Raw genomic sequence first — 139,415 nt, 5'->3', positions numbered from 1 at the left:
TTGGCACAATGCTCAAAGACCTTAATCGAGTTTCCTAACAGGTAGGCCTGAGGATGAATATGGACAAAACAAAGCTTATGTCCAATGTCCATGTTGCGCCCTACCCAGTTTCGGTTGGGAGCTCAATCCTCGAGATTGTTGACAAGTATGTCTACCTCGGACAAACGATCCAGCTAGGTAGGTCGAATTTCGAAAAGGGGGTCAATCGTCGAATCCAACTCGGCTAGGCAGCGTTCGGGAAACTACGCAACATCTTTTCATCCAAAATACCTCAGTGCCTGAAGACGAAAGTCTACAACCAATGTGTGTTACCAGTGATGACTTATGGCTCGGAAACGTGGCCTCTCACTATAGGCCTTATACAGAAGCTCAAAGTTGCACAGCGTGCTATGGAGAGGGCTATGCTCGGTGTTTCTTTACGAGATCAAATCAGAAATGAGGAGATTTCCTCCTTCCTTCTCCTCATTTCTATGTCAGCGGACTCAGCGGACATAGCCCGACGCGGACGCAGAACTGACGGCCGATGGGGCAGGAAGGTCCTGGAATGGAGGCCGCGTACCGGAAAACGCAACGTGGAACGTCCACCCACAAGGTGGACCGACGACATCATAAAGGAAGCAGGGAAGCGCTGGACGCAGGCTGCTACCAATCGATCAACATGGAAAGCACCAAAGGGGGAGGTTAATGTTCAGCAGTGGACGTCCTATCCTATGGTTTAAATTAAATGATGATGATGATGATATTTTTGTGTAAGAGTTGGCAACACTGACTCTTTTATTTGCTTTGCATCTGACAGTCAATATACCTATAAATGGTCAAATATATCGTTAAGTTGGATGAAAAAGACTGATTGTTGTACCTCAATTGAAAACTAATTATTTTACTTCTTTTTATTTTTGGGAGTAGAATTTAGTAAAAATAGAAAAATATTGTTAATTATATTTGTTGATTATTCCTAGTCTGTTCAAAGAAGTGTTATTTCAATAAAAAAAAACAATCAAAATATTGTTTTTTTGGAACCGAAAGAACCGAAAAAACCGGGGCTCCCGGTTCTCATGACCACCAGACCCGAAAAACCCGGTTCCTCAAACCAGAACCGATTCTGCATTCCCTAGGCGCGGCCGCATGTGCTCGGTGGTGTAGCGGGGCACGCGGTGCCCGGGTGGTGCGAGCGGTAACACGCGCCGTCTCGAAAGTTTTAGGAGACGTTTGAACAAGGTTTTTTTACCAATAAAGTAATAGTTAAAACTTTTTTTATATTTTTTTGTAATTACTTTCATGTGTACTACCACCCCTGAGATGGGCGTTGTTTTACAAAACCACACCCTGTATGTATACTTATCACCACCAGGGATATTATGGATATCCGTAACCGTAGCCGAAAGTTTCGGATATCCGAAATAAAAAAATAACCGTAACCGATTCAAGTTTCGGATGTAGGGATTTTAAATTGTTTTTTGTATAGCATTATATCCGTAACCGTATCCATAACCATAACATCCCTAACAACACAAGCAAAGATTTGTTTATTTATACCACAGATAATATAATTATACGCTTGCACACATTTAGCGAGGGTAGTAGTTATTGTAATGTTTTGTGTGTTCTTCATTCAAATATGAGTTATGTTTTCGCCATAAAGTTATATTCAGCAACAAACACGAGTTTTGGATGACACTGGATGTTATTTTGTCAGTTGTCAGGATTATTTCACTATTTTGTACAATAAATCAATCACTGAACTAGTCACCACGTTTCTGAAGCACTATTTCTCTCATAAACATCCACGATTTAACTCACGTTAAATCTGAAAATATATCTGAGAGTTAAAATAGTTGAAAAAAAAAGGTTTTATTATTTATTGACGTGCGGCGACGGCATCACGCATCGCTTTTTATCACACAGGTTGCTGGCGCTGGAGCTGCTAATGACATTTTGCTCGCTGTTCTTTGCGTTTTCTTCGTTGTTGCCAATGGTTGTTGCTCTATTCTGCTAGGTATACTTTATGGTTTTCGCCTTAACTTTCGCTGTAGTTATGGGACCACATAAATAGTCGCTAAACCATTGGTTGGTAAAACTAAGTATTCTTCTCCAAGGCGAGCGCTCTACCTATTTTGTCCGTCCAATGTTACAAGTTCATTTCGACCTCACGTTTATTCTACTTTGTTCACCGGAATGATACCACCTTTTTTTTCGGGGAAAGGAATGATACCACCTGGGTTAACAAAGTAGGCATAGATTTTTTAGTGTTCTCATTTCACCCAACTTTATTTTCCTGGTGAATCGAGTCGTCGTGGCGCCGACTTTTTGCCTCCTGTCCCATATTTTTTTATTTGGACATAAATTCTTAACTCATTTGTTTCATCCTGATCTGATAAGACCCTAATCACTAATCGATTTTTTTATCCATCTTAGAATCTCAAGTCCATGCCCATCAGAAATTCGTCGTCGTATCCGATACGACGTCTTGGGGGATGGAAGATTGGGATATTTAAAAAATTAAAAATACAATATTCTCTGTTGCCACCTCAAAAAGAGACACGGTGGTCACTGATATGTTTTTTACAAATTTATAGTTGCATAGGCGATGCCGGTGGGGGCAAGTGGAAATAACCGCAACTTATTACTTAAAAGAGTCGTTCGCTTATAGGAAAGTTGAGTCTCAATAGATGGAATAGTTAGAGAGAAGCTATATCTGCACATCAGCACACACGCCACATAGGGAAAAAAAATTCTTCTTTTTTTTACCTGAAGGTCCACCAGGAAATCTGTATTAGGACTGTACTGTAATATTTTAAATCACCTCAAATAGAATGTATTTATTTTTGTTAAGTATTTGTGTGAAATTTTTATTACACTAAGACCTATGTAGGTAGTTAGATATTTTATAAAGTTAACAAATAAAGATCATAGCTGGGCATTAACTCGTTAATCCGTTAATCGTTAATTAACGAAGTTAACATTTCTATTAACGGATTAACTTTTAAGTTAACTTTAAAAAATGTTAACGGCTCGTTAACTTCCGTTAAATTATCTTAAGTCCGTTAATCGTTAATCCAGTACCTACTATTTACCAAAAAAAATTCAACAGGCACGCTGAAAAACGCGTTCTGACAAGTACGTTTGGGCTTCCAGAACCTCCAGAACCCAAAACAACAGTTTTTCTAACAGAGGNTATCTTCATCCTTGAAAGTCCTAGGTTTGACATGGTTACCCTCGTGCGACTGTTTTTCCTTTAATTACAATTTTACCGACTCAATGTCAACAAAACGTTCAGTTTTAAAGTTGCTCGCTAGCATTTATGATCCCGTGGGATTTATTTCTCCCTGCACTTTTGTAGCAAAATGCATCATGCAAGATTTATGGAAATTGGGTCTAGGCTGGGACGATAATTTACCATTAACATTGCAAAACAAGTGGGGTAAATTNTTCATTTTCATTTTCATTTTCATTGGGGAGGCTTGATGTTCGCATATTTTTCCCATTATTAGGCGCCTCAAAAAAATTATTTTACTAAAAAAGCGACGATTATTTCAAGTCAGCATCAAAAATCCCCCGATGACCAAAGAAACATAATCATAGGTAAGAGCGCAAAGCTTTTTACTAAGCCTTATCTTCGCTTCTAGATTTTAGCACTCAGGTGGCGTGACTGTGGCGTGACGTGACATCTATTTAACTGTCAATCGACTGTCAATTTAAAAAAAAACGTTGTATTCACGCTGCCTGTGTGACAAGGGCTTCAATATTTTATGAATTTACAATTATTTTGCTATGTTCGTTCGTTCGTTCGTTCGTTCGTTTCAGCCGAAAGACGTCCACTGCTGGACAAAGGCCTCCCCCAAGGATTTCCACAAAGACCGGTCCTGCGCCGCTTGCATCCAGGTACTTCCCGCGACCTTCACCAGATCGTCGGTCCACCTAGTAGTAGTAGTCCATTTTGCTATGTACTGTACTCTATTTACTATAACTGTTAAACTCTATGTTCACGAGTCAATACAATAGTTATCCTACGTATAAAAAAACATTACCCTCCTTCTGGCGCAGTCGGGTAAAAATGTTTACCCAACGTTATTAATGCTACAATTTATTTTTCGTAACTTACTAATGATATGGATATCATAAAAAAGTCTGGTAGGTATAGGCTGTAAAATAACTTCATAGTAAAAATAAAAAAAATATCTCAAAATAATTAACCCTTAATCGGACAAGCAAGTTATTCATTCGTTCGTTTCAGCCGAAAGACGTCCACAGCTGGACAAAGTTATTCATTCTTTTGAGACATTACTACTAAAAGTTTAATTTTGCATCACTTGCCAAAACCAAAATTCAAAAAGTTGCGAAATCTATCTTTATAAACACATCCTAAGCTGTATGAAATGTTTGAAATCGCTATAGGTATAACTTGTTTTCCTGATATCAATCAACGTTTGATTTTATTACCAGAATCTGTTATCTCAAAATAGACATCACATCTGTTGATCGGTTTGTTTACGAAAATATCAAACATGAAAAATTGCTTTCATCAATTTCCAAGTAATACGACGGAAATCATTAATGAAATGATGGATTAATTTCGTGATTTGAGTTTTGCAGGCGTTGGTGTTTATCTCGAATCCAAATAAAACACTACAGGCATAAAATTGCACCGCCTACTTAAATTCTGTTTTACTAATTTTGTGGTTAGCTGGAAGAGAATGTCACATGGCATTAAGCTCGCCTGTTGTACCACTGTTTTTATGTGTGCAATAAATATTTTAAATAAATAAAAATTAACCGAGTCTGAGTTGGTTCCTGTGATGATGGAGCTATGTGGGAGGCGTGAAGGTCATGGTAAACAAAGTAAACAAAAAAATATATTTATTTTTAACCGGCAGACAGTGGTGACTGAGTTTGTTGCGGCGCTTCTTCTCAGCACTTGCCAAATGTTGGTCTCGAAGCGCTGGTAGGGTAAAAAGATAAATGAGACATGTAGGCTTCTTAAGATCAAAATTACGATTTGTAAGAACTATTTATAACAAATAAAGAAATTTTGACTTTGACTTTGAAAACAATTGAATACTTGACCACAGTTAAGGGAATTTGACACCACCAATCAATTGACGTACTTTTTAACTTTCTAAACGAGATTCTCCTTTAGGGCTTCCACAGACCAAAAGCAGGTCAGAAGCAGTGCGGGTCAGTTGCAGCGCGGCTGAGGCACACTGAAAGCAGCGCAGTTTCAAAGCAGTTGCAACGCGGGCGGTTATCAAAAACTACTTTTAAATTACAATGCAACCAAAAATCTTAATTTCAAATTAATTTAGATTTTAAAACCAGAATGAAGTACAATTTAGCGGTGTCACCTATTAAATCTATGTAGCGAGATTATTTTAGAAAAATATCTAATTGTATATTGGCTCGTGGATAAATTCTATAATGACGTTTCCTAATATTCTAAAGTTTCTTTCGCTTGGCTGTGATAGTAAATTTATACTTTAGAGCGTTTTATTAAGAAAACAAGCTTTATTTTACAATAAAGGGTTAAAAAACTACAAAAAAAAGTTAAACGCGAAACATTTCCATACTAAATATTAATTTAAACTAGTATTCAACGCGCGTTTAACTTTTTTTTGGTAAGGCTCTATATTTCCAATGTCCTAAAGTGTCCACCAAAGCGGATAAGAGATGTGATTGAAAATCTCCTCTCTTCTCCGCGGTAGTGTCCACAGATCACAGAAACTAAAGGGAGATGTGAAAAGGGGGCGGGGTCAGTGTCGCAGCAATATGCCCAAAAACAGAACACATTGCTCCCGACAACAATGATGACAACAGCGAAGTTATAATGTGTCACACACTTATGTAAAGGTAACAGAAATGATGTGACAATAAAAGTGTTTGAATTTAACTTGTTTTCTTAATGAAAAGGTCTCTAACTACTCTATTTGAGTTCCTTCTCGTTTAGCGATTCTATTTCAAAGCTTTGTTAGGTCACTAGCTAGTCAATCTACCCCCAATATGAAAATTACACTTTAGCCCAATTGATTTTGAGCTCTACTTCGCAAGGATAAATCAATTGGGTAACACCTACCTACCACTAAATGATTATAAACTTTGGGTAATTAATTTTATGGTTTTAAAATTAAAATATTTGGGGTAGTTTGATTCGCTTTTTACATAAATAAATAGTTTTTGTATACACACATTAACTGTGTTTGGAGTTTTCGGTAGAAAAAAAATACAGCACTAAAGACGGGTCTCCAGCAAATCAACATAAACATCTAAACATTCAACAATATTGCCTATCAGAAATGTTGAATGTTGATTGTGTAGGGAAAACGGGCGCTAGAGACCCGGCTTTAAGCTTTAACCCTTTGGTGGATTTAAAAAAATAATTTTTGAGCCTGAAACATTCACTAAGTTATTAATAAGTAGTCAATTTATTACCACTGCCCGATACTTTTTACGACGTAATAGTTAACACGTGTTAAACACTAGTTTAAAGTGTCCAAATATCATTTTAACTTAGTGCTCAATGCGTGTAGCTTTTACTATGTAAAGAGGAATTTAAAAAACGTAGACTAGGCTAGTAATATAAAAAAAACTTTCAAATATTTATTCTGTAACTTTCTTATTAGTTTTTTTTCTATTGTAAAAAGTTAAAATTCTTCGTTGAGAAAATCGTTCTTTGGCGTTGTATTTTTATTTATTAAGTAATCTAGCGTCAAACTCTCTACACAGCAAATTTTACTAAATAAGAATATTACTTTAAGCACATTAAATGTACTTTTTTTATATTAGATAAGTCAAACTAATGCAAAATAATTTACGCAAAGCATAAAAACTCATAAGTGAAGATGCTTGGTGAAACATTCTTTTCCGTAATTAAAAAAAAAAAAAAAATCCTTTAACTGGAATATTTACCCAAAAAATATAAAATAGTCATTTTGGCCTTAATTGACGTTCAAGGAACATTAAAATGTACTTTTTACTGTCTGATAATTGAGTTATATCTTTTTTAAACCAAAATGGCAGTTTAGTTTTTATTTATCGAGAAAAAAAATTGTTACACCAAACATAGGATACAATAAATTATACAAACACTGTAGTAGATTTATCGGCTAATAACTTTGTATTATTATTAACCGGAATAATGTACAATTATGATGAATATACATGGATTTCAATAAAAGTTGTTTTAGTTTTATTACATATTTAACACTAATAGAAAAAGCAATTTTTTTTACTGACCGCATCAATTAAAAATAATGGTGGGGCTCCTTGCCATAATTTTAAATTCTGCAGTAAAAGTTATTTAGTATAGCCCGACCAGGAACATAAAAACCCTCGCCATGTTGCGGAAAACTAATGGTACTAATTTCTTTTAATGGCAACAGTAACTGAAAACTTCATAGACATGTCATCTTGCATGTCAGTTTATTGCTGTCAAAGTGTAAACAAACTTTATTTAAATGGGCGCAATTGATTTTGTGAATTAAATTGGTATAGCCTGACCAGGAACATAAAAACCCTGGCATAGAGGCGCCTCAATTGCATTTGATAGTGCAACACTGAGTACAGTCGTACCTGTGTTAAAATAATAGGCTAACTTTATGTATCAGGATTTAGGATTACGGGCTAATTTGATATTTTCATAAATTAACGAAAAAATATTATTAAAGGTAACCTGGTTTAAATATATTAAATGAAACCATCAATCAAGCTAGTAGGATTTATTTTATTATTCATCAATAATCAAATTCAGAACTTGAATATTCAACTGCAATGTCTGCTCATGAACGCTTCAAACTCGGTACTTCTTTCCCAATTCCTTAAAATTCAACACTTAGAAAGTGACAAAAAAAATTAAAATAGGTAGTTGAAACAAACCACAGCTAATTTTCATAGTGGACTGTACTATACGATAACATGTCAGTCAATTTGACAACCTTTGTCGGAAACATTATTCAATGAAAATATTGTCCGAACCCTTAGTATTTCTCTTCGACAAATACTTTAACACATTGTGAACCACTTTTCTTTCACGACTATAAAAAGATTTTAGCAATTTAATTCACAAAATCAATTGCGCACATTTAAAATAAAGTTTGCTTACACTTTGACAGCAATAGACTGACATGTCAATGAAGTTTTCAGTTACTGTTGCCATTAAAAGAAATTAGTACCATTAGTTTTCCGCAACATGGCGAGGGTTTTTATGTTCCTGGTCAGGCTATAAAATCTTTTTATAGTCGTGAAAGAAAAGTGGTTCACAATGTGTTAAAGTATTTGTCGAAGAGAAATACTAAGGGTTCGGACAATATTTTCATTGAATAATGTTTCCGACAAAGGTTGTCAAATTGACTGACATGTTATCGTATAGTACAGTCCACTATGAAAATTAGCTGTGGTTCAACTACCTATTTTAAAATTTTGTCACTTTCGTGTTTTTATGGAATTGGGAAAGAAGTACCGAGTTTGAAGCGTTCATGAGCAGACATTGCAGTTGAATATTCAAGTTCTGAATTTGATTATTGATGAATAATAATTATAATAAATCCTACCAGCTCGATTGATGGTTTCATTTAATTTATTTAAACCAGGTTACCTATAATAATATTTTTTCGTTAATTTATGAAAATGTCAAATTAGCCCGTAATCCTGAATCCTGATACATAAAGTAGCCTATTAATTTAACACAGGTACGACTGTACTCAGTGTTGCACTATCAAATGCAATTGACGCGCCTCTATGCCAGGGTTTTTATGTTCCTGGTCAGGCTATACATTATTATAAAACGCAGCCCTTAATAATTATATTCTCAAAGAAATAAAACGAATTAACTTTTTTGGAAGCTAAATATTTATTTTCCAATAATAAAATAAATTAACATGATTGCACAACCCCGAATCTAAGCACTTTAATAAGCGGTAATCCTTAATTTTTGTCAAATTTACTCCCCCTTACCATTTATTGTTGTCATTCTAAGTTAGAATTAAAATAAACCCAGCGACCCAAAAATTGCTATCACACAAGTCACAACAATAATTTACTGTTTTTATAACAACGAGAAAGCTCGAGTGGCTTGCATCACACCTGATGGAAAGTAATGATCAGGCCGAAGGTGGAAGCTAGCTTCAGTCGGAATCCTTAGCCACAGAGGAACTGACTACCTTACCTCCGACTGCCTAAACCCAACAATGCTGGTAACATTACTGTTAAGGCGACAAACTTGGGTAAGATGATGGATGGTAGCCAGTTATTAAAATTACTTAGGTAATATTATATCAAAATATACATCCTTTACGAACATACAGAAAATAAGTGGCAATGTACAGATTACAGATGCCAGGATAAGATAAAACAGTATTTATTCACTTTGTTGTACTTTCATAATCTGGAAAATACCTATGTCTTTGTCATTATCTCCCCAATATAAATATATCATCCATGTATACCACTCGACCGTTTCCTAATCCTGCGGTTCGTCATCAGGCACAGTGGATCCAACTGTCGATGTGGCTTCTGTCACATCCGTGGTGGACGCATCCCCGAAACCATCTGTGGACAACAAGAACTGTTATTGACTGTTATTCGCAATAATTCTTGTAACGTGATATTTAAAAACCCTAAGAGTGATCTTAAAATATTGCGAAATTTAAACTATGCTTTTACAAGACAAGGTTTTACGCCCGTATTCACAAAGATTACTATGAGGTCTCACAGTGCGCGTGGACGCACAGGGTGACACACGAACCAATCACAGAGCTCTATTCAACGCTGTGTGTTCGATTTGCTGCTTCACTGAAGCAAGCATCGTTTGTGAATTCGGGCGTTAGTGAGACATTAAAGAAGATCTGGAGCTATAAATTAATTCTTCTAAATACCGCACTCGCTTGTTGCTACAGGTTGACCGTTTTGCTTTACTGGATCCTGCGTAAAACTGGATTGCCGTGGGGAAGGACTTTAAGTTAGCGTAAAGATCCAATACATTGAATTGTCCCACCCGTGACATTGACAGGGGGGCGTCACCGTCAATAGCGGAACGCTGGTTCCGATTTTTGCCATGATGGAAACTATAGAGCTGAACGATGGTGGCGCCCCCCTGTCAATGAGTTTGGTAGGACAGTTCAGTGTAGGTTATTACTTAGACTGAGTTGCACCACCTAACTTTGACAGCAATTATAGCGAAACCAGTGTGTATTTTATGGAGTTTGACAGATTTTTGACGTTTGTTAAAGTCAAAGAAGATGGTGCAACCCAGCCTTAGAGCGCTTTCACATTTAGGCGATTTAGCAGCGCGACAAACGTGCGACAGACGCGCGCCGAAAAGGACATCATCCACGTTTCATATATTTTTGGTCCAAAATCAAGTGCCGGCCAACAAAAAAAAGTGCTGTATTCTGACAGAATACGTCTGCCTTAGCATTTGTTACTATGGCACCAAAGCTGTAGCACCACTGTGCGTCGAGTATTTGAGATCTAAAATTCATCGACGATTCATACATTTTTTGTTCAAAATCAAAAATGTCGGCCAATAAAAAAAGTACTGTATTCTGACAGAATACGTCCGCCTTAGCATTTGTTACTATGACACCAAAGCTGTAGCACCACTGTGCGTCGTAGTATTTGAGATCAAAGTCAGTCGTTTCATTTATTTTTAGAACTCAAATACTACGATGCACAGTGGTGCTACAGCTTTGGTGCCATAGTAATAAATGCTAAGGCGGACGTATTCTATCAGAATACAGCACTTTTATTTTTTGGCCGGCACTTTTGATTTTGGACCAAAATGGATGATGTCCTTTCATACTATGCGACAGCGGATGCATGCCTTCACATTATAAAAACGCCGCTGCCGCGCTGCTGTCGCGCTACTAATGCCCTACTGTGAAAGCGCTCTTACAGTTGCAAATGACTCACCAGTAACAGGACTGGGCGTGGGACTAGTGTCACACTTGCAGCGGCGCATCTCTTCCAGGATCCTCACTTCTGAAGGCAGCAGCTGAGCTATCTGCTCCGGTTCCATCGTTGCTAATGACATACAGTTTAAATTTTAAAATAATTATCTAATAACACTATACGCACTAAACATGGATGGATGGAAGGATGAGAAACTAAAATAATTTCGGTACTAATGCCCGTTTTCATCATCAATCCTTAATTTGTTAAGTGACCCCTATGAAAACAAAATTAATGTTATGTGTTACCATAGGGGTCACTTAAAAATTAGGGATTGATGGTGAAAACGGGCACAAGTCAGTCGCCTCAAGTGGAAGGAAGGAAATGGTAACTGGTAAAGTAACAAATAAATGCGACGCACAACCTGATTCAAATTGGGGTTTGTTAACTTTTTTGTTACTTTGAAATTAATAATAGCACATACATAGTATAGCGCTTAACTTAGAGCTAAGCTTTTCCAAATAATTTCTAAAAAGAGACGGACGTTTGTCGTGTGTCTACAAGACCGCAGACCTTCAGACAGTTCTTTATAACAACGGTCATAGAATTTCCGTGTGCGGTCTTGCAAACAGATGTCTAACGTGCGGCTCAAAACGTCTAATTTGAAAGAGCCGGTCTGTTTCCGTAAACGCCAAACTTCAGCGGGCTTCAGACATTAATTTGTGTTCCGTGCGTGACAGCTCTAGCTCTGTTATGTCTGCAGTATGACTGAGCGCTACACAAATAGCAGTATGAATGTATGAAGTAGAATTCCAAAAATAGACTCACAAAGTCCGAACTGCACTTTGCTTTTCAGCTCATCTGCAGAGACAGCCTTCTCCACGCAGCGACACGTGGGGTCCTCCAAGGCCGCCTGCTCCTCCGCGCGTCTCCTAATCGATGACGGCAGTTCCTTTGGACCTGGTGGTGGAATTATGATTATACTTTTTAGGGCGAGAGTGAATAGGCACTTACAGGGCATAGACTGCATCTCACTTGACACCAGGCGTAATTGCGGACCAATACCTGCCTTGTTATTCATAAAAAAAAGTATCTACATACCTATTTTGAATTAGGCAATGAGAACTTGTAAAATTAATATAATGAATAGGTACTTAGTTTTTAAAGTGAAATTAGTCCGGATAGCATTCTGAACTGAACTTAATCCTGACAAATAACGAGTTTACGACTTGTTTTCTGGTTTTTTAGGAAACCAACAAGTCGTACTTTTACCCAGTGGCGGCCCTAGCAAAAGTTTTAGGTGGTGCAAAATCTCAAAATGGCGCCCCGAGTTGTTCCTATACTATGTAGTTACTTTATCCGTGATTACCTACTAGTATTAGATCTGCCAAATTACTATAGATATATGAGGCAAGTACAATGATGACTATCGTGCTTGTCATAGCAGTTGTTCTGCTCATTCGCAATAAAAAAAATGACGTCAATCCCGCTTGTATTACCCTCATGCCCTGCTGAGGCAAATTGTACAGATGAGAAATAAAAACAGTTAAGTAATAATTTTGTTTCACAACTTTTATTCAAACTGATAGGCTACATACAGTCTTAAAAAAAAAAACTTCCAACAACCACTTTAATGAAAAACTTAAATGGCTACCTTTCTGGCTTTTGCGCTTGCAAATTTTTTTATTAATTCGGAATAATTTAGCTTCTGAGCAATAGCATTTTCTATGGACAAGATTCCAAGATCTGACAGTCTTTCCTGACACATAGTAGAACGTAGGTAAGTTTTTATAAGTTTCAATTTACTGAAGCTTCGTTCCCCTTTAGCGACAGTTACAGGTATAGTCAGCAAGATGCGAAGTGCTGTCCACACATTTGGGAAAATATCCTGCCAATCATTCTTTTTAATAAGTTGGAGAACTTTAAGTGGCTCTGCTGATTGAAGATCTTTTATTAATGGGTTCAAGCTCATAAGTTCCTCAACCAATTCACAACCAGACACGTCACATTTTTCCCCATCTGTTAAACTGATTTGCAAATCACTACAGGCTTTTTCCAATATGGATCTTTCAGGAATTATTTTCATGTTGTATAAAAATGACCATGTATCATTGAATATTGATAGTTGTTTAAATCGAGTGACTAAGGCATTCTCAATTGTATCAATCATAGGGTAGAAAACGTTCATTTTAAACAATTCTTCAGGATCAGATGGTGTCTCATCTACGGCTTCATACTCAAATAATCGTTTCTTTCTTCGGGATCGGGCAGCCTTAAAAATTGGGTCTATCTCAGCCTGAGATGCTATTTCCTTAGCTGTTATTAGAGCAGATGAAGAGTCTCGGTACTGTTTCACAAATTCTGAGCAGTTTTTCAGCAATTGCGACGCATTTGGTAAATCCATAGATNGTTTTTTTGACAAGTATTGTTTTTGATGGGATCTCATTTCTTTTTGTATTTTGTAGACAGCAGTTATGTATCTAGAAAACTGGACCGAAATTGAAAAATTTTACTCGACTTGGCGGTTGCACTACCGTGCCCCCAAATATTTTAGTTTTTCCTTGATTCATACACCAAACACTACTTATATTCCAAATTTGAAGCTTCTAGGTCTGCTAGAAGTGCCTTAGAATTTTGATGATCGGTGAGTCAGTCAGTGAGTCAGTCAGTGAGTGACAAAATTAAGTAACTTTGACCCGTTATAATTCTTAAACTACTGGTTCAAATTGAATGAAATTTTCAATATACCGTGTCTTTACAATGCCTGCATAGCTAATGAAAATTCAGCCTTCTAGTTTTATCCACAACGAAGTTACAGGCGGTCGAAAATGGCCTGAATTGCTTCGAGAAAAGATGGTACGGCCGTGCCGCTTTTTTGCTCGACTTAGTGGGGGCACTGCCGTGCCCCCAGATACTAATATTATAAATGCGAAAGTAACTCTGTCTGTCTGTCTTGCTTTCACGCCTAAACCACTGAACCAATTTTGATGAAATTTGGCATAGAGATAGTTTGATTCCCGGGAGTTTTTTCCGGTTTTTGAAACAGGTACGCGCGCGATAAGGTTTTTCTGTGACAGACAAAATTCCACGCGGGCGAAGCCGCTGGCGGAAAGCTGGTAAAGAAATAAATAATAAAATAAACATGTACAATCGGGTATTGATTAGCGAAAGAAAGAAACATTTTACGTTCGAATATTTACTCCCGTATTTACAACTAATGCTCGCGTAAGTGAAGCAGCAACAATAACAATCGAACGCACAGCGTTGAATAGAGCTCTGTGATTGGTTCGTGTGTCACCCTGTGCGTCCACGCGCACTATGAGACCTCATAGTAATGTTTGTGAATACGGGCGTTAGATTATCACAAGTGATAGTAAAGTTAAAGTCAGAGCTGTCAATGGTAGAGTCTCGCCCTTGAACTCTAGAGAAAGTAAGAGTAAACTACCTGCTGGGTGTAGAGCTGATTGATTGGTTGACGTATAAAAACATACTTTTTCTAACAAATAAAACAGAAATAACATTGATACTGAACTATCCTTGTATCTAGTGATACGAGACAACTTATAGATCTATCTGGGGGCACGGCAGTGCCCCCGCCAACTCGAGCGCGAAGCAAACACTGCCGTACCATCCTTTACTGGAACCATTTCGCCGCATTTTCAGGCCCCTATTTGAGAACCTCTGGATAAGACCAGAACGCAGAAATTTTCGTCGTCTAGTAAGCTATAATCACATACTTAAAATCCAAAATTTCAAGTCTGTAGGTCATTTAGTTCCGAAGTTATGCGAAAGCAAAGTTTCGCATTTACGACACTCACTCACTCACCCACTCACTGATGATCATCATAAGTAAAATTTTATATAAAAAAAAAAAACCGACTCCAAAAAACCTACATTAAAAAGTAGAAAAATAATTACNGACTTGGCTAGTTTTTTACAGAATGTTTTTAGTGGGATACTAATATTATAAAGCTAAAGAGTTTGTTTGTTTGTTTGTTTACTTGAACGTGCTAATCTCCGGAACTACTGGTCCGATTTAAAAAAATCTTTCAGTGTTAGATAGCCCATTTATCGAGGAAGGCTATAGGCTACAACATCACGCTACGATCAATAGGAGCAGAGCAATAATGAAAAATGTTGCGAAAACGGGTTTTTACGCGTACGAAGTCGCGGGCACAGCTAGTCTTTGATATAAATTTGAATTTGAATTTAAGGATGATAGTTATTAAGGATAGAGACAGTTAGATCTCTAATTGAGTCAAATTTCATCTACTACAAGCTCTGGATGTAGCACTTATTTGTTTAATGTAAGTAGATACTTTTCTCTTACTGCCGTAGGACGGTTTATTTCTCAAGTAGATAACCATGGAAATTTTAACTTGAGTTCGAACTTTTTTACTTTGGAATTTCAAAGTATGTAAATTGATGTCATAGACAGTCAGTATAATTATCATAAGTATTTCTTTTGTTTTCAACACCTACCAGGCTGACTACCACCCACCAAGCCATTTTCCTATGTTTAGAGTCTTCGCAGATTAATGATTTTTATCGGGCGACTAGCGGCTGCCCGCGACTTTGTACGCGTGGATCCCGTTTTACCCCCTTGGGGGTGGAGTTTCGTAAAATCCTTTCTTAGCGGATGTCTACGTCATAACATCTACCTGCATGCTAAATTTCAGCCCGATCCGTCCAGTGGTTTAGGCTGTGCGTTGATAGATCACTATGTCAGTCAGTCACCTTTGAGTTATATACAGTGTGAGTCACGTTAAAGTGTACATATGAAAATATATGAAACTAGACCTATTTTTATCGACAAAAAAGAGATCAAAAATTTTTTGAGAATTTTTTTTAATTTTTTATAGAATTTTTTTTCTTCCAATTACTTATTGTAAAGAAAACGCAATAACTTTTAAACTAAGCGGTGTATCCTGATAAAATTAAAACAGTAATAATTCTAAATAACAGGCGATACTAAAAAAATAGATGAAATACCTAGAAAATGCCAACAAATAATAAAAAATGATACTTTTTGAAAAAAATCGACACAAAATAACGAAGCGTTGAATGGCGCGCCCGGAGAGGCTTAGTTCAAACGATCATAGCAAATGTTGTNAGTGTAGACCAAATCCTCCATTTGCCTCTGGTAAATTAGAGAGAGTCGTGCTTCTGCAGTTAAGACTAAATGACTGATGATGATGATGATCAGGGCTCCTTTGTTTCACAAACTGGAAGCATTAACGTAACATTATTCATAATAGATTTTGTAACTACCATTGGATGCTCTGTTTACTTTATTATAATGTAATACCATGTCATAATGAAAACATTGCATATGTTTTGAAATATATGTATATTAGCTTTCCGCCCGCGGCTTCGCCCGCGTGGAATTTTGTCTGTCACTGATAAACTTTATCGCGCGCGTCCCTGTTTCAAAAACCGGGATAAAAACTATCCTATGTCCTTTCCCGGGACTAAAACTATCTCTATGCCAAATTTCGTCAAAATCGGTTCAGTGGTTTAGGCGTGAAATCAAGCAAGACAGACAGACAGAGTTACTTTCGCATTTATAATATTAGTACATACATACTTCCCACGAAAACTATACTTATTTATGTTATAGTCATTAGGCATAACAATTTATTACACTAGAACAACTTCTTATTCCGCGATAGGAAAATATGAAATCGTATTATTAATGGAAAAATATAACTGTACTTGTAATATATGAAGTGAGAGTCTGATACAGTTAACTATGCGTGAACAGAATCCAGGTTGCAATCATATAGCGTAGACTGAAGTATACTTTAAGTGGGTAGATGAAGATTTAGAAATTGATAGAGTCAGTGATTAGAGCTCAATTAGTTATGGAAATATAACAGTGTTTTATTGTAAAACTAGCTTTCCGCCCGCGGCTTTGCCCGCGTGGAATTTTGTCTGTCACAGAAAAACTTTACCCGCGTCCCTGTTTCCAAAACCGGGATAAAAACTATCCTATGTCCTTTCCCGGGACTCAAACTATCCTATGCCAAATTTCATCAAAATCGGTTCAGTGGTTTAGGCGTAAAAGAGAGACAGACAGATAGACAGACAGAGTTACTTTCGCATTTATAATATTAGTATAGATAATGACCATGTAATTTCCTTGCTCTAGAGCAAGAACAATAACCACTAGTGGTTATTGTTAGATTCTATCGATTTAGAGGTCTCTGGTTTGGTATTTATTTATATCCAAGCTACCAAGTCTAAATAAAATACATAAAACAATAAATCCTCCGTGGTTGAGGATTCCGGGTGAAGCTCGCTTACACCTTCGGCCTGATCGTCACTTACCATCAGGTGAGATACAGGCCAAGAGCTTCCTCGTTGTGGATAAAACTGAACTATTAACTAAAGATTGGTGCTGGATGCAGGCCGCTACCGACTGGTCAATGTGGAAGTCATTGGGGGAGGCCTATGTTCAGCAGTGGACGTCCTGTGGCTGAAATGATGATGATGACATCCGAACTCTAATATCAGTTCTAAGTTAGAACCAAGCTGTAAATCCTGTAGATCCAGGAATTAGAATGGTCCATCTCTCGTCCATTACTTCTCTACTAAATCTACTTCCCGTTAATCGGTAAAATAAAGAAATAAACAATAAACAAGTACAAAAGTATTAATTAGAGAAAGAAAGAAAGAAACATTTTACGTTCGAATACTTACGCCCGTACTCACAAACGATGCTTGCGCAAATCGAACGCACAGCGTTGAATAGAGCTCTGTGATTGGTTCGTGTGTCACCCTGTGCGTCCACGCGCTGTGAGACCTCATAGTAATGTTTGTGAATACGGGCGTTCGATTATCACAAGTGACAGTAAAGTTAAAGTCAGAGCTGTCAATGGTAGAGTCTCGCCCTTGAACTCTAGTGAAAGCAAAAGTTCACTCTACTTGCTATGGGTGTAGAGCTGATTGATTGGTTGACGTAAAACATACTTTTTCTAACAAATAAAACAGAAATAACATTGACACTGAACTGTCTTTGTATCTAGTGATACGAGACAACTTATCTTTGATATAAATTTGAATTTAAGGATGATAGTTATTAAAAGGATAGAGACAGTTAGATCTCTAATTGACTCCTACTACAAGCTTTGGATGTAAGTAGCACTTATTTCTTTAATTTAAGTAGATACTTTTTGTCTTACTGCCGTAGGACGGTTTATTTCTCAAGTAGATAACCATGGCTTTAACTTGAGTTCGAACTTTTTTACTTTGGAATTTCAAAGTATGTAAATTGATGTCATAGACAGCCAGTATAATTATCATAAGTATTTCTTTTGTTTTCAACACCTACCAAACTACCACCCACTAAGCACATTTTTCTATGTATAAGAGTCCCCGCAGATTCATCATCATCATTTCAGCCATAGGACGTCCACTGCTGAACATAGGCCTCCCCCAATGCTTTCCACGTTGATCGATTGGTAGCGGCCTGCGTCCAGCGCTTCCCTGCTACCTTTACTATGTCGTCGGTCCACCTTGTAGGTGGACGTCCCAGATTACCGAGTTTTAATCGGGCGATAGTTTCATCGACTTTCAATTTGTAATGAGGAATCGGCCGATACCAAATCGGTGTAACATTCATACAGGTTTCATTAACAGCCCGACTAAACTATCGGTCGACAAAAAGTATAGTCGACAAGGAATTTTAGGTTTTTACAGTGTCGGTATTTTTTATTATTTACTTTGTTGAATGGGTGGATAATTCTTTCAATCAAAATGTGGTGAAATGAAGCAAGATTGCTCAATACAAACTAGAATTTAATTTGATTTACTTCAACTTAAAACTCTACTTAAACAACAAACAAATATTCTCAATACAATACCGCTACGTCTAAATTATAACTATTTAAATAACAACGACATTCTTATTTTAATAAATGTCGTAAATATCCAATTTTTTTAATAGTCGTAAATTACTTAATTGCTTTCGCCAATTACTCGTAATGTATGAATTTCCACCAAAGTTAACGAGTAACAAACATTGCGTGTTATGTACAAGTTATGTACACATAGGTAATTAAGGCTATATGTTTTTCCGATTGTATGAATTATGAAACCCATACATTTTTCAAAAGTCATTGACTTTGTTCGTAAACAATTTTTTTATGAAAATCAAGTAGGTATAACTTTCTTGCGGCATTTTGTTTCATCGTAATGAATCAATTTCTAATTACTGCTTACTTAACTCTATAAAATCTATGAAACGTAAAAATGTGTTACAGATTTTATAATTTGGGGAATATTTTCTACTAGTTGTAGGTACTGTACAATAATAAATGGCTAGTAAAGAATAAATAGCCCGACTTACAATGTAGCAATAATTTTTATAGTTCTATAAAATATATTATGTTTTTTCATCATATCGGTAGCTTGTTTTCGATAAATACTCATAAATTATAATAGCTTTAGATAGACAATCACACTTTCAATTGGTTTTCTCAAAATAATATCCCATTTAGTAGAATAGCAGGAACAAAGTAAATAAAATTAATTAATTAAATGTAGAGACGAGAATCACCCATAATTTAAAATATTTTTTAAAACTTCACACCATTCCTTATTTAATTAATTAATTAAAAAGCTTACCTTAAAAATCTAAGCGCCTTTCACGTCTCCAAAAATACAAAATCACCTTCCAAACAGTTCAACACAAAGCCCCAACAATAAAAAAAATTTTCAAAAAGTTTTTTGACAAAATTAGGCCTCCTTCGTCGACTGAATCACATTTTCCCAAAGACAAAAATGGTTCATCTTACACTTGAAAACTTTTTAGAATAAGCGTCTAGCTGCGCGTGCGATCGCGACCGAACTGAATACTGGCAAGAAATTTCTGTGAACTATCTCCCAGGTCCGGATTCAGTACGTTTCGATCATTACACATAATATGGTCGCATTCATTAAAAACGTATCGGTGATATAAATATTTAAAAGTGAAATGCTTTGTCTGTATTTTTGGAACGATATCCGTATTTTAATATTTTATAAGTTCAATCGAAACTTTTTCTCGGAGTTCGTGAACGGTTGCAGCTTTCGTTTTAGCATTCAATTTAGTTGAAGTATTAGATTCGTGTATTCGATTTCGTGATTTAATAAATTGATCATTTGTTATCGAATTAATATTTGTTTAGTAATGGTCCGACATTTAATTAACTGCTGAAATGTAAAATAAGTAATAATCATGCTGTCGTTGAAAACATTATATCAATTTTAACGATTCCGGGATATTAATGCGAATCAGTAAAATACATATTTCTTTCTTGTGCTCTCTAATTTGTTTTTTGAATAAACACCTAATTAAAAAATATTACTCGTATAAATTTTAATTTAGGCCAGTAGGAATCAAAAGTAACAGAATTTTAAATTACTTACTTCTCACAATCAATGAAATTGGTTTTTTACATGCCCCTCTTAAGAATGGAACCCACGCCCTTCGAAATGACTGACTCTAACTTTACCACTAGTCCATCGAGGCATTATAACTAGTAAAGTAGCTATGTGACGAAATTCGCATATTATTATAAACGTTCCTCATTATGATTCACTGAACAACAATTACATAGTGTTGTATTAATAGCATTCTTAAATACCGGTTCAGAATAGTTACGTCTGAAAGTATGGCGGTGAACCGGTGGACAATCAGTATTGATGAAATAGGCGCCATTTGAGCGGTAAAACGGGTCTAAAGTTAGAACTAATTGAGGAGTTAGTAGAGCGAACGTGTTAAAATGGCGATTAAACGGTAACTGTTATTAACTTTCATCAAAATGACACAAGCATGAACGTTTTTTTGGCATGGTTTAGAAATATTTACAATTTTTTTTAAACATTTATAAGTCACACGTGGGCATTTTAGTTTTATTTTTACGAATGCAGTCGCATTTATAAAATAATAACAATTTAAACTAATTTAATAGGTACTACTAATTTTCTACGTAGTTTTCTACAAGTAAAAACTGTTTTTGTTACAATAACACGCACCTAACACAAAAATTAAAAGAAATAACTGTCCTTCCTCCTTCTACAATGGTTGAAAGAAACAAAAATTGAGTTTTATTGGCGGTCAAGCTGTAGATCCTGGCTCCACAGGAGTTGCAGCGGTGGGAACGAGAGGTGGGAATAATCCCGACGTCCCGAGTCCGTTCCTGTCCTCTAATTTCTCACGGTTGAGGTAATTTTTTACGGATTATTTGTAAATGTCCCTTTTTTAATGTCCGTTTTGATCCTTTTTTGTCTCTCCCCGATATTACGGTAAGACAGGTTGTTTGGGAGTTTTTTTGGAACGTTGTTTGATGTCTTCTAAGTTTTTGAAGGGTTGAGTATTATCTCTACTAAATATTACGAAGTGGTAAAGTTATTTGAGAAATGATATGATTTTTGTAGCTGTACCATAGATAGGTTATTTTTATTATTAATAATTTCGATTATTAAATATCTTATCTTATTGTCAATTTCAGGTTTCACATGAAGACACAAGAAAACATGAAGAAAGAAGATCAAGCAAGATATAGGTATTTTGTGGTGCAGTGCTCTGATGCAATCGCAGTGGATTTCCAATGAGGGCTATCGTTTTTATACTTAACAGTTGGCACCCCTGGCGATTGACAGGACCTTACTCTACAGTGGCGCCATCTTGACGAGTGCAAATGCGATAGTCCTCCTACCACTTTCGCGCTCACCAGTTGGTGCCACTGTCTTCGCTACTAGCAAGTGACAGGACCTTACTCTACAGTGGCGCTAACTGGTGAGCGCTAAAACGATAGCCCTCATTAAAACAACGGGTATATTTTGACACCACTTGAGAAGATACAGTGTATGTCGTGAAAAGCGACTTTTTGTCGCTTTTTTTGTCACGTCTGGTCAGCGTGGAGAGAGGCCCAATACTCTTGCCTCAAGTAAATTAGAGAAGGTCATCATGCTCCTGCAGTGTATACCAAATGATCTGATAACTGGAAGCAGACAAAGTAGAAAATCATACAAGTGGAGAAGTCTCATAAGTAAAAGAAATAGTAGCGAATTTCCAACAAAAATTTCATCGTCTTATCATCTTATGTGCTGCTGTCATCTGTACTTCTCCAAGTTTATCCTACTAATATTATAAATGCGAAAGTTTAGATATCTGGATGGATGTTTATTACTCTTTCACGCAAAAACTACTGAACCGATTCTGATGAAACTTTACAGTACTATTCCATATAACCCAGAACAACATTCTATAGGCTACAATATATGACGATCTGTGACAAACTAAACTTCACGCGGGCGCGGGTGAAGCCGTGGGAAAAAGCTGGTATTATTATAATTTTTCAGCATAGATGAGCTGACCAGAGGATGGTCTGACGTAATGCCCTTGAGTAGAAAGTGGCCAGTGGCCAGGTGTGAGCCGACCACATAGTTTGACGCAATCCGCCCACGACGCGGTTTTCTTGAGAAAACCTTTTAGAGTGTACAGTTGAGAGCAGAAGTGCTTTCGCTCTGAAGTTCTGGTTGATTCAGGTAGGCATTTACTCAGGTACAGTATTAAGTAATTTATCTGTCTGCAAATATCCATCAAACTTAAATAGTCTATTTCTAAGATTTAAACAATCACTTCGTCTAAGGTGAGATCATTAGTCATCTTACATACTTTTTCACTGGTGTTTGACTTTGTTAACTGTCAGAATGTACGGGACAAACTAAACCAGTGGTCTGGTTTGAAAAACCTCATTTGTCTTGCGCTTACTATCAGAAGAAATTAGTTAACTTAGAAAACTTATAAGTTAACTGAAAACTTAAGTGGTGTGGCCAAAACAAAGCGTAAAAAACTGTTTATAAAGATTAAATAAGATATGTACTTGTAGGATCGGTTTATTCAAGTTTTCAAGCTCAGTGGTCAAAGCGCTGTTCGACCATTCGCTCGAGTTTTTCGGATTTTTTCAGGTTTTAAAAAGTTTATTTGAGATGCATCTCAATCAGAAATGTTCATAACAACAAATGGACCTTTCCACTTGTGTGCGCGAGTGCCGATCGTCTGCGTCCGCGCACTTTCTTCGGCGCGCCCTCTCGCGTTACGCAACGGTACCTGTTTCGCGCAGCCTATTTTTCGCAGACGAAAGTTGTAAGCTTTAATATACATAATACTTTTTTCTTCTTTGTAAGGAACTTTTACTCTAGCGCAGTGTTTTTGACTTTCATCGTCGCTTCTTTGACTTTCTTCAGAATCTAGAATCTAGATGACATTGAGCCACTTTTGTAGTCGTTTTAAACACGTCAGGGTTGCCACATCGATTGACCTTATTATTTTGAGAAAAATAAAAAAAATCGGGATTTTGGGACCTTCGCTCGGGAGAAACAATAATTCAGGAGATTTTGTACTTTATCGAGAGTCGAAAGGACATAAAAATTGCGAGAAATTCCGATCATCTGGCAACCATACTTAGCTTATTTCACACAATGGAAAGTGACCATATTTCTGACCTAAATGAATAATAAAGAAGTCCATGAACTAAAATCTAAATACACTTGAGCAAATAAATTTATACATACAGATGATGACATTGTTAACGTAACACTTGCAGTAGCAAATACACCAATGAAACTCGGAACAAATTTTAATGTCAACAAAAGATTTTCTGTCCCATCTGGACATCGAATTCAAATCCTCCGGGTCGACGTCTCTCTTTCAGCGTCAGCGCTAAGGCTCAGGCTTTGGAGGAAACACGGGCAAAGCCGATTGCAAAGCTAGGAACAATAAAATCACACTTATTTTAACGCAGAAGAGGTATACAAATGTATATTATTATCTCACCAATACTCGTAGCTTATCTATACTTATAATAAATCTGTAGAGAGGTCAATTCTGTACATGAAATATATTTTCAAAATAACTATCAGGGGGTGATTAGTGATCGATACTGATGCCAAAAATGCAATCAGTAAAATTTTTGTCTGTCTGTCTGTCTGTCTGTCTGTCTGTNCAGACAGAGTTACTTTCGCATTTATAATATTAGTTGGGATTCCTCCTGAAAATTAGCCTCCTAATTGGGCCATTGTGTTAAATTCGTTTTTTCCCAGATTACTCCAGATGCGAACAGTCTTTCTAGGCTACAGGTTTTCACTAAATACAGGTATGTAATGATACTGGATCGGAGGTGAGTCCGTCGATCGGCTATGCAATCCATGACCACATGCTGTGGTGTTTCTTGTGCCTTATATTTACAATCTCATGTGATAGGCTAGGTACCTTAATTTAGATCCCATTTGTCCGTGGTCTGTTCTGTATATGTCATTCTTAATACAGTTTTACAGTCATCTGTCTCCAGCTTTGCGAAAAACACACGATGGGAAATTATATGTCGAACTCCTCTTTTGGAGGTTACAAAACAGTAAGCTATCCCCCGGGACTACTCAACTACAATGGTTAGGTTTCATTGGAGGGCAAGCTGTAGTAATAGGAAAAGCAAAAGAGAGCGTTGTGGCATTAGTTTCGTTACCATATATTGTCTTTTGCTATTCTTGTCTTGTGTGGTGTACAATAAATTGTGTTCCATCTATCTATAAATTAACAACTATGTAAATATAATATACCTTTCCACTTGTGTGCGCGAGCGCCGATCGTCTGCGTCCGCGCACTTTCTTCGGCGCGCCCTCTCGCGTTACGCAACGGTACCTGTTTCGCGCAGCCTATTTTTCGCAGACGAAAGTTGTAAGCTTTAATATACATAATACTTTTTTCTTCTTTGTAACGAACTTTTACTCTAGCGCAGTGTTTTTGACTTTCATCGTCGCTTCTTTGACTTTCTTCAGAATCTAGAATCTAGATGACATTGAGCCACTTTTGTAGTCGTTTTTAAACACGTCAGGGTTGCCACATCGAATGACCTTATTATTGTGAGAAAAATAATAAAAAATCGGGATTTTGAAACCTTTGGTCGGGAGGGAGAAACAATAATTCGAGAGATTTTGTACTTTATCGAGAGTCGAAAGGACATAAAAATTGCGAGAAATTCCGATCATGTGGCAACCATACTTCTTAGCTTATTTCACACAATGGAAAGTGACCATATTTCTGACCTAAATGAATAATAAAGAAGTCCATGAACTAAAATCTAAATACACTTGAGCAAATAAATTTATACATACAGATGATGACATTGTTAAAGTAACACTTGCAGTAGCAAATACACCAATGAAACTCGGAACCAATTGTAATGTCAACAAAAGATTTTCTGTCCCATCTGGGCATCGAACTCATATCCTCTGTGTTGAGAAAATCTCTCTTTTAGCATTGAGCCCTACGCAAATCAGGCGAATCCGATTGCAAAGCTAGTAACAATAAAAATACACTTTTTAATCAAAAACACACGTATTTTAAAGCAAAGGAGGCATACAAATAATTATTTATTATCGCACTAATAGCTTATTAAATCTAACGTTAATTGAATACATACTTAAATAAAAAGTTCAATTACGTAGAGCACAGCTTTTGCTCGCGGGTCTGCCTGCAATTAGATAGAGTCAACAATAGAGCTTTTTCGCGCGGTTTTCTACTTGTCACTGATTCATTACTATGAGGTCTCACAGTGCGCGTGGATGCACAGGGTGACTGATACACGAACTAATCACTGAGCTCTATTCAACGCTGTGCGTTCGATTTGTTGATTCACTTAAGTAAGCATCGTTTGTGAATATGGGCGTATGTCTAACACCAAAATTCATCTTTGTTCAGTGACTGAGGCATTAAGAAGGTAACAGACAGACAAAGTAACATCCACATTCATCATATTATGGGTAGCTCACTGAGTCATAAGAGCGCATTCCGCTCGTGACCAGGCCGCGGCACTTTCAAGGTACGCCGCAGGGCAAGAAAGCTGTGATTGGAGGCTGGGGCCTCACCGACAGCGGGTGCGAGTTGAACTCTTATTTTCTTTTTCTTTTATTTATTAGGTACACCAGCGATAACTCTGCTAGAAATAAAAATTGTTTTTAAATTAGCTGTAAAATTACTTCTGACCACAGAATAACTTATTGCCCCGAGGTAATAAATAATAAATAATAATAAATCATTCTTTATTCAAGTTACTAGGACTCAGTTTGTTAATAACAATTGCACTTAAAAACTATGTTAGTTGAGTTGAAACAGATGTAAAATTGAATTTAGATTTAGATTTAGAATTGAAATAAGTATTATAATATATAAGGTAAGATAGGATTAAAATTACAACAGATGTAATTTTATCAACATTGAACCTCAACCATTAGATAATGTAATTCTTGGCCTAAGATTTTTTTATTATGTTTCTACAGGGATGCGCCAAGACTAGTCATTGTGAAAATCCTGCTTAGAAGAAAAATAATCTAAAGGTATACTAGGTACTACTGTTGATTATTTTTCTTCTTACGTACACACGACAGCACATCAGGCTACCCATTTTTGTTGCAAACTCGCCCCTATTACAACTGCACAAGAACCCACAGTGGTTACGTTGACGTGCCGTCGCACAGTGGTCTGAAAATGAAGCTCCCATACCATAGAAACTGAATGTCAGAAATTAATAAATAAAAATATGCATTGTGTTTAGTATACCTCCCTTTGTTTTACTAATATAGTATGAAAAAGGGTATGAGTAGCTCCATGTGTGAGAAAAAAAATATTTTATATTTTTTTGTATGGAAAAAAACACTTAAAGTGGATTTTTTTAAAACTGAATAGAACTGAAGGGCTGGTACTCACATGAGCTATTGCACCATACATGGCAATCAAGATGACATACAATTCTTGTGCCGTTGGGTGCCGCTTTGCACGTAGCAAGCTTTGGAAATTTTGAATTTTCGGTAGGTGATATTTCAAGTCTTTGATGTTATTTTATGAAGTTATTAACCGCTTTCAATACGAGAATAGTATGTAAATTAATACTCATATAACTAGGAATATACTAGGGATATTTTTAAATATTTTTTTTATTTTGAAAATATAAAAAAAATAAAAAGTTTATAGCCTGACCAGGAACATAAAAACCCTGGCATAGAGGCGCGTCAATTGCATTTGATAGTGCAACACTGAGTACAGTCGTACCTGTGTTAAATTAATAGGCTAACTTTATGTATCAGGATTCAGGATTACGGGCTAATTTGATATTTTCATAAATTAACGAAAAAAGATTATATGATAGCTAACCTGGTTTAAATATATTAAATGAAACCATCAATCAAACTAGTAGGATTTATTTTATTATTCACCAATAATCAAATTCAGAACTTGAATATTCAACTGCAATGTCTGCTCATGAACGCTTCAAACTCGGTATTTCTTTCCCAATTCCATAAAATTCAACACTTACAATGTGACAAAAAACTTTAAAATAGGTAGTTGAAACAAACCACAGCTAATTTTCATAGTGGACTGTACTATACGATAAACATGTCAGTCAATTTGACAACCTTTGTCGGAAACATTATTCAATGAAAATATTGTCCTCTTCGACAAATACTTTAACACATCGTGAACCACTTTTCTTTCACGACTATAAAAAGATTTTAGCAATTTAATTCACAAAATCAATTACACACTTTTAAATAAAGTTTGTTTACACTTTGACAGCAATAGACAGTTTAATTATTGACATGCAAGTGACATGTCGATGAAGTTTTCAGTTACTGTTGCCATTAAAAGAAATTAGTACCATTAGTTTTCCGCATCATGGCGAGGGTTTTTATGTTCCTGGTCGGGCTATAATCATTGAATGAAGTAACCAACCAGTTGGTTGACATTGTTATTAGTTACTAACCTGCTAATGACGTTTTAATGAAAATAATATAAATCAATATTGATTAAATAAACAACTTAAAAAATCGAACTGCCTAATAGGCCAATAGAATTACATTTGAAATCGGAAATAATTCCTACAAAAGATTTTATTGTTTTAATGGCTTCATTTGTTACCCATTAAGACTATCCTAAATTTTCGACTTCGACGGAGTTGTGCTTAAGTGGTGAGGGCCCCCGAAAGGGGCGTTTTTTCGGTTCACGGTTATATCGCGTAAAGGACTTACCCTATCAAAAACTGGTCTTCATGACGGTTGAAGGGCATTTAATAAGACTAAATTCATATGTTTTGGACAAACCGTTCTCGTGCTTATCTTCGAAAAAGTACAAAATGTACGTATAATTAATGATCCTCTCCACGTCCAATGCCTCGATACCCGCAGGATTCCAAATTTTGAAAAGGACCGCCTCAACAAGTGTAACCCTGTCAAGGCTTACGAGCTGGATGCCTAATCGATGCCTGGTAACACAGAGTTGTTCAGAAGAGTGCAAGGAAGAGGTGCAGTAACCGCAGTTAAGGAATGGCTGGGACGAACAAGGATAGGTGCATCCAGCTCTTAAGCCTTGACAGGGTTAAACTGGTTGAGTCGGCCCTTTACAAGGCTTGGGAGCCTGCGAGTGACGAAACATTGGACGTAGAGAGGTTCATTAATTATACGTACCTACATTTCGTACTTTTTCGAAGATAAGCACGAGAACGACTTGTCCAAAACATATGAATTTAGTCTTATTCAATGCAGGATTAAATGCCCTTCAACCGTTATGAAGACCAGTTTTTGATAGGGTAAGTCCTTTACGCGATATAACCGTAAAACCGAAAAAACGCCCCTTTCGGGGGCCCCACCACTTAAGCACAACTTCGTCGAAGTCGAAAAAGACAATGCCGGAAATTGGCGTTTTTTTTTTCTCTATTTTGTTGCAATTTCTTACAAAACTTGCGCGCAAAAAGCAAATCTAGTATGTAAATCATCAAACTTCTAACGCTCGTAACTCAGTTCAGACTGAGTTTAGAGGTATACATGTCATAATAAGTATGGTTTATTACACTATTTTGTAATCAAAAAACAAAGTTTGGTTTTTCGATTTTTTAAGTTGTTTATTTAATCAATATTGATTTCTATTATTTTCATTAAAACGTCATTAGCAGGTTAGTAACCAATAACAATGTCAGTGGTTAGTAACTAGTAGAAGGTTAGTAACTAATAACAATGTCAACCAACTGGTTGGTTACTTCATTCAATGATTTAACTTTTTATTTTTTTATATTTTCAAAATAAAAATTATTTAAAAATATCCCTAGTATATTCCTAGTTTTATGAGTATTAATTTACATACTATTCTCGTATTGAAAGCGGTTAATAACTTCATAAAATAACATCAAAGACTTGAAATATCACCTACCGAAAATTCAAAACTTCCAAAGCTTGCTACGTGCAAAGCGGCACTCAACGGCACAAGAATTGTATGTCATCTTGATCGCCATGTATGGTGCAATAGCTCATGTGAGTACCAGCCCTTCAGTTCTATTCAGTTTTAAAAAAATCCACTTTAAGTGTTTTTTTCCATACAAAAAAAATTAAAATATTTTTTTTCTCACACATGGAGCTACTCATACCCTTCATATTATATTAGTAAAACAAAGAGAGGTATACTAAACACTATACATATTTTTATTTATTAATTTCTGACATTAAGTTTCTATGGTATGGGAGCTTCATTTTCAGACCACTGTGCGTCGTCGGTACTATGTTTAAAGGTTAAAAAATACGGCGATAAAAGTTAGGTAGTGGCACTAGTGGCCCTGCGCTTCCGCTGTCGACTTGGCAGATTCACATGTCGTTCGCCGCTACCAGTCAAGCCCCGTCCTCACTTGTAGTCAATGTATGATGCAATGAGCATGAATGAGATTTTGTAACACAGGCAGGTATTAACCACCATTATTTATAATAATGAAATGTGGGCTCGTTACATAACAACCTGTAATTGGAACTCTGATTAGTTGGGAAGACTATCATAATAAATAGTGTTATTTTCGCTAAATACTGAACTGAGTAATTAATCGAATAACCACTTTTATTTCTTTATTTTTATTCCAGAGGTCTAAATTACCTATTAGAACTTCTTCTAATAGGCCGACTTCTTCGACTTCTAAAACGACCCTTCGGTCGACTTCCGTCCAATTTGGATAACAGATGACAAACAAAGCTTTTTTAGGCTTGAAAGCTCTTGGTGCAATCTGCGATCTGTCAACTTCCTCCTGCGACCTACGAACAGGTCATCAGCAGAAAATGGACAATTTCATAAGTAAAGTATTGATAAAATTATAGTATGCAGGTAGGTATGTGAGTAAGGATTGGTAGTAGCGGCCTGAGTCCAGCGCTTCCCTGCTACCTTTATGATGTCGTCGATCCACTTTGTGGGTGGACCTCCCACGCTGCGTTTTCCGGTACGCGGCCTCCACTCCAGAACCTTGCTGCCCCATCGGCCGCCGGGAAGTCTACTAAAGATGCAGTAATATCTGTCAGACAAAAAGTGACGTCCTCGGTGGCAAAGTACGTTGTAGGAATATTCCTCGATATTTCAGGTGCCTTCGACAATGCTTGGTGGCCGATCCTGCTCTTAAAACTGAAAGTTCGTGGATGCTATAGTAATATATATTCACTACTGCACTCGTACTTTTGTAACGGTACAACTAAATTAAAACTCGGCCATCATGCTGAATCAAAGGTGCTCACGCGCGGCTGTCCCCAAGGATCGGTCCTAGGGCCCTACCTTTGGAATTTGGGTTTCGATGATTTTCTAGCATTACCATTACCCGAAGGCTGTTCGTTAACCGGGTACGCTGATGACGGTCTCCTTTTAATAGAGGCTGACACTAGATCAAAGCTTGAAAATCTAGCGGATACATGCTTGAATTTAATATCTCAATGGGGAGACAGTATTTGATTCCCGAGAAGTCGTTGAAGAAGATTTACTTAATGAATGGCAAAAAAGATGGGATACGTCAGTCAAAGGACGTCACTTATATAAATTCTTCCCGAATGTACGCGAACGTCTAACTAGGCGATGGTTAGAAATCGACCATTGCTCGTCGCAGTTCCTCACGGGACATGGCAACTTTAAACATAAACTTCACGAATTCAAACTAGTTCCGTCTCCTTTTTGCGAGTGTTCCACTGATGATGTCAGTCATGAGCAGTCTGCCCATCATATCTTGTGGGAGTGTGATCTTTGGAAACATGAACGTGATATAATGCTTAATTCAATACAACATACATCTGTTTCCGCAATTTATTACACCGATCTTGTCGCGACAAGGAAAAATTTCCGTGCTTTTAAGCGATTTTGTGAAAAATATTATTGGCAGGTAGTTGCTAATTGCTCATAAGATAGGCCCCCTTAATTTAATTTATTGTCCGTGGTGCATAATCTTTTTCTTAAAGGTTTTAAACCTTTGTTTGTCACCTGTCATCCGCTTTGCAATGGAGGGAAGTCGAACCTTAATTTCGAACTCCTCCTATGTTCTTCTGATTAATTTCGTTGCGGGTCCAATGACAGTTTAACTTTCCCCCGGGACAAACTTGACCTTCATTGGTTGGGTTTTTGTGGCGGTCAAGCTGTAGATCCTGGCTACACAGGAGTTGCAGTGGTGGGAACGAGAGGTGGGAATAGTCCCGTGCCCCATCGGCCGTCAGTTCTGCGTACTATGTGCCCTGCCCATTGCCACTTCAGCTTGCTAATCCTTAGGTATAATGCGTACTGACTGACCTGATGATGATTATTATAATCATGATAGTATCCTATCCTTTCAAGAATAAGATCTAGCAATTTCCCTCATTATCGGGGTACAAAATTCTCTACTCCAAAGAGAAACTAAAATAAATAGACTTCCTTACCGAGTGGCTTCTAAAAGCTAAGGCTATTTGTGTACTGAACCTGTTCCGATCGAGATAGGCACGGAATTATTAGACTTTACTTTCCATTGCAAAATCTAGGTCTTAAACGGCTATTAGGACTTTATAGATGCTGATGCAAAGCTGCTAACTGGGGCAATGTAGAGCGTGGATACTTGGATAGGTAGTATTTGAAATAAGGAAGGCAGTTTGTGATGCTGCGAGAAACTGGCTGAAACTGTTTGGTAAGTATAAGTACTGTAATTGTATCCGATTCGCATTTAGTTTACTATTCAAAAAAGCAAAATTCAAAATTATTTATTTATTAGTTATACCTGAGTCTTAATAAATGTTGTGAGTCTCATCCTTTTAAGTTTGTAAAACTTGTGTTAGAATGAGACTGCTCTTAAACCCTTGCACCATATCATCTCAACCCTGACAAACGTCAAAAATGTGATGTATGTAATCTCTGTTATAACTTAAGTATTTTATAAGAATATGCTTTAGGTAGATTAATAAAGGGTTAATTATAAATAAAAATAAAGGTTTTAGAGAGGTTGCAATAAAAACTAAGTAGGTAACTAATGTGTGTGGTGTAAAGGTGTAGTTATTAAGAATTTAAAAAAATATCTATGAATCTTATAAATTAAGCGATTTGGACCTAAATCACATTCACCCTTTTCATCAAGGTACCTACTAAGTAAGTATTCTTTTATAAGTTAGTAATGTTAAATGTAAATAGGATACCTAGCTTTTGCACTTAACCACATCGGTTAAGAATATTACAGTGGTAGGTAAGTAGTTACCATAACAAGAAATTATTATTCTAGGCAGACCCCAGCCAATTAGACAGACCTAGATGCCTTACTCGGCCAACCTTGACTCACCACAGCTGGGAATGGTGGGGTTTTGCAATGTTGAAGAGTAGATGAAGGATAGCGGAGAATTAGCGTGGGAACAGCTGTGTACATAAGTAGTCTAGAATTTGTTAGTAAGCTGTGTGATGTTTTAAAATATCAGCTTTTGTAACCTACGAGTATAATTTACCTATTTATTATTCATGATTATCATCATTTCAGCCATAGGACGTCCACTGCTGAACATAGGCCTCCCCCAATGCTTTCCATGTTGATCGATTGGTAGCGGCCTGCATCCAGTGCTTCCCTGCTACGACGGTTTCCCTGGACGCGTGTTTGTTTGTTAGTAAAATAAATAAATAACCTTGGACATTTTACGCTGCGCCGCTAGCCCCAATGGCACAGATAATATAATACTAGTCCCAAACTACGCAAAGCTTGTACTATGGCTACTAGACAACGGATTATAAACATACTTAAATACTTTGTTCTTTGGAAATACATACTTAATATACATGGAAAACACCCAGGACGTCACAGAAATTAAAATTCGTCATTTCAATTTCTGCCCAGCCGGAATCGAACCCGGGACCTCTCAGCATAGTAGACCGTTCTGAACCACTACACCAAACTGCCGACATCGACTCTACGCATCATCTACTCTTTGCACCTGAACAATTTTTTTTTTGAAATTTAAGTATGTATGCGCAGACTGTGGGCGAAAAGCGCGGGTAGCTATGTGGGTAGTAAGCGAAGCTAAAAAGCACGAGGAATTTGTTGAGTTGTAAACTTGAAGGTTTTGAACTTGCAGGCACAGTACCTCTATACCTCTAGTAGGAAAAACTTTCGAGTTCGTTTCGCTGCGTATTCAAAGTGTCATCGAAAAATTTTGTATGAAAAATTAAACAGCGCCCCCTATATTATAGCCGCCCTAGGGGGCGCTGTTTAATTTTTCATACAAAATTTTTCGATGACACTTTGAATACGCAACGAAACGAACTCGAAAGTTTTTCCTACTAGAGGTACTGCAATTTTATTGTACCACTAACGCCATCTTTAGGAGCTTTTTCAAAGTACAAATCACAGTGCTTTTGTAATTTAGCGCCATCTAGCGTCGAGTAGAAATACTATCACCTACATGATTCAAAAATAGTATAAAGTGCCATCTGTGATTTTCCACTCGAACTTATTTGTACTTTGTACACCTGTTCATTTTTTCTTTAGTTTATCTTATTTCGCCGTTGCTATACGGTGGCGCTAGTTATAGTAAATTGACGCATTCAATAAAGGGTTCCTTGTCAGGACTACGGAACCCTAAGAAACGGGATGATTTACTCGAACAATTTTTTATGGCTAATAAATTGTAAAGATTGGTGTTTTGTGTATTATACGTACTTATATTCTGTGATTATACTGAAAAGTTTCAGTCTTTGGCATTTTGGTAGAGTTTGTTTGTCTAGATGGCGGTTTTTCAAGCTACAGAATAGCCAGTTGAGATGAAATTTAATAATAATTACCCTTGTGGAGTCCTTTCAGCAAAAATCTAAAAAAAAATATTTACTTTAAAAATGACTCCGTATTAAAAATTAAAACACCTTCAGCATCCCTCCCAATTTTTAATTCCCATCCCACCCTCCCCCATTAACGGCAGTGACGTCATAATGGTTAAGTCGTGTCCGTGCCCCCGAGGGAGTTAGGGAGCGGGAACATTTATTTGTAATTTATTTTTTGGGATTCACCGCTAATGTCTGGACATAGGTTTGTAGGGAGGAAGGGCTCTAAGATGTAAGTACATATTCTGTCTTATAAAAAGTTATTTTTGTGTTGTTTTTTAGTGCATTCAAGAAAAGAGAAAAACGTTTTTGATTTGGAAGAATGTATGTACTAATTTTTAACGCTGTTTCAATTCCTCCATTATTTAAAAGTTTGTGTGTTGTTTTCAGAAAGGATATTTTTTTAAATCATTTTATAAATACAAATTACTATTAGTTTCGTGGCCGTGGCAAGCTAAAAAAGAAATGCGTATTATATTAATAACAATAAGCCACGCTAAAAAGTCAAAAGTAAAAAAAGTAAAAAACACGGAATACTATTAAAATGCCCTTTTACCAAACTGAGACTGTGACTTTACACTGTGTGTCTCAACTGGGAATCAAACCCAGAACAAAGTCGTAATCTGTCCCCTAGGCAATGTAACTTTGACTTAATAACTTAAATAAATAATAATTAAATAAAAAATGTATTTATTGCCTTCCAACCACTTCGAACTTTCTGCCTTTTTAAAAGAAACAAAACGTTTTTTAGAGAAAACATTAACTGTCTTATTACTAAAAGTTAAATACGTGTTGAATGAGAGTTTAAATTGACATTTAAGTAGGAAATGTCATTTTAAACAAGTGTTCAACGTGCGTTTAACTTTTTTTCTAATAAGCCCTAAAAGGTTTTCCATAATTACTTCGCTCTATGATGCCTTCAGAATTGATCCAACCGAGAATCGTACCCAAACCCTTCACATTGGTCAACGTTCGCTTCATTACGCTCATCCCTAGAGACTGAACAGCGAACATGGAAACTTCATTAGCTCCTCCTGTTCGTTGTCTATGCCAAATGGATACACGGCTTTAGATGCCGGGTAGAGGTTGTGGGGACGGTTTTAGCTATTGAACCAATTGTGACTGTGGAAGCTATATTATTAGCTTCCATACTCAGCTAGCTTTTACCGCGGCTTCTCCCGCGCGAAATTCAGTTTTTTTTTATGCAGAACCCGATATTTATACATTATAGTTAAAAACAATTAGGTACAGATTTTCGAAGAAAGACCGACTACTAGGCACTTATCATTGTTATTTGACCAGTTCGCTCAAGATCGCTATTGGAAACACAAGCAGTTGCATCATTTGCATTTATTACAATAAAATTGATTTCTATTGTGCCTCGATTTACTTGAAGCACCTTTATATTAATCTAATGACTAATTTAAGTAATACTGTAAAGTTCCATCAAAGCCCGTTCAGTGTTTTTTGCCATATTTTCAGAATAGTTTCCATTTATCGACAGTTTTCTACCAAACCATTGCCTAAACCAGCCAAGTGAGTAACCTTAACAATTCGTGATTTCCTTATAAACCGTCAGAAAAGCAAATAGAGGACGTTAAAACATTGTGACAAATGTCCACTAATTGGACCCATTTGGTGCTGGACCATTTGCATCTGAAAGAAGACAAATAAAGAAGTAAATTATGTGAAATAGGATTTAATTTATAACGGTGCTTGAATATTCAAATATTGAAAGTAGTTGTGTCAGTTTGTTTTATATGGAGAAGTAAACCTGACAGAAAATTAAACGGTCAGTGTAAGATTTTTCCTAGTTTTTGGGTCTACCTAACAATGTATTTATTTAACGCGAAAAACTCTTCTAAAGATATCAACCAAAAGTTCACATATAAGTACATTTAAGACCTTACTTACACCTTACCTTAGAGAAGAGAATGGAGGTCCTTCTCCCAGGTCCTCACGTATAGTAATACAAACAAATTAATCTACATTGGTTCAGACGTGAGAGAGATTTTAGATTGGTGACAGTAGCTGATTGGATAATGTTGGAGCTCTTTAACGCTCCTTGTGAGGCTTACTTCTAGAAGAGAACAAAAATGGAGGAGTCATTTAATGACCACTGCAGGAGAACGACTCTCTCTAATTTACCAGAGGCAAATGAAGGATTTGGCCTGCACACCCCAAGCTGGTCAGACGGGTTGGGAAGACCTGAAGATCGCATATATGCAGCTTCTTGGAGGCTTATGTTTGGCAGTGAACTACGATTGGTCTGAATACATATTTTATGATAGAGTGTTTGAATAAAATCAAACCAACATTCCAGTGCGTTTCAAAGGAAGCTGGCAACAATAGGAGCAGTGTAACAGTACTACACAATAGGTTGCTCCGGTTTCGTTTGTGTACCGACTTTTTATTTGACCGCCGTTTCGCACCTGCGTAGGGCTGGCACTCTCACAGCTCGTTCGTTTCAGCCAAATGACGTCCACTGCTGGGCAAAGGGCTCCCCCAAGGAATTCCATAACTACCGGTCCTGTACCGCCCGCATCCAGGTACTTCCCGCGACCTTCACCAAATCGTCGGTCCGCCTAGTGGGGGTCTCACAGACTGCCTTTTTAAATCTTTAGCCACAACGGAGTAGATCGTGGCCTGCATCTCACCTAATGGAAATGGGCGATTAGATTGAAGGTGGTAGAGAGCTTCACCTGGAATCTTCAACCACAAGGAACCTTACCTCCGAACTGTCGAATTACAACAATGCTGTTAATATTGTTGCTATGGCAACAGACTTTGTAATTGAGAATAGTTAGACAGCGACTTACATCGAATAGAAGTCCTGAAAAACTTGTTGTATTTCCTAGAATTACATTACATGCAGTGATCGGGGCATTTTCTCGAAAATTTTCGCAAGAGAAGTTCCGTTGGCCAAAGCCAACTGACCAAGCTGAAGGACTGATGGCCTCATATTCTAACTAACTAACCATTGCCTGCAGTTTTTGTAAGTTGACGAAATAACCTTTGTAAGTGTAAGAAAGCCACTGTAGGCCATTGGAGTGCCCGTAAACCTTTCAGGCAAAAGTAACACCCAAAATTTGACTCAAACCGCTCTGTGCCACCCCTGGTCACATTTCTTACGTGCTAAAAGCCGCCATAGAGCCGGGGCACGATGTAGAAATGAGTTCGTCAAACATACGCGACATGACCTTTCACGGGGTTTTGAAGAAATATCCACATTTGGATGAAAAGCTATTCACATAGACGTGACGCAAGAACGCCGTTTTTGTTCAACTCAATATCAAATTTTGATTTTATGTAAAAATTAAAGCAATGTCGATCGAAAACCAATTGAAAGTCACGGGAAGTAGGTGACCGGTCGTTGTGAAAATCCTTGAGGGAGGCCTTTATCACAATTTGTGCCTTTGTCCAGCAGTGGACGTCCTTTGGTTATACCGACATTAATTACAGCTTTTTTATTGGGATACTCGTGAAAGTAAACTACAAAGAACGATAAAAATGAAATGAAAAATTATTGAAACTAAACTTGTCGTGCATTTTCTTTTCGACGGCAGTCCGCGACTTCATACACGTGGATCCCGTTTTACCCCCTTAGGGGTGGAGTTTCGTAAAATTCCGTCTTAGTGAGCACCTACGTTCTAAAAGGAACCCCTCATGCAAAATTTGAGACTCCTAGCACTTGTAGTTTCTGAGATTTCGTGATGAGTGAGTCAGTCAGTAAATCAATGACCTTTCGCTTTTATAGATATACTCGTAGATAACAAATAATTATTTTTTGTTAATATTGTTCCCAAGCTCATCGCAAGGAATATTTTTATTTACCGAGTAACATCCTTCGTAACGTATCTGCTGTATATTTTTTCTCAAGTCATCCCCAATGCGAAGTTGATTGCGCGTTAAAAAGTCCCGCTGTACGGGACACGGGACGGGGACGGGATGGCTTACGGGGCTTATTAGCAATAAACAAAACCGGGACTGAGGGCGCGAACTGCCTGGCTTGTGGGACAAGTTAAAAGAAAATGGTAGAAATAAGAAACAAAAGGTAGAAAATTAATCTGAAGAACAAGGGTTTTACAGTACACACATATACGAGTACTATTTAGTATTCTTGAAGCAACTATTTTGCTACTTGTTTTTAAACGGTTCCGGCACCACCAATAACGTTAAAAGGCCAACCGGTCATATGAAGGACTACTTCGTACGCGTGGATCCCGATTTACCCCCTTAGGGGTGGAGTTTCAGTCATAGTCATACGAAGTCGCGGGCGGCCGCTAGTTTAGGTATAGATTTTGCCCATACTCCCCAAGCTGGCTAGAAGGTTTAAATCTTTCTTTAGTTTAATTCTAGTCTAGGGCATAAAAAAGTGTACTATGGATCGTATAGCTGCTCCAGGGAACTTAGTAGGTACCGCCTATTTTCATTAGAAATTAATAATGTGGAATTAGTCTCATCATTTCAGCCATAGGACGTCCACTGCTGAACATAGGCCTCCCCCAATGCAATTGCGTGGGACGTCCACCTACAAGGTGGATTGACGACATCGTAAAGGTAGCAGGGAAGCGCTGGACGCAGGCCGCTACAAATAGATCAACATGGAAAGAATTAGTCTAATGGTGAAAGAATTCTTCAGGTCCAGTTAGTTTCGGAGCCTATTCAACACACAAATTTTTCCTCTTTTAATAAAGTGGAGATGAAAAATCCTCCCGCTCATAACTTGCACCAAATCAAATAAATCACTAAGGTTAAAACATCATTAATATTAAATCACAGCCATGATTTATACGGAGGGTGGCGCCCTCTGTCCTCACCTTGCCGCAGCTTGCAGTCGCGGGAATTTGTTTAGTATCATACAGGGTTAGTTGTAATCCATTGATGGCGTAAGGGCTTTGATGGGGAATGTTAGATATTACCTGTGAAATTAATAAAAGAATGGAGAAAATATAACGACGATGGAGAAAATAGATAGAGCCCAAATGTTCAGGACATGTTCATACCACAAACCGTTTATAATCTAGTCTCGGATAAGACCATCTGTCTGAAAAGGGCCTACATACCTACTTATAAAGGACTAGCGGCCGCCCGCGACTTCGTACGCGTGGATCCCGTTTCACCCCCTTAAGGATGGAGTTTCTTAAACTCCAGGCCCAGGCTCCAGGCTCCAGGAACGTAGGCGTTCTAAAAGGAACCCCCATGCAACGTTTCAGACTCCTAACACTTGTAGTTTCTGAGATTTCGTGATGAGTGAGCTTTTATAGATTGTAGATTTGAATTTGAATTCAAATGTAATGTAACATACATGAATAGATACCTACTTGGAACGGGTTGCTATGGCATAGCAAACGTGGCCGCGCGTGAGTCGGTGGGCGCGGCGTGCGCGGCTCATTCGCGGCGGACTGATTGTTTTACGCTGCCGTGCTATACAGGATGTGTGGAGAATTGTATTCAAAACATTCACAAAAATATTCATAATTTCAGCCACAGGACGTCCACTGCTGAACATCCTCCCCCAATGACTTCCACATCGCACGGTTGGTAGCGGCTTGCATCCAGCGCCTTCAAAAGATTACTTATTATGCAATACGTCATCATCAGGTCATTTTTTTCAATGCAGAAAAGCGATGCAGAATCGTTTCGCTACCAGAGGAAAATGAAGGGTATTAAGAGGGCCTTATCATCGCGAAGCAATTTCTCACAGCGAGAAGACGTTCTATGTTGGCATGAGTAAATGTGCAGTAAAATTTCTTTCAGTGAATCTAGCCCTTTTGTCTCATCATCATCATCAATTCAGCCTTAAGACGTCCACTGCTGAACGTAGGCCTCCCCTAATGATTTTCACAATGGCTGGTTGGTATCGGCCTGTGTCCAGTGCCTTCCTACTACCTTTATGCATGTCTTCGGTCCTGGTGGGTGTACGCTGGATTAAAAATAAATTGAAACAAAATAAAGATGTCAGAGTTTCGAACAAACGCAATACGCCTTTTTATTTTTGCTGTCTTCGTAACAAATTTATGAAGAGAATCAGTAGAACGATTGGTATAGGCTCGTTTTATAGTGCACCCTGTATATCGTAGCGCAGTTCTCATGGAATTCTGGCGTCGGCCCGCTAATTGGCGTATCACCGCTACCGTGCGCAGGCGCTTCCGGCAACGCGGGGCCCGCGGGGAGGGGGAAAAACCAAATGAGTTTACTAGAAAAACTATTGCTAGAATATCTGATTCTCTTCTTCTATCTTTTTTCTTAGACTATTGAGTGGGTAAATTATACGCTTCCATATTCAAGCGTCGATTCACGGTTTTGGAGCTAGGCTAACCACATAGCTTCTATGATATGAAGGATTTCTTTGCGACATAAATAAATAAATAAATAAATAAATCTTTGGACAATTTCACACAGCGCCAGCTAGCCCCAAAGTAAGCAACTTAATGCTTGTGTTATGGGTGCTAGCTTAACGGATATACTACTTATATACTTTTTTTTTAAATACATAAATATTATACATAGTCACACCCAGACCCGTCACAGAAATTAAAATTCATCATTTCAATTTCTGCCCGGCCTGGAATCGAACCCGGGACCTCTCGGCATAGTAGTCCGTTCTGAACCACTACACCAAACGGCCGACAAAACATATATTTTGTCAGATATTTTGTTGACATTATTGTAAATTGAAATGAATTGACTTAAATTGAATCTGACATTATTGTAACTGAGACATTATTATGAACTTTTTGTATTAATTTTCGATTCAAAAAGATTCCAACTACTGTATATAAAATATTTGCATGCATTCTTTGATGAAGCAGAACATGAGCACATTTCAACATGTAATACCGATATTTAATTATGTATGTATACCATGTTTTAAGCAAATAAATAAATTATCTTATCTTATTTTACATAAAGATAGCAGGAAGGCGCTGGATGCAGGCCGCTACCAACCGTGCGATGTGGAAGTCATTGGGGGAGTGCTATTTTCAGCAGTGCACGTCCTTTGGCTGAAATTATGATGATAGGATGTTCGCCGCTAGACAAAGGCATTCAAAAGATTTCCACAACGATCAGTCCAGCTCTGTCCGCAACCAGACCTTCACTAGATCGTCAGTCCACCGAGTGAGCGACCTGCTTACCCTACTGACAGTAGAGAGATAAAGACGTAATATAAAGTATGAATATCCTTTCCAGACTAAATCCAAGGCTGGAAATTGGGATTGGTAGAAGTTTAAAATCGTTTGGTCGTTTTTACAGTAAGACCCTACGGTCTGTCTGTAGAAGTTACAAAAAAGCTCAAAACTTGACTCAATCTCATTCGCAGAACATAGATAGCCTTAGGGCTATATTTCACCGGGACACCATGGCGGCGCAACCAGTCGCCGGCTACCAACAAAATGTATACAGCTCTATAGAGAGTTACTCACCTGGTGTCCGTTTGGTTGCGCAAAGCTGCATACATTTTGTTGGTAGCGGCGACTGGTTGCGCCGCTATGATGTCCCGGTGTAATATAGACCTTAATCTTTGCTTGAAATTGAAATAAGTTTCAATGTTCACAATTAAATACTTAAAATAAAAATCTCTCTCTCACCAAACTCACTCTTGGCAAGTTTTTTAAATTCGTACGACAATCAAACGCGTGGGAGGTCGGGTCCTCCGATACTCCGGTCATAAAGCTCATTTTGGCTTGTTCCTAGCCTATAATTTCTTTTATTGAGCCCTATTCAACAACTCTGCTACCTTCCTGTGAGGCAATAAAAGTATGTTTTGTTTGTTTTTTCAGTAGCTTTATATTTATTCACAGGATAATAGTCTTTTTTGTTTTCTCATGGGTATAAAAATACTTTTGTATATCCGTTTATTTTTCGTAGAGTATGGGTTTCCTTTGACCTCAAAGTATACTTTAAAATATTTTGTTGAAGTTTAAAAAGATGGTAATGTAATGTCTTTGAAAGATTATTTCTGCTACAAATGTAAATTTTCAGCATAATTTGTTTGCTTAAACTGAAAAATGATAACAGACGGACAAAAGCATATAAAATTACGTATTGTAGCATTTTAAGGAGATGTACTGTTGCTGAATAGATTCTTTTTGAAAATAAGTTTCACGAAAGATTTTCATTTTCATAAGATTTTCACGTATAAAGTTTTGATCTCGGTTTTAAACTAGATGAAGTCTTTCTGTGACCGAAATACACATGGGCGAAGCTGCGGTCACAAGCTAGTGTAAAATTTCGTGTAATATATGTATACTATAAAAATAATAAACTTAATACTATAGTCAGTCCATTTATACTAGGTATACATAATACACCAGTGTTTCGCTACATAAGCATACAATTAGTATCGTCCGAATCTCAATGATTTTCTACACAAAGGCGTGGTCATAACCATGGAATGTCCCACAGCTTCGAGTGGCAGTGGATATCTACCAGCTCTCAAGCTGGCCACTTGGCTAGATTGTCCGGAACCTACTGGAAGGCGTCTGAAGAGGGTTGGGGACATACGGCTGAAGATTTTGGACTGACACGCGCTTCGGTGGCGACGGCTCGTGAACTAAAACCTTTCATTTGTGTCAAGCTCACTAAGTTCAATAAATCACGGTCTAATGCCCGTTTATTTATTTATTTATTTATTTAAAGACTATTGCACACACAACAATATTCCGTACAAAAAGGCGGCTTAATGCCATAAGTCATTCTCTACCAGCTGACCTTGAGCAAAACAGAGATATTGAGTAGGCGGTGCTAAAAAGCTACAAAAATGTACACAATATAATACATAAAATATTATAATATATGTTTACACCATCAATCCCTATTTTTTAAGTGACCGGGATCCCTATGAAAAGAAAATTCCTGTTCTATGTTACCATAGGGGTCATTTAAATATTAGGAATTGATGGTGAAAACGGGCATAAGGCTTTTTATATAGAACTAGCTATTACCCGCGGCTTCGCCCGCGTGAATTTCGATCTGTCTCTGAAAGAGTATCGTGTGTGAGTTCTACATTCAGAAACCAGGATAACTATCTGGGTTGGGTCCATAGCCTCACATTAACTGTGCTTTTTATCTTAATTAGTTAGTGGTATAAACATGAAAATGATAGAAAGGCAGAGTTACTACTTCAGCATTTATCATTAGGTAGTATGAAAAATAATTTAATGATTTTCATTAACAATGTTACTCATAACTTTCCCATTTATTTCTTAACGATTATGAAAGACATTTTCAAATTTTCAAAGACAACTCTACAAAAACATTTTGACTCTCCTTTGAAATACAATTTGTTGTTATATTCTTCAGTTAGCTCTTCTCAAAATTCTGTTTGAAATAAAATTTTAATGTCTTGTTTTTGAGTCCCAATAAACGCCCGAAATAAGGCTGCGGGCTAGCTAGTAATCTTCACCCGTACGTCCTCTTGTTTTCGTCCGAAGTATTAATTCGCTGCGACGTTCTTGACGTGCCTGTAATATCATAGGCACTTAAGTTCGTCTGAGGAGGCAGATATTTAATTACATAATATTTTGCATTATATTTATGTCAGTCTACCAAAGATTATGCCAGATTATATTGACTTACGAGTAGTTGCTATAGATGACAAAATAATTGCTGCTGGAAAAGGCCTCCCCCAAGGATTTCCACAAAGATCGGGAGTGCGCTGCCCATATTCAGGTGCTTCTCGCGACTTTCACTAAATGGTCCATCCTCTGAGTGGGAGGTTTACTTAAACTATGCCTTCCAGTCCGTGAACTCAAGAACTTTTCTGCCCCAATGGTCATCAGTTCCACGAGCTAAGTACCCCACCCACTGCCACTAATACACAACGAGGAAGCTCTTGGCCTGCATCTCACCTGATGGAAACGGGACTATTCCCACCAATCTTTCCCACCACTGCAACTCCTGTGTAGCCATGATCTACATTCTACAGCTTGACCGCCAATAAAAACCCAACCAGTGAAGGTCAAGTTTGTCCCGGGGGAAAGTTAAACTGTCAACGAAATTAATCAGAAGATGGAAATGGAAATCACCTGATGGAAAGTGATGATCAGGTCGAAGGTGGAAGCGAGGTTCACCCGGAATCCTCAGCCACAGAGGAACTTAGTATCTTACCTCTAACTGTGGAAACACAACAATGATGTCAATATTGTTGTTAGGGTAACAGATTATGGTCATAGACTTATGAACTCGGAAAGGGATCAAAACCCGCCGTTAGGCGAGGCGTTTATGTTACGACGCGGATAAGTGTGCGTTGCAGTTACGATATACATAGAGTTCCCGTATTCACAAACGATGCTTGCTTAAGTGAAGCAGCAAATCGAACGCACAGCGTTGAATAGAGCTCTGTGATTGGTTCGTGTGTCACCCTGTGCGTCCACGCGCACTGTGAGCACTGTACCTCATAGTAATGTTTGTTATTTATTTTTGTAATTTTTTCCAACCCCTCTCCAAAAAGTCATCTCTGTCAACATCAGGTCACGCAATCAATGTGACTGACAAATAAATATGTCTGACACATGTTCTAAGGAAGGGTTTACACCTGCGTACGCCCGACGCGTGCCCGACACGTGCCGGCAGTTAGTGTGCACGCGGCTTTAGTTTTCATTTGCTTTTATTGGAAAGGTGATGGATGGGTCTTAGTATTGAAAATTAAAATGATATTTCTTGAGATAATATTGGCTATTGTACCTATGTATTGTATTTTTTTCTTTGTGATCATGATTTCATTTTATGTAACTGATTCACTGTTATGGCCCTTTTCCATGTCAATCCAGTCAAAACTAGAATTCAACCGCAACTAGAATTTAATGCCATTCAATACGCAATGGGCTCTTACTTTCGGGGACATCCCGATGTTTGCAGAATCGTTTTTTTTTTTTTTTGTAGAATAGCTCAAATACTAATAATACAATGCAAATAAAACATACCTTAACGACCTGGTTTTTCTTGTGTTGGAAAATAACTGAAAAAGAAGTGAAAAAAGTCATGTTTTTTTCTAATTAAATCCATTCTTACTCCCTTAAAATGTATGAAACTTGTATCTGTTTTCTACTTCTGCTAATAGATAATTTTATTGGCTATCGCATGATATAAAATTTTTTCTTATTAGTGTTAAGCTACCCACGCTTTCACTTGTTTTTGAAGAAAGAGGTGAAAACTAAAAATTAAATACTAAAATTCTTGTAATTTTGCGAGAAATGGGTCAAGCCCCAAATTTGAAGTATTTTCATCGATAAAATTGTCCATAGATTACGCCCTTAAAGTTTGATCACTACAAGCCCGGACACACTGTATAATTTAAGCTTTAGCCGTTCGCATAACTGTGTGAATCGAGGCTTTATACAGAGGCCGTACCGACAAGCTACGCCCTGCTGTATGGTATGATGGGCTAAGACCTATCACCCGCCCGCGGCGCAACCACGCCGCCTTCCACAAGCGCAGGCGCCGTTATTTACGCCGCAGCGCCGCGCCGCCGCCGCCGCATGCCCAGCGCTGCCAGCGCATCGCGGGAAGCGCCATTAAAGACCGACCAGAACACCAAGGTAACCCGCGTCCCTAGACGACGCGACAGGTATGTGCTGGCCGCTTAAAATATTTTTATTTTAAATGCAATGTAAGTAGTGTGTTATTGGGNAGTTCGCCGGGTCAGCTAGTAATTTATAAATACAGATTACTAATAGTTCCGTGGGCATCTCGTGGTAAGCTAAAAATGCGTATATTAATAACAATAACGCAAGCTAAATATTATAGGATAGAATAACGTTTATTTTGCGGCCACATGGAAACACACACATACATACATACATGAAACAAACAGTCAACATTACAGAATCAGTTAAAAAAAAGGTTTCTCCTGACCTACTATTAAAATGTTCTTTTATTAAATTGAGACTGTGACTTTACACTGTGTGTCTCAACTGGGAATCAAACCCAGAACAAAATCATATTCTGCCCCCTAGACAAGGTAAAGATGACTCAATAACTTGTCTTTTTTAAATGAAACAAAAACTATATTTGACACGAAAACACTGGGGCTTATTAAAAAGTTAAACGAGTGTTGAACAGTTGTTTAAATTAACAGGAAATGTCATATTAAACAAGTGTTTAACGTCTGTTTATTTTTTTTTTCTAAAAACACCATAAACATTTTCCATAATTACTTCGCTCTATGATGCCTTCTGAATTGATCCAACCGAGAATCGTACCCAAACCCTTCACATTGGTCAACGTTCGCTTCATTACGCTCATCCCTAGAGACAGAACAGTGAACATGGAAACTTCATTAGCTGCTCCTGTTCGTTGTCTATGCCAAATGGATACACGGCTTTAGATGCCGGGTAGAGGTTGTGGGGACGGTTTTAGCTATTGAACCAATGGTGACTGTGGAAGCTATATTATTAGCTTCCATACTAGCTAGCTTTTACCGCGGCTTCTCCCGCGCGAAATTCAGTTTTTTTTTATGCAGAACCCGATATTTATACATTATCAGACAACAATTAACTGTAATTAAAAACTACAATTAGGTACAGATTTTCGAAGAAAGAGCGACTACTAGGCACTTATCATTGTTATTTGACCAGTTTGCTCAAGATCGCTATTGGAAACACAAGCAGTTGCATCATTCGCATTTATTACAATAAAATTGATTTCTCTTGTGCCTCGATTTACTTGAAGCACCTTTATATTAATCTAATGACTAATTTAAGTAATACTGTAAAGTTCCATCAAAACCCGTTCAGTGTTTTTTGCCATATTTTCAGAATAGTTTCCATTTACCGACAGTATTGTACCAAACTATTGCCTTTACCAGCCAAGTGAGTAACCTTAACAATTCGTGATTTCCTTATAAACCGACAGAACAAACTACAAAGCAAATAGAGGACGTTAAAACATTGTGACAAATGTCCACTAATTGGACCCATTTGGTGCTGGACCATTTGCATCTGAAAGAAGACAAATAAAGAAGTAAAGTATGTGAAATAGGATTTAATTTATAACGGTGCTTGAATATTCAAATATTGAAAGTAGTTTTGTCAGTTTGTTTTATATGGAGAAGTAAACCTGACAGAAAATTAAACGGTCAGTGTAAGATTTTTCCTAGTTTTTGGGTCTACCTAACAATGTATTTATTTTACGCGAAAAACTCTTCTAAAGATATCAAACAAAAGTTCACATATAAGTACATTTAAGACCTTACTTACACCTTACCTTAGAGAAGAGAATGGAGGTCCTTCTCCCAGGTCCTCACGTATAGTAATACAAACAAATTAATCTACATTGGTTCAGACGTGAAAATACGTGAGAGATTTTAGATTGGTGACAGTAGCTGATTGGATAATGTTGGAGCTCTTTAACGCTCCTTGTGAGGCTTACTTCTAGAAGAGAACAAAAATGGAGGAGTCATCTAATGACCACTGCAGGAGCACGACCCTCTCTAATTTACCAGAGGCAAATGAAGGATTTGGCCTGCACACCCCAAGCTGGTCAGACGGGTTGGGGAGGCCTGAAGATCGCATATATGCAGCTTCTTGGAGGCTTATGTTTGGCAGTGAACTACAATTGGTCTGAATACATATTTATTATGATAGAGTATTTGAATAAAATCAAACCAACATTCCAGTGCGTTTCAAAGGAAGCTGGCAACAATAGGAGCAGTGTAACAGTACTACACAATAGGTTGCTCCGGTTTCGTTTGTGTACCGACTTTTTATTTGACCGCCGTTTCGCACCTGCGTAGGGTTGGCACTCTTACAGTTCGTTCGTTTTAGCCAAATCGTCGCTTGCCTCTCTAACTGGCGTAACTCACATTTTGCAAAATTTTCAGGCGATTAGATAGATCGATTCGTGTTGCGAAATTGATTAAGATGGTGTAGATAACTCAGTTTCGAAAAAATTGACAGATACGTCAGTTAGAGAGGCAAGCGACGAAATGACGTCCACTGCTGGACAAAGGCCTCCCCCAAGGATTTCCACAACGAAAAATAGAAATTAAAATAAAATAAAAATAAACGGCCCTACACTGCCCGCATCCAGGTACTTCCCGCGACCTTCACCAAATCGTCGGTCCGCCTAGTCTCACAGACTGCCTTTTTAAATCTTTAGCCACAACGGAGAAGATCTTGGCCTGCATCTCACCTAATGGAAATGGGCGATTAGATCGGAGGTGGTAGAGAGCTTCACCTGGAATCTTCAACCACAAGGAACCTTACCTCCGAACTGTCGAATTACAACAATGCTGTTTATATTGTTGCTATGGCAACATACCTGGTAATTGATAGTAGTTTGACAGCGATTTACGTAAAGTAAAGCTCCTGAAAAACTCGTAGTACCTATTTCCTGGAATTACATGAAGTTGTATCGGCAGTGATCGGGGAATTTTCTCGAAAATTTTCGCAAGAGAAGTTCTGTTGACCAAAGCCAACTGACCAAGCTGAAGAACTGATGGCTTCATACTCTAACTAACCATTGTATGCAACTTTTATGTCTTCAGTAAGTTGACGAAATAAAGTAACCTTTGTAAGTATAAGAAAAGCCACTGTAGGTACCTGTCATCCGCTTTGCAACGAAGGGAAGTCGAACCTTAACTTCGAACTCCTCCTATGTTCTTCTGATTAATTTCGTTGCGGGTCCAATGACAGTTTGACTATCCCCTGGGACAAACTTGACCTTCACTAGTTGGGTTTTTATTGGCGGTCAAGCTGTAGATCCTGGCTACACAGGAGTTGCAGTGGTGGGAAAGAGAGGTGGAAATAGTCCCATAAGCCACTATAGGCCATTGGAGATGCCCGTAAACCTTTCAGGCAAAAGTAACAAATGGTTAAACAGTAAGCCTCACTGCCTTGTTATGCATAAAAAATAAATAAAAAAAACACCTAAAAATTTGACTCAAACCGCTCTGTGCCACCCCTGGTCACATTTCTTACGTGCTAAAAGCCGCCATAGAGCCGGGGCACGATGCGGTGTAGAAATGAGTTCGTCAAACATACGCGACATGACCTTTCACGGTGTTTTGAAGAAATATCCACATTTGGATGAAAAGCTATTCACATAGACGTGACGCAAGAGCACCGTTTTTGTTCAACTCAATATTAAATTTTGTTATGTACAAATTACAGCAATTTATATCGAAAACCAATTGAAAGTCACGGGAAGTAGGTATCTGGATGCGGGCAGCGCAGGACCGGTCTGTGGAAATCCGTGGGGCAGGCCTTTGTTACAAAATGTACCTTTAACATTTAAAAAAAGAATTGGTAAAATTGGTCCAGTCGTTGTTGAGTTATGCGCTTAACAACATTTTGTGATTCATATTTATATTAAATACTAGCTTTCCGCCCGCGGCTTCGCCCGCGTGGAATTTTGTCTGTCACAGAAAAACTTTATCGCGCGCGTCCCTGTTTCAAAAACCGGGATAAAAACTATCCTATGTTCTTTCCCGGGACTCAAACTATCTCTATGCCAAATTTCATCAAAATCGGTTGCGAGGTTTAAGCGGGAAAGCGTAACAGACAGACAGACAGACAGACAGACAGACAGACAGAGTTACTTTCGCATTTATAATATTAGTTGGGATTGTTAATATTGTTCAGAAGCTCAACGCAAGGAATATTTTTATTTACCGAGTAACATTCTTTGTAACGTATCTGCTGTATATTTTTTCTCAAGTCATCCCCAATGCGAAGTTGATTGCGCGTTAAAAAGTCCCGCTGTACGGGACACGGGACGGGGACGGGATGGCTTACGGGGCTTATTAGCAATAAACAAAACCGGGACTGAGGGCGCGAACTGCCTGGCTTGTGGGACAAGTTAAAAGATAATGGTAGAAATAAGAAACAAAAGATAAAAAAATAATCTTAAGAACAAGGGGTTTACAGTACACACACATACGAGTACAAGTAGGTACGTAATACACGTACGTGTATTACAGGTTGTCTCAACCCATATCAAGCACCAGTCTTCACAATAAGTAATATTGTCTAAAATGCGTTATATTGTTATGTGCATGTAATTGAAAACTTACTTGTGAAGAAATTAATAAAGATTTATTTATTTATTCTTGAGACTATTTCATTACTTGTTTTTAAACGGTTCCGGCACCACCAATAACGTTAAAAGGCCAACCGGCTATAAGAAGGATTTTGCCCATATTCTCTAAGCTGGCTAGAAGGTTTAAATCTTTCTTCAGTTTCTTTCTAGTCTAGGGCATAAGAAAAGTGTACTATGAATTTATACAACTATTCCAGGTATACAGCTGCTCCAGGGAACTTAGTAGGTACCACCTATTTTCATTAGAAATTAATAATGTAGAATTATTCTAATGGTGAAAGAATTCTTCAGATCCGGTAGTTTCGGAGCCTATTCAACACACAAATTTTTCCTCTTTTAATAAAGTGTAGATGAAAAATCCTCCCGCTCATAACTTGCGCCAAATCAAATAAATCACTAAGGTTAAAACATCATTAATATTAAATCACAGCCATGATTTATACGGAGGGTGGCGCCCTCTGTCCTCACCTTGCCGCAGCTTGCAGTCGCGGGAATTTGTTTAGTATCATACAGGGTTAGTTGTAATCCATTGATGGCGTGTAAGGGCTTTGATGGGGAATGTTAAGATATTACCTGTGAAATCAATAAAAGAATGGAGAAAATATAAGGACGATGGAGAAAATGGATAAATTCCTCATTATCCAGTTAATATACTTAGACTCTTGGATGGTTTTTCCAGCCCAAATGTCCAGGACATCTTAATATCACAAACCGCCTATAATTTAGTCTAGGATAAGACCATCTTTCTTAGACCTAAAGGTCTTAGGTTTGAGTCCCAGTGGAGGCAAAAGTTACTGATCTGTTTGGTGACAGAAAGGTGGAATTTTTCCATCTCCTCATGTAATTTTTTTTATGCATTACAAGGCAGGAATTTGACCGCAATCGCACCTGGTGTTAAGTGAGATCCAGTCTAAAATGGCACCTAACTGCCTTGTAAGTGCCTATTCACTATCGCCTTGAAAAGGCCTGTTTTTTTAACTGGTATTTTGCTAACATAAGCAACGTTTTTTTTTTTAATTGGATGTTAAGTTATTATTATGTAACTTTTATTGAGTTTTGAGAGAGTGTGAATTATTTTATGTGTAGTGTGAGTGTAGCTCTTCCCGGCATCAGCCGATATGCTGTCCCGAAGTAGTAATAGGGCAAGCTATATTTGGGACGCCCTGAAAAAGGTTTACATATTTATTTATTTAAAGGCACAACCACAGAATACAATTCAATAAAATTACAATGATATCTTAACTAGGTATCACGTTTAAATTATACATACTTATTTATAAAGGACTAGTTTTCCGCCCGCGGCTTCGCCCGGGGTTTTCTAGGAAATTATTAGAATTTTTCTCGCCGTAAAAACCATCCTTGGACTTCAACGAAAATAAATAAAAAAGTTTTTAAAATTGGTCCAGGCGTTGTTGAGTTATGCGCTACCAATATCCGTGCCAATACCAACAAATTTTGCGATTTATTATTACATTATAGATTTGAATTTGAATTCAAATGTGTGTAACATACATGAATATACTCTTGGAACGGGTTGCTATGGCATAGCAAACGTGGCCGCGCGTGAGTCGGTGGGCGCGGCGTGCGCGGCTCATTCGCGGCGGACTGATTGTTTTACGCTGCCGTGCTATACAGGGTGAGTAGATAATTGTATTTTAAAAGATTTACAAAATATTCGTGGCGACCACGGGCTGGAAGACGTAGCATGGGCAGGCCTCCTACTAGGTGGACCGACGATCTGGTAAAGGTCGCGAGAAGAGCCTGGATGCGGGCAGCGCAGGACCGTGCATTGTGGAAAACCGTGGAGGAGGCCTTTGTCCAGCAGTGGACGTCATTTGGCTGAAACGAACGAACGAACAAAATATTCATCATTTCAGACACAAGACGTCCACTGCTGAAAATAGGCTTCCCCCAATGACTTCCACATCGCACGGTTGGTAGCGACCTGATCCAGCGCCTTCAAAAGATTACTTATTATGCAATACGTCATCATCAGGTCATATTTTTCAATGCAGAAAAGCGATGCATGATCGTTTCTCTACCAGAGGAAAATTGAGGGTATTAAGAGGGCCTTATCATCGGGAAGCGATTTCTCTCAGCTAGAAGACGTTCTATGTTGGTATGAGTAAATGTGCAGTAAAATGTCTTTCAGTGAATCTAGCCTTTGTTCCCTTCATTATCATCATCATTTCAGCTATAGGACGTCCACCTGGTGGGTATACGCTGTGCTTTTTGCACCAGGAAAATGCATTTATTGGTCATGTGAAGGTCTCCCAGCCAGTAGAGCAGGGCCTACCCACTAAAAATCTGACGGGTCCCACTTCCTTCAGTAGGTACGATTAAAATAGACCCGTTTTATAGTGCACCCTGTATATCGTAGCGCAGTTCTCATGGAATTCTGGCGTCGGCCCGCTAATTGGCGTATCACCGCTACCGTGCGCAGGCGCTTCCGGCAACGCGGGGCTCGCGGGGAGGGGGAAAAACCAACCGAGTTTACTAGAAAAACTATTGCTAGAATAGAATATATCTTGTTCTTATTTTTCTCAGACTTTTGAGTGAGTAAATTATAGGTTTCGATGTTCAGGCTACGGGCATTCGGTGGAGGCCACGTACCGGAAAATGCAGCGTGGGACGACCATCCACAAGGTGGAACGATGCCCTGATAAAGGCAGCAGGAAGGCGCTGGTTGCAGGCCGCTACCAACCGTGCGATGTGGAAGTCACCACCAGAATGGTCTGGTCCAGGATTTTGGACTCCCCATTTTTCAGGAGGGGCCTGGCCAGGCCCCCCTAGGTAGCCAATAGGTAGAACTTTAAAATCGTTAATTGTTTCACATTAAGATCCTACGGTCTGTAGGAGTTACAAAAATGCTTAAAACTTGACTCTAACAAAACATAGATAGTCTCATCCGTGCTTGAAATTGACCGAGTTTCAATTTTCACAATTCACCATTCATACGAGTATTCATTTATTGCATTCTTTAAATATAAATCTCTCTCACTGAGCTCACTCTTGGCAAGTTTTTTAAATTCGTACGACAATCAAACGCGTGGGAGGTCGGGTCCTCCGATACTCCGGCCATAAAGCTCATTTTGGCTTGTTCCTAGCTTATAATTTCTTTTATTGAGCCCTATTCAACAACTCTGTTACCTTCCTGTGAGGCAATAAAAGTATGTTTTGTTTGTTTTTTCAGTAGCTTTATATTTATTCACAGGATAATAGTCTTTTTTGTTTTCTCATGGGTATAAAAATACTTTTGTATTTCCGTTTATTTTTCGTAGACTATGGGTTTCCTTTAACCTCAAAGTATTACTTCAACCTAATATTTAAAAAGATGCTTTGGTAGAATGTGTTTGAAAGATTATTTCTGCTTGGATTGAAAATTTTCAGCATATACTCGTATGTTCGCTATTCAAACTGAAAAATGATAAAAGACGGACAAAAGCATATAAAATTACGTATTGCAGCATTTTAAGTAGATGTACTGTTGCTGAATAGATTCTTTTTGAAAATAAGTTTCTCGATAGATTTTCATTTTCATAAGATTTTCACGATTAAAGTTTTTATCCCGGTTTTAAACAAGATGAAGTCTTTCTGTGACCGAAATACACATGGGCGAAGCTGCGGTCACAAGCTAGTGTAAAATTTCGTGTAATATATGTATACTATAAAAATAATAAACTTAATACTATAGTCAGTCCATTTATACTAGGTATACATAATACACCAGTGTTTCGCTACATAAGCATACAATTAGTATCGTCCGAATCTCAATGATTTTCTACACAAAGGCGTGGTCATAACCATGGAATGTCCCACAGCTTCGAGTGGCAGTGGATATCTACCAGCTCTCAAGCTGGCCACTTGGCTAGATTGTCCGGAACCTACTGGAAGGCGTCTGAAGAGGGTTGGGGACATACGGCTGAAGATTTTGGACTGACACGCGCTTCGGTGGCGACGGCTCGTGAACTAAAACCTTTCATTTGTGGCAAGCTAACAAAGTTAATTAAATTATGATCTAAGACATTTTTATAGAGAACTAACTTTTGCCCGCGGCTTCGCCCGCGTCAATTTCGATCTGTCGTCGAAAGAGTTTATTGTGCGTGAGTTCTATTTTCAGAAACCAGGATAAATCTGGGTTGGGTCCACATAGACTCACATTATCTGTGCCTTTTATCTTGTGATTTAAACGTGAAAATGTAATAGTTAGAATGGCAGAGTTATTCCAGCATTTATTATTTATTAGTATGGAATTAATTTAATGATTTTCCCATTTATTTCTTTTTAACGATTCTGAAAGATATTTTCTAAGACAAACTCTAAAAAAATATTTTGACTCTCCTTTAAAATACGATTTTTTGTTATATTCTTCAGTTAGCTCTTATAAAATTTCTGTTTGAAATTAAAATGTCTTGTTTTTGAGTCCCAATAAACGCCCGAAATAAGGCTGCGGGCTAGCTAGTAATCTTCACCCGTACGTCCTCTTGTTTTCGTCCGAAGTATTAATTCGCTGCGACGTTCTTGACGTGCCTGTAATATCATAGGCACTTAAGTTCGTCTGAGGGGGCAGATATTAAATTACATAATATTTTGCATTGTATTTCTGTCAGTCTACCAAAGATTATGCCAGATTATATTTACTTAGTTGCTATAGATGACAAAATAATTGTTGCTGGAAAAGGCCTCCCCCTAGGATTTCCACAAAGATCGGGAGTGCGCTGTCCATATTCAGGTACTTTACGCGACCTTTACCAGATCGTCCGTCCACCGAGTGGGAGACCTGTCTATATGCCTTTCGGTCTGTGAATTGAAGAACTTTTCTGTCCCAATGGTCATCAGTTCCACGAGCTAAGTACCCCACCCACTGCCACTAATACACAACGAGGAAGCTCTTGGCCTGCATCTCACCTGATGGAAACGGGACTATTCCCACCAATCTTTCCCACCACTGCAACTCCTGTGTAGCCATGATCTACATTCTACAGCTTGACCGCCAATAAAAACCCAACCAGTGAAGGTCAAGTTTGTCCCGGGGGAAAGTTAAACTGTCAACGAAATTAATCAGAAGATGGAAATGGAAATCACCTGATGGAAAGTGATGATCAGGTCGAAGGTGGAAGCGAGGTTCACCCGGAATCCTCAGCCACAGAGGAACTTGGTATCTTACCTCTGTTGGAACACAACAATGATATTAACATTGTAGTTAGGGCGACAGATTATGGTCATAGACTTATGAACTCGGAAAGGAATCAAAACCCGCCGCGAGGCGAGGCGTTTACGTTACGGCGCGGATAAGTGTGCGTTGCAGTCATGTGTGCTAACGTCCTTTATTTACAGAATAAGTAGGTAGACTTATTCTGTATTTTTTTCCAACGAACCTTAATTTCGAACTCCTCCTATGTTCTTCTGATTAATTTCAGGTCCAATTCTTCGGGTCCAATGACAGCTTTCCCCAGGGACAAACTTGACCTTCACTGGTTGGGTTTTTATGGCGGTCAAGCTGTAGATCCTGGCTACACAGGAGTTGCAGCGGTGGGAACGAGAGGTGGGAATAGTCTTTATTTTTTTCTAACCCCTCTCCAAAAAGTCATCTCTGTCAACATCAGGTCACGCAATCAATGTGACTGACAAATAAATATGTCTGACACATGTTCTAAGGAAGGGTTTACACCTGCGTGCGCCCGACGCGTGCCCGACACGTGCCGGCAGTTAGTGTGCACGCGGCTTTAGTTTTCATTTGCTTTTATTGGAAAGGTGATGGATGGGTCTTAGTATTGAAAATTAAAATGATATTTCTTGAGATAATATTGGCTATTGTACCTATGTATTGTATTTTTTTCTTTGTGATCATGATTTCATTTTAAGTAACTGATTCACTGTTATGGCCCTTTTCCATGTCAATCCAGTCAAAACTAGAATTCAACCGCAACTAGAATTCAATGCCATTCAATACGCAAAGGGCTCTTACTTTCGGGTACATCCCGATGTTTGCAGAATCGTTTTTTTTTTGCGGAACACTACAAAAGAGATGTGAGTGTAAATGTTAAAAGTTTGCATCCAGTTGGGGTCAAATTAATATAGAATCAATGGTGACAGGTAAAAAAATAACTAACAAGAAGCGCCATAAAGCACTATCCTTGAATATACAATATCACACTNGAACTAAAGCATTTCATTTGTGTCAAGCTCACTAAGTTCAATAAATCACGGTCTAATGCCCGTTTATTTATTTATTTATTTATTTAAAGACTATTGCACACACAACAATATTCCGTACAAAAAGGCGGCTTAATGCCATAAGTCATTCTCTACCAGCTGACCTTGAGCAAAACAGAGATATTGAGTAGGCGGTGCTAAAAAGCTACAAAAATGTACACAATATAATACATAAAATATTATAATATATGTTTACACCATCAATCCCTATTTTTTAAGTGACCGGGATCCCTATGAAAAGAAAATTCCTGTTCTATGTTACCATAGGGGTCATTTAAATATTAGGAATTGATGGTGAAAACGGGCATAAGGCTTTTTATATAGAACTAGCTATTACCCGCGGCTTCGCCCGCGTGAATTTCGATCTGTCTCTGAAAGAGTATCGTGTGTGAGTTCTACATTCAGAAACCAGGATAACTATCTGGGTTGGGTCCATAGCCTCACATTAACTGTGCTTTTTATCTTAATTAGTTAGTGGTATAAACATGAAAATGATAGAAAGGCAGAGTTACTACTTCAGCATTTATCATTAGGTAGTATGAAAAATAATTTAATGATTTTCATTAACAATGTTACTCATAACTTTCCCATTTATTTCTTAACGATTATGAAAGACATTTTCAAATTTTCAAAGACAACTCTACAAAAACATTTTGACTCTCCTTTGAAATACAATTTGTTGTTATATTCTTCAGTTAGCTCTTCTCAAAATTCTGTTTGAAATAAAATTTTAATGTCTTGTTTTTGAGTCCCAATAAACGCCCGAAATAAGGCTGCGGGCTAGCTAGTAATCTTCACCCGTACGTCCTCTTGTTTTCGTCCGAAGTATTAATTCGCTGCGACGTTCTTGACGTGCCTGTAATATCATAGGCACTTAAGTTCGTCTGAGGAGGCAGATATTTAATTACATAATATTTTGCATTATATTTATGTCAGTCTACCAAAGATTATGCCAGATTATATTGACTTACGAGTAGTTGCTATAGATGACAAAATAATTGCTGCTGGAAAAGGCCTCCCCCAAGGATTTCCACAAAGATCGGGAGTGCGCTGCCCATATTCAGGTGCTTCTCGCGACTTTCACTAAATGGTCCATCCTCTGAGTGGGAGGTTTACTTAAACTATGCCTTCCAGTCCGTGAACTCAAGAACTTTTCTGCCCCAATGGTCATCAGTTCCACGAGCTAAGTACCCCACCCACTGCCACTAATACACAACGAGGAAGCTCTTGGCCTGCATCTCACCTGATGGAAACGGGACTATTCCCACCAATCTTTCCCACCACTGCAACTCCTGTGTAGCCATGATCTACATTCTACAGCTTGACCGCCAATAAAAACCCAACCAGTGAAGGTCAAGTTTGTCCCGGGGGAAAGTTAAACTGTCAACGAAATTAATCAGAAGATGGAAATGGAAATCACCTGATGGAAAGTGATGATCAGGTCGAAGGTGGAAGCGAGGTTCACCCGGAATCCTCAGCCACAGAGGAACTTAGTATCTTACCTCTAACTGTGGAAACACAACAATGATGTCAATATTGTTGTTAGGGTAACAGATTATGGTCATAGACTTATGAACTCGGAAAGGGATCAAAACCCGCCGTTAGGCGAGGCGTTTATGTTACGACGCGGATAAGTGTGCGTTGCAGTTACGATATACATAGAGTTCCCGTATTCACAAACGATGCTTGCTTAAGTGAAGCAGCAAATCGAACGCACAGCGTTGAATAGAGCTCTGTGATTGGTTCGTGTGTCACCCTGTGCGTCCACGCGCACTGTGAGCACTGTACCTCATAGTAATGTTTGTTATTTATTTTTGTAATTTTTTCCAACCCCTCTCCAAAAAGTCATCTCTGTCAACATCAGGTCACGCAATCAATGTGACTGACAAATAAATATGTCTGACACATGTTCTAAGGAAGGGTTTACACCTGCGTACGCCCGACGCGTGCCCGACACGTGCCGGCAGTTAGTGTGCACGCGGCTTTAGTTTTCATTTGCTTTTATTGGAAAGGTGATGGATGGGTCTTAGTATTGAAAATTAAAATGATATTTCTTGAGATAATATTGGCTATTGTACCTATGTATTGTATTTTTTTCTTTGTGATCATGATTTCATTTTATGTAACTGATTCACTGTTATGGCCCTTTTCCATGTCAATCCAGTCAAAACTAGAATTCAACCGCAACTAGAATTTAATGCCATTCAATACGCAATGGGCTCTTACTTTCGGGGACATCCCGATGTTTGCAGAATCGTTTTTTTTTTTGCGGAACACTACAAAAGAGATGTGAGTTTATCCAGTTGGGGTCAAATAAATATAGAATCCAATGGTGACAGGTAGAAAAATAGCAACAAGAAGCGCCATAAAGCACCATCCTATGTTGCCTAGAAGATATCGCTTCCAGCGATTAAGACCGCCTGAACGTTGTTTCGATATGTCTGTTTTGTGTGATGTTTAAAAATAATATTCTATCGTCTTGAGATCGTTCGTCCATCGAGCAGACGCTAGACGTCCTGTACTTTTTTATTCATCATGATCATCATCATTTCAGCCACAGGACGTCCACTGTTGAACGGCCTATGCTATGGTCCCTCAATGATTTCCACATCTCCCGTTTCGTAGCGTCATGCATCCAGCGCCTTCCTGCTACCTTTGTAAGGCCGTCGGTCCACCTTGTGTATTTTATTATCATAATATTAAATGTACGTCGATCCTGACATGTAAAATCGCTATCCCCTAATCCCCGTGACATCCCGACACGTGCCAGACTATGTTAATAGTATTTATGTATTTATTGCGATGTTTGAAGGTCGTTAGCAGGCGTGTGGCCGCGCCTTTAGAATCAGTTCTGCCGAGTCAGTTGGCTTGGGAACAAACTTTTGTGTGAATTAGAAGATCACCTTAACTTTAACCGTAACTATAACTTTAACCGGTGTGTATGGAGTTTGACAGACTTTTGATAAATAAAGTAAGATGGTGAACCGAGGGTAAATATGGTACTCGTAGTTTGCTGAATTAACATGAAAAATAAAAATTGTTACTAATTGTTTAATTTTTTACAACCGCCGCGCCNCAACCGCCGACTCTAATTTCTTGCTTGACTTAAAAGTTGAGTGGAAGATAATGCCATTATGCCTTAATCGTAGTAAAAATCCTTGGGATACACCTTTGTTTAACAGTGGATGTCGAATAAACTTATAAATAGAAAACCAGTAACATTTAAAAATCTATTTTTTCAAACTGTTTTCAATTAACTCTGATTAATAACATTAGTTTTCAAAGGGGGTTATTTTCATGACTTCTTACTCACTAATTTAGGGACAAAAGTGCTGATTAAAACCTCCCACCGTCCACACCATGATCGCTTCGGGCAAACATGGTATCTGTCAGGGCCGGTAGCTACTAGCTGTGAACACCCTATATACAAATAGGAGACTTCTACGCACAGCGCGTTTTGGGCATAGAATAGGTAAATATAGATATGGCAATAGGTTGAAAATTTTTCCTAGAATCGGCTACCAATCTCCAATCCACTTCTTTTCCCAGCTTTTCCCAGTCCGATCACCAATTAGCATCTGAAATTTTCATTAGACTTAACGATTCGTCTTAACGATAATAAAAAGACGTTAAATTAAAGGAGTTAATTTTTGAACCGATATTGTTTTTAATTTAATTCAAATTGCACGTATTGCAAAAACATTGTGTAAAATTCTATAGGTACATGTCTTTCTATTGGAATTACCTCCAAATACCAATTGATATTTCTCAATAAAACCGTATAAAAAGAAAACTAGTCACTGTATCAATTTGAAATTGCATATGGCAGACATAATTTTATGCCATTTTTGCATTTTTTTTTGGAAAATTGATATTATTCAATGAGCTGGGGGCAGCTAAGAAACAGCTGCAAGTATTTTGGTTCTGACTCGTTTAATAAGTAAATGGTCGTCGAATGTTACTTAGGCATATTTCTATACCCATTTCTTTCCCTATGCCTTCTGTCCCCTTATTCTTTGCCCAAACAGTGACGGAGAGCAAACGGTAATACCATAATAGGATCACCGCGGGGTGCGCCCAATAACTACCGGTTTGCAAGTTATTGGATTTGCCCACCCGGCCGTCGGAACATCGGTGTTTGTTTTTAGCTGTTTTTAATCGAAGGAAGTATTTTATCTATGTAATTGAGTAGGAATTTGACAGCATAACTTCTCCTAACTTCAACGGTAACTTTAACGATAACCGGTGTTTTTTTATGGAGAATGACAGATTTTTGACGTTTGTTAATGTTAAAGAAATATGGTGTAACCCAGCCTAAAAGAACACTTCACACATTCTTCATTCGTTTTCAATCAATAAGAAATTATTTAATTTTTTGTTGCTGTGTGGTTGCGATAGTGACTTCATTGGCTTACAAAGACAATGGGAGAGTCATAATATGGCAGTTTATAAAGTAAATTTTCCACTTTCAAGGTGAACCGACGTCCTGATAAAGGTAGCAGAAAGGCGCTGGATGCAGGCCGCTACCAACCGTGCCATGTGGAAGTTATTGGGCCTATGTTCAGCAGTGGACGTCCTGTGGCTGAAATGATGATGATGATGACTGGAGACCTAGGTGAGTTGTAACTTGTAACTTTGTAACAGAGGTGAGTTGTAACAAAGTCAATTTTTCTGCACCTATGATAGTTTGTGAGCTGACAATTTCACACAAACTGTGGAGTGTCAAAAGAGCAACGAATTCGCGAAGTTACCAGTTCGAGAAACTGTCTAGGTTCCGAGAAATTTACTTTGTTCCATTTACCTCGTCTTCCCTCCCTACTTATACCTACTACGTATCAACTACCTAGTTGTATTGTAACCTCCTTACTAATAAAACTAAGCGCTCGTTGAACAGTGTTTTAAAGTGACGTTTACTATGGAAATGACATTTTAATACAGTGTTCAACAACTGTGAGTAAGGGGGTTAGTATACTTTTCTCAAAAGTATTACAAAATTGGAATGGGCTTTGCATATCATTTGTTTTTATGAATGTAGCAATTTGAATTCATGATGATTTTTCAAGAATGTTACGAGTACCACCTCATTTAACAATAATATAATTTCTACACTTAGAAATGCGGATTGATGCAAGGCGCTCGTCTTGCTTATTTCAATCAAATATAGATATACAGTCTACAGTTTCATCGTACCAAATATTCGTTGCAAAACAGCACTTATTCCAACCATATAAGGTTCAACATTTAGCTCGATATGCAGTCTGTATCCAATAATCATCCAATACCCAAGTACCATAGTTTAATCACGTCCAATAAACTGATCTCAAACGGCTTGTCAAATAACATAACATCAAACGCGACAATATTCCTCAATTAACCTTGGAATTCTCATGAGAACATCCACTATTCCACCTTTGGCTGTATATCGGTTGCGACAAACACTCTTATAGCACTAGTCAGTCGAAAACCGTTCGAAATTGAACTTTAGCGCTCTCAATTTAAGGTTTTTGTGTATTTTGAGGGGTGGTGGATCTAATTTGGTGATGAATGGTCAAATTGAATAGAACTCCCCTGAGTAATAAACAGTAATCAACGTACTATTAAATGCACCTTTGCTGTGCGATACTGTATAGGCTCCGCTTGTGACCGGCGGTTTGAGCTAATGTTGAAATTAGGCAGCAAAATCTAGGAGAATTACAGGTTGGAGAATAAAAAGTGTTTAGATTGCAAAGTGACAACAGGAGAGATGTTTCAGTAGTGTTGTGGAAACTATAAAAATTTGTAGAGTTCGATCGAATGCAAAAATATGAATGTTTGCTAATCTATAATCATTCGTGATTTTAACTACGTTAGGTACCTGAATTTGCAATTAAAACAGATGTAGGTACGAGTACATACTCGTAAATAAAACTAAAATTATTTTTTCACAGTTGACACTTATTTGTCTCTCTAAATATTCAAAGTTGCAACTTGAAGGACTTTGCTAGCTTACGAATAAAGATTACGTTAAAGATGATTACGACATTACATTTTTTTGCTCCTTTTAGGTCCCAGGATCACATCCAATCCCCGAGTAAAGACTGCTAAGGACGCTACAAATATTTTTCTTTTTTCAGGTTCCAGGATGAACTCCAACCAAAGGTGCCAATCACGGGTCGCAAGTGGAGCATCATGCGTGCACGCACGTGTCACGCACGCGCCGCTTGTACCTTCCAATAACACCGCTTTGATGCGCAGGTAACTTGAACTGACAGTTTGACACGGAAGTGTCTCTTATTGCTTTTTTAAACTTTGGGGGTTCTGGGGGTAGTTGAATGGAAAGTATGATGTGATTTCATAACAGGGCAATGTCAGAGGTCGCGGATTTGATCTCCGCACAATACAGTAACAATGAACAACATAAATTAATATTTTATATCTGTGAAATAAATGAAAACCTTTTTAGATTCTAAAATTGGTAGTCAAAATAGGTACCTACCTATATGGGGGCTTTTGTGCGTATGCCTTATCCTTCTGACTTGGTGAGCCCTATATAGCCAAAACTGTCCCCGCAGGGTAGGTATGCAATTTCATGCATTTTTTCCCCGAAAAAAAAGGCACTGCCTATTTGAACTTGGTTGGTTTCCAGTTTTTTGTAAATTACATGAACAATTTAAATGTTTTATAGAATATGTTTAAAAAAACAACCTTGTTTTACCTCTATTCCTTGTCTTGTACAAAAAATACAAGCTCCACCATCCTCGTAAACCCGGCGGTCCCTTTAAAAGAACCAAAGTATTTCCCATCACTATTTAAAACAAACAAAACATTTAACACGTCTGCTCCACATCTCTATCGTTCAAAAACTCTATACCTAACTCGGCTAACTCCCTGATCCTTCCAAAACAGGCAGCATACAAACGACTGGTAACTAGCTATCCGCAGACATAATTCAAAGCGGGCTAAACCCTGATTTATAAAACGGCTTTGCCCGGGAAAAGTGGGGAAAAAATTCGCGTAACGCCCGTATAATGTGCTGGGATAATGTTAATATAAATATGGAAGCGGGCACAAATTATGGCCGGAGGATATTGGGGGTTTCGCCGGTCGTGAACGTGTTAACATTGTTTGTGATTAAATAGGAGTAACAAGCAATATTGTAGAGTTTTGCATTTTAATTTAAATAAAAATTCAAAACCTGTAAGTCCGCGTGGCTAATATTTTTTTACTAAATATTTTACTATCTGTGGACAATGGTGATGGTTACATTGTTACTTAACTTTTAAGTTATTTGTATTTAGTACATTAATAAGCTCTCAATGTAATTGTTTGTTGTCCCAAAAATAGAGGAAAAAATCTTTAAAGACCCTGGAAGGTTTTTATGAAAAGCAGAATTGAAAAATTCCGAAAAATTGGCAATATCAAACAATATTTACTTTAAAAAATCTACTTCTTAGCTGGTGTTAACTGTTAAATAAGTAGATACAGTGGCTACATAAAATGAAAGAAAAAAATAACCTTTTTACAAAATATAATAAAAAATAGCCCAAGATAAACCCCGCATAAAAACGCTTGCAAAAAGCGAGTCAGTACAACGTTATCTATCTAATATAAGCCCCACAGTCGGGCTCGAAAATTTGTATGAAGGTAAGTGTGAAGCTAAAATTATTAAAAAGACAATACGGTTTCACGCAACTTAATACTTATTAGAACAGAGGGCTAAGTGTGACTTTACATCAAACGCGCTCGCTAGTGAGCGCGTAAAAATGACATTTAAATGTATGCCGGATTGTACAGCGCCCCTAGCGGAAACTTTCAAGAACTAAAATTTACATATATTTTTTAAACGCACTCACTATGTAAACTCACACTCAGCCCGCAGTGCTACATTCGTAGAAATTCTGTCGTGAAAATGCCATAATTAAGACCCATAAAATATATATTTAAAAACATAGTGGTTTGAATAAAATAAGATACAAATCATCATCACTTTGGAACACAGATTTAAAGGGAACTTGGCTAAGTTGGGCGAAAAAGACCTTTTGATGAGCGCACACCTTAAAAACATCGGTTTGTATGGTTTTTTTCTCTGTATAATATGTACTCGTATTACGTAAATACAAAAAATAATGAGTACATTTATACTTACTTATCTACTAGGAGGACCGATGATCTGGTGAAGGTTGCGGGAAGAACCTGGATGCAGGCAGGGCAGGACCGGTCGTTATGGAAAGCCTTGGGGGAGGCCTTTGCCCAGCAGTGGACCTCATTTGGCTGAAATGAACGACAGTTACTTATCTGTTTTCGGGTAGCTAANTAGCTATTAGATGGATTTAAAGCTCTGCTTAGTGTGCACATTTTTCTCTCTACGAGTACATCTAGCGACGAAAAACTCACTAAAATGGTCAATACATTCCGGGCTTAACTGTACCCAGCTATAGGGATGTGCACCGAGTATTTCACAGTAGGTATTTCAGTTACAAATAACAATATATTAGTTCCCCCGGGAGCGAGAACAGGGCTTAGCTCTTACGCCCGGAGTCGGTAGGGATGGGGGTTGTTGGTGGCGATACTTATAAATATAAATAAATAAAATATACTATAGAACTAAACTAATCCAAATTGAACAACGAGTTCAATTATCCTCTTTTAACGCGATGTTAAAATCAAAGTGGAAGGCAGTTAGTGCCGAAGATTCTTCCACACATTCACTGTGAATCTATTGGTAAGACTATTGTTTCAGAGGATCTGGGTTGGATTCCCAGGAAGGACAGAGAAAGATTAAAGTATTGTGTTTCTTCAGTCTTAGTTCGCTAAAAGCTTTATTGACAGAAAAATGCACCAAATTCTAGATACCCAAGTCGCGGGGATGCGACTTGCCAGAAGAACATCAAAACGGTTATCGAAAAATAAAAATGTTTAAGAATCAACTGTTGATTGGGTCTATGTTTGAGACTATAGATTTTTGAAGACCTTATGTACAACATAGAATGCAATAAAGATATCGAATTGAATTGCTTCCATGCTTCAAAGTTTTTATAATCGACTATCGATAAAACTTATCGATACTTTGCCACATCACTATGCAAAGCGAACTTTATCCAGGGCAGCGATTTAAGCGGGCGGAAGAAGTATTCATTTTACAATGAAATATCCTTCGTCTCTCGCCGAGCTTTTAATTACAAAGCTTCCGTATCGTAATTACAATTGTAATCTTATGTCGCTGTGTCGCATGGAATTCATTCCTCTTTTTTTCTGTTTGCGCTACAAGCTTTCGAAATTTTTTGAACTTTGCATATCATTATTTTTTTCGTTCTAGTATTGCATTTCAGAATAAAGCTTGTTTTTAAAAAAGTTTTTTTTTATTATAATTTTATTTTACACTTTTTAGTTTCTCAATCTCTGGGCACTGGTGATCATTTAGCACCAAAGTGCTCGAAAAGACAAATCCAACGAACCCAAACTCGATGAGTTTCCGCCGTTTCGTTTAGGAGTTCATATGGCCACCTCCTGACTCTATCATCAGACCAGCTCAATGGTACCATAACATTGCATTGTCATCGTACTTACATAAGTATACAAAATTTCAGCTCAATCGGTGTAGGAGAACTGGTCTTAATTTCAGTTGCAAGATTTGTCCCACACATACTAACAAGTGATGAAGTCAATATAAAGCTTGTAATAAAAAAGATAGAAAAGAAATATTTGGCACCAAAAAAACTGAACTTACTATTTAAGATTAGCGTAAAAATAAGATCAAATGGTTAATTAGCGATTAATTTCAAGGCACAACTTGTAACAATATAGGTAGTACATTTTTGGCCTAAAAATAATCAACCTTGGTCTTCTATCAACTGTTGACATCAATATACTGTCATTCCTTCCTTCGGTATGAAAATTCCTTCATTCCACTTACCATCGAAACGCATCGAAAATCGTGTATAATTAAAGACAGCTGAAATACGGATTTGGACAAGGATTGAATATGGCAGTTAGAGGTAAGATAGCCAGTTCCTCCGTGGTTGAGGATTCCGGGTGAAGCTCGCTTCCACCTTCGGCCTGATCGTCACTTACCATCAGGTGAGATACAGTCCAAGAGCTTCCTCGTTGTGGAAAAAAAAAAAAAAAAAAAAAAAAAACGGGCGTAAGTCACCATTGTGATAAGGTGATCGCTATAGTAATCAGCCAATACATAGTTATTGGCCAAATTGCCTAAAAGTTGATTGGAAGTTGAAATGGAAGTTATTAAGAGAGGAAAAGAGACAAATATTTTTTCTGAGCAATACGCAGTTCAATGTAGTAAATATTTTTGTCTCTTACTTATTAACAATACAATATGCCAATAACTATGTATAGGCTAATTACTATAGCAATCACCCTATTATAAAGAGGAAATATTGGTTTTCAATAGGCTTCGAAACCACTGGACGGATTTGAAAAATTATTTCAGCATTAGAATCCTACATCATTTTTAATGAACATAGGAGGTACGAAGTTCGCCTGGTCAACTATTCATGAATAATTAATTATGTTTAAAAAAATAGCTCTCCCCGGAATCGAATGTTGGCGTTTTAACCAGTCTGTATCAAATCGTGTATCNTAAAACTTGTCGATACAATATCACATCACTTCGCAAAGCGAACTTTATCCAGGGCAGCGATTTAAGCGGGCGGAAGAAGTATTCATTTTACAATGAAATATCCTCCGTCTCTCGCCGAGCTTTTAATTACAAAGCTTCCGTATCGTAATTACAATTGTAATCTAATGTTGCTGTCGTTTCATGAAATTTTTGGTTGAGGCAACAAAAAAATCAATTGGGTAGTATTAGCCAACCAATCACACCTTTCATTAATAACTATGCTATAACTTGTTTCAATTTTCTTCACTCTCTGTCACTATATTTTCTTTCAGCTATGTAAGACTTGAAAATACGTTTTTCGTTATTTAGTGATTTCGCTTAAAAATGTCATTTAGTTCCTTCAATAAGCTTTTTAAAAGCGCTTTTATATGTTGCAGCATAACTTTAACCCTATAAATTGAAAAGTGACAATACTTTAAGATCTCTTGCTCTACAGTCTACCTACATAAACTATGCTAAGCTCAAAATATGTAGTTTGCCAGTTGATTGTTTGTGGTCAACTACCCCATTAAATAAATACATATAAAAAAATGCTCGACCCGGAATCAAACGTTGGCGTTTCAACCAGTCTGTATCAAATCGTGTATCNCGTGTATCAGCAATGCAAATGGGGTACGCATGCGAAGTTAAAAACCGTGTAAGTTTATTACTGCGACTAAATGGGGCGCGGTGCAGTGCCGAGCAAAGGTCTGTGCACATTTTTACTCGTATTTTTTTGCTTAAAAAAACAAAGCGCAAGTTGATGTGTTTACTTTTTTTTAGCTTTTTTAGTCCAAACCTTTTATGCTATCTCCAATTAACTACATTTCTGTTATTAACTAATAATATTTGTGTAGATCTACGTATTTAACCGTAAAACATTCATTTAACACGATTGAAACCAGTGGATAGGTGAAACTCGACGTTTTGACCCACTTTTGCGACAGGTGTCATATAAAATTCATGTGTGGCACCAATTCCCGTGTTATTGTAGTGTTAGTTAAATATTTAAAATGTATTCCGCATGTTTTGCGAGATAATAAGAAATAAAACAATGATTTCGGCGGAAACCCGTTCATATCTGATTTTTTAATAGCACAAATAAGTATTAACATCTTTCGTAGCATTGCACCGTAGCATCGTAGATTCAACATCATAATTTCAGCCTCTGGACGTCCACTGCCGAAAAAAGGCCTCCCACAATGATTTCCATATTGCCCGGTTGGTAGCGACCTGCATCCAGCGCTTTCCTGCTACCTTTGAAGTCGTCGGTATACCTTGTGGATGAACGTCGCGTTTCACGATTTCCACGGCTGTGGAATATAAAACATGTGTTTTTAAATAAATCGAATGCTATCTTGCTATGTGGTATCTATCAGTTGTTCTAAAATAATTAAAAGCTTCTATGTCACTTCCCGTGGCCTGCAGTGTAAAGCTTATGCGAGTAAGGCGGGTGCGGCGCGTATTAACTTATAATAAACTGCGCGCGGTTTCATTGCCACGATGTGTTGCCCCACACCGTGTGTCTTCACCTTTACTATGACTCTACTACAAGGGGACATCCACTTTATTATCATTGTATTAAGGTTAATTATTGGGTGTTTTGGACGGGAATTTCGGAGGGCAAATGTAGAGTCAACTGTCCAAGGAAAATTCAACTTAAATTAAAGGAGATAAGGTTGGATTTTGTTTGTTTTTAGACCGTAGGGCCAGACAGACCCCTAGCATAACCGATATTAAAGTGAGGGTGTATTTTTTATTAAAAATCATCGCTTAGCCCCGACCGTATTAATAGGATTCCAAGTTGTTTATTTTTTATTGTTTGTTTGGTTAGGTGGTAAACCTCGATATTGCGATGCGAATGGACGAATTTTATGGTTTTGGATGTGAATGCTTTCTTAAATTGTTTTAAAAGCTTATCGGAGTTTAGATGACGCGATAAAATAAGATTTTGAATATTCAATTCTATTTTTTATTCACAAACATATTATGAGGCCTCACAGTGCGCGTGGACGCACAGGGTACAAACCAATCACAGAGCTCTATTCAACGTTGTGCGTTCGATTGTTGCTTCACTTAAGCAAGTATCGATTGTGAATACGGGTGTGAATGTGTGTGATAATATTTTTAAAAAGTTCATGGACTATTGAAGTGAAGACTTATATTTTTTACACTTCTAGAATGTTCATTTCATTACCTTATTAATACAGTTTTAATAGAGAATTTTCGGACGCGAGCTCAAGTAAAAAACATATTTTAAAGAAAATAGGTGCCTTTGCCTTATTTGAAATGTTTTGTTTGGCAAAATAACATAATTAAACCTTCTTCAATAAAATAAACTAGTTTTCTAGCACGTAAAATTAATTTATAGTAGAGTATTTTTCGCGTCCATGTCTTATTATAGCTTCCAAATGGGAACTTTTATGAAATATATGTAGGTCTTAAACAGTACTTATTTAATATTATTCTGTGCCTATAAACCTACAAATGTGTAGAGTCACGTCTTCTTTAGCTCTTCTTAAACTTACACACGTACTTACGTAGGTCACGTTCTCAACTCTCCAAGACAAAGAAGGATGGCAGACTATTGCTGTCCCCCTCACTAATTGCGTTAGTTTTAGTTAAGACGCATTTAAGTTAATCTTGACGCGTCAACTCGGATAACTGCCGTTAAAGTGGTTTAACGGCTGTAAGTTGTGCTTGAGTGATTTTTAGATACATAGTTGATGGAGCTTATAGGATCTAGGCTTAGGAAATGAGGAAATAATTTAGGGTAGATGATTTAGTACGAGTGATGTTAGTAGAAAGTAATGAGAATGGGCTTTCTCTAGCCATCACAAAATCTGAAAATAAATTGGGTAGGTAGCTTAATTCTTCACTAGAAACTAGTAAAAAATCATTTAAGTTCACCTTTGCGTTTAAGAATTATACCACCTGAACGCGACCAGTCGGAAGGACCTTGTTTTCTGTGGCCAACGCACCCGTACACAAGCCTGAAATTGCCGGTCGCAGTNTGGCAGCCAAAAAAAATGCGTTTTAAAATGCTCTAAAATCCATCATATTCTCTATACTGACTCTCAGCTAGGTACGTTAATAGCTGTTTTCCGATTTAAAAAGTAGTTCAGGGACCTGATATTTGAGGAATTGTCGAGGTAGTGCCTCTATTCTGAGGCCTTTTTGAAGAGTTAAATCATCCGACTGTTTGGCCGATAGTTTGGTCGGACAGTTTCAGCGCTGGTAGGGTAAAAAGATTACGAGACATGTAAAGGCTCCTTAAGAGCAAAATATTTAACGATTTGTAAGTACTATTTATTAGTCTAAACAAATAAAGACATTTTGACTTTGACTTTGATTTTATGAACATTATATGGAAGTAGAGGAGACCNAGGAGACCGAGGCGAGTAATATCAGAGGAAAGTGTGAGATTGTCGATTTTTGGGAACTTATTAACTACTAGTGAGTTCAATCTCGAGCTCGCTCGCTTTGTTGCGAGTTCACTTTTAATAGGTTTCCGAAAATCGATAATGTCACAACTCTACTCTGTTACAACTCTCCTCGGCCTCCCATACTCAATATACACCGATTTTATATCAGTCAATTCCTCATACGAATTAAAAACCGACCAAACTATCGGCCGACTACACCCCATAAGAGTCTTACGGCTGCCTATTATAGTAGGTATGTACAGTCGCGGAATGAAAAGGTTCGTCACCTTAGTGTCGGTTTTCGCTTGCACTAGGTACTGTAAGTCAAACCTGCCAACATAACAGTGCAAGAAACNAGGAGACCGGGGCGAGTAATATCAGAGGAAAGGTGTGACATTGTCGATTTTTGGGAGCTTATTAACTACTAGTGAGTTCTCGAGCTCGCTCGCTCTGTTGCGAGCTCGCGTTTAATAGGTTTCCGAAAATAGATAATGTCACAACTTTACTCTGTTAAAACTCTCCTCGGCCTCCCATACTCAATATACACCGATTTGATATCAGCCAATTCCTCATACGAATTAAAAGCCGACCAAACTAATCGGCCGACTAAAAGTCCGTAGTCTATGACACCCCGTTAGAGTCTTACGGCTGCCTTTTATAGAGGGTCGAATTTTGAAATGCCACCTGGAGGGAAAGTACTCTTAATATTGTAGATAGACAATTTTACTCAAAGAAAACATTCCTTTATTTTTGAAAAGAAATAGAACTGCATTCAAAGATTTCCAAAAAATTGCTTGCTACACCCGGGATTCTAACCAACTAAAATCTGTTAAAAATTACACCCTGTATTTTTATTGCATCGATCGTTGGTTAAGTATAATGATGAAATCTTTCTAACGAACTTAATAAATTAAATGAAAGGAAAACCATGAAATCTTAAATTATTTTAATTATTTACAGAAAATGTTATGCTATGGTGGTGAACTTTCGAAAAAATTTTGGAAATCTTTGAAAGTAGTTCTTTTCCTTTTCAAAAATGAAGGATGGTTTCTTTGAGTAAAATTTTCTATTTACAGTATTAAGGATACTTTCTCTTCAGTTGACATTACAAAATTCCACCCTGTATTATGTATCTACAAACAAAATGCTTTTCATAAGTTGGACTGCAGAACCATAGCCTCCATACAGCCTCTTGTACTCCTCCGTCGCTAGGCAACCCTCCAGCATTCCTCCCACCCCCAAACCTTCCCCCCTCCAGGTGAAATGTAAGGAATTTCAAATTGAATTTTCACGGTTTATTCCTCTATGAAGGTGAAGCTGGTACATTAGATTTTATATGGTTGTTGTAATGTAACATCTATTGTATGTACATAAGATTCTATAGTGTTAGCTTGAAGTGATGTAGACTAGTAGTGGTTTACGGCGAGACTGGTAATCTGACATGGATAAATAAATATAGATTTTAGTTTTTGCCCGCGGTTTCACCCACGTGAAATTTAGTTTGTCACAGATCGTCATAAATTATAGCCTATTTGTTATTCTGGGTTTACAATAATACTGTAAAGTTTCATCAAAATACATTTAGTAATTTTTGCGTGAAAGAGTAACAAACATCCATACATCCAAACTTTCGCATTTATAATATTAGTAGGATTATCAAAGTAGAAAAAAATAAAGACAAACTATTCGGTGTATAAAATTATTAATACTATTATCACTATTATGTTAACTTCTTCCCTGACCGCGTCAAGTACGCTTAGATACTTGTAAGTAATATGACTAGGAGGTACTCCTATGTGATCCTCTGCTGTAAAATTTTGAGGTGCTATTTATTGGAAATTTCGTGAAAATTCTTCCAACAGTTTTTGTGTGAGAAGAAAAACATTCAACGCCCTTAATTACTTTAGCGTTAATAATAATATCTTAACAAAACTAGATAATTTATTTCAGCATAGTAGATAGTAGTTTTCAGAAACCGCTAACATCGATTTTTAGATCATTCGTAGTCATTGAAAATAGCAGTGCTTTTTATGAGGTCAATAATTTAGCAAGGGGTAGATTTCGTAGTAAACTCGTAGTAGTTTCGTAGCAACTGCGGAGAAAGTCATTTCGTAGTCGCATAAGTGCGTATATTCCACGCATCTACGGAGCATTCGTAGAAGCGTAAGTATTACTTAACAAATAAGTAATACTTATTCAAGCAGCTAAACCGTAGGTGGATCGACGATATCATAAAGGTAGCAGGAAGGCGCTGGACGCAGGCCGCTACCAACCGATTATTATGGAAATTATTGCGGGAGGCCTATGTTCAGTAGTGGACGTCCTATGGCTGAAATGATGATGACGATGAAGGAGCTATAAAGCTTTAGTAGCACAGATTTTATAAACCTTACTCCTAAATATTGGTCGAATACCAATCAATTTACTTTGGGTTGTTTTGGTGAGAGTATTAATTGTACCTATTACGTTTAAATAAACTTAATACTAGTAGTTTAATTTAATCGTTGGCATATCGGACCGAACTTTATGGACTTGAATTTTCCAACATATGCCAAAGATTTTACATTTTTTACCTTTATTAAATGACTGATGTGCTCCAGACTCTACATTTTCTATTTACTTACAAAATGATTAAATTGTCATTACTCATTTGAATTATACCTGAAGAGTCCCAACCTCTTTGCTGCACTCACAAGGCTCGCAAACGTTCATTCGAAAGGAATTTCATAAGTTTGGAGGAGGCACAAATTAAATTCCATCGCCCCTAGTGGGGGTGGGGTGGGCACGATATTGCGTTGTTGTATAGCTAACTAGTTTATGTAGATGCATTGTTTTCGGTTTGTTCAGAGTCGAGGTTTGGGTTTTATGTCCCGTAGAGTCAAATAGTGGAAATCATTGGGGAAGGCCTATGATCAGCAGTGGACGTCCTGTGGCTGGAAATGATGATGATGATGAGAGTCAAGTAGGACCAAGTTTTGATAATTTAATTGTTAAGTTTTAAACATGACTGTGTTTTATCAAATATTTATAAAATATGAGCATAGTTGTATAAATTTTTATAGCGTCTAATAGTTCTAATTCGAAAATCGCTTGGTTTTTATTTCATTACAAAATCGTTAATAATTTTAACTGTGATACCTTTTGAATTTGTGCTCATATTATTTAAAACTATTCAAAATAAGAAAAAGCTCAGAAAGCTTTTTCTCGGAAGTATCATTCAGACTCTAATTTTTTTGCAGAATTAAGTGACATTCGAAAATGCAGTTTGTATCAAATAATAGTATAGGATATTACAATAAGAATAATAAAATTATAAATAAAGGATGTCAATACGTATAAAGTTGTAATTCTGATGAGTCCCTTGAGAGAAACTTTGTAGCAATGAAGCTTTGTTCACAGTTCGATTCACCTGCATCCAATGTAGATCAAAATAGACAAACAATTCAAATAAAAAACAAACTTAATCAAACGAAAAAAGGTCCGTTCCTCCCAATACCGCATTCCTTATTCAACAATGTCCAAAATTGAAGGCGCTTTACAAGAAATCGCACTTAGCCCGCGACGTTTCGTTTCTCTCTCTGAAATATTTCCAGCGATCCGCTTCAAGTACTCTTATTTACTCGCAGCTATACGCGCCTATACCGCTGCTGTATTTGTTTTTTCCATTACAAAGAACGGAACGCCTAGCGGAGGATATAGCAATAATATTTCAATATCGTGACGCGCGAGCCAGCCCTATTCGGCTCAAAGTGATTTCTCTGCGCTCCCATTGGTCGGCGTCCGCGCGCTCGATATTCAAAACCCACCGCTGACAGAGACAGAACCATTCAAACACGACGTGGGACGCGTAGATAAGAATGAGACGGATATACGTGTGTCGGTACATGAATATTGCATGAACGCGAAAGGTCCGTATCAATAATACGTGCACGAATGAAATAATAGATTATTCGTTTGTTCAAATCGAACGTAAACAAAATGTAAGCATCTATTACTGATGCACTGAGCGGCGCGCGAGAATGCTTATGGGAAGTCCATGGGGGGGACAGAGACAGATATAGTTTTGGCCGCGGCGATCCCGTGGCCAGGCCGGCAACAATGCTAGCGGATCTGTTTTTGTACCAGTCGACCGTCGGTTTTCACATTAAACGATCATTTTAAGGGCGAACCAATCAAACTGCAAATTTATACAAATTGATACTAAACGGGTTATATTAATTTTATAACAAAAATTAAGTGTGTAAATAAGTTTCAACGGAGTCGTAATTAAACCTAATTGGGTATAATATAGCGCTAATTATTTTGTATTAAGGCGGGTTTTCGCTGGTATTTTGTCCTTTTTGACGTTACTTGTGAGTGTTCGAGGAATTTTTTGAGATAGTGATTGACTGGTTAAGATGTTTTTTGGTTTTCTGTGTTGGGGTTCGGGAATCGGACAGTAATTTGATGGTTGAAGTGTTGTAGTGTAGGTTAAAGTGTTGGTTGCGGATATTGACAGTGGTTTGCGGTGGATTGTCGGTGAAGATGTCGGCATAGGGGGCGGCCAAGGCTGGCCTTTTGAGGCCATGCTCAACAACCTCACGGCGACAGCTTTAGGAGGTAAGCAACACCATAGAAACAAAAACTTTTCTTCCATAGAAAAAAAAGACAAAAACTTTTCTTCTTTTTTACTAAATTCAAATTTCAAATTCAAATTCAAATTCAAATATTTATTTGCACAATTTTGCAAAATTAAACATTGGAAGAGTACAAAGCATAGGCAGCTTCAGCCCGCAATAGGAATATAAAGCCTCCTCAGTATCACCAATAAGTTTTTTTTCTAACTGCAGCATCAATCCAATAAGATAACAGCAATAGTATAACTAGGATTTTTTTTCAATATCTACCAGAACAGTAGTAGCAGTAATATCATCATCATCGTCAGGTCATTCAGACTCCCGAAGAGTAGGTATTCCATTCAGATAGTAGGATAAAGATTAAATTCATATCCTAAACCCTAACAAATCAAGATCTTGGGAAACTCTGTGTGAGTTTAGTGTGTGAGAAAATCAATTAAACTGGAAGAATCATAAGTGCCACTGGTGGTCTAAACTGAATAAATATTTTTGATTTTGATTTTGAAACAAATTAAAAAGCCTTTTAATAAGGCTAAGCTTTTTTAAAGTCTTTCGAATCCCCTCATAAGCTTAGCTCATAAGTTACAAAGGATGATAGAATGTGCACATACAAATAAAAGGACCCAAATCAAATCATTTATTCAATACTTATAGGCCCTTTCCAAGGCGCTACACACGTCCCAAATATAGCTTGCCGTACCACTACTTCGGGACAATAAAGGGCTACGGGACTATTCCCACCTCTCGTTCCCACCACTGCAACTCCTGTGTAGCCAGGATCTACAGCTTGACCGCCATAAAAAAACAATGAAGGTCAAGTTTGTCCCGGGGGAAATTAAACTGTCATTGGACCCGCAACGAAATTAATCAGAAGAACATAGGAGGAGTTCGATATTAAGGTTCGACTTCCCTCCATTGCAAAGCGATGACAGGTGACAAACAAAGGTTTAACAATAATGGGCTAAGAAGAAATGGCGGAAAAAACTCAGCCACCTTTGACTCTCGATATAGATTTCGTGAGAGTTTTTTTCTGGGCTGATAAATCAACACCCCCTCTCAGTTGCGCCATTCTTAGCCTCCATTTTCTTTACGCATACCTGATGCAGCTTCCACACCATGGCAATCAGAGCCTGTACTTAATTAAGCACCAAGATTCTTAGTTATTTGTGTGCATATTGTTTGTTTAAACATATTTCCGCCTCCTCAACTCGTGTGGCCAGGGTGGGGAGTGTAGGCCAAATCCTTCATTTGCTGTTAAATTAGTGCAGTGGACACTAAATGCCCTCATGATTCTACTTCAAATAGTGAGTTCATGAGCTTGGGGCCATGCACATTATATTTGTCAGAGAATTCCTATTCTTAGTTGTAATCATGGATCAGGATCTGATGTATTTTTTTTTATCCCAAATGGGAAGCTCTTGGCCTGCATCTCACCTGTCTTTAAGATCTCTCCTCTATGTTTTTTATGATTCTTCTTCTGTCTTTCTATGCACATCATGCTTGTCAGTTCGGAGATAATTTTCATCCTTGGTAGCTGTCATCATGAAATCGTTTAGTTTCCAAAATTCGGAGCTATAGAGCTACCTTGGTTTATAAGTTTCGCACTCCTCTGCTTAATTCCTTTGCGAATCTAATGACAGTTTTACTATCTTCTGGGTACTTGTACTTGGCTTTCACTGGCTGTATAAAAGTTATGATGGTGGGAACGAGAAGTGGAAATAGGCACCTGCCTGTTTAAAGTAACAGACCTTCAGTATTCTCTCAGGCTTTATGGGAGAATCTCTATCTATCCTTCCACATCTTTATGACATTCAAAATTTAGGGTTTGGTATGCCATTCAAAATACATATCTGGTCTGAATTATTGGGTCATATACGCATAGTAGTGGCAGCATAACTCTTAAAGAAGTAGTAAACAAGAAACCATATCCTACGTAAAGGGTGCTGATGGGACTATTCCGCTGTCTGTTTGTCACCGGCCTGTATCACGTAAAACATGGCTAATAGATTGACAGTTGATTTCAAATCGCAGTGTATTTCGATTGCCGCTATCAAAAAAATTAATTCTTTATTGTATACCCACGGCCACAGCAATTTTTGTTATCCACAAAAAAGTAGGTAAGGAAATGATGGATCAGTCCATTGAAGTAATATAATATTAGTTCAATGGGATCAGTCAGATAAAGACCTACTCATTTATGATGTAAAATCTCGTGATGATGTTGTTACTCTTTCACTCAAAAACTACTGAACTGTTGTTTTTAATAAAATTTTTGTTTCTAAATAAGAAAAATAAAAAGGCTGTAATTTTAAAGACATGTGTGACAAAAGAAAATTCACGCGGGCGAAGCCTCGGGCAAAAGCTAGTTAAAATGTTTTTTCCATGATTCTTACGATGCAACGCAATCCCATAAAACTAAACTCAAACCGTTATATATATCGTTACGGGCCGACTCCACCGCGGCCCGTTAACACCAGTTTATGAGACTCGACTTAAGCTGGACCAAAGCAAGTCAAAAACTTAGATTTATTAATGGATGTCTTCATATAAAAGCGCGTCTACTAAAGAACGTACCTCACCTATCAACTTGGAAAGCGATCAACACAAATGTGAACGCACACGGTGACACACGAACCAAACACAGAGCTCTATTCAACGTTGTGCGTTCGATTTTCTGCTTCACATAAGCAAGTATCGTTTGTGAATACGGACGTAAGTCTGCTATGATCTTTAAAGTGAAGCAAAAATCATACGAATGTCATCCAATGTCATTTTACGTTTTCACTAGTGCTTGAATGGTAAAAACTTAGCCTGTGGTCTAGTTTGGAGTGCCTCACTTTTCTTTAGCTTCTTTTACTATCTAGATATTATAATTCTATGGCTATAAATACATTTTTCCCCATGATTCTTGCGGTGCAACGCAATACCATAAAACTAAACTCAAACCATTGTTTATATCGTTACGGGCCGGCTCCACCGCGGCCCGTTAACGCCTGTTTATCAGACGCGACTTAAGCTGGACCAAAGCAAGTTAAAAACTTAGATTAATAACACCTAGATCCTAGATGGATAGTCTTCATACAAGCGATTAAAGTGCAGCAAAAATCATACGAATGTCATTCATCGTCATTTTACGTTTTTCGCTAGTGCTTGACTTGGTCAACTGAGTGTATGGGAAAGACTAAGCCAGTGGTCTAGTTTCATCATCATTTCAGCCATAGTACGTCCACTGCTGAACATATGCCTCCTCTAATGAATTCCACAAAGGCCGGTTGGTAGCGGCCTGCTTCCAGCGCCTTTCTGCTACCTTTATGAGGTCGCCATCCACTTTGTGGGTGGACGTCCTACGCTGCGCTTTCCGGTACATGGCCTCCACTCCAAAACCTTGCTGCTCAATCGGCCGTCGATTCTGCATACTATGTGCCCTCCAGTTCGTTTACGTGGTTTAGTTCACTTCAGACTTACCTACTTTTCTGGCGCTTACGAGGTATCTTTTACTTTCCAGACATTATAATTCTATGGTTATAAATACATTTTACCCATGATTCTTGCGGTGCAACGCAATACCATAAAACTAAACTCAAACCATTGTTTATATCGTTACGGGCCGGCTCCACCGCGGCCCGTTAACGCCAGTTTATGAGACGCGACTTAAGCTCAGCTTGGAAATGATGCCTGTTAGTTAGGGGTGGTTTTTGCTGTGAGAAAAAAATAGTTATGTTATTATAATAAAATAATTTTGACATGCATCCGACTGCATTTGTGAACACTTTCAACCATGACTATTGAAATTCAGAAGAATTATTTAAGTTTTTCAACATTTTATGTATTTGGAGCGCGTTCGGGATTTTTTTTCCGTAGGATTTTTTTCTAGTTTTCGTAGAAACAAACCAATTTTTTTCCAAGCAATAGCTTAATAGGTTAAGGTTAAGTTTTAAATATAATACACCTTTAATTTGATACCTCACTTGATAGGTTTTGAGAAAATATTTTTTTGGAAAACACTTATAGCGTTAAAAATAGGTGATTTAAAAAAAAGTATCAAGTGTTCTCAGTGTTACCCCTAAAAGCACGATGTCGTTTCATAAAGCGCTCTATTGTGACTAAAATTCCCTACCTCGAACCGTTTTTGAAAAATCGAGTTTTGCTATTAACAAAAAATTTGGCCCACTCTGTGTAAAGGCTATTGAAGTTTTCCAAATATTTTATCTCTCACCCTTTTAATATTAAGCATGAAATATTTTTGCTGCATACGATACGAAGTTGGAGAAGTAGAGACCGAATTAATTAAATTATTTTGTTTAAGTTATTAAATTTAAATAAAATAAATACGTTCCAAAATACTGGTCAAAATTAAATAAATACTTTTTATTTGATTTGATGTAAGCGTGTTTACTCTGCTGATGTAGATAATAGAAGAGAGAAAATAAATAATATTGTTACTAGTGTTTTTCCGCGATATCGTAAAGATCGATAAAAAATTGGCCAAGTGCGTGTCGTGCCACGCGCTGGGTTCCGTAGTTGTCCGTCGTTAACACAATATGTTTCAGTTCAGAAGCAAGAAAATTACTTCATCTAAAGTCCCATTTAATATTTTATTCTAAGGAATTTTACTAATAGTTAAGAAATTTTATAATACATGAGTTCAATGACTATTACTACAAACTGTAACTGATGTATCTTAACCGTTATAGTTTTCTTTGAAAGTTCATGAAAAGCAGTATTATTACGAATTTTCCCAGATTTTTCAAGCCAACAGTTTAGTTTTTAAAGGGGTGGGGGGACGCCTAGGTTAATATACATACCTCTACAAAATTACAGTTCTCTAGTGCCAATAGTTTCCAAGCAAAACCTCGGACAGACAGACAGACATATATATAGAACTATAAGTGTTCCTTGTTAGGACTACGAAACCCTAAAAACCTACCTATTAAAGCATGTGATTTTCTGAAATTTTTTTCTTGATGATGATGATGATGGGCTCTAGTGAAATAGAATTCACGGAACTAGAATCGACTCTACCTGTCTTTTAGGCACCAAAAAAATTATGGAAAAATATTCTGATGATTTAAAAAATGTATGTAATATGTTACAGAAATTCCATTTTATTGTCGAGGCTACTTTTTTCAGAAATGATTATTTTCAGTTTTAGGTTTATTAATTAATCAATGAAAATACCTAGCTTAACTTTTTAACACACTTGTTCATTAAAGAATTAAGATGTTCAAGTTTGAAGTGTTAATTTTAAGACTTTGTAAACACAACTAAATAATCTTAAATATTTTTGGAAAACCTTATTGAAATAATTACAAATAGTCCAGTCAATGAATGTGTTAATGATGGTGTTGAGAGAAATGCCTGGAACACAATTTCTGACTTCGGGACTTTATGCAGAGAGCAGATGCCTCGAAAATTATATGTATAAGATATGGAAAAACTTGACTATCTCACCTGTAGAATATTTAATAAGCTTTTTTTGGTTCATACTAGTCTTATCACTAGGACGCATAGTTTCCGAGGATTAAGCGAAAAACCGAAAAATGGTACCTTCAAACCCCCTCTCCCCGCGGGGATTTTGATATGTTCACCTCCACATAATGTGCACATATTTGATGTACTCGAATTTGGTTATTCTTAGCGTTAGATAATTCCCGGCAATTAGTGGTGACTGAGTTTGTTCCGGCGTTTCTTCTCAGGACTTGCCATATGTTTGTCTCGAAGCGCTGAGGGCCCAAAAGATAAGGAGACATGTAAAGTGACCCATAAGGGCTAACTTTTCTTTTTTATTATTTTCTATAATAATTTTGACGTTCATAAGTGCCACTTGTGGTCTAAACTGAATAAATACTTTTGATTTTGATTTGATTTCCTAAAATTAGAATAAGATTTAATTCTAAATATATCTTTATATAAACACCAAACAACGTACAAGTCAAGTTCCTGTAGGAAATAGAAATAAAGTCGCCATAACAGTTACCTCGCTCGGTTTGATGGGAAAACTTTGACTTTGTACCGGGAATACTGACATTGTGGAAAACCCAGAAATGCTGAGGGCTTGCTAAAGAAAGCCTTATATCGCTTAGTTATAGCGAATGTTAATGTTATTTTTCAAGATGCGAGTATAATTTCGAAGTATTATTTGCAGCTAGCTTTTGCCCACGGCTTCGCCCGCGTGAAAAACTTGTAAAAAGCGAACTTAATTTACAAGAAGATTAGTTAGATTAGTAGGTACGAGTAAGTGCAAACTATGTTGGTGCTATTTTCATCGAAATACATTCTTTCCACTTTATGATCATTAATTCTTATTCTGAATTTCTACACAGGTAGTTAGGTACACACTAAAAAACTTTACTCTAAAATGAACAACGCTTGTGCTTTTGATGCAGCGTTATTTATCTACCTATGTTTTGACCAAAAATCAGTTCGACCCAAATTTGACCAGTTTTTATCAATTTGACGGTCTTCTGGCCTAGGTTTTGCTTACCGGACTATCAATGCAGGAGCACTGTTGGGTATTTGTTACTGAACTGATTTAGAACCAATACAGAGACCATTTGAAATTCAAGATAACGTGCAAAAAGCGGCGGGTAAAAGCCAAAAGCTCTACTCATTTAGAAGGTAGAACCAAATGACACATCCAAGGATATCTAAGGGATCTTCATATGTTATTCTTGTTCTCAGGTCACAAAGATTCCTGTTCAGAAGACAGCAAGCCGCACGAGATCAAGCCGAGCCTCGAGCGTCCGCACCATGCGCTGGGCGCGCGATTGCACATCGCGCACAACATCAGGGCCGATCACTTGCAAGGTAAAATGAAAATGAAAAANAGGTAAGGAACACCATAACACCATAGAACAAAAAAAACAAAAACTTTTCTTCTTTTTTTATTAAACCTTGATAGAGTACAAAGCATGAGGCAGCTTCAGACCGCAATAGGAATGTAAAGCCTCCTCAGTATCGCCAATAAGTTATTTTTCTAACTGCAGCATCAATCCAATAAGATAACAGCAATAGTATAAACTAGGATTTTTTTTCAAAATCTACCTGAGCAGTTTAGTAGCAGTGATATATATCATCATCATCATCAGGTCATTCAGGCTTCCGAAGAGTAGGTTTTTCAGATAATATAAAGATTTAATCCATACCCTAACAAATCAAGATCTTGGGTAGCTCACACATGTGTGAGTAATTAATTCCAGCAGAAAATCAAATAAACTGGGACAATCACTAAACAAATTAAAAAAGCCTTTTAATAAGGCTAAGCTTTTTAAAACCTTTAGAATTCCCTCATAAGTTACAAAGGATGACAGAATGTGGACATACAAATAAAAGGACTCAAATCAAATCATTTATTCAATACTTACGCCCATTTCCAGGGCGGTACTCACGTCCCAAATATAGCTTGCCCTACCACCACTTCAGATCAACATAATGGGCTGGTGCTGACAAGAAGTAGTGGAAAAAACTCAGCCACCTTTGATTCTCGATATACATTTCGTGAGAGTTTTTTTCTGAGCTGATAAATCAACACCCCCTCTGCGCCATTCTTAGCCTCCATTTTCTTTACGCATACCTGCTGCAGCTTCCACACCATGGCAATCAGTTCCATGCGCCAAGTTTACGACAAAGGACGATTGCTGTTCGCTTGCAGTCCTAGCTAAGTAACTAGGATGCCGGTGCAAGTGCACCAACTGGTGTAAAGCCTGTACTAAAAGCACCAAGATTCTTAGTTATTTGTGTGCATATTGTTTGTTTAAACCTATTTCCGCCTCCTCAACTCGTGTGGCCAGGGTGGGGAGTGTAGGCCAAATCCTTCATTTGCTGTTAAATTAGTGCAGTGGACACTAAATGCCCTCATGATTCTACTTCAAATAGTGAGTTCATGAGCTTGGGGCCATGCACATCATATCTGTCAGAGAATTCCTATTCTTAGTTGTAATCATGGACTCGTTCAGGATCTGATGTCTTTTTTTATCCCCAACGGGGAAGCTCTTGGCCTGTATCTCACCTGTCTTTAAGATCTCTCCTCTATGTTTTTTATGATTCTTCTTCTGTCTTTCTATGCACACTATGCTTGTCAGTTTGGAGATAATTTTCATTTCTTGGTAGCTGTCATCATGAAATCGTTTAGTTGCCAAAATTCGGAGCTATGGAGCTACCTTGGTTCATAAGTTTCGAACTCCTCTGCTTAATTCCTTTGCGAATCTAATGACAGTTTTACTATCTCCTGGATACTTGGCTTTCACTGACTGTATAAAAGTTATGATGGTGGGAACGAGAAGTGGAAATAGTCACCAGACCTTCAGTCTTCTCTTAGGGTTTTTGGGAGAATCTCTACCTACCCTTTCACATCTCTATGACATTCAAAATTTTGGGTTTGGTCTGGTTTGGTATGCCATTCAAAAGAGTTCTTACTGGTCTAAATTATTGGGTCATATTCGCACAGAAGTGGTAGCATAACTTTTTAAGAAGCAGTTAACAAGAAACCATATCCTACGTAAAGGGTGATGATGGGACTATTCCGCTGTCTGTTTGTCACCGGCCTGTATCACGTAAAACATGGCCAACAGATTGAAAGTTGATTTCAAATCGCAGTGTATTTCGATTGCCGCTATCAAAAAAAATAATTCTTTATTGTATTCTGTTACGGTTAATTCATAATAACCGGCGATTATTCATAATTTTCACATTTATCACTTTGACCGTAACATATCCACGGCCACAGCAATTTTTGTTATCCACAAAAAAGTAGGTACGGAAATGATGGATCAGTCCATTGAAGTAATATAATTAGTTCAGTGGGATCAGTCAGATAAAGACCTACTCATTTATGATGTAAAATCTACTGTACTACTGAACTGGTTGTTTTTAATAAAATTTTTGTTTCTAAATGAGAAAAATAAAAAGGCTGTAATTTTAAAGACATCTGTCACAAAAGGAAATTTACGCGGGCGAAGCCTCGGGCAAAAGCTAGTTAAAATGTTTTTTCCATGATTCTTGCGATGCAACGCAATTAGTAGGGAATTTAGTGCAATGATTTGTATGAAGACCANTGCAAAAATCAAAAATCAAAATCAAAATCAAAAATATTTATTCAGTTTAGACCACAAGTGGCACTTATGAACGTCAATAGAAAATAATAAAAAAAGAAAAAGGTAGCCCTTATGGGGCACTTTACATGTCTCCTTATCTTAAAAGAGAATCTATAAAGTCTTTTGCATACTTCTATAGAATGCGATTCCCATGACATATTGCTATCTATGAGAACACCAAGAAACTTGATCGAATGTACATTTTCGATTGGAACAGAGTTATAATTTATGTTTAAATTAAATTTCGGTTTTCTTTGAGTGAATTGCATTATCTTTGTTTTATCTAAATTAATATTCAAGTTGTTATGATCCATCCAGGCAATTATGCCTTTTATGGTGTCGTAAGGGCTGTATGCACGCGGTATGCACGCTCGTAAGGGCTGTGGATGAAAGGGTTAGGTCACAAAGATTCCTGCTTAGAAGACAGCAAGCCGCACGGAGTTCAAGCCGAGCCTTGCACATCGCGCACAAATTCCGGGCTGATCACTTGAAAGGTACGCACGCTCGTGTGGACAGGGGATGAGAGGGTCTGAACCTTGGCACTCACGGCTGTGTGAACGGGGGTTTAGGGGATCTGGACCTTCAACAATATTCACACTACTAATCAATCGATAATTTTTTCAAGAGCTTACAAAACGCTTCTTTTTCCTTGGTAAATAATTACATAGATATTTATACGAATACATACTCGTATATGGCAAATACAGGATAATAATATCACTAAAGATCATAAAAGTAACTTATTTTTTGGAAATAAATTATACACGTCTCACGTATTAATTGAAACTAATTAAGTTATTAGTAGTAGATTGAAATGTTCTTAAAGAAAATACGTCTAATTATTATAAACACCCTAATTCAATCCTTAAACATATGTAAAACAGTCACACTAATGTATTCAATAGACGAGTTTAACACAATCTAAAAACGCATAATTTATTCAAACTGTCAACAGCTTTAATTGATTACATACGATGATTGAGTAAAACAGTAGTCAGTATTTGACGTCATCATAATACTATTTACAATGGGCATAGCATACCTCCTTGTGAAAACCCTGTCAATAGAGTGGAACGCCAGTGGTGAGTCATCGAACGGTCATCAATGGATCAGCTTTGTAAGATTTATTGGAATGGAGGATCGTTTTGGAGTGTTAATTTGGTTTAGTATTCGGATTGCTCGTAAAGCTCATACGATTTGGCAGTAGAGTAACAGAGTGTGGCTTGATGGATTTTTTCCTAGCGAGTCACACATCACAGTCATGTTATACGCACGCTACAGTGTGACTGGGTTGGAACACATTAATAATACAATTCTAAGACACAACTTTTTGAAAAGATACTGCAATCTAGCCTCGAAGAGTATTTTCTATTTGATGTAAGTTAGATTTTTGGTGGCTTTTGAATCATTAAAAGTTTGTCAAACTCCACGGAAATGTGTGTGTATAATAGTATGGGGTTGGTAGTGTTGGTACGTTTCGAAAGCTCATAACAATAACATGTATCGAAGTGAATATGAATAATAATTGCCTGCGAAAAATACTATCAATTTACTAAATTATATTATAGGTAGATAGTACCAAATAACATTAAATGTATGATGGATTGTACAGCGCCGTTACAAAAGTTCAAAAACGAAAATTTTCATACATTTTTATGAAAATTCACACTCAGCCCACTGTATAAATGTCATGTTTAAAGTAATCAATCTGATATTGAAAGCAAAAAGCTTTTGACAAGACTACGTAAACCTGAAAACTCTTTTGGCAAAATATGTGAAGTTTAATTTGGTAACTCTATATGTGTATATAGAATGCTGTTTGTTTTCCTAACAATAAAATAAAATTAAAAAAAAACTTAATAGAATAATCATCATTACACCTGATGCTAATTTCCATAATAATGTACTTATTGTTTTTGTCAGGTGGCATCCACCAACAGCACAGTGGGGGGCACATGGCGACGGTGCCGGTCAGCATGTCCTCCTCGGCGTCAGACAGCGACAAGCCGACCAAGCAAAAGAGGCATCGGACTAGGTAAGGGCCTTGTCACACCGGCGGATTAGAAGCGTTTTTAAAGCGGAGCGGCGACGTGGCTGATACGCCACGGATGCGCAACGTTTCCATCTAGAGTTTTCGCCTTCTGTCACGTCTTTGACGCGTCGCCGCTCCGCTTTGAAACCGCTTACAATCCGTCTGTGTATCAGCACATTAAGGCTCATAATTCTTCTTATATGATAAAGGGATAAAGAAAGAGTTTTCTCATCACTGCAACAAGGTTCCGTATAGTCAGCCCTCTGGCTTCTAATAAAACCTAACCATTGATTTTTAACCTCTCTGGCCAGCATAAGTCCTCGTATAAATTAGGTTTTAGATAATATCCACCTGTTTTACTACTACTAGGCTGTTTGTGACCAATAGCAATGGAAGTGCAAGCACGGAATTACCATATTTATTTTCAAAAGATATCTTTACGAAACTGCCAAAAACTATACAATCACTTTTCAATCTGCATTTCTCTGAACCAAAATAACATACTCTAGGTTATAAGTCATAGACGCATTGCCTAGTGGACGTGGATTCGCTTGTTGTTTCAAGGCATTAATTCGATTAATTCGACAAGCAATTAATCAATAATTTTGTTTCACCAGGTTCACACCAGCACAACTGAACGAGTTAGAGAGATGTTTCTCGAAGACCCACTACCCTGATATCTTCATGCGGGAGGAGATCGCAATGAGGATCGGGCTCACAGAGAGCCGAGTACAGGTCAGTGACTAAAAAGTGAAAACGTCTTCCAGTTACACGAAAAAAATTAAAAACTACTAAAGAATCCATTAACAGTGACGCAAAGGCTATTGACAAATCACAGTGAGCAAAAATATAGTACTAAGAAGTGTGAAAACCCATGCAACCGCAACAGTTTTAAAATAAATCAAGGCGTATCTTGTCATGATTGTAAGTGTGACAACAGAGTCATTTTAGAAAACATATGACACATACAAAGGTACACTACCGATAATGTTATTAATGGTGTAAGTAGTGCCTCTTTAGTTATTTGCCATTTAGAAAAAATATACTTTAAAAAAGCTACAGCAACCGGATTCGTTACAAATGGTACAGTTAAGATCAAATAATTATGCGAACGAAATAACCCACAACAATGTCTAAACAATAAAACCGTAACACTACATCCGTCGTGTAATATTAACATTATAAAAAATCTTACGTGTTAAAAAAGTGGCCCGAACGCATCACCTTGCGCGACACCCTCTTCGCACGTTCCATACAAAAGTTGCACTGTGTTGATACATTTCACAGGACCTTCTACCTGATTCAACCTTCATGTTGCACATATAAAACGTTTTTACGTTTGAGTTATGGATGTTTAAGAGCCTGTGAATGGGTGGTCGACGTTGTCAAACGCTTTAGTCGATTCAATGCCGCGAACATTCACTTTTTATGACGAAATTTATTAAGTTCCTCATGTTTTGCGCGTCAGTAAATAGTTGATCATAAATGTGACACTGCTGTATCCTAATCTCTAGTAAAGTAGAAAAAATTAATTAAACCGTCATTCATCATCTGTTGATTATGTTGTCTTTCTTATGTTGATTTAATTGTGTATTCACAAACTGAGCAGAGTCAAACATATTGTGATGTTTTATCATCATCATAATTAAATGTTTTTTCCGATCCGATCATTCACAATTTAATACTTGAATAAATTAATCCCTTGTTACATAAATGATTATGACTCGCATCAGCTATATCTACCTACTATTGAACAGAAAAGAAATTTACAATCACAATAATCATTGTTTTACGAAAGGACATAAATCTGCATGCGCCAAATCCATGTTAGCGTTGAAATTATGACGTTTAATGTATAGCAAATAGATCGGAGGATCGTAAATTGTCTAATTTCGTCGCGTACGCACTGCTAATAGCTGCTTTGTCCAAGCACTTAGTCTCCAGTTAAATCGTACTTGCATTAAGTATTAGGACTTAGTTTCAACTTAAAGTCGCTTTGCGTTTGACATTAGTCTTAATTTGTCGCGTGGAAACTAATATTTGGATTTCGTTAACACTCGCTACTTATGTGTCGGCAGTTTTTTCTATCGATTGGACTCATGAATAAAACAGTAGTTGTAAGATCATCGTGGAAAGATAGGCTCTCTGAATCGAGGTTCAATTCCCAGATGAGTCGCACAAATTGAAATACCAATTTGTTTGATGGCTTATGAGCATGATATTAGGCTGGTGACTTCAGTGCTATAAATCACATGGTGGTAGATAGAAGCCATCCTATTATTTAGTATTTTGTACATTCAATGCTGTTAGATCAAGATGGTACGAAAAATATCATGATCATATAATGTATAAATGATTTTGGTATAAAATTAAGTCTACTTATGTTTACTACATTTTAACTGGAATAAAAAATAATCTATTACACTTTTAAATCTTAAAATTCTTATTCGACTTTACACAACAATGTATCTCTTTCAAATGATATATGTATAATTATCTGTGAAAAGTTTCGTTGAATTATTAATGATGTATTGTGATCTTCTAATGTTGATACAACGTCATTAACATTTTGTTTATAAACTCTATTATCGGCTATTAATATTGATTGATTAGAAAGATGTCGTGTGAATAATTTGGTCTTTAGCTTTTTCAATAATAAGTATGTAAAAGATTTTATCTTGCTGAATATGTTATTCGGAAATCAATGTTTTCTTTAGACGGAAATAGAAAGCCGTATTTTTTTTTCATTAAAAAATGTTCACGATGTCTTTAACATTCATTAGTGTTTGGGCACTTAACTAAAGTAACATTTGTATCAAAATATTGGTGTAATAAATAAATGAATCCGATATTTCAAATGCATTTCGCAAAACGGCGACAAAACGCTTTGAGCATTTGAATTCTTAGTAAAACCAAAGTAAAAGACTTCGTTAGATTCCAAATACAGTCGGGGCAAATATGACTGAGAAAAAAGTAGTTTTTAAAGTAGTAGCTTTAAAAAATATCGTGCGCGAAGAATCTCGCGGTGTGGCGTGAAGTAAAGTTGGACGAGGTAAAAAGGTTAAAAGGAACAAGATTTGTTTGTCCAACTTTAGGCCGAATGTGTGGCCGGGCTGTGCTACTGTAGGCCATTATACGATTCGAAAGACCTTTGTTTGAAAGCTTGAATTAAAAGTCCCTACAAAATATTACTTACTTAAAAGTTGCAAGTTTAAAAATGACGGAACTAGAAATCATGGCCTACATTCAAAGCTACAGCAAAAATATACATCGACAGTTTAGATGAGGATTATAAATGATTTTTTTAACGTAGTACAAGGCAGGTAATTTTTACCGCAAACGCACTTTATGTTAAGTGAGATGCTGCAGTCTAAGATGGTACATACAGGGCAGATACCCTCTAAGTGCTTATTCACTCTCGCCTTGAAAAGGTAGTGTTAGGGAAAGACTGATTTAATTACTGATACCTATAAGTTAAAGATCTGCAAATAGAATAAAAGATCTTCTAACAAATAAAGAAAATAATTTTCAGTCATTTCAGATGTAATGTGACGTCATTGCCAATATGTAATTTATTGACCTAAATACTTGTTTGTTGTTGTTACTATGTTTGAATCATGATAGTCATAGACTAACTAAATACATATCATTTCGGAATATATCTTTCAAGTTTAAATATTTAAACGGGCCGCGTATTGACATACACGACTATTTGCTCCTCGTCATAGGTACATTAACAAAATACGCCGCTGGACACGTCTAGGCAAATATTACAGAATGGTTTCGTTGAATTTAAAGCTACGGTAAAAGCTCAGAAGTTTTCTTCTCGTTTTGAGTAATTGAAATACAAAAAAGACGCAAAATATAAAATTGAAAAGAATAAAACAACATCCAGTAAGCAGACTGGTCTACTTTTTATAAATGAGTAATTTTATTTGTTGTGTTGTCAATAATGTTTGTCATATCTACTTGCCTTTGTTGATTACTTTATTTAATGAATTTTCATTAAATAAATTACATTCTTACGTGCTTAATAAGTATAGGTCGAAGCTCAAAATTAAATTTAATTTCATGTAGATTGCGCCTTATGTCTACATTTCAACATCAACTGCAGGACATCATCTCTGACATATTCAAGTTTTAATCATTGTTTTGTAAGTGACCTTAGTATCATGCATTTTGTAATTTGTTACATCGCTTTGAATTTAATATTACCCATATTTACCAAAAAGGCGAACGCCCAAGATCTCGGATATAAAAAGCCGAATAAAAGATCCCGCTCGAGCGTTTTAGCGCTGCCATAAAAATATTACGTTGCCTTCGGTAAACATGGGATCGGAATCGGATTGTGTTTGTATTGTTTGAAGGCTTTAATGCAAAGAATGTTTGTTTGCAACTCTACCATGGGATCCATACCATACCTATCCATATAAACTGCCTATAGGATTAAACTGGATTCTGCGGCTTTTTATTCAAAAACAAAATTATAATAGTCTTTTCTCCATTCAAAAACAATTATAAAAATGAGTCTTCATATCGCCAACTTGATAAAATCGATTCCCTCTAAATTTTCTCACTATGGTCCAATTTATAAATTGTTTAGTCAATTTGTCAATATTTCAATAACGTAGTTTAGTGAGACAGTTACTTTCACATAAACACATTACTATGGATACTGAAGTAACTTCAGTATGAGTCATTGAACAGTATAAAGTACAGAACAAAATAATTTTAAGTAACTAAATAAAAATATACCTAAGCAAGACAAACAAAGATAGAAATGTAACAAAATTTACTAAGCCAATGGTGAAATTTGATTTAGATACAGACGGAATTTAGAAGAAGGACAAGGATACTAAGAGGGTTTAATGTTCAAAGCACATGAAAATACGTACTTATGACTTAATTTAACAAAGCCTTAAAAAGAAGACTGTTCTAATTGAAGACGAAAAATGTTTTTGTTTGAAATACACTCATGCATCATTTCTGTCGATATGAAACGCGAATCAATAACTTTACAAAAGGTTTACTCATTTTAAGGTCAAATGTAAAGGTTTTAACAGTTTCAATGATTCAAACGCTTGTATTAAAAATTTTGTGGAACAAAGAAGTATATCGGTTTTTTGCGGGACACTGCAAACGGGATGGACATGTGAACGTTAATTATTATAAACGGGATCCTGCAAAAAACTAGATGTCTCCGAACAAGCCAGAAAGAGTGGGAGTTAACATTATAACAATGTAACATGACGTCAGACTGAAATCCCTAGTTTTATCCTACTAATACTATAAATACGAAAGTTTGGATGTCTGGATGTTTGTTACTCTTTCACGCAAAAACTACTGAACGGATTTTGATGAAACTTTACAGCATTATTGTTTATAACCCAGAATAACATATAGGCTATAATTTATGACGATCTGTGACAAACGAAATTTCACGCGGCTGAAGCCGCGGGCAAAAGCTAGTGTTTTAATAAAATTGTGAGGTGTGTGATGACGTCACAACTAAAATCGAAGTAGGCAAAGCCGCAGACTCAAGTTAGTCAAAGGACCTACGAATAGTTTAATCAAGTTGTAATGAAACTCAACTCGGTCCCTGCTCAGTTTGATTCGACGAATTTGTGCCTGTTAATTTTGTATAGGCCAAAGTTTGTGGCTTTATTAGGATTGGTGTGTAGTGACGTTTTAAACGATTTTGTTAGAAGATATTATAAGGGCTTAAAAGGGCCCTTTCCCACGGCAATCTAGTTTTCGCAGTAATGCAGAATTTTGCAAAACTGGACTGTCGTGTGAATACAAAAATGTGTTTGAATAAAACGAAAAACAAAAAAAAAACCGTTCCTACAAAAACCGAATGTCAGTGGCAAAGAGCTCTAAATTATTTTTGTTTATTTTTGGCGTTTTAGTAAAGTAATTAAAAGTGTGTTTTTAGTATTTTAATCTATTAATTTATTTTACTTACCCTGTCTACTAGAAGATACTGCAGTTTATCAATCACGTATTTAACTGGATATCCATATTTCTAAGAAACCCATAAAAACCGTACATAAAATTATTCATCATCAACACATTCTCAAGCAAACCCATTAAATCTGATAACACTATAAATATGAAAACTACATCCCCCACCCCATAAAGAGTCATTTAAAATTAACAGCCTTGCAAATCCGGTTTATTTCACCGTATAAAAATAAATAAACTGTTGCCAACCCCACACCATGATTCGTAGTTAGTTCACAAAATCTGTTCATTATTAAAAAGACGTATCACTAGTGATGCGACGCGACATCGGTATCGATAAAAATAAACCGGTAAAAATTAGGATGGACGTTACACCAGAAGTCTTTTTCTGTCATCAATAATTCGAAATTTAAGTTCGAATAGACTAATTGTTTAATGGACGCTTATTTGGTTGTTTGCCGGTGTCAGGTCTATTTTTTCCGGTTTTTCCGAGCTTGTGTAGATGCATTTTTAAACGGTTGAAAAGAATAGCCGGTTTTTTGTTCCTTTGACGATTCGGAACGTCCGTACGTTTTAGGCTGGTTTAAAAATATTGTCTGTTCCACGAATAACAATGTTCACAACCAGGTTTTCGACTCAAAAATTCAAAAGGCAAAATTCTAGAGTTCTTAATTCGGCTTAATTTTTTTATTTGTTACAATTTTATATTTCCAGTTTCTTTTATTACAGTTAGTATCTCTACACCACAAAAACATTTTCAAATAGAAAATAAATAACAATGGCTACCGTAAGTAAATTTTGAATTTATCACCCAAAATTATTCTCCAAAAGTCTTTTCTTCTATAAAACATCGAGACAAAGCTCACAGTCTACAAACTTTCCTAAAGCGTATCTCAAATAAATTACCGACACCCTGTATGTGGCGACATGGTATTAGCATGCCGACCGCGGGGGCAGTATTAAGATTTATTAGCCCAATAACTTAGGGCGTAAGGCCGGTGGTCATGTTGGTAGCGATTACTAAATTCAGCGTTGTAGCTGTTGTTTCTCGTGGCGTATTGGTTTGTGTGGTTTAATATCGATTGGGAAAGTTAAGCTGCGCTGGGCGTGGTCAGGTTTGGATGGGTGACCGAATTGATTTTGTAAAATCGTTTAAACTGAATTCGGTGCACTGCTATACAAAAGCCCCTCGCCCACGGATTTCACAAAGACCGGTTCTGCGCTGCCCGCATCCAGGTGCTTCCTGCGACTTTTCCAGATCATCGGTCCACCGAATGCGAGTGCTACCTGTTTCATAGGCCGCTATTGGCTTCTGACATGGCTAAATCATCATAGTCATCGTAGTGCGCACTCGCTAAAATAATATTTTGTATATCTGAAAGTGTTGTGAATGCTTATACTAAATCGTTTGTTTTTATTTGTATAGAGAACAATAGTGTCTAGACAAACCTAAAAAGGATTTAGGACGCTATTTGGATCAAATATGTAATTGCTCAATAATGAATAAAAAAAAAAAAAAAAAAAAAAAAAATCGGATCGATGACTTTGAATGAAATGGTCTAACTAAAGCAATATAAGAATAATAAAATTATTTGAGGACAATCGAGTTGATTTAAGTCTGCGACGTTCTAAGCAAATTACATTTGCTTGGGATCAATCGCTTAAAAGATCTTTGTGTTTCATCAATCGAATTCTAGACTTCTGGGTTTCTTCGGGAAGGTGTAATCATTAGACAAAGGAATCGAATGTGATAATCAATTAGGTAATAATTCATTAACCCCGTTCAATGAATCTATATTTTTACAGCCAGTTTAAAGGGATAAATAATGATCATGCTACATTGAAATATAATAAACATTAAAATTGTTTCATTAGCATAAAGACCTTGACTCTCCCGACAAGCAATTGCTTTTAAATCTGCTAGGGGGATGACGTCAGCACGATGATGGTTAACTACAATGTATTCATGGCCCTACGTATGAATATTGGGGCACAATGTATATGAATACAAGAAGACTCTAGCTTGTAGCGTATCAAAAAACTTTAGTTGTGTTTGAATAAAACTTCATTAAATGAACAGTTTGTAAATTAGAACAGTTTGTCGAATTAGTCAATATTTTGTAAATCTATAAAACTTCTTCGTTTCTTTTATAATACCTACTAACATAACTGTATTTAATATTCAATATTGTTGCTTACCAATAGAGCAAGCTTTGCTTAAGTTTAGGACTAGAAGCGCAGTGTAAAACGTCCAAGGATATTTATTTATTTATTTTATTTTTAATGGTTACAAAAATAGAGGTCGTAATCTTGGTGTCAATTAATAAGCGTTTGAAATAACTTTCAACATAGCAATAAAGCTGACTTTATCTAGCTATGTCCAAACTATACTGAAAAACTAAATTATTGAATACTAGCTTATGATTTCACATAGTTAATTTGAGTCCCATAGAAATCTCAACCAAAAACTGAGCAGAGAAAGTTTTTAGGTGCTGATAAAGTATTAGGATTGTGTTGGTAGAGACCCCACCGTGTAAGCCTGTAGTAATGATATTATGATTGAAGTTTGAACATCACCTGGCGGCCAACCCAGTCATCGATCGGCAGGTGTGAAACTGTATCGATATTAAATTTAACAAATCGGATTACAGCAATCACTATTAAAGGGCGCCTATTATTTTAGTTTACTGTGTATTCATATAAAAGCACAGTATTTGAGTTGATTATAAAGTCCTATAATTATGTACCTTTATTTATATGCATTATCGTAATGTTATTTAATTAATAAATTAGCTAATGTTAGCTGGCATGCAGAAAAAACCACACAAGACGAATTAATAAATTAAATGATTAAAAAGGCGATTATGTTAGTAAAAATCATAATCCATACTTAGTACTTTGTAGCCCTTTGCATCCTTTAACGTAGACTAGACCTAGACTACTACCTAGGCTGGTTTTAGTGTCACGCGGACTGTCAGTGCGGATCGCTCCGCACATCCGATCTGTATGAACTGCTAGGGAGCGGAGCGGTTCCTCCGGACCGCATTACTCTAAAACGCTCCCTAGAAGTTCATACAGATTGGCCGTGCGGAACGGGTCCGCACCGGACGGTCCGCGTGACACTAAAACCAGCCTAGAGAACTAGACGTTTTGATTTGAACTTGAGAAAAACTGTATTTTAATACAAAAAGACAACCATTCCCTTTTTGAGCCAAACCAAAAAAGAACAGTAGTTTTAAAGATAAAAATAAAGTTTGAATTTGAATTTACAGTCTAAAAAAATCCAATAAATTGTCCAATTTCAAATTCAGTAACGAATTTAACTCGAAAAAAGTCTTTCTTATTTTAATAAACTTTAACTGGTGCATCACTGCCTATTGATCGGGACATCTAATTGAGGTCCTAATCCGCCCAACGCTAGCATCCGCGCCCTGCGTGAGGCCGGGGGCGGAATTAACCGGTTATTACTAGTTATTTGGGGTGCGAGCTGTGGAGATTAAAAGAATGTAGTAATTCTTGCAGCAAGAACTAATTTATATGCGAAAGTATTAAGTATTAACTTTGTCGTAACGCCTAAACTCCTGAACCAATTTGATGAATTTTCGTGTTTTAAAATAAGTACCTACCTTGTCAAAATAATATTAGACGGTTGTAGACTATCATAATTTTAAATGTGAAATGAAAAATTGAGAAATGTAAAAACGCATTTGCCGAAAGAAACGAATGACTACATTTTATAATGCTTTTTTTACTGAAGACGCACAGTTTTTAGTTAAGCAGTAGTTTTTAAATTAACGTAAAATGAATCTTACGAAAGAAGATGTGAGTTATTCACAAACGATGCTTGCTTAACTGAAGCAGCAAATCGAACGCACAGCGTTGAATAGACCTCTGTGATTGGTTCGTGTGTCACCCTGGGTGTCCACGCGCACTGTGAGACCTCATAGTAATGTTTGAATATGGGCGTTATATTTCATAATTTATGTGCCAAACAGCATCATAACTAAAGAAATCTGAATTTTTTTGTTCTCAAATCAGTTTTATGAAACTTTGCAGTGTCTCTACATATTTAATTTTATTTATTTACTTTTCTTTCTATTTAATTATCATCCCCTATCGTTTCCCAATCAAGTCTAGGTTTTGACATTAACTAATCACACCACACTCACCTGGGAATCGAACTGGCTACCAAATGACCCCAACATTATTAACTCCCCCAGTGTTGCCAGCGAAATTAACTGACAATCCACAGGCACAATTTTATTGCAAATGGCCGCAAATAATGGTAAATCACGGCAAATCCCTATAATACGGGTGTAGGGTAACCCCGCGTGTTTTTGCCCTGGCAACATTATCTTTTATTGAGAAAAGTGTTTATGAGGTGCTTATGGTGTGATGCGATTTTTAAAGCGATGGGTTTTGGTGTTAGTAAAAAGGTGTTTAAAGTTAAACTGTTGGCTACTTTTTGTATGCTAAAGAAATGCTAATTTTATTTTCTAGCTTTTACGAAAAGGACTCTGTCTTTCTATTACCTTTTTCAAGTTTAGGTATATCATTTAAGGGATCTAGATTAAATTTAATAGACATAGTTAGAGACCCAGGTAAAGACATAGTACGATATTTTTTATCGTGGTTTTCCCGGGGACACGCTCGTGGTAATGATTATGTTTATGAAGCTAGCTACCACCATTTTACCTAAATCTGTCGCCATAACAACAATGTTAACAGCATTGTTGTGTTCTGGCAGTTGGAAATAAGATAGCGAGTTCGTCTGTGGTTGAGAATTCCGGGTGAAGCTCGTTTCCACCTTTTTGGCCTGATTGTCGTTTTCTAAAGCTTCTTCATTGTTAATAAAAAACCATAAGTAGAAGCAAACTTACACTATTAATTAATATTTAAAGATCACGACTACCAAGCCACGCGACCGTCATTTATCTACATATAAACTATCTCATTTTTGTTTACATAATTTTTTGTTTATATTTGCAAGTCAGTGGCGAAACACAATGCCGAAAAAGCACCATCACTTCCACCCTAACAATGAGTGCATTAACTGTCTAAGGGAGTGACGGGGANCAAAATTTAACCCGGTTACAACAGAGGAAATTAATAAAATAATCGAAAACTTGAATTCAAACACGAGTAGCGGTCTTGATGGTATAAGCCCTAAAACTATTAAAATTATCAAACCTTTAATTTTAGACGAATTAACGAACTGCATTAATAGTTCTTTAGAAAATGGCTGCTTTCCCGACTCACTTAAAGTGGCAAAGGTCAGTCCAATATTTAAATCAGGTAGCCGAACTGATGTTGGTAACTATAGGCCCATATCTGTCTTACCAATTGTTTCAAAAATATATGAGAGAGTTGTCTATAATCAGCTGGAACAGTACTTGAACTCCATTAGTTTCCTTTCTGACAAGCAGTATGGATTTCGTCCTAAGTCTAATACCTTGTCTGCGTGTGTAGATCTTATCACTGATATCAAACTAAAAATTGATCAGAAACAGATAGTTCTCGGTGTTTTTATCGATCTTAAAAAAGCTTTCGATACGATAAGCCACAAGCTGCTCCTAGATAAGTTGAACTCGGTTGGTATCAGAGATGTTGTGCATAAAATGATTCAATCATATCTTACTAACAGATATCAGATCGTAAAAATTGATAACATTCACAGCCGTCCTGAGGGGATTACCTTTGGAGTTCCACANACATATAAACTATCTCATTTTTGTTTACATAATTTTTTGTTTATATTTGCAAGTCAGTGGCGAAACACAATGCCGAAAAAGCACCATCACTTCCACCCTAACAATGAGTGCATTAACTGTCTAAGGGAGTGACGGGGATATGTGAACTGAATTAAAATCCTCAGGGGAACCTGGTCTGACGACGCATCTGCTGTGATTCGCTTTTTGACTCCACTTTACACGATAATAGATATGGTTAGAAATATCGCGGGAATAGAAAAGCAAAGAAGAATTTTACATGTGCATCGCTCGCGCATGTGTATTTGTGAGCAAACTCAAAAACATTACCACTCCTTTGCGTCGCGCAGTCGGGTAAAAAGGCATGAGAGTTAGGGCTTGTTCCCACGTAGATATCCTGTTTTATCGGGATCTGTTTTTAGAGGATCCCATTTTACTTTTACGGGATGAACATTAGTATATTAACGTTCACACGAACATCCCGTTTGTAGCAAAAAACCGAATTTTTAATTTGAATTTCAGACGCACCAAGTGTGTTCACACTACAGTCCAGTTTTGCGTGATTCTGCATTACTGGATCCCGTAAAACTAATTCAGGTACCCGCAATACTGAATTGCCGTGGAAACGAATCCTTAGTTCCTAGTTTGTTTAACATTACATGAAAGAATGAAACAGCAGCCAAAACAAAGTTAACAAAATAACGAGTTTCTAATTTGAAGTTAACGCTGTCTCGGTGTCTTACTTTTTCACTTAAATCGCTCGATCAATTTAGGTATACCTAGCTACATTCAAATGTGAACTAGCAGAAGGAATAGGGTATGTTTTGTTTGAAAATTAATCTTTAAGTAGGAAATATTTGGTGTAGAGCCAAAATTCATAAAAATTGATTCAGTAGTTATCGCGTAAAAACAGAGAGATTCATTGTAGGTATGTATTAGGTACTATTTTTGGATCTATATGATCCAATAAAATGAATTATTAAAACAGTTTGATTCCTAGATCAAACTATTGTATCCTAAACCAAATAACAAAACTAATCAAGCTTTAAATTCATTGCCCAATATTAACCAAATGCAATATCAAAGTAAATCAGTAAATTTCCATTTTCATTTTGTTCGCAAACAAATAATTATTCGGAAACAAAGTAATTCAAAGGGGAAACATTAATTTAAGCGAGACAGCTTTCACAGACGTATCTTTTCAATTTGAGGGACTCACAATACCGAGGATTACCGCAGAGCAACTTTAAGCTTAATAAGCTGAGCGAGCTGAGCTTTCTTGAGGTGCAGACATTTTAATATGAACTTATTAAATAATACAATTTTCATTTATAATTTATAAGTAACAGCAGTGCTGTGGTAGAGACTTTAATCAGTTGTTTTTAAATAATATGCAAAAAGGAACATACAAAATATCAATATCAACATGCAACAATATCGGGGCTTAGTTCGTTCGTTTCAGCCAAATGACGTCCACTGCTGGACAAAGGCCTCCTCCAAGGTTGCGCTGCCCGCATCCAGGCTCTTCCCGCGACCTTTACGAGATCGTCGGTCCACCTAGTAGGAGGCCTGCCCACGCTACGTCTTCCAGCCCGTGGTCGCCACTCGAGAACTTTTCTGCCCCAACGGCCATCGTCTCTACGAGCTATGTGCCCCGCCCACTGCCACTTGGTTTTAGCAATTCTGCGAGCTATGTCGATCACTTTGGTTCTCCTGCGGATCTCCTCATTTCTGATTCGATCACGGGGCTTAGTAACTGTGTAATTACTAAAAGTGCTAACTAAACTTTTAACTAAGTACGAACAAGTACTAAGGCCCAATTCGACCAAACGTTTATCCGAGAATAACTCCTGGTATAACTGGCACATTGACAGTTTCAGTATAGGAAATAGTCAAAACTGACGATTTATTCTGTGATTAATATTTACTCTTGTTTGGTCGAATCCACCCTAAGTTACACTAATAAATTACTAAAAACAAAATTGGTAATTGAACAATTGTGGAAATCAATACAAATACTATGTACCTACTAGTACTACTTGCCTACATAGTTTTTTACCTACGAACCAAAATCGAGTTACATTTAACTTAGTAGAAGTATTTCCGGTGTCCATTTTCTCTTGCGTGGAAATGGCAAGTGTAACAAAAAGTCTTATTGATCCAACTGCATTAAATACCGAAAGCATTCTAAACCATTTTTATCCACACAATGCTTTCCATTAATCACAAGCGATTAATATAAGTAGGCAACATTCCAATGTATAATATAATATACAACACACTTTGGGCGGAAGCGGCAACGCGAAGGGCGGGCGGGGCGATCAAAGCAACGGGAGTTTAATGCGATTTTTATCGATAAGGGAGGCGGTTATCGATAAAATTAAATATTAAAAGTTTTGCATTGTCAAACATGTTCAGAAATTGAATTGAAGGGAACGTTCCTAAGTAACGCTGATCGCTCGGCGCCGACGCTTCATACATTTCGGTTTTCAGCGCTGACGGTCAGCGTGCGTCAGCGTGATTCTAAAATCAGCCTAAGAGGTTTGAAAGATTAAAATTTGTAAAAAGAGGTATTTCACTTACGTCTCTACTTCTTTAGTCGTTGTCAAAAAGGAGGAATTTATAATGTCCTAAAAGATTAGTACTTTATTGTCACTTATGAAACAGATTGATACCTACTAATTGAGTAGATAGAGCTATTAATACCACAGACTGACAGGTGTAAACCAGCTCTATCTAAATAAATCTATCTCGTATTAATTTGTGAAGTGTCGTGATGGTAAAATAAAGCATTCAAAGGGCTTTTCTTATTTCATCTAAGAACGTTTTAAAAATGTTTACCCCCGATTAATGGTAGGGTAGGCATAAAATTAATGCACTGCTTACATTTAAATTGCTGATTTTCTTTATGCATCGCTTGTAAGGCATCATCATCATCATCACCATCAGCCCTTTAGAGTCCACTTAGGGACTATGAGCCTCCTACACTTTAGTGGAGGGTTTTGCGATAAACTCCACGCTTGGTAAGCGGGTTGTAGATCGCAGTTCAAAAGATTAGTGTTTATCAGAGAGCATTGCTGTCCGTTCTCTGTTTAATGTGTACTCCTAAGTCACCTTACACTGCATTATTGCGTAGTCATGTATCACTCGTCCAGTCACGACCTCAGATGCAACTTTTTGAAATCGTATTAATCGATATCGATAAACCTGCAATGGGTGCATCACTAGCCGCCGCCGGGGGGCGTTTACGCTTGCGCGTGTATGTATCGAGCGATTCTGCAGTGTTGTGCCGCTATCGTTGTATATTTGTACATGTACTATGTTTAGGTAGGTAGGTACTAGCAGTTGAACGTTTTATGTGCGTTGCAATACGGAGAAACATTGGATTGGATAATTTTTGTCACTAGAAACTGACGCCATAAAGTTTTCATAATTTTCATCTTCAATGTATAAACAGGTGTCTGACTCTATAACTTAATTATTATAATTATTAAATGAAATCCTCTCCGGACTGGCTGTTAGAAATCACTATCTGGATAATCATTCCGTTGTATTTTATTTTATTTTATTTTATTTATAACAAAAAGAGAGCTACACTTTGAAATTAATCGGAACTCGATGAACATTTAANATGTGATTATAGCTTACTAGATGACAAAAATTTCTGCGTTCTGGTCTTATCCAGAGGTTCTCAAATAGAGGCCTGAAAATGCGGCGAAATGGTTCCAGTAAAGATGGTACGGCAGTGTTTGCTTCGCGCTCGACTTGGCGGGGGCACTGCCGTGCCCCCAGATGTATAATATAATATACAACACACTTTGGGCGGAAGCGGCAACGCGAAGGGCGGGCGGGGCGATCAAAGCAACGGGAGTTTAATGCGATTTTTATCGATAAGGGAGGCGGTTATCGATAAAATTAAATATTAAAAGTTTTGCAATGTCGAACATGTTAAGGAATTGAATTGAAGTGAAGAAAGATCTTTTGGAGGTAAAAATTCAGCTTTAAGGCTGGTTTTAGAATCGCGCTGACCGCTCGCTGATCGTCGGCGCTGAAAAATCAAAAAGTATTTAATTGAAGAGAACGTTCCCGAGTAACGCTGATCGCTCGGCGCCGACGCTTCATACATTTCGGTTTTCAGCGCTGACGGTCAGCGTGCGTCAGCGTTATTCTAAAATCAGCCTAAGAGGTTTGAAAGATTAAAATTTGTAAAAAGAGGTATTTCACTTACGTCTCTACTTCTTTAGTCGTTGTCAAAAAGGAGGAATTTATAATGTCCTAAAAGATTAGTACTTTATTGTCACTTATGAAACAGATTGATACCTACTAATTGAGTAGATAGAGCTATTAATACCACAGACTGACAGGTGTAAACCAGCTCTATCTAAATAAATCTATCTCGTATTAATTTGTGAAGTGTCGTGATGGTAAAATAAAACATTCAAAGGGCTTTTCTTATTTCATCTAAGAACGTTTTAAAAATGTTTACCCCCGATTAAAGGTAGGGTAGGCATAAAATTAATGCACTGCTTACATTTAAATTGCTGATTTTCTTTATGCATCGTTTGTAAGGCATCATCATCATCACCATCAGCCCTTTAGAGTCCACTTAGGGACTATGAGTCTCTTACACTTTAGTGGAGGGTTTTGCGATAAACTCCACGCTTGGCAGGCGGGTTGTAGATCGCAGTTCAAAAGATTAGTGTTTATCAGAGAGCATTGCTGTCCGTTCCATTCCAATGTGTACTCCTAAGTCACCTTACACTGCATTATTGCGTAGTCATGTATCACTCGTCCAGTCACGACCTCAGATGCAACTTTTTGAAATCGTATTAATCGATATCGATAAACCTGCAATGGGTGCATCACTAGCCGCCGCCGGGGGGCGTTTACGCTTGCGCGTGTATGTATCGAGCGATTCTGCAGTGTTGTGCCGCTATCGTTGTATATTTGTACATGTACTATGTTTAGGTAGGTACTAGCAGTGAACGTTTTATGTGCGTTGCAAAGAAATATTGAATTTAATAATTTTTGTCACTAGAAACTGACGCCATAACGTTTTCATAATTTTCATCTTCAATGTATAAACAGGTGACTGCCTCTATAACTTACTAGGTAATTATTATAATTAATTGCTGAAATTATTAAATTGAATCCTCTCCGGACTGGCTGTTTGTTGGGAATCACTATCTAGATATTCGTTCGTTCGTTCGTTTCAGCCATATGACGTCCACTGCTGGACAAAGGCCTCCCCCAAGTATTTCCATAACGATCTAAATATTCATCTCGTTGTATTTTATTTTATTTATAACAGAGAGCTACACTTTGAAATTAATCGGAACTTGAACATTTCAGGCAGAGTAACATAATTTTTATTTATACCCTTTTACGCGCACTGAAAGTCTCTAAGAACAATATCTTACCGACAATAAGAAAACACTGTTTTTCTGTTGAAAAGGTTATAGACTTATCAATATTTTTACTCATAGAAACACGCTACGATCAATAGAAGCTGAGCATCAATAAAAAATGTAATAAAAAGGGGAATTTTGATTGGCAAAGTTAGTTTACTGACATTCTGTCGTGTTGACACATGGGTTTCTACCTTTTCTTATATTCTATAGGCATTTATTAAAATGAATCAAACTCTATCAGCTACCATCGTGACACCCTCGCGAGCTATGAGGTAGCCGTAGCAGTTATCGTGCACTACCGTGATCTACGCTGTTTGGTCTACCAGTTAGCGCCTCTGTGCGCCGGCGTTCTGACAATGAGCGACAGCGGATAATGTACAGCCCCCCTAGACAAAACGCACTTTTTGATCGAATCGAAAATCGAATCCGTCAAAACTCCATACAAAAAAGGGGCTTTTCGACCACTTTTCGACTGGTTTGCGATTGTAATTTGCACTTTGTCTAGACCCACAGTTTGTATTGAGAATGCTGTCAGAAACAAATGAATATCTAATATTAAGTAAAACTTTAGATTAGAAGCCTAGAAGAGCGGGAGAATGAAAAACCTCCATGCACTAGAGTAGACTGACGTAAGAGCGATGCCGCGATGGCAGATGGTGTAGTTTTAATAAGGGCTATCGTTTTTATACTTAACAGTTGGCACCCCTGGCGATTGACAGGACCTTACTCTACAGTGGCGCCATCTTGATGAGTGCAAATGCGATAGTCCTCCTACCACTTTCGCGCTTACCAGTTGGTGCCACTGTCTTCGCTACTAGCAAGTGACAGGACCTTACACTACAGTGGCGCTAACTGGTGAGCGCTAAAACGATAGCCCTCATTGAGATTACTGTCAGAAACAAATGACGTTTAATATTAAGGCTGAGTTCCACCACCTAACTTTGGCCGTAACTTTGACGATAACCGGTGCTTTTTGTGTGGATTTTGACAGATTTTTGACGTTTGTCAAAGTTAAAGTAAGATGGTGCAACCCAGCCTTAGTGTTTTAAAAGACTACAAGAATGGGAGAGTGAAGAACCTCCATGCACTAGAGTAAGGCGGTTATCACACTGCGCCGCGCTCTGCCGCGGAGCGCGGGGCGACAGATTTAATCATTGTATGCAAGTACCTCAGTTTGTATAGAAAACACGCGCGGCACTTCACACTGACAACGCGTCCTAATCACGCGCTTCGCGGCGGAGCGCGACGCAGTGTGATAACCGCCTAAACTGACTAATGAGCGGCGGCGGATGGCATAGAGTTTTGAATTGAGAATGCTGTCAAAAACAAATGACTGTCTTGTTTTGTTTTATTTTTAAAATACTTCTTGTGGTGCCAGAAACAAATGACTATTCCAATTTTAGAAAACTAGAATTTCTTATCTAAAACAAATGACTGTTTAATAATTTGTTTTAATTTTAAAAGAAGTTTATTTTGGCCCTGAGCCTGTGTTTGAAACCATTAATTTTTGTACTTGATGGTTATTTTACTATGATGAATACCGCCACTATGAAAATTATAAAAGATACTGCGTAAGTCTTATAGACACCAAGGTTATGGTAGAGCGGGAATATTTTGAAGAGAGTCCCTATTCTTTTGCAATTAGTAAAATAAGCGCAAAAAATACCTGCTAAGTTTTTTTTGGTTTATTTGCTAAACTATGCCTTGACGAAATTTTATCTAGTGATATAATTAGACGTATAGCACATGAGCTTAAAAAATTGTTGAAACAGAATCAACAGAAGTGCTTAAAGCTTATATCCTTGTTCATAGCTCTATTTCGTCTGTCACGTTTTCTTTAACTTTTTGATAAAACCAAAGTTTCTGATCAATCTTCTGGTGTATTATTTCATCAGTTTAGCTTATGCTTAGTTGTATTCTCATGCCTTGCACCACAGTACCATAGTTGCACGTTTTATCCCGCTAGCCACACGACGGGCAAACAGCGCTAACTATCCACTCACGCGCACGTTACACCCGCCTCGGAAAATGGACGCCTATACGTACAGTCGCATCAATTATGGAACCTTATGTTATTGAAATAGACGCTACATTGCAAGAAATGTCGAGATGGACCAACTGTATGAAGAATGGGAGAAAACGAAATAATAACGAGTATTTTTCTGATTCTGATTTCTTTTTCTAAAAATATGAAGCCTGTTTACGAAATCAACCGTCAAAATTTCATCCTTGAGCCGTTTTCGTAGTTTAGGTCGAGAGCAATAAGAAGTCGTGCGTTTATGTAGCAAATAAAGATGCCAGGGTGCTTACTTATACTGAAAACAGAATAAAAAAATATTTTGATACGTCATACGACTCGTTTTTGATCAAGTCTTAGAAGATAATAATTTGTTTCTACTACTTAAATTCAAGTCGTTAAGTTATCTAAAATTGTCTTTCTGAGCAATTTTCTAGATTTTCTTATCATAGAAGCTTCTGCAAAGTATAATGAACGTCGAAGATACCAGTAAAAGTCGTCCTCAAGTTTGGAGTGACCAAGGGAAAATCCTATCCTACTACTAATATTATTAAAATAACACTAGAAAACTACTGAACGGATTGTGGTGATAACAGTTACTATACACAGTTACATAGTTACTATGAATATGAACATTATTACTTATCTATAATAATGTTTGAAAAACTGAATCTCACGCGAGCGAATGCTGGACAAAAGGCAGTTTTTATAGATTTCAGTTATTTTTTAAAATACCTTCAGACAAAACCAGGGCGGTTGAGTAATGTGCCGGGATTACAGCAGATCGCGCGTCATCTGTCCTTTATTGATTCCCGGGCTGATTCCCGGGATCAGTGACGTCCCGAGGGACGGTAATGCACTGCGGGATTACGCGGTTAAGATTGGCGGTTTATTTAATTTTGTAGACGAAAATGCTGGTAGGACTTTTGACACATTATTGACACTGAGTTTCTCTCAGCACTGGCCCTTTTATTGTCCCAAGCAGTGGTAGAATAAAGGATTAAAGTGATACTGGAACAAGTAAAAGCGTAGGAATTCGCTGCCTGCTCTCTTTCCCGAACTCTATAACCCGGGCCTCTTCAAGGTGAAAGCGAAGAGGTGATTACTGGGCATGTAGGTATATACCACCACCTTATACTGTATCTCACTTAGCAAGGTGTGATTGCGGTCAAATACGATTGACTAGTGTAGTGTGGACCGACGATCTGTGAAGGTCGCGGGAAGTAGCTGGATGCGGGCAGCATAGCACCGGTCGTTGTGGAATTGCTTGGGGAAGGCCTTTGTCCAGCAATGGACGTCATTTGGCTGAAACAAACGAACGATTGGCGAATAAATAAACCTCAGGAAGATTCCTCTCTGCTTATAATTTTACTGTCAAAACTCTTACGAAACTTTGACATCTATTTCCGCACTTCACAGTTCACACTTCTTGTTACAATTTAACATGTTCATTTGTTTCTCCTAATAATGTTTGTAAAAGAAAAAGCCAAAAGTAAAACAAACGAACAACGCTGACAAACCATAAATAATGGAGTTTTGTCTCTGACACTTGCCAAATGAGTATGGCCGTCTCGCTCGCTGGTACTGTCTCTCTCGCGCGCAGTGCTGAATTTTTTATGTTGCTGTCACTTTCGTACAAGGGTGGCATAATGCGTTTTGTCTGTTTTTCTTCGGTAGCAATGTTTATTTTTGAATGTACAGGAATATGGTTTTAACTTTGTCGTGGCGTGTAATTTTAACGTTGAGATTGGTATGTTGGGGTACTAGGTAGGTATGTTTGTGCTATTTCAATAATTCATAATCATTTTCTGACATTTGCATGACATTCAATTAATAATGATACTACTTTTTAATATTAAAAACATAACCGTATTTTTTGTAATATTTGCACATCGTATGTACGATAGAATATGTTGGAAACTTCTCTTTTTAAAACCATTTGTAACCGTATTCTGGCAAATAAATGATTTATTATTATTATTATTATTATTAGGCATTTGGATTGGGAAATTGCTGGAAATTTCTTACAGCTGTCAGATTAGACTTATTTATCTACTAATAGTATAATGCTGAAGAGTTTGTGTCTGTTTGGTTGAACGCGCTAATTTCAGGAACTAGGTAGGTTAGGTTAGGTTAGGTTAGGAAAAAACATTTTTATTTTTCCATTTATCGAGGTAAGCTTTAATCTATATTACCTACATCAATTAAGTAATTTTAAACTTTCGCGTTGCTTATTTGAATTAATTTAAACAGGTTTTAACGCGATACGCTGAGAGGTAATATTGAAATACCTATTACCTGTATTTGCCTGACGTTTCGACCTGGTTGCACCGGCCGTGGTCACAGGCTTGATCACACTTAAGCTTGAGCAGCAATGAACAATTTTGTAAAAACGGGAAACATTGTTTAAACTATTTTCACGAAGTCGCGGTCACAGCTAGCTAGTTACTATTAGTTGCAAATCCCTCCAGCTAACCTAAATAATATGCTTGTGTTTAGGCCACGTTTGAGGGACCCACAAAACAATCTTCCCATAATCTAAACCCTTCGAAGCCTGCACCATTACTCAAGGTGCCCAAATTCACCTAACCCTGCGATCATCTCAAATCGCGGGCCATTTCTCACCCGGATATTGATTTGTAGGGTTACCATGGCGAAAGAAAGTCTCTCATTTATTTATATTAACCGGCAGACAGTGGTGACTGAGTTTGTTGCGGCGCTTCTTCTCAGCACTCGCCAAATGTTGGTCTCGAAGCGCTGGTAGGGTAAAAAGATTATGGGACATGTAGAGGCTCCTTAAGAGCAAAATGACGATTTGTAAGAACTATTTATTAGTCTAAACAAATAAAGAAATTTTGACTTTGACTTTGACTAAAAAGCCGGTGAAATTAGGAAAAAATCTGAAAAATTCGCTAAAAATATAACGAAGATACTCTACCGTCATTGTGTGGTTAGTGGTAGAGGTTCTGGGTTTGATTCCCAGATCGGAAAAATAAGTATAATAATATTACTGTTGTTTTCAGTTTGACACCGACATTTTTGACTTCGACTTGCTGTAATTATTACTCCTTAGTTATATCACGGGACACGTTTAGACGTTGTTCCGTTTAAGCCATTCCGATGAATGGTTCAAAAATCTAGTGGAAGATTTTTGCGATAAAGAAGATTATTACGATGGAAGAACAAAACGAAATATTTGCTATTTAGATCGACATGAAACGAGGTAACGGTCGAGTGTCCGAGTATATCCGGAAAAAATCGTGGTAAACGGTCCGGTCCAGTTAGTGTCCCAATATGTCTGAAAAAAACCGTACTTATGGCAACCCTATCCAGGGATCAAAGAGACCCGGGTTATTTATGATTGTTTACGTACACTTGACGTTTTGGGAGACGCCGGTAATGGGGGGTTGATAGCCTATCAATGTTGGTATGAAGACAAACGATGGAACTACTCGTACAGTTACTACAATCTGTTACTACTAGCAGTACCAAAGATAATACAAATAGGGATATTGTCAATTTGCCACAAAGTCACACTTTTGTAAGCTTCACTGATCTATTCTTACGAGTAATATGCAAGTTTTAAGTGTGACGAATTCACACATTATTTTCCCGAGACGAGTAAATTCTGTGGCAAATCACAGACAAGCTAAAAACCACACAAACTAATTTTTACCTGCCTATTATTTTGCCCACTTTAAAGTAGGTAGGCGTTTATTAATACTTGTAATGTTTTATGGAAAATCAATGGTTTAATTGGAAATTGAACTGGAAAATGGCTATTCTTATCTCCTACCTACCTACATACTAGGTCCCCTTTCTTTGTCTTGGAATAAGTCAATATACATATCACATTTGTCTCCCTAAAACCTAAGTACGTGAATCATTAGCTAATTCCCATTCTCCCTCCACAGGTCTGGTTCCAGAACCGCCGGGCGAAGTGGAAAAAGCGCAAGAAGAGCACCAACGTGTTCCGATCTCCAGGGGCGCTGTTGCCCTCCCATGGACTCCCACCCTTCGGGACTGGAGACGTCTGTAGTCCGGGAGTGTTCGCTGACCGACCCTGGTCCATGCCTGCAGGTGAGACTCTTTTAAGATGTCAAATAAATACAGCTAGCAGTTAGGTAGTTTAGAACATGAAATAAGCAAGGAAAAGAGACATAAAAGTAATGTAAACTTTAAAAACATCAGCAATAAGTTTTATGTTTCATTATTAATTTTATCATGCATCTTTTTTTTTCTTTTCTATTCAATACTTGCTACATATTTCTGCCAAATTTCAATGCGCGCCATCTGTTGCCGAGTAGCGGAAACATTCGCGCGGTTTGTCGTGTGACCATGACTTCGGTGACATTAGGATAATATTTTAATTTATTGAAAAAGGACATTGTCAGAAACCGCCTCAGATTCCTGGGCACAGCAGTAAAGTATCAAAATTAATCTCTTACTTTTTGAATACTTAAATATTAATTAGATTGTAACGGACACTTGAGGATTAAAAAATGAAATAATAAAAGTATTTTATATGTATTCCATAATACTATGACGACATCCGGACATTTTAGGGCGTGGCCTGCTCCATATCCTATGAAGTTGAGGANGGAGCTGTCAGGCAGACCTACCGACCGCCGTAAGGGAAGACGCGTTGTTGCTTGCTGCGAGCCGATATCCGTGTTATCAGTGTTGCTTGGTGTTATTGGTTCGACTTACCAATTCAACATAACATACAATAGTGTACACTACATTAATACTTGGAAATCAATAGATTAATTGGAAATTGAACTGGAAAATGGCTATTGTTATCTCCCAGACAACATGCACAGAATAAATACCTACCTACATAGGTAGGTACTTTCTTTGTCTTGGAATAAGTCAATATACATATCACATTTGTCTCCCTAAAACCTAAGTACGTGAATCATTAGCTAATTCCCATTCTCCCTCCACAGGTCTGGTTCCAGAACCGCCGGGCGAAGTGGAAAAAGCGCAAGAAGAGCACCAACGTGTTCCGATCTCCAGGGGCGCTCCTGCCCTCCCATGGACTCCCGCCCTTCGGGACTGGAGACGTCTGTAGTCCGGGAGTGTTCGCAGACCGGCCCTGGTCCATGCCTGCAGGTGAGACTCATACTTTTGACCTAAAGATTACTGTACGGCTTGCACGAAAAACTTTCGAGTTCGAATCGTTTGCGTATTCGAACCGCCATCAAAAGATTTAGTACGAAAACTACAACAGCGCCCTTGTGCACGAAACTTATTTTGAGAATCAAAATTGTCACGTTATCGTTTAAATCGATGGTTAAATATCGAATTTTGTCGAATACGCAAACGATTCGAGGACAAAAGTTGTTCATGCTAGAGGTACTGCATAACCAATTGAGTACCTATCACATTGGAGACGTGGTGTAGTCCAGACGTGTTCGCTGACCGACCCTGGTCCATGATCCATGATCCATGCTTGCAGGTGAGACTCTTTTTTTTAGATCATAAGACTAGTGCACAACTTGTCACACTGGAGACTTCTGCTTTCCGGTAAGGGTTACTTCGAAAAACGTTGTCCGAAGTTGCCATCCCTCTCACGCATAGCGAGATGCTAGCATGAGCGACAGTGACAGAATAGACCCGAAACTACGTTTACGTAGCGTTTCGGTGTAGCACTGCAGGGATGTTGATTGACCATGGTAGCTCTGGCAGGTGAGGCTGGTTATAAAGTCTACAGCAGAACCAGATGTGCATCAAGAAGAGCACCAACGTGTTCCGATCTCCAGGGGCACTGCTGCCCTCCCACGGACTCCCGCCCTTCGGGACTGGAGACGTCTGTAGTCCGGGAGTGTTCGCAGACCGGCCCTGGTCCATGCCTGCAGGTGAGACTCATACTTTTGACCTAAAGACTACTGTACGGCTTGCACGAAAAACTTTCGAGTTCGAATCGTTTGCGTATTCGAACCGCCATCAAAAGATTTAGCACGAAAACTTAGATTAATCTAAGTACGAAAACTACAACAGCGCCCTTGTGCACGAAACTTATTTTGAGAATCAAAATTGTCACGTTATCGTTTAAATCGAAGGTTAAATATCGAATTTTGTCGAATACGCAAACGATTCGAGGACCAAAGTTGTTCATGCTAGAGGTACGGCATAACCAATTGAGTACCTATCACATTGGAGACGTGGTGTAGTCCAGACGTGTTCGCTGATCGACCTTGGTCCATGATCCATGCCTGCAGGTGAGACTCTTCAAGACTTGAACGTCTTAACTACTATTTTTTTAGAACGTAAATTGAGGTACAAAGACCAAAGGAGGTAAACTAATGTAAACTGTAAAAACACCAGTAAAAAGTTTTATGTTTCATGCTTTATTAATCTAAAGATTCATGATTTTTTCATTCCTGCAATGTTTCTACCAAATTTCAATGTGCGCCATCTGTTGTTGAGTAGTGGAAACATTCGTGCGTGCTTGTCGTGTGACCATGACTTCGGCGTCCTTGGGACTAAGATTTTTTCTTATAAAAAATTATCATTGCAAAAATATTATCTAAGATAACCATGCTTTAATATGATTAATTAACTCTAGTAAGTTCTTAAGTAAATATTTAAATAAGGAAATGGGCCATTTTATTAAATTAATGAATGTCATTTCAGGTCTCGGCCAGCTATCCCAGGGTGGTGTGTCTATGGGGGGCTTCGGAGCGGGCACGCTGCCCCAACTAGCGGCTGATCTTAACCCATCGCTTCCCATAAGTTCTGTGGCCTCTGGGCAGCCGTACCAAGGCCACTACCCGCTGAATTCGCTGGGTAAGTAAAATTTTCATTTAGTATATTTTTAAATATGTTGAACTAACCTACATAAAATCAAACTCAGACAATGAAGTGGCTACGCAGGTAACCATTAACAGTTACTTTTTTTTAACTTTTTTTCTTCAAAAGAATGTGATTTTCTGCATAATATTTCGTAGCAAGAAGAGAGCAAATGAAACCATATTTTTCTTCGGTTGACGGAAAAGTTACGTTTTATTCTTTTCTTTTATATTACTTTTTTCTGTCCTTGACAGAATGAAATATTTTGTGAAATGTGTCAATTTTTTTCGTAGGCGATACCATGATGTCGTACTGCAACAACATCAGTGGTGGTCAGCAGGCTGGCGGACCGCTAGAGGGCTCCCCCACTCCTCCTCACATGCACTGCGCCAACAACAACGCGTCGCCTACAGCTTCAGGTAAGCCCAAGAAATACTTTATGAGATACTAATATTAATTGCTTTCATAAATAGCGATGTAGCCTGAAAATACGTAATGACCTACTGGAGTTTGCAATGAAATTTCTTCAAAAAACTAAATAAAATTAAAAACTAACATAAATGCTTGAGTAGGTATTTATGTTTGAGGACTATGGTGATTTTCTGATTTTGTACTATGACCATAGTTTGACGTTATTAGTATTAATCATTGTTTAATTACCTTTTACAGGTAATGGAGGCGAACCAGCTGAAGAAGAAGTGTGGCGCGGTCATAGCATCGCTGCGCTCAGACGCCGAGCATCGGAGCTCTCCGCGGCCATACCACCGTATCTCCAACTAAACTACGACGCACACAGCCCGGTGTACTGACCGTGTGACTTTCGATCGAGCGGCGTTCGATCGAGCGATTTTCTCGTTCAACCGGACGACGGACCACGAGATATCGACAGAGTTGCTATCCGTCACTGTTTGAATGATTTTTCAAACAGACCGGTTTATTAAAGTTTTTGATTTCGGATTTATATTAATAAATCTGAGATAATAAGTAAAGATGCTGGATTGTTTTATGACACATACAGAACAGTTTCTGAACACAAAAACAATACTTTACTTATAATAATATAAAAATATTGAATAATCGATTCAGTAGTTGAAATGCATGAAATGCCCAAAAATAATACCCGTGTTGCGTTAATTGGAAGTAACATTTTCAGAACGGTTTAGAACTTAATGAAATATTGTGATACGACTTTGGTAATCCTAATCTCTAAAACTCAGACTATCGATGTATACGATCTATCAATTTATATTGGTACGTTACAGTAATTATTAGCACTTACTCGTATCTTACAATTCTTTATTAAACAAAGATGTGTTCAAATAATTGTATAAAATACAATCCCCATCATAAGGGATTGTATTTAGAGACAATATTTGCAATGAATTCTTCGAAGAACAAGGAATACAGTTCGACGTTTATCTGACTGTAGTAAAGAATGTGATCTCTGTTTTTGGTTACTGAAGAGTATCTAACTTAGAAATATTGAGAAAAAATAATTCTCCTCGAGACTTCTAAATTGATGTCTTCAATGCATTTTTGATGCCATACCGTGACTACAGTATTTTAGTCACTTCTTAGGGCATCGTAATTTGAAAATTGTGAGCTGTATAAAAATACGTGTATACGCATTCGTACAATAATAATTTTAAATATTTGTAATTGTAAGCTATTTATTTCCTAAGCGATTATTATAAAGATATAGACATAGTTTTAGGTAGACCTAAAATCAATGTATCTATAAAAGTTTGTGGTATCCAAGGTTTTAGATATTAGGTATTGTTTCAACATTCCAGATTCAATGGTAGAGTAATTAAATTATCTAGATAATAACTGAAAACCGCTCCTTATATTTTATTATTGTAATTGATCCGTTTCTTCGTGAACATAATAATAAGTACTTAAAACACACGAAACTAACGATAATAGATATTATTGCAAATAGCCAAAAGAACCTTCAATTATAATGTGATAGCCAGTGGAATGTGTTTCTATTTTTCACGCTTTTTCTAAGCTATCTTCTTCTTTTTTCATCTAATTTTACCTCTGCAACAACTCTGTGCCAACATACGTCGTAGAATAACTAGTACTAAAACTTATCTTCTTATTATTTAAAAAAGGTTCCTTGAATAAAACAAGAAAAAGTGTTAAAAATAGTAATGCAATGGTGGGTATCTCGATCCAAAGTATTTTATGTGTGTAAATGTATAGTTAGATAATATAAAATTAAATAAGTGGATTTTTTATTAAATTCGGAAACTCGCGGCCACTCTTTTTATTTTTATTGATTAGTTAAAAGTGGTTGATAGTTCCTATTTTTTTGGCCCCGGTGAGTGTATTGTTTAAGTTAACTCATATTGTTTTTGTTCTAAGTATTATTTCCGTCCGTCAAAGATATTTTTTTTCAACTATTTTTCTCTGGGGCCTTGATTTTTGAAAGCTGCATCTGCATATACGTATTAGTATTATATTTTATGTACAGTAGTTTTAAGTTTCATTGGAAAGAAGCCGAAGTTTTGGTTTTGCTTATTTTGTATAAAATAACAATCGTAAAATCTGAACTTAAATTTAAATCCAAAATGTACTACGATTATGTGCTACGTACCCATAATTCGGTCTTAAAACGAAATTATTTTCTGTTATTCCATGAATTCTTTATAAGTGAAGGACTGAGTGAATATTTTAGCGTTTAGAAGATACCTAAATTAATAATATAAGTATTTACGATGATTCGCTCGCCCGTATAGCCTACATTTAGTAATATGCATTATATTAGTTAACTAAGCATTATTATACATACATACAATAAAATAGACAATGTTCGAATGGGTTGTTTTATTTACTATACAATTTATAATGTATTTAGTAGAACGCATTGTGATCAAAAAATCATTTTTTATGTGTTGCTTCTTTTCTCATACCTACCTAGAAGTTAATGGTTTTCTCAAATTTATATCCTTCATTATTAAAATGCATGGCTACCATACTCAAGATAAATTAGTTAGTCTATTCGTCGCTAGATAGCGCTAAAAGCAAAAAGCATGCTTTTATATGTACACATAATTGCGCTACTCACCCCTAGATGTCACTATGTTTGTGTTGCTTTACCTGTAATTTATATTGTGAACGGTAGATGGCGTTTCCTCCCCTTCGAATTAAAACTACTTAGAACGCGTTGCTACGAGAAAATGAAAATTGATCTAATACTGCCTGTTAACGATAAAAACAAAGTAGGTGTAAAAATGTCTATCAAATCGCAGAAATCTTTAAATGATGAGTGTTCCGAAATTATTGAAAAGAGCTATTCGGTTAGAAGTGCGTCAGAAGAAAGCTTGTCTTGCTGGTGTGTATACCTAAATAAAACTAATTAAATCTACTTGTTCTAGTAGCCATTTAAAGCTATAACAGTTAGGCTGGGTTGCACCATCTTACTTTGACTTCAAAAATCTGTCAAACTCCATACAAAATACGCCGGTTATCGTTCTAGTCACGGTTAAAGTTAGGTGTTGCAACTCAGCCTAAGTCTTTGTTTATTCATGTGACATATTTATTAATGGACAGTGTTTTTAAACTCAAAAGTTACATTGAAGAAGGTAGCACATGTCATAGCTTAAAATCAAAGGAGCTACCCAACTCTACACAAGTATTGAGCTGATTCGGTAAGAATCTCGTAGCACCGTTTATTTTAATTTTTCATTCAGAATCAGAATCAGAAATATTTATTTGCTTTTACATGGTTTTACAAGATATTATTATTACAATTGGCATGTCCACATGTTGACTTAATTAGTCGTGCAAATATTGAAAAAAATAATAATGTAAGTACAAAAGAACAATAATAAATTACAGCGTTTGAATGTCAGGATTATTATTACAATGGATTATATTAACATGCTTTACAATAAATAATTCTAGTCGAGAAAATTAAATAGTCTGTTAATCATAATAATTTGTCGTCAAAGTATTCTTGTATTGAGTAATAGCATTTATTCAAAAGCCAGATATGCAACTTTTTTTTAAACAACTCTAGCGGCAACAGTTTAAAAAATTCAGGTAACTTATTATATATTTTAATAGCCATACAATAGGGGCTTCGTTTAAATAATTGCAGTCTTATGCTAGGAAACATTATTCTACTTTGGTGTCTCGTTTGCTTATTTTTATATTGGCCTCTTGTAACAAAATATTGAGGGTTTTGTTTTAACCGTAGACATATTTTATGTAAGTAGGTACAACCCGATCGAGCTAACTGTTAGCTCTACTTAGCTAACAGCGTACTTACCTCGCTGGAATGCGACTTACCAGCACGCCTCGTCTCTCTCGTCGATGTGACGTCACGTAACTGCCAGGTGCGCAGTTAACTTTATCGGGGTAACTAACACAACACCCAATATACACGTAATGTGGTTAATGTGCTGTCTACACAGTGACGATGACGAGGTCCTGGCGAGAGAGCTGATGAACAAGATGACGCCGGCAGTTCTGAGCAAGCTGCGCAGGAGTTTCAGGAAGAACAAGCAGCGGAGCCAGGCTTGCGATATTGACAGGTACCTACTACAACTGTCGAAGTAAAAGTAAAGTGAAAACGTCTTTACTTCGTAGTTTAACATAACATTGTATAATCATGTTTGTGGTTGAGACAAATTCAATAACTCAAGATTTTACGTGTTCACATGATGTTTACTACACTCGGCATCAAATAAATCGCACCTCCCGCGACAAGCACTTATCAAACGTATGCATCCCCACTTCCCACCAACATTGATACCATTTGAATGCCTAGTTCTAAACTTCATTTCATTAAAGGAAAGGTTTTTACCCCAAAAATGTGTCTTTACAAGGATCCAGAGTCACTTCTTCAAAAAATAGGTAGTTACGCTATGGCCATTTTTTATGACTATAAAACTGTTAAGTTCGGATTAATCGCTATCCATCTGTTAAAGAGGACACGTGAGATCTTTATTTGGTTTTATAACCATAAAAATTGGTCTAATTGATCCCAGAGGTGAGCCCAAAGTGAGGTCTATTTTCAAGTCACATTTATGGTATATGTTAATCATTTATTTAGAAATGAAATGTATTTTTCTTTAAGGATATTTATTGGGCTTTCAAATAACACCAATATTGTTGGGGTACCATGATTGTGTCAGGAGAAAATCTTTAAAGTTCGCGTCGCGGAAGTTGCGGATTATTTGATGTTGAGTGTATTTTGATAAGGTAGAAGAGAACCTTTATTGTCATTGTTTCAACCAAAAAACGTCCACAGCTGCCAAAGGCCCAAGAACTCCACAACGATCGGTCTTGCGCTGCTCACAACATAGTATCCTGTGAGATCACGGTGGAGTCTCTGCCAACCCTCCGACTTGCAAAACATTACATTCATACATATTAATTTAGTTAGCTAGCTTTTGTCCGAGGCTTCGTGCGCTTGACCAGACAGATTTACTTTCCCATTTATGATATTAGTAAGTATGGATGACACACATAAATTAAACTGCTATTTTACCTAGACGAGTGGAGCAAGTGATGAGGGCAGCAGCAGCGGAGGAGGGCATCCAGTTCGCAGCGCCGGCCAAGCCGCTGGAAGACTCCTTATGGCTCGACGAGGCTGGCTTTGTTAGTGCCTTGGACACCATCTTTGGTAAACACTTGTTCTTTTTCTTTTAATTCTTCTGCTTATTTTATAACTAGCGCGAGCGGCCCGCCCCGGATTCACACGGTTGCCATGGAATTTCCCGGCTTTTCTCTTCTATAATATGCATGTTTTATATCTACATATAAACCTTCCTTTTGAGTCACTCTATTTATTAAAAAAAACGCATCAAAATTCGTTGCGTAGTAGGGACATACAGCGGAAAGCGACTTTGATTTATACCTACTATGTAGTGATGATGTGCTAACGCAGACGGGCTATTGCCACCACCTCTTGTCCCTAACGCTGCAACTCCATCTTTGGTAAAACTTGTTTTTTCTTTCTCTAGTTCTTCTTGTTATTTGGTGTTAATGAACAATTGAGTTTACGGGATTTTTCCCAATTCTCATCCCTAACGCTGTAACTCTATCTTTAGTATTACTTTATCTATTTCTTTTGCTTCTTCTTCATTTGTCAAACATTGGAGGATTTGATGAAATTCAATTAAAACTAGATAATGAAACTTTTAGATTTTAATGATAGACCTGTTCTCTTCCAGGCCACCATAAATATACCACGCACTCTCACAAGCTCTTCCAACTCCTCGACCCCTTCCACAGTGGGAAGGTCTGGTGGCGGCAGCTGGTCAACCGTCTGGTGGCCGTTGGGGCGAGGAAGACCAGCTCCAGGGCAGACGTGTGGAATCATGTGAAGGAGGGGGCGGTGAAGAGACTGGAGCATTGCAAGGTACCTACGGCTGATGGCACAAGATAACCAAAGCCTCAATAATTTGTTGGTTTAACAGTACTCACTTAGTGTGTCAAGGTCTGATTGAAGAAGGAAGCAATCATTGAGAGATTTAAGCCTCGCTGCAGAGGAATCGCCCTCGTACTCCACTCCTGTACTCGAACCAACATGGTGACGTTTATGTACAAGCACTTCAGCACCTCGATATGTACCGATACTTTTCAGAAACTGGCTTGTTCGGGAGGCTGGAAGTCATCATACATTTTAAGATCGTCAGCGTACAGTAAAAATGTTGAGTGATTAAAGCATTTCTTGATGTTGTTGACGTATAAAAGGAATAGCAGAGGGCCTAGAATGGATCCCTTGACAAAATAGATCAGGGAGAAAGAAAGATGCTGTGAACATAGGCCTATAATAAGGGCCAGATTGTCACAGAAAAAATACTTGCAGAAGGAGAAAAAAGAGTCGATTGCGTATATTATGTGGAGGGACTTGAATATTGTCCATTTTCTTTTTCAGAGAGAATCCATCGTGAAACTAGTCAGCATCGAGAGAGACGACTCGTTTTGCTACGTCGCAGTCTCAAAAGGGGGCAGAGTGGGCATCTATAGTGGGGATCTGCAGTTGCTCACTTCTTACGAGGTTTGTTTTATTCCTATTCATCATCAGCTTCACTATATTAGTGACCTAATTTTTTTTTAAAGGTTACTTAAACCTTTGTTTTGTCACCTGTCATTTCCTTTGCACTGGAGGGAACTTCGAAATCTTCCTATGTTCTCTTGATTAATTTCGTTGCGGGTCCATTGTCAGTTAACTTTCCCCCGGGACAAACTTGACCTTCACTGGTTGGGTTTATTGTTGGTCAAACTGTAGATCCTGGCTACACAGGAGTGAGTTGCAGCGGTGGACGAGATGTGGGGATAGTCCCGTTTTAGTGACATCATCTTACTGCTTTCAGTTACGTCAAATTACTTCTTTGTCAGCTTCACTGCTTTCAGTAACGTCATCTTCAGTTGGATGAACAACTGGAACTTATTCGCAAATATGTTTCAGGTATTCTATCACAGAACAGGCGTTCATCGACGAGTGAAGAATTCCTGGATAACAGATGCCATTTATCTTAACGTAAGTTATTTGATCATGCCATTTTTTACATAGGTACATAGCATTTTACTAGCTTAGTTTGGGATTAGATGGGGCAGTATGAAAATGTCTTAGAATATTTTATTTTAATGTAGAATTTAGGTATATTCGGCCCAAGCTTAGAAAGAAAAATTTCGTTTTCTTTGACGTATTTATTGTTTTTACAGGACGTGCAATGCTTGTTGCTGTCAGCATCAGATAGAAGCTTGACCGTTTACGATGCTACTACACTGACGCACACTGCCACATTCTGCATTACTGGTCTGCCTAGTATACCGACAGTAAGTATTTAATAAGACATAATGCATCCATGACTATACCTATAGTCAGAGACCTGCAATGAAATTAAAGAGACATGTTTGGAGGAGTTCGAACTCTTAAGCAATCCACTTCCCTTCAGTTAGTGCCAGCCAGGCGAATACCCGTCAAATTCAAAAATTCAAATCCTTTATTTAGTATACTTAGGCCCTTCTAATCCCTTAGATTTCAAGACTATTAGCTATCCCCCGGGACTATTCAACCTTCACTGGTTGGGTTTCGTTGGAGGCCAAGCTGTAGATCCTGTTTATACAGGTGTTCCAGTGGTGGAAAAGTGTGATGGAATAAGTCCCGCAAATGTGGTACCTACTTACCTAAAATTTTACATGATTGTGTAATAAGGCTTGAGACTAAAGCCTGAGAATAGTAAAATTCATATTGTATTTCTTTTTCTCTAGTGCCTAGCCTATTCCAACTCAGATCTGGAAGGTTCCGAGCTACTCTTCGGCACGGAGCGGGGTGATCTGACCAGGATTCGGTTCCTGCAGCCGAGACTGTCACTGTTTTACAGCAAGACTCCCGATAACATCAATTACTACTTTTGGATGGTGAGTCAATGCTTTTAATTTATGATTATTAAGCGATTTCATTCATTTCAATACATACTCTTGCTCTCTCATCGTCATCATTTCAGCCATAAGACGTTCACTGCTGAACATAGGCCTCCCCCAATTATTTCCACATCGCCCAATTTGGTAGCGTCCTGCATTTAGCGTGGATGCAGCGAGGGACGTCCTCCTATTAGGTGGACCGACGATTTATTACCCTCGCATTCATTAAAATCTTGCAAACAATATCAATATAGAGCAGCAACTCTGGTGGTACCTACCAACATAGAAGTCTTTTTTGAATAGTTTATAATATTGTCTGTTATCGTGATTTTGACTCTTTGATTTTGATTTTGACTCAATTTTCTATAGGAAAGGTCCTTCAAAAGTCTGTCAACATAGCTATACATCAAAATATATGAATCAAATTGCCTAAACCTGCTCTCCAATTCCCAGGAGCTGTCATCCCCCCCTCACACCACATACAATGCCATCACCACATGGCGCAAAGTCCACTCGCGCGCAGTTCGGCGCGTGGCGTACACACGAGACGGCGACATCGTGCTGTCCTGCTCCCACGATTCCACCGTCAGTGTTCGCTCCAGGCATGTACCTGGGAAGCTGGATGACTACGTCTTCAGAGTGCAAAGGGTAAGATAACTTGGAGGCTATAGCGATGGCTCCTACGTATAAGGGCGAAACTGACGCTTACGCCTTTTTCCAATTATATAAGCAATGATTTCACTTTGCTCTAATCTATAACATCAGTAAGAAAAAAAATTTTTTTTTCCATTAGATACAAAATAAAATTTTAGGCAAATAGGCGTATGTGCAAAACTACGCCACGTATAAAGCCCAATCATACGATTCGTCAATCTATACGAGTAGTTGCTTACATAAACATATATTTTTTATAATCCAAATCTTAAATAAAGCCATGAAAATATTTAGCAAATTGTTTTATTTATAAATTATGACACATTATATAGTTATTTAATTTTTAGCGTTAAGAGTCGCATCTCAAACTAATTTGAAAATTATAAATAACTTGAAAAAATCGAACTGCCTAAGGCATCGTGGGTTCAATTCCCGCCTTAGGCAATTCGATTTTTTCAAGTTATTTATATTTTTTAAAAATATGACACATTATGTTAAAAGACCTAACTAAATCTCGAGCACAGTATATGGGCGTATTTGCGTTAAAACGTAAAACGGTACATTAAACGACTTTTTCTAACTGATTTATTATTGATATAGCACATGATAACAATTAAAATAATTACATGCATAAATAAAGAGAGTAATCGCTTAAAATATTATATTTACGTTGTCATTTAAGTCTCTTTACGTTGAACAATATACATAAAATTATAGAAATATACCGACGTAAAAGGGCAATGCGTAAAATCTCAAAATATACACCGTGTTACTTTGCATTCTTGCCATATTCACAGAGATAAAAGTAGGGAACAATACCTATTATTTAAGATAAAATATAAAAATTGATAACAGCAGTAGCAAAAGCATTACATGTTAAGGCTAAATGTGAAATTTCATTAAATTCGTTTTAGTAGGTCAGAAGATATGACCCAAAAATATGGTTCTGGCCACTAAAATGGCTCTCCTGTAAAATTTACTTTTTTCACTTACGCCAGTATACGTAGGAGCCATCGATAGAGTCTTTCATAGTTTTGTCTTCTTAGCCTATGGCAGTCCACTTCTGGACGTTAGGCTAGGAACTCTATAACACACATTATTGTAGTGGATTTGGACATAGGTACTAATCCATTGTATACCTTTTATGAGCTGCTAAAGCGTGACTCTCCCATAGATTGTGTATTGCTTGGCAATTGGGACAAAAAGTAAAGTAAAAAGTAAAGTCATCAGTAAGTCATCAGGTCGCGAATTCTAATTGAACCAACGCTATTTATTGATTACAAAGCTATTAAAAACAGAACTTTCACTTTACAATAAGACCACAAACTAATTTGGGTTTTCAGGATAGATTAATGGTTTTTAAAAAGGTTCTGTCTTACCATCAGGTGACCCTTCACTTAGAACTTAGTAGAACCCAGCAGCACAAACAGATCGCGAAGTATTTAGCCATTTCAAGCAGTTCATGAATTTACGAGGACTATTCCCAGGGTGTGACGTGTTTCCACGTGGTATCTCCCCTCCACCTGCTGGCCACGGGAAGCTGCGACGGGATCGTCCGTCTATGGGAAACCACGCAGGCTGCACCCTTCGCGACACTCCCTACTCCGACCCTGGCTGCTGTACTGGACGTCGCTGTGATTGCTTCTGAAGAGATCGTGCTGGCTTACTGTAATAACTGTGTAAGTTGTAGAACACTACTATTTCGTCTCCACCATTGCATTTGCAATTCCTGAACGGTCAGGATCTGAAACTTGGTAAATGGTAACTAGTGAAACCCAAGCAGTGAAGCTTGTGTCCCAAGGGATAGCTGTGTGTGAATCCGCACCTCAAAATAATTCATGAGAAACCCTTCGCGACACTCCCTACTCCGACCTTGGCTGCTGTACTGGACGTCGCTGTGATTGCTTCTGAAGAGATCGTGCTGGCTTACTGCAATAACTGCGTAAGTTTAATGGGAGTAATTCCATCTTTACCATTATAATTATGTACAGTCGACAGCACATCAAGTTATACATTTTTGTTGAAAAATAGTCTCTGTTACAACGAAATAAGATGCCACTGTGTTTAGGTTGATGTGCTGTCGTCCGTACTAAGATCTACAGTTTGACCTCTAATGAAACCCAAGCAGGGTAGGTTCTGGAGGATAGCTGTTTTGGATACTGTAGTTCAGAATAATTTATAAGAACTTCAAGGTACTTCACCTAAAGTACCTTGAAGTACCCAATTTGAGTGCAGGTCACACCCTTTTTTTTGCGAGAGCGAGAGCGATTATTATCATACATTGGACTAACCGTTGATAAAAAACTGAATTTCATTCAACATATCGATGAAGTAGTTTTAAAGGCATCTAAAATGTTAGGATTTGTTCTGAGACAGTGTAAAGATTTCAAAAAGCCTAGTACAAAAAAAGTAATGTATAACTCGTTAGTTAGGAGCCACTTGGAATACTGTAGTGTTGTCTGGTCTCCTGGATATGGTGTGCATATCGCACGAATTGAACGGCTGCAGAAGAGGTTTTTATGGCATCTGACATACAATTGCAAATTGGGGAAAAAGCTCAAATCATATAAGGATCGCCTAAAATATTTCAGAATGGCATCGCTGGAGAGGCGCAGAGAAATGTTGGATTTAGTTTTTCTAAAAAAACTTACAGCTGGTATATTTAATTGTCCCGATTTACTTAGCAAAGTTTATTACCATGTGCCACGTGTTCTACCCAGACAATTAAATAAAAAACTATTCAGCTTGCCGCAAGGCCGCACCAATTTGAGAAAGCACAGTTCGCTGTCCAGGATGTATACATTGTATATGGACCATGAAACCGACATAGATTTAAACTTTACCTCAATACCTGGTATAAAGAAGGCCATACTTGCTTTGGAATAATCATGCATTTAAAATTAACTGAATTTATTTAAATACTGTATTGGTTATCTCTATTGTAACAAACATTTGCGAATATGTTCGATGCATCTGTATTATTGTATACTGTAGCAATATAAAATTGCACTGTAGTGTAGGTAGCATTTGCATTTTTTATTTTTTGCGTAGTTACACATTATTTAGCAGATGCAGTGCTTTTCTTTAAGTGATGGGGCACTTATACATGTAATTTTGGTTATGTATTTTAAATTTTAATAGTGTACTTATTGTTGAAAAGCCAAAATAAATAAATAAATAAATAAATAAATAAATAAACCCGCCCATAATATGGCTACGAAAATATAATTATTTACAATTTCATTGCAACTTCTTGTTATCGAGAAAAATGAGTCTCTACCCTTGATAATGCTTTCCATTTAACACCAATTTAATCTTTTTGCATAGACGGTGCACATCTGGGATATGTACGAAGAATGTCTGCTGCAAAGCATCAAGTTGCGGTTCCCATTTCTTGGAGTCCTCGGAAAGAAAGTGGAATTTGGGGCTTTTTGCATTCATCCTGGTAAGACATTATAAGACGTAGCACACTTATCAACCCGGGAACGGATCGTAACCGTATCAACTCGAGGCGGTCAGTATTTGTATGAAACTCCGTACTGCAAAGCGAAAGCACACTACGTAAACGCCTCGTCTCGTCTGACAGCGCGGCGGAAGGCGATACGGTGTTGAATCCTTCCCGGGTTGGTGTGCTATGACCTTAATCCTATACCTTTCCTAATTGATAACATACTTAATAACTTTGAATGAAAACTATAGCTGCAGCAAATGTTTCGTTTCAGGTCCTACCCGCAGACCTTACGTTGATGATGACCTGGCTTCAATACCACCTCTAGAAGCGACGTCTCGCCGAGGGTCCAGCGTCTACCAGGGATCGACGGGCGGCCTGATGCTGCAGACTGAAGCCAGGGACGACTGGCAGTCTAGAGGACTGGAGAGTGAACCGTAAGACTTCAAGTATTTTATGGTTGGAATTGGAAATTTGAGGAATTAAACTGAAATCAGGTTTTGATTGGGAAATATCCTAGATGGATCCGCTTTCACTGATTCTTGATGTTAATGGTTAGATAATTGGAGAATTGGTCCTCAGTTCGATTCCCATGTGAGTCACACTTAGGCTGCGTTGCACCATCTTACTTTGAGAAACGTCAAAAGTCTGTCAAACTCCATACAAAAAACACCGGTTATTGTTAAAGTTTCTGTTAAAGTTGGTTGGTGCAACTCAGCCTTAGTGAACTTTAGTATTAGTTCCATGTTCTAACTAAATTAACTGATTTTCCCAATAAAACATTGATTTTGTGCTTAAAAAAATCTTACGCCGTCGCGCGACAATACTGTTCGATTGTGTCCTGTAAACACTTATGGTGAATCATTAAAAGAAAGAAAGAAAGACCGGCTCCTTTTTTAACGCCCGTATTCATAAACGATGCTTGCTTAAATGAAGCAGAAAATCAAACGCTCAGATCATCGATAACATGGAAAGAATTGGAAAGGCCTATGTTCAGCAGTGGACGTCTTATGTCTGAAATGATGATGATGATGATGATGATAGTAAGGCCCTTTTCACACGTCCCGGTTGCCGGCTAACCGGCGCCGGGTACCTTGTGGTGAAGTGTATGGGCATGGTACGTAGCTTTCACATGTACCGGCGTAATTAATCCGGCATGCCCATACACTTCACCGGATACCCGGCGCCGGTTAGCCGGCAACCGGGACATGTGAAAAGGGCCTAATTCTCAAAGAATCAAACTAGATACTTCTCGTTTCCAGGGAATACATCCGCTTCAACCGGCCCGAGCTGCTCCTCTCCTGCTGCGACTACGTCTGCGTGGTGCTCCTCAAGGACCAGGAGTTGGGCAGCATCATGCCGCCTCCAGGAGACACCCTGAGGGCTAGGAGGCCGTCCATTTGGGAACTGCCAGATGATATGCTTTCGAGTAAGCGGATTTTTAAACATTTGAATTTATTTTTAAAATATTGAAGAATACAAGGCCATATCAATCTACAAGATAAAGATGATAAACTGGTAAAGATGCAATATGCAGCTGGATGTAGACCGCTTCCAACCAGAGAATTTGGGGGACAATATTACCCTCAGGGGAGGTCTATGTATTAGACGTCCTATGAAATTATGATGATGATATTATATGTATAAGTTACGAAGCTATTCGATATCATCATCACTCGATTGCAGGATATTCTCCTTAACTTTCTTCTTCGTATTTCGTATCTATAGCGTTTCCCTTCTACAATATTTTGGTTATATGCCTGAAGATCATGACTTATTTGACTTAAGATCCTATGTCCCCTAGATGAGGCAGAGGGCGTCCACGACAGTCCTCCATCGCGTTCGGTCTTGAGCTTCGCGTTTGATCTCGCTCCAGGTCTTGCCGATTTACTTCGCCTCATCTGCTTGTGCGCCGCCTGAAGATCATAATAAGAACTGTTTTAACATCATTTCAGCTCCAGGATTGTCTCGCCGTTCACCGCGGTCTCCTCGGTCTCCGCCTGTTCCATCTCCTAGGATGTTAGCACCGTCATCAGCAGAGTATCCTACTCAAGATCTGGAGACATTACTCAAGAATGCGGGTTGGTAGTTCTTTTTAAAGGTCATAGCGGACTTATCAACTCGGAAAGGGATCAACACTATCGCCTTTCGCGAGCTGTCATCGTCTTTCGCGAGCTGTCATCGCCTTTCGCGAGCTGTCATCTTCTTTCGCGAACTGTCATCTTCTTTCGCGAGCTGTCATCGCCTTTCGCAAGCTGTCATTGCCTTTCGCGCGCAGTCAATTTACGAAGCGAAGGCAAGGCGTTTACGTTACGGCGCGGATAAGTGTGCGTTTGCAGTATAGAGTTTCATACAAAGAATACTGAACGCTTCGAGTTGGTACGGTCACGATCCCTTTCCCTTTCCGGGTAGATAAATGTGCTACGTCCATAAAAGTCTGCAAGTCGAAATTTATCATATTATAGAAATAGCTTGATGTCATGCGAAAAGAGTATATTTTATGGGGAAACTCTGGAACTTCTGTTGCTTTGCCATTGGAATTGTAGTTTTGCTCAGATCAAATCAAAATTTTATTTGCTGAAAACATGGATATACATGGATAGGTAATTTACAATGTGGCGAGAAATTATTATTAATTAAAATACCTGCCTTGTTATGCATAAAAAAAAAGTTTTGCGTCATACACAAAGCATGCACATTGCTCATGTTGGTCTCTAATCTATTCTAAGTATGACTGTGGTATGACTAGATGTTATGTCAAAATAATAGGTATAATTTTTGTTCAAATTCTCGAACTCTGCTGCAATGCTATTGCGGTTTTGTAAGTACATGTAGGTACCTACGTAACACGACGGAATGTATGTGTGTTATATAGGCATTGTAATATGTAATATAATGCATAATTAAGTACAATTATTATTCCAACTCTGACCTATCATAATACCATTTAGCCAAGGCGCATACCACCGATTTTTAGTCGGCCGATAGTTGGGCCCGGGGCCTATTCTAATTTGTATACTAGTATTATATTATCTGTGCCCATACTGATTAACTGTCCGACTAAACTATTGGCCGATAAAAAATCCGTGGTCTGCGAGTAGGCTTAGTTGAAAACCGTTTTTATAGTTATTGATGGAACAATCGCTGGCCGTAACAGTGTATTGAAAATTTATTACCTACACCGATCTTGCCGCGACAAGGAAAAACTTCTGTGCTTTAAGCGATTTTGTGAAAAAATATTATTGGTAGGTAGTTGCTATTTGCTCATAAGATAGGCCCCCTTAATTGATATTTATTGTCCGTGGTGCATAATCTTATCATAAAGGTTTTAAACCTTTGTTTGTCACCTGTCATCCGCTTTGCAATGGAGGGAAGTCGAACTTTAATTTCGAACTCCTCCTATGTTCTTCTGATTAATGTCGTTGCGGGTCCAATGACAGTTTAACTTTCTCCCGGGACAAACTTGACCTTCACTGGTTGGGTTTTTATGGCGGTCAAGCTGTAGATCCTGGCTACACAGGAGTTGCAGTGGTGGGAACGAGAGGTGGGAATAGTCCCGTTATTGAACGTTTCAGCCAGTGTCTAAGTAGCTCAGATGGAAGAGCAGTCGCCCGGCAAGCGAAAGGTCGTGGATTCAATTCCCACCTCAGGCAGTTCGATGTTTTCAAGTTATTTTAAATATTTAAAAACCGTTTTCATGTTTGTGCAGGTCTTGAAGGAATATTAGAGAAGGATTTCGTCTTGATGCAAGGACTGAAGCAAGATCTGAACCGCAAACTTGCTGAAATGGACGCTAACAAGACCAATGTAAGTAAAAATGTTTATTGTATTATGGTTCAGTAGAAATACTGGGTGTCCATTACAGGAAGGTAGCAGGAAGGCGCTGGATGCAGGCCGCTACCAACCGGGCGATGTGGAAATTATTGGGGGAGGCCTATGTTCAGCAGTGGACGTCCTGTGGCTGAAATTATGATGATGATGACAGGGTGTCTTATAATGGGTGAACTAAACAGCCATGGGAGGTAGCTTGACCTTTGACCTATCCCTAGAAAAAATATAACGCACATGGTCACTAAGGTCTATAACCCGGTTGAGCTGCGTACAGCGTACAGCCGTGACGTCACATCGACGCTTTGGTACGGACGGGGAAAACGCCGGAAGGTGTGTGAACTATTCCCACCTCTCGTTCCCACCACTGCAACTCCTGTGTAGCCAGGATCTACAGCTTGACCGCCACAAAAACCCAACCAATGAAGGTCAAGTTTGTCCCGGGGGAAGTTAAACAGTCATTGGACCCGCAACGAAATTTAATCACATAAATAAAAATAAATTAAGGTGTGCGGGTAGGTGGGAGGGAGAATCGCATTCCAGGGAGATGCGCAGTTAGCTTAATTGGGTTGTAAGTCATCATTTTAATTTGTTTACAGTTAGACCATTTTGTCATTTCAGATGTCGTATGCCGTGAATGCTGGAGCCCCATACTTAGCCCTGAAGACCCATGAACCTACCCCCATGGAGCCAGTAGATGAGATGGTGGACGAATACAAACGGGTTATGAGGTAAAAACTATAATAAACTCACACTAGTTTTCACAAACGATGCTTGCTTAATAAGTGAAGCAGCAAATCGAACGCACAGCGTTGAATAGAGCTCTGTGATTAGTTCGTGTGGTACCCTGTGCGTCCACGTGTACTATAAGACCTCATAGTATTGTTTGTGAATAGGGGCGGGCGTCAGCGTCAAGTAGTTACTAACAGCCCAAAGAATCCAAAAAGTTCGCAACACGTCTTTGTTAGAATTGGACTATGGTTGTGTTGTAATGGTAGATGAAATTGGTTTAAACTGACAGCCGATGGGGCAGCAAGGTTCTGGAGTGGAGGCCACTTCATTAAGTGGATCACGTCAAACATTCCATTGAAAACGCTACTGGCACGTCAAGTTAAACCGATGAGCTCTAAAGGTAGCAGGAAGGCACTGGATGCAGGCCGCTACCAACTGGGCCATGTGGAAATCACTGGGGGAGGCCTATGTTCAACAGTGGATGTCCTGTGGCTGAAATGATAAGTGAACTAGTCACACACAACTAACTTAAAATGACCTTCGAGAGACACATTAAGCTTAAAATAACAACAAATAGGTAGACATGTGAAAATAGGAAATATTCCATATCCACGACATGTAACCTGTATGTAAAGCATACGTAAATGACCTATTGACCTACACGACATACCTAGATGAAGAAAAACAAGCATTGGCAAAGCAATATGCCACGACATAGATTTTCAGTGTGCACTTCCCATGTTTTTTACGATGAACATGACTTTAAAGATGATAGTCATTTATTCAATACTAGCTTTTGCCCGCGGCTTCACCCGCTTGAAATTTAGTTTGTCACAGATCGTCATAAATTATTGCCTACGTGTCTGAGTTATAAAGAATAATACTGTAAAGTCTCATCAAGATCCGTTCAGTAGTTGTTGCGTGAAAGAGTAACAAACATCCATCCAGACATCCAAACATTCGCATTTATAATATTACTCGTAGTAGGATTGTGTTTACTTGTAATAATAAATTGCTTTTATAAAATAAGGGGCAATTTTATCAATAAATTACATCACACGAATTTCATGATTTTTGACTCCCTCCCTGTCCTCGTCACAATTTAAAATTATTACATCTAGAAATAATTATTGAATTAAAATAGTAATTCCGAAATGTGTTTGAAAATATTTTATAGCTTATGTTCAGCAGAAAAAAAATGTGGATTCTTTAATGGTGAAAGGATTTTTCAAATCCAGTAGTTTCGAAGCGTTTCAAACAAACAATCAAATCTTTCCTCTTTATAATAATAACTAGCGGCCGCCCGCAACTTCGTAAGTACACGTGGATCCCGTTTTACCTCCTTAGGGGTGGAGTTTCGTAAAATCCTTTCTTAGCGGATGTCTACGTCATAACATCTACCTGCATGCCAAATTTCAGCCCGATCCGTCCAGTGGTTTGGGCTGTGCGATGATAGATCACTATGTCAGTCACCTTTGAGTTTTATATCTATATTATAGATTATAGAAGATGTAGATGATAGTTTTGTCGGCTTCCAGATTGTTTCCTGCAATGAGTGTCACAGGAACTCCACGAGGGAGTGAGACGTCTACTCTCCAAAGAAGTTCTAGATTATGAGCAGGTAGGTATATAGTAGGCAGGTAGGTATAATCGTAACTTAAGAGAGAAAGAAACTTATTGCACGAACCCACAAAGACAAAAAGGTACAAAGAAAAAGACAAAAGTAACATACACAGCAAGAAACGGGACTATTCTCACCTCTCGTTCCCAATGCTGCAAGTCCTGTGTGTCCAGGATCTACAGCTTGACCGCCTATAAAAACTCAACCAGTGGAGGTCAAGTTTGACAGAGGGAAAGTTAATCAGAAGAACATAGGAGGAGTTCGGAGTTAAGGTTCCACTTCCCTTCAGTGTAAAGCGTATGACAGGTGATATTAGAAAGGAAGAGAAAGTGTCATCTTGTAGCAACAGCGATGCCCATTGCAATGGGACCCCATACTCAGATGCCATGACCCTGGGACCGAAGTGAGAGTCACGGTCTATAAAAATAACTTTAAGGCACATAGATCTAATGGCTGTCGCGACAGAAATGTTCTTGAATTTCAAAATCTTCATTATGTGGAAGTTCTTGAATGGTGGAAGATGAATGGTGGGCTGGCCTCCCACTCAGTGCACCGACGATCTGGCGAAAGTCGGAAACACCTGGATGCAGCGCAGGATCTTTGTGGAAATCATAACAACAATGTTTTAACAGCATTGCTGTGTTCCGGCAGTTAGAGGTAAGATAGCCAGTTCCTCCGTGGTTGAAGATTCCAAGTGAAGCTCGCTTCCACCTTCGGCCTGATCATCACTTACCCTCAGGTGAGATACAGGCCAAGAGCTTCTTCGTTGTGCATTAAAAAAATCCTCGGGAGAGGCCTTTCTCCAGCAGTGGACGTCCTTTGGTTGAAATGATGAGGACATACCTACAACCCTATCAAGCTAACTGTGGACATTGCTGGAATGCAACCCTCCCACTTATTCGCACACCTCTCGCGATCGCCCCGTCCGTACCAGAGCGTCGATTTGACGTCACGGCTGATAGAGCAAATCATTTACAATGACAATGCATTACATATTGACACAATACGTATCTCAACGTGACGTCATAATCAGTTTAAAGGTCTCGGGCAAGTAAACACGCGTTACTAAGTCGATATTGGTGTTCGTTCGTTTCAAGTTTCAACCCAATGACGTCCACAGCTGGACAAAGGCCTCCCCCAAGGATTTTCATAATGGCTGGTCCTGCGCTGCCCGCATCCAGGCACCTCCTGCGACCTTCACCAGATCGTCGGTCCACCTTGTGGGGTCTGCTCGCACTACGTCTTCCGGGTCGTGGTCACCACTTGAGAATTTTTCTGCCCCAGCGGCCATCAGCTCTACGAGCTATGCGCCCCGCCCATTGCCACTTAATTTTAGCAATTCTGCGGGCTATCCTGCAGGTATTAGTATAAAATATTTGTATATCAACTACTTACATGCTAAGTTTGATGTGCTGTCGTTTGTTTGTTTATCAACTTATCAACGAATTTTTTCATTTATAGGTAGGTAAATAAATAAATTTCATATTGTATGTGATAGGTGCCTGAAAAGGTGAGCGAGCTTATAATTCGAACAAATAAATTAAATTAATAAAAAAATGTTTCCTCGCCTACTTACTTAGAGCGTGAAAATTTAACTATAATTTAAACTAATAATTTTAAAACTACCTATTTATCTATGTAATGTAGGGTACCTAACTGATGACGGCTGATGGGGCAGTTCTGCGTACTATGTGCCCTGCCCACTGCCACTTCAGCTTGCTGATCCGTCGGGCTATGTCAGCGACTTTAGTTCGTTTACGGATCTCCTCATTTCTGATTCGATCTCGTAAAGAAACACCGAGCAATAGCCCTCTCCATAGCACGCTGTGCAACTTTGAGCTTCTGTATTAGGTCTATAGTCATTAGAAATAATCATTAGAAATGATTTCTAATGATTATTATCTTTCAAACCAGTCCCAACGCAACACGATGTTTGCCGAAAAAACCCGAATCGTCTTGTTACTTTTGTTTTCCTCCAAATGAATTTTATCAATATAATACAGTTCAACTTCGCGAAATCCACGACGCGACGTTTCGACGAAAGCCCGCTCGAAAAAGGGTCAACTCAAATTTTACGAAAACTATTTTTTTATTATATAAAAATGTTGGTGACAATAAAATTAAATAAATTAAATTCGGAGGTGGTCAAAAAAATATTAGATCTCCGACCACTCTATAGTGTGGTGAAAAAAAATTATTCTAAAAAAAGTGACGATTTGTTCAAATGCTATAGTGACGAACCTAATGTCGTGAGTAAATATGCGCCCTTAACTGAGGGTGAATATGGGAGGTTTATAAGTAAAAGGGCAGGGATGAGAGAGCCGGCACTGACGAGGCAAATGAGTAAGTTAATTTCCAAATTGTGGTTTTAGGTTTTTCTGTTATGAATAAAATAAATAATCATGCGGATTTCTTTAAAAAAATGTGAACAGGTGTAGAAAAATATTGGGTTATTACGGAATAGTCATCATTCAAAAAAGTTTTATAGAGAACTAACTAGACAAAATTTTAAAGAAAGATTTTTTATTTTACTTTACATTTGAATTAAGTACTACACTAATATCGTAAAACTAAAGTGGTTCTGTGTGGCAACTAAGTGCTTGATTATAACAACATAACTAGTTTAGAACTTTAGAAGAATTTTCTGTGCTAAACCGATATCAGAATGAAAGAAGCCGCATGTAAAATTTAGTATACAATACGCTGAAAAACAAACTCACTATAGGTCATTATCCTCTGTAAGGTGGCAGCAACAGACTTGAATAACAAAATGATAAATTATAAATCGGAACTTGTTAAACGAGACAAATTGAAATTATTGAGAGTGGTGCGTCTGCATTTTAGGATGCAATAATAACGTAAACACTATCTAGCATCGATCTAATTATGTATATTAGTTGTAGTCAGTGGTATTCCCCGCGTAACTGTTTATTTTTATTTTGCAAAAGCAATCAAGTTTTGGGAGAATCTTCTGCAATCAAGAAACGCAAAGTTTTCTGGTTCAATACCCATTGCGGAAAACATTTTCTTCTTGGTTTAGTATAAGGTACGGCTTGTTTTGTACTTAGCATAACAATTACAATCACTTTTTTCCTTACAGATAAATATAATAATCGCGTTTTTATCTAAATCATGTTGTAATTTCTGATTTGGCAGGGAGGCCTAAAAGTATTAGCTGTTGCTGATTACCNGCAAATGTTGTGATAGGGATAGAGACATGCAATTTTTGGTTTTACAAAGGTAATGCGATAGAGAATAATACAAAACAATAAAAACCACCTGTTATAGGGGCATTTTTTGGAGAAATTTATCAAATAACCAAAAAAACACGAATTTTTAAGCAAATTTTTTTCAAAAAGTATCATTTTTTATTATTTTTTGGCATTTTTTGTGTATTTTTGGTATTTTTTTACTATTGCCTGTTATTTAGCATTATTACTGTTTTTACTTTATCAGGATATACCGCTTAGTTTAAAAGTTATTACGTTTTCTTTACAATAAGTAATTGGAAGAAAAAAAATTCTATAAAAAATTAAAAAAAAATCTCAAAAATTTTTTGACCTCTTTTTTGTCGATAAAAATAGGTCTAGTTTCATCTATTTTCATATGTACACTTTAACGTGACTCACACTGTATATCAACTTTGATATAATCAATTTTGTATGAAAGCCATACTATTATTTTATTGTTTTATTTATGAATACTATTGCATATGTGTTACATAAACATGTTTTTAATGTTTTTAAAACTTAAAATCAGACAAATAAACCAAAAACATAAAATCTTCTTCAAATACGGCAAAATCAACTAAAAAAAATAAAAATTTTATGTCAAAAAGTCAAAAACAGTTAGAAATTTTAAAAATTGATATATATCGTCAAAATCGGCTATATCCGATATATATCTTGATATATATCCCTTGATATATATCCTCGAACCCTGGTCATAACATCTACCTGCATGCCAAATTTCAGCCCGATCCGTCTAGTGGTTTGGGCTGTGCGATGATAGATCACTATGTCAGTCACCTTTGAGTTTTATATCTACAGGGNGGTTCCCCTATATTTTCGTGTAAAAAAAAATCAAAGTTCTATGTCATAAAAAACATATGATTTTCAGCTACGCCGCTCAAAAAATGTGTTTGGGAAATTGACCCATATGCTTTCGAGTAAGCGGATTTTTAAACTTTCGAATTCATTTGTAAAATGTTGAAGTATACAATGAAATGGAGTTCATATCAATCTGCAAGATGAACATTATAAACTGTTAAAGATTGCAATATGCAGCTGGATGTAGGCCGCTTCCAACCAGACAATTTGGGGGTCTATGTATTAGACGTCCTATGAAATTATGATGATGATTTATACATATGTATAAGTTACGAAGCTATTCGATATCATCATCACTCGAGTGCAGGATATTCTCCTTTAATACATAAATTATCTTCTTCGTATCAACAGTGTTTCACTTCTATGGGGTTCTCTTCTACAATATTTTAGTTGTATGCCTGAAGATCATGACTTATTTGACTTAAGATCCTATGTCCCCTAGATGGGGCAGAGGGCGTCCACAACAGTCCTCCATCGCGTTCGGTCTTGAGCTTCGCGTTTGATCTCGCTCCAGGTCTTGCCGACTTACTTCGCCTCATCTGCTACAGTGCGCCACCTGAAGATCATAATAAGAACTGTTTTAACATCATTTCAGCTCCAGGATTGTCTCGCCGTTCGCCGCGGTCTCCTCGGTCTCCGCCTGTTCCATCTCCTAGAATGTTAGCACCGTCATCAGCAGAGTATCCTACTCAAGATTTGGAGACATTACTCAAGAATGCGGGTTGGTAGTTATTTTAAAGACCTACTTATCAACTCGGAAAGGGATCGGCTTTCGCGAGTTGTCAATTTACGAGGCGAAGCGTTTCCGTTCCGTTAGGCCCAGAACAGACGGTGAAACGCAAGTGCAACGAAACTGCAACTGCTAGTTACTTTTGAGTTGCATCTAAGTTTCTGCCATAGCGTCAGTTGAGAGACCTGAGACCACACATGACGCGACCAGCTTGAAACTTTTAGTTTTATTCATCAGAATCATCAGAAAGTAGCAGTTTCGTTGCAGTGGCGTTTCACCGTCTGTTCTGGGCCTTACGGTGCGGATAAGTGTGCGTTGCAGTATGGAGTTTCATACAAAGAATACTGAGTATACTGACCGCTTCGAGTCGAAGTCTGCAAGTTGAAATCTATCATATTATTTTGGGGGAGGCCTATGTTCAGCAGTGGACGTCCTATGGCTGAGATGATGTTGATGATAATATTATTTATAGAAATACCTTGATGTCATGCGAAAAGAGTATATTTTATGGAGAAACTCAGGAATTTCTGTTGCTTTGCCATTGGAATTGTAGTTTTGCTCAGATCAAATCAAAATTTTATTTGCTGAAAACATGGATATACATGGATAGGTAATAATTTATAATGTCGTGAGAATGTGAGATCAAGTTTTGCGTCATACACAAAGTAACACAAAGCATGCACATTGCTCATGTTGGTATCTAATCTATTCTAAGTATGACTTATGGTATGACTGTGGTGTGGTATGACTAGATGTTATGTCAAAATAATAGGTATAATTTTTGTACAAATTCTCGAACTCTGCTGCAATGCTATTGCGGTTTTGTAAGTTCATGTAGGTACCTACGTAACACGACGGAATGTATGCGTGTTACATAGGCATTGTAATGTGTAATGTAATGCATAATTAAGTACAATTATTATTCCAACTCTGACCTATCATAATACCATTTAGCCTAGGCGCATACCACCGATTTTTAGTCGGCCGATAGTTGCGCCCGATTCTATTTGTATGAAGAATCAATCGGTGTAATGTGCGCACTTCCATGCCCATACTGATTAACTACCCGACTAAACTATCGGCCGATAAAAAATCGGTGGTCTGCGCCTAGGCTTAGTTGAAAACCGTTAGTTATTGATGAAACAAACGCTGGCCGTAACAGTGTATTGAAAATTTATTACCTACACCGATCTTGCCGCGACAAGGAAAAACTTCCGTGCTTGTGAAAAATATTATTGGCAGGTAGTTGCTATTTGCTTATAAGATAGACCCCCTTAATTGATATATTTATTGTCCGTGGTGCATAATCTTTTCATAAAGGTTTTAAACCTTTTTTTGTCACCTGTCATCCATCCGCTTTGCAATGGAGGGAAGTCGAACCTTAATTTCGAACTCCTTCTATGTTCTTCTGATTAATTTCGTTGCGGGTCAATGACAGTTTAACTTTCTCCCGGGACAAATTTGACCTTCATTGGTTGGGTTTTTATGGCGTTCAAGCTGTAGATCCTGGCTACACAGGAGTTGCAGTGGTGGGAACGAGAGGTGGGAATAGTCCCGTTATTGAACATTTCTGCCAGTGTCTAAGTAGCTCAGATGGAAGAGCAGTCGCCCGGCAAGCGAAAGGTCGTGGATTCAATTCCCACCTCAGGCAGTTCGATGTTTTCAAGTTATTTTAAATATTTAAAAACCGTTTTCATGTTTGTGCAGGTCTGGAAGGAATATTAGAGAAGGATTTTGTCTTGATGCAAGGACTGAAGCAAGATCTGAACCGCAAACTTGCTGAAATGGACGCTAACAAGACCAATGTAAGTAAAAATGTTTATTTGTACCTATTATGGTTTAGTACAGTGTTTTTCAACCTGTGGGTCGCGACCCCCTGAGGGGTCGCCAAGCCTCGATGGGGTCGCGAGAGGTCGTAAAAACTACCTCAGTAAAAAAAAACAGTAAAGTTATAAAGATAGATTTATCCGAAATCTAATTATGCAAATGCTGTAAATGTTGTACTTATGGATTGAAATATTTGGTTCCTCACAACTTCTTTGTAACATTATAAAATACATGAAAAAAAAAAGGGCAAGCGGTCGTGTTATGAAAAAGGTTGAAAAAAACTGGTTTAGTAGAAATACTGGGTGTCCATTACAGGAAAGTAGCAGGAAGGCGCTGGATGCAGGCCGGTTCCAACCGGGCGATGTCGAAATTATTGGGGGAGGCCTTTGTTCCGTTGTGGCTGAAATTATGATGATGATGACAGGGTGTCCCATAATGGGTGAAACAAATTTAAAGTAGCTTGACCTCTTGACCTCTGACCTAACACAACCCTACCTAACCCTAGAAAAAATATAATGCACATGGTCACCAAGTATATAACCCGGTTGAGTTAACTGCGTACCGCCGTGACGTCACATCGACGCTCACGGGGCGAACGCCGGGAGGTGTGCGGGTACGGGACTATTCCCACCTCTCGTTCCCACCAATGCAACTCCTGTGCAGCCAGGTTCTACAGCTTGACCGCCACAAAAACCCAACCAATGAAGGTCAAGTTTGTCCCGGGGGCAAGTAAAACTGTCATTGGACCCGCAACGAAATTTAAGAAGGACATAGGAGAAGTTCGAAATTAAGGTGTGCGGGTAGGTGGGAGGGAGAATCGCATTCCAGCGAAGTGCGCAGTTGGCTTGATTTTATTGTAGTCATTATTTTAATTTATTTACAGTTAGACCAACTCATTGTGTCATTTCAGATGTCATATGCCGTGAATGCTGGAGCCCCATACTTAGCCCTGAAGACCCATGAACCAAGCCCCATGGAGCCAGTAGATGAGATGGTGGACGAATACAAACTGGTTATGAGGTAAAAACTATAATACACCCACACTCGTATTCACAAACGAAGCAGCAAATAGAACGTACAGCGTTGAATAGAGCTGTGTGATTTGTTCGTGTGTCACCTTGTGCGTCCACGCGTACTGTGAGACCTCATAGTCATCATCATCATCATATCAGCCATAGGACGTCCACTGCTGAACATAGGCCTCCCCTAATGCTTTCCACGTTGATCGATTGGTAGCAGCCTGCATCCAGCGCTTCCCTGCTACCTTTACGATGTCGTCAGTCCACTTTGTTGGTGGAGGTCCCACGCTGCGTTTTCCGGTACGCGAGACCTCATAGTAATGTTTGTGAATACGGGGCGTCAGCTTCAAGTAGTTAGTAACAGCCCAAAGAATCCAAAAAGTTCGCAACACGTCTTTGTTAGAATTGGACTAAGGTTGTGTTGTCATAGAAGATGAAATTGGTTTGAACTGAGAGCCGATGGGGCAGCAAGGTTCTGGAGTGGAGGCCACTTCATTAAGTGGACGTGCCAGTAGTAGCGTTTTCCACCCACAAGGTAGGCGGATGACCTCTAAAGGTAGCAGGAAGGCACTGGATGCAGGCCGCTACCAACCGTGCGATGTGGAAATCATTGGGGGAGGCCTATGTTCAGCAGTGGACGTCCTGTGGCTGAAATGATAAGTGAACTAGTCACACACAACTAACTTAAAATGACCTTTGAGAGACACATTAAGCTAAAAATAACAACAAATAGGTAGACATGTGAAAATAGGAAATATTCCATATCCACGACATGTAACCTGTATGTAAAGCATACGTAAATGACCTATTGACCTACACGACATACCTAGATGAAGAAAAACAAGCATTGGCAAAGCAATATGCCACGACATAGATTTTCAAAGTGCACTTCCCACATTTTTTACGATGAACATGACTTTAAAAATGATAGTCATTTATTCAATATTTTGCCCGCGGCTTCACCCGCGTGAAATTTAGTTTTTCACAGATCGTCATAAATTATAGCCTACATGTCTGAGTTATAAAGAATAATACTGTAAAGTCTCATCAAGATCCGTTCAGTAGTTGTTGCGTGAAAGAGTAACAAACATCCATCCAGACATCCAAACATTCGCATTTAT

General features: G+C 37.8%; 4 protein-coding genes across 5 annotated transcripts; 3 read left to right on the top strand and 1 right to left on the bottom strand.

Annotated features, from left to right (window-relative positions):
* Positions 1–9,027: 9,027 nt before the first annotated feature.
* On the bottom strand, positions 9,028–18,099 carry LOC114366195 (uncharacterized). Its single transcript, XM_028322977.1, has 4 exons — positions 18,063–18,099; positions 11,707–11,838; positions 10,900–11,010; positions 9,028–9,537 (listed from the first exon to the last, which is right to left on the bottom strand). Exons 1-4 carry the CDS (start codon positions 18,097–18,099, stop codon positions 9,449–9,451), a joined length of 369 nt encoding a protein of 122 aa, XP_028178778.1. The 3' UTR covers positions 9,028–9,448.
* Positions 18,100–62,406: 44,307 nt separating this feature from the next.
* Positions 62,407–114,745, top strand: LOC114366203 (homeobox protein orthopedia). 2 transcript variants are annotated; one of them, XM_028322988.1, is made up of 8 exons: positions 62,407–62,518; positions 81,601–81,726; positions 85,935–86,046; positions 86,661–86,778; positions 109,058–109,223; positions 111,783–111,935; positions 112,232–112,357; positions 112,608–112,747. In XM_028322988.1, exons 3-8 carry the CDS (start codon positions 85,967–85,969, stop codon positions 112,745–112,747), a joined length of 783 nt encoding a protein of 260 aa, XP_028178789.1. In that variant the 5' UTR covers positions 62,407–62,518; positions 81,601–81,726; positions 85,935–85,966. The 2 variants fall into 2 exon arrangements, with proteins under 2 accessions (XP_028178789.1, XP_028178788.1); XM_028322987.1 differs by lacking the exon at positions 62,407–62,518 and adding an exon at positions 74,869–74,902 and having other exon boundaries at positions 112,608–114,745.
* Positions 114,746–116,336: 1,591 nt separating this feature from the next.
* Positions 116,337–118,341, top strand: LOC114366194 (uncharacterized). Its single transcript, XM_028322976.1, has 3 exons — positions 116,337–116,482; positions 117,446–117,576; positions 118,127–118,341. Exons 1-3 carry the CDS (start codon positions 116,337–116,339, stop codon positions 118,339–118,341), a joined length of 492 nt encoding a protein of 163 aa, XP_028178777.1.
* Positions 118,342–119,507: 1,166 nt separating this feature from the next.
* LOC114366193 (uncharacterized) lies at positions 119,508–130,605 on the top strand. The gene is made up of 12 exons (XM_028322975.1): positions 119,508–119,525; positions 119,625–119,738; positions 120,174–120,323; positions 120,780–120,974; positions 122,468–122,659; positions 124,308–124,425; positions 124,703–124,865; positions 125,691–125,857; positions 126,384–126,509; positions 128,138–128,235; positions 128,878–128,987; positions 130,527–130,605. Exons 1-12 carry the CDS (start codon positions 119,508–119,510, stop codon positions 130,603–130,605), a joined length of 1,530 nt encoding a protein of 509 aa, XP_028178776.1.
* The last annotated feature ends 8,810 nt before the right edge of the window (positions 130,606–139,415 follow it).

This window comes from Ostrinia furnacalis, unplaced genomic scaffold (assembly GCF_004193835.3).
Source record: "Ostrinia furnacalis isolate ACB-3 unplaced genomic scaffold, ASM419383v2 OfSCF0577, whole genome shotgun sequence".
In the NCBI taxonomy this organism is placed as follows: domain Eukaryota; kingdom Metazoa; phylum Arthropoda; class Insecta; order Lepidoptera; family Crambidae; genus Ostrinia; species Ostrinia furnacalis.
This window is presented reverse-complemented; position numbering and strand designations above follow the sequence as displayed.

Coding starts and splice junctions, on each gene's coding strand:
- LOC114366195 (XM_028322977.1), bottom strand. CDS start 18,099: ATGGTTATCTACTTGAGAAATAAACCGTCCTACGGCA. Junction 11,839..18,062: donor AAATAAACCGTCCTACGGCA/GTAAGACAAAAA, acceptor TTCCACCACCAG/GTCCAAAGGAACTGCCGTCA. Junction 9,538..10,899: donor CACGCCCAGTCCTGTTACTG/GTGAGTCATTTG, acceptor TGTTGTCCACAG/ATGGTTTCGGGGATGCGTCC.
- LOC114366203 (XM_028322987.1), top strand. CDS start 74,869: ATGCTCAACAACCTCACGGCGACAGCTTTAGGAG. Junction 86,047..86,660: donor CAAAAGAGGCATCGGACTAG/GTAAGGGCCTTG, acceptor TTGTTTCACCAG/GTTCACACCAGCACAACTGA. Junction 111,936..112,231: donor CTACCCGCTGAATTCGCTGG/GTAAGTAAAATT, acceptor TTTTTTTCGTAG/GCGATACCATGATGTCGTAC.
- LOC114366194 (XM_028322976.1), top strand. CDS start 116,337: ATGTGGTTAATGTGCTGTCTACACAGTGACGATGACGAGGTCCTGGCG. Junction 116,483..117,445: donor CAGGCTTGCGATATTGACAG/GTACCTACTACA, acceptor TATTTTACCTAG/ACGAGTGGAGCAAGTGATGA. Junction 117,577..118,126: donor TGCCTTGGACACCATCTTTG/GTAAACACTTGT, acceptor GTTCTCTTCCAG/GCCACCATAAATATACCACG.
- LOC114366193 (XM_028322975.1), top strand. Junction 120,975..122,467: donor ACGTCTTCAGAGTGCAAAGG/GTAAGATAACTT, acceptor GACTATTCCCAG/GGTGTGACGTGTTTCCACGT. Junction 122,660..124,307: donor TGGCTTACTGTAATAACTGT/GTAAGTTGTAGA, acceptor CTTTTTGCATAG/ACGGTGCACATCTGGGATAT.